This window comes from Grampus griseus (genome assembly GCF_964374135.1).
Source record: "Grampus griseus genome assembly, chromosome: 2".
Lineage (NCBI taxonomy): Eukaryota > Metazoa > Chordata > Mammalia > Artiodactyla > Delphinidae > Grampus > Grampus griseus.
Window position 1 is genome coordinate 101477473 of NC_139018.1, and position 144179 is coordinate 101621651.

General features: G+C 39.9%; 1 protein-coding gene across 2 annotated transcripts; it reads right to left on the reverse strand.

Moving 5' to 3' along the window:
* Positions 1-9000: 9000 nt before the first annotated feature.
* ALDH1A2 (aldehyde dehydrogenase 1 family member A2) lies at positions 9001-104669 on the reverse strand. Of its 2 annotated transcripts, none has more exons than XM_082648648.1 (13): positions 104462-104669; positions 68675-68779; positions 68352-68492; positions 65352-65481; positions 50418-50479; positions 48288-48416; positions 48048-48161; positions 22646-22748; positions 20806-20942; positions 18698-18862; positions 17857-18014; positions 17471-17545; positions 9001-10869 (listed from the first exon to the last, which is right to left on the reverse strand). In XM_082648648.1, exons 1-13 carry the CDS (start codon positions 104576-104578, stop codon positions 10797-10799), a joined length of 1509 nt encoding a protein of 502 aa, XP_082504774.1. In that variant the 5' UTR covers positions 104579-104669; the 3' UTR covers positions 9001-10796. The 2 variants fall into 2 exon arrangements, with proteins under 2 accessions (XP_082504774.1, XP_082504773.1); XM_082648647.1 differs by having other exon boundaries at positions 20806-20990.
* Between the last annotated feature and the right edge of the window lie 39510 nt (positions 104670-144179).

Genomic DNA, 144179 nt, shown 5'->3' on the forward strand with positions numbered 1-144179 from the left:
TTTTTCAGACATGAAATCAGTCAACTTTGGGAAAAAATTTCTGCATTTAAGTTCCTGATGTCACCAAAGACAGGGAAGGGAGGAGGGAAGAGAGGAGGGAAGGAGGCAGTGCCCCTGGTGGAGCTCTTATCTTCCCAGGGGCCTGGGGAGATGCATTTTTTTCACCTTGCCAGGCTCCCTTCTGAGGCAGCACCTGGGGGTCCCAGTCATTCATCCAGCAATTCAGAAGCCCAGCCAGGTGTCTAGCTCTGAGCGCAGGAGACAGTTCCTGGCAAGGTTCCATGCTAGCGGCAAAGTCAGTTCTCCCAGCTTCAGGAGTGGAGAGAGAATCTGGGGCTGGACACACCACAGCCCATCAGTCCCATACAGCAGTGGCCTTCAGCAAGGCAATGACAACAGCAAGCATAGGCCTTAAGACACGCCAAGCACAGATTCAAGGGCACCATACATCAGCGCTTCTGTCAGTTCCCAAACTCTCCATGAGGATGACGTTTTAATGTCTGTGAGCTTTAGTGCCCCCATCTACAGTGGGGAAGCTCTAGAGGAGACACCCCAAATACCTATAATCAAGCCAGCTGTACCACAATCACTTGGGCTACATGTTAAAAGCACTGATGACATCTTTGGAAAGACACCAAGAAACTGATATCAGGTCTACTTCTGGAAAGAGGGATGGGGGATGAGAGCAGGGCATTGGAAGGAAGCTTTCCAGTATACAAATACTTTTTTTTTTTTGTCTTTTGAGTTTTGAATGTACCGCATGTAATTATTCAAAAATAATTAAAATAACTCACATTTAAAATAAGATGAACCACAAATATAGATTTCCAGGTCCTACCTGAGTCCAGAAGAAATGGGGCAGTGTTTTTAACCAGTTCTCCAAAATGCCTCTGATGCCAGATTCAAGGACTCCTATCCTCGAGGATGACACTTCCCTCCTGACGAAGGACCCTGTTTTACAGATAAAACTGAGTTCTGAGAAGGTTAAGGATGAGGCCAAGTCACACTGTTGCTTAGAAACAGAACAGTAAGTAAAATCTAGGTGTCCAGGGCCCAGATCTTCAAACATGCTATCCCTTAACCCTCAATCCCACTAGGGCCCCCAGCATCTTCTCCTCTCAATTCTACTTCTCTACACAAGAAAGACTTTTCTTGTCTCAGATCCCTTGCCCTTCAAACCCTTCCTTCAAGCTAATCTGGTAAACTGAGTGATGATGTGTTTCGTGGGTAATAATGGGCAAATGCGCTTTATTAAAAGACACTCATGAACCCTTCTGGAAACATTTGCAATCAATGACTGCGTTTCACTTCTGTAAAGTAATATGGGGGATTCAGTATAACAATTTTTCTAAAATTCTATCCCAGGAGGCAGGGGAGAAAAAGCAACAGACTTAAGTTCCAAGACCTGGGTTGAAAGGTTTACCGTGTGGAAGTCATCTCTCTTTTTGGCTCATTTTCTACATCTGTAAAATGAGGGCAGTAGACTGAATAATTCAAAGGTCCCCTTTAATGCTTAAAATTCTATTATATAATCCCTGCCTAAATCTGTCTTTTCTGTTTAAATCTATATTTTCAACCATAGGCACTAGAAGATATAATTGTCCTTTTGGAAAAGAGTTCTCAGTAACTAAATACTTTGTAGCTCTGAGCACGAGTAGCATGGTTTTAGCCATTTCAGGATTAGGTGGGTGGCAAAGGGGACCATTCAGTGCAAATTCAGTCTTGATCACGAGAAAGAGGAATAGCTTGGGATTCGCTAAAAGAAACTGAAACCAAACAAAAGTTAAACATGGAAAATAGCCTATTAGAACAGGAGAAGACCCAGCACAGGAAGCTGCAGGACAGCATGGACACGCCTGATCTCTAGTGATTTCTGCTCCTGCTGAGGGAAGAAAGCCAGGTATACGTCTGAGAAAGAATGCTCAAGAAGAGATGCTCTATTTTTCATTCCCTTAGGTCCGCCTGTACCAGCTGGGATAAGGAGGCTTGATCTAAGGCTTCTCTCCTGCTAAAATGCAAGTGTCCTGAGAGTCAATACTCTAAGTCTTATCAGCCATATAATCACCCCAAGTGCGTATGAATTTATCAAGTCTTTTTATGAGTAGGGCTTTTAAAATTGTGGTAAAATATACATAACATAAAATGTACCATTTTAACCATTTTGAAGTGTATAGTTTAGTGGCAATAAATACATTCATAATTGTGTAATCAATACCACCATCCATCTCCAGAACTTTTTCATCCTTTCCAGCTGAAACTCTGAACCCATTAAATAATAACTCCACATTTCCTCCTCCCCCACTGCCAGCAACTGCTATTCTACTTTCCATCTCTATGGATTTGACTATTCTGGTACCTCGTATACGTGGAATCACGCAATCTTTGTCCTTTTGTGACTGGCTGATTTCACTTAGTACAATGTCTTTAAGGTTCATCCATATTGTAACATGTAAGAATGTCCTTCCTTTTTAAACGCTGAATAATATTCCATTGTATGTATGTAGCACATTTTGTTTACCCATTCAAGGACACTTGGATTGCTTCTGTCTTTACTGTAAATAACACTACTGTGAACGTGGGTATCCAAATATCTGTTTGAGTCCCTGTTACGACCAGGTTTTGGCAGAGTGGGAGAACCAACTCCCTACTTCAGGGTTTCTCATAGCCTTCCCATGGCACAGGTCCCCCACCCTCATTGCTTTAGGTCTGTTCACACCCTGGCATCTATCACAGCAGATGGAGCCCCACACACCAGTGAGCCCTCGCTAGTTGGCAGCTGTGTCCAACACCCCCCGGCTCTCCTTCCTAACCAGGAAGGGCCTAGAACAGCACAACTTGGTGGCTCTGTGGAATGTTTTCCTCACAAGCATGGACCTTCCTGCCTCTTCAGCTGAGGACACGGATTCGTGACTCAAACTCACGTATAAGAATATCTTCCGAAGTCTTAATGACCTTCAAAATAGGAAAAAATTTAATTGGAGGGTATGGGAACCTCTCTCCTAGAGTAGGACTTTAAAGGTTACCAAAACATTTCTGAACAATGTGTTGAATAGACAAGACTAAAACTGTGGTTGAGTTTCCTGAAAAGAATTCCTGACAAGCTTACTTATTACAAAGCCCTTGATGGCTCTGAGCGTTAAGTGGGAAAAAAAAAAAAAAGACAAGTGTTTCCAATATGGATGTGGCTTTGTGCATTAATTTATTTGTTATCTTTGAGAAGGAAAAGAAAAAAAAAGCCAAATCAGAATCCTGGGTCATCATGCCCCAAGCCCAGCCCTTGGGATTGAGTTTCCAGGGTGGTTTTATTTTCCCTAGGTTCTTTAAGGTTATTGATTCTTCTTGTGGGTAAGCCTTGTAACCAGTTTGTAAGAATAACAGTTTCTTGTGGGAATGAAACAGACAAACAGGCAGCAGAAGAATGTGTTCTGGGCATTTTTCAGGTTTGCTCTCCGTGGCCCTTTAGGCTTAGCTGATTTGATCTAGGTCCCTGCTTGGGACAGGGTTCCTGTTTCCAACATCTGGGCCTGAGCTCCTCTGAAAGGGCCAAGAACTTGCAGAGAGTCATACTTTGTAGCTTCAGGGAAGAGATCTTTCAGATTGTCACTCTTCCATAGGGGTTACCATCCCCTTCCTGAGAATCACTGCTGGGCTTCAATTTATATATTCAAACCAGACAAGTGATTCCCCTCCCAGGCAAAAAAGCCACCATGTTCCTTGAATTAGAGAACAATAACAACAACAATTATAATTTAATAATATTCTATTATTTTGTTACTATATATAATAAAATAATAACGTCAATACAGCTGACATTTATTCAGCACAAGGTGGTAAAACCCTCTTCTAGGTTAACACTGGCCTCTCTCAACCCTGCTACCTGTGCTTTTAAACAAACGGGAGCCATGATATCCTCTGTGTTAAGAAATCCTTAGATCTCGGTGACTCAGCAAAACTGACTGCGTACCGATGTGATTTTAAATGGTGATTATCCTTCCAGCCTCCCAGCATTCACCAAGATTCCTAGTTCCAATCCCACCATCTAACACAGGTGTCCTCCTGCCTGGCTTCTGCACAAGAACCCAAAGCCCCAATGTGCTAGACCAAGGCCAAGGGAAAGTGAGATTTACACCTTCTTTGGGACTATAGCGCTAGTGAAAACTTACATATTTATTCATTTTTAATAGTTGTTAATTTTTTTTTTTTTTTTTTTTTTTTTTTTTTGCGCTCTTACAATGGGAACTATTCAGCCCTTTACATGTAACTTTCTTTCTTTTTTTGTGGTACGCGGGCCTCTCACTGCTGCGGCCTCTCCCGTTGCGGAGCACAGGCTGCGGACGCGCAGGCTCAGCGGCCATGGTTCACGGGCCCAGCCGCTCCGCGGCATGTGGGATCTTCCCAGACCGGGGCACGAACCTGTGTCCCCTGCCTCGGCAGGCGGACTCTCAACCACTGCGCCACCAGGGAAGCCCCTACATGTACTTTCTTGTTCCACTCTTACAACAACTGTGTGAGGTAGATAATTTTATCACCCCATTTTCCATGTCAGGAAACTGAGGGTTGGGATGGCTAACTGATTTTCCAAGGGCACACAGCTGGTGAGCCGTGGAACACTTTAGGATTCTGCTCCTTTGGGCATTGGAGAAACTCTTCATGTTACTAACAGGCTTCCCTTTCCGGAATTAGTGTGTGAGATCTGAATTTAAACACTAACACGAGGGCTTCCCTGGTGGCGCAGTGGTTGAGAGTCCGCCTGCCGATGCAGGGGACACGGGTTCGTGCCCCGGTCCGTGAGGATCCCACATGCCGCGCGGAGCGGCTGGGCCCGTGAGCCATGGCCGCTGAGCCTGAGCGTCCGGAGCCTGTGCTCCGCAACGGGAGAGGCCACAACAGTGAGGGGCCCGCGTACCGCAAAAAAAAAAAATACTGAAGAGCAGGACAAAAGACAGAGGAGGGACTTGTCACCGGCAAAGCCCATTAACCATTCCCAGGAAATAAAAATAGAGTTTGGGTAATAAAATAAAGCCTAACCTTTTTTCTTTTTCTTGGTGTTTAGTCTGGTTGCTCTTGCTTAGACGGGGCCGCGTGCAGAGGCCTCTCACCCGGCCCTTCACACCAGCGCTCCTGGTGCAAAACGGCGGCGCCCAGCACCTCAGCTCAGGGGCGTGAGCTGAAGCGCGACGCGCAACACTGCAATTCAAGATGGCGGCGGCGGCGGCGGCGGTGGGGGCGGTGGGGGCGGGCTGTGCGTAGAGACGCTGCCCCAGGTGCTGAGATCTGGAGCCCTGAACTGCGCCTGCGCCTGCGCCTGCGCCCCACGCCACCCTAGAACCCCACCCCCTCCCAGCTGATAGGATCCCTGTAAAGCAGCCCCAGCCCGCCCATGGCGTGTCGGGGGAGCGCTTGGACTCTAGAGTCGGAGCCCGCACCTTTCCCTTCTCTGATCAAAGAACAGAGTTCCCTTTGCTTCTAAACCGAACTCAGTCTCATTCTGTTGGTTCAGACAACACGGGGCAAGAAGATCCTTGTTGGGGACTGACTTGGGAGGGTCGGTAACAAAACCATGTAGTAAACGAAATTAGTCAACTCGAGCCGGCTTGGCAAATAACATATATTTCGTTTCACGAGAAGGAGGACAGGGACCTGCTCTTGAGAAACAAACCAAAAAAGCAGGGCTAAAAGACCTTGAAACCATTCAGAGGCGTTCTTGCTCCAGCAGTAATGGCGCCTGGGCCATGCTGGTTTCAAGTTCCTCCTTGCTACATAAATGGCCAAAGGAAACATTATCCAAGAGTTCCACATCAAAGGCTAAATGGCAGGCTGATTTTCCCTTTAATCTGTCCAATAACCAAATGAGGATTAGACAATGTACATGTTTAGGAAGAGGACTTCATGCCTTTCCAGAGTGGACTTCCCTGCATTCTCATTCCCAGCTGGTCCCCACTGAGGAGCGGTTGTTGTGTAAAACATTCACGGTGGCACAGACAGTCGGGCCAGAGCTTGGAGGTCTTGTAATCACGCTATAGAATGTCGGAACAATGTACTGAATATACACAACCAAAACCTGGGGAACAGTTGGAGCCGCATTCACCGCCTTACTCCCAGCTGGCTTGAGGAGTTCAGATGAGGTCCACCTTTGGGAAAGGAGGCCTCCTGGAAACCACAGGAAACCCATCCTAAAGAGTCAGGTTCTACATGATGGCCTCAACACTGGATGAGAAATGATGGATTCTAATGTCCTATGGACTGAGCAGCAAAGCAACAGAGTCATTTTGTTTGCACTTTTTGTAGTTGTTTAGAGTTGAATGTGTGCAGCATGACGTCTCAGACCAACAGAAGAGATACATCATCCATGATGTTGTTTAATCCTCACACAACGTTGTGAGGTAGGCAGGGCAGGAATGATCATCTGGATCCTACAAAGGAGGAAGTGGAGGCCCATGAAAGTCAAGTGACTTACGCAAAGACACACACTTGCAAATGGCCAATAAGGGACTTCAGGTGAGGACTTCTGATCACTTCCCTGACCCTCTGATGCTTTTCACTCTGCGATGTTGCTAATCGGCTGTTTCTGTGTGCAAAGTTGTCACTCTGGATTACCAAGAGGACCTGGAAAAGGTTCTACATTATCCTTCCATAAATTGAATGTATGTGCCTGGCAAGGAGTAACAGCGAGATAGCAAAGCAAACTACCAACTCTTGGCTCTGAGTTGCCATATGAGACCATGAGCTTCACGAGGGCAGTAGCCATGCCTGGCCCGCTCTGCATCCCAGCACCTGTGTCAGCATCTGGCATAGTAAACATTTGTGGAGGTAGGGAAGGGGAGAGTACAGGAGGGAGGAAGGGAGGTTAATTTCTTAGGATCACTGGCCTGCGGTGTTGGCTCTTCTCTCACTAGATTATCAGATTCCCCTAAGACGAGTGATGATAGGACTTTGTAGAATGTGTATTTTCTGGTCTCATTTTGGCTGCATTCGTTTCTCACCGTGGTTTTGTTTTTTCCTTTACTCTTGCTTTTTAATTCATGTGATTTTGTTGTTTTCATTTTTTCTGTTATACTTTAAGCATTGTTGTTGCTGACTAAATATTTCTGGGATATTAGTCAACCAAAAAAAAAAAACCAACAACAAAAAAAACCCCTAGAAAAGTGAATAAATAGCTATATAAACACATGTAAGTAACAATGGGCATTTCTGTTCTATTTGTGCCCCTCCCCCTGCCAAGAATGCAGCCCATGTGACATTAACAAATTCTGTGGGGAGATTTTTTTTCCCAGCAGTCTTGCTATCCCTCCTCTTCATACCTTTCCAAATTCTACTCACTCTTTAACATCTACTACACGGACAGTTTCCTCCTCCCTGACCTCAGCTAGCTAAATACAGCTCTAGTTTCTTCTAACTGAATGTAGCATGTGCTACTTGTGAGCTCTGAGGAGCTCTGAGGCTGGCAGGAGCATGGGGCAGGGCAGTGCCATGGAACTCTCTGGCCGACCCCCATCTGACCAAGTTACGGCACGTGGTACCTGCTCTTGCTGGTCCATCCCCTATCACAAAAGCATGCCTTGGCCTCCCTCACCTCTGTGCCTCTGCAGGTTACTCCTTTGAGCAGGATTGCCTTCTTCTTGCTCCCTTGCCTACTGAAATTACATTCCTTCCTCAAGCCTTGTTCAAAACCCACCTCTTCCATTCACTTGTCTCTGACTGTCCTCTTTTCTTGGGTGCCTTCCTGTTTTAACGACACACTCCAGTAGAGTCCCTGTTCCTTTCTGTTCTTTACTCCCTACATTACAATATTTTTGTCTTTTATTATCTAAAATGTCATTTAAAAGAACGACACTGTCAATATGAATGCACTGAGGGTGTTTCGGAGGAAAAGGTACAATGAAGATCTCAGGGGTTAACAAAAAGACTGTAATTATGTAGGGCTGATGACAAATCACCAGTTGGTGTCTCCGTGTTGGTTTCGTTAATGACACCTCTCTTCATTAATGCCCTCTCTCTTCATTTTCCTTTATGTCAGCATCATAAATGGATGAGGTCTGAGGGACTTTATGCTCTGAAGAACTATCAAATTATGCCTTACCTTATTCCGGATTCCTGCTATCTATAACATCTACTTGGCACCTAACAAAGGACTTTTACATGATTACTCTGTGTCCATCTTGTTCTCATTTTCTCTCCGATGCCCAAAATATTGAACACGAGGTAAATTCGCAGAAAGCCTACAGCCTACGTTTCAGAGTTCACCCCATGCCCCAGGGACAGCATTCTCCGACGCCCAGTTTGTTCCTCTGAGGAACAAGATACCAGCAGTCAGAGCAAGGAATCCCAGTCCAGAGCAACATGTCTCTCCCTGGGTCTCACTTCCTTTGTGTCTAAGTCATCAGTTTTTGTTTTTGCTTCGCTTGACCAGGACTTGGGTGGGGAAGCACGGTTGGAAGGAGAGGATGTGCAGGTCTAAAGGGTGGAAACCGCTCTCCAAAAGCACAACCCTGAGAACACACAGAAAGCAAACAAGCTCTGGCTGGTCCTATAGTCACCATTTACAGCTTCCTTTCTACAGCTGCAAAAATATTACATCAGGTTGTCAGTTTTTGACTTTGTTCCACTTCGGTAAATAAAAATAAAGCTACCGATACATGCCATCAGCGAATGTGAGCTCTCATCACGTGGTCCATGTTTGTGAGAACAGGCCTGAAGACTCCTCTACATGTTAGCTTTCACAGAGGCTCCTTTGGATGAAAATTGTCATTTCATATGTTTCATACATGGTTATACTTGTTTGCCACACAGAACTGTATGTATGCCTGGATTTTAAACAGTGTCAGAAATAAGGGTCTTGTTTACCTTATGGCAAGAATACCCTCCAAATTCTGCTCAGTATCCAGAGGCAGCAACATACCTGAAAAGCCCAGCGGCTGAGAGAAGGACCTAGATGGACTCGGTGTGACACAAAGACACTGATAAACACAGCCAAATGATCCCGAGGAGTACACAATATAAATGCTTTATTGCTAGCACAGAGGTTTCTTTTTTAAGTAAATTAAACGAAATAAATCTTCATTTTCACATTCTATATTGCAGTTCAAAGGTAACTAGCTGGTTAATGGATATGTTCACTGGGACACAGGCTATAGGAGGAGAGCATGACATTCACACGAAAGAACTCAGAAATGTGGCATCTCTCAAGGCATCTGGCCACTGTCCTTTGTCAATAACAGCAAGGAGAGGTTTCTTTAAAACATCATGAATAGTCAAGGGTTATAAATAGAAAACCGGTATGGTTAGAAAGCAGAAAACCGTTAAATACAGAAGGCTATATATGTGTTGCCCATATTTCATATATTCTAGGTTATGTTTGGTACTTTTAAATAAATGATCTTCATCTAGGTTAGAGAACGAATTGGATTTGGCAGCTGGAAAGAGGGAAAAAGGAAAGGAAGCTGACACTGCCCATGTCAGAGATGGAGCCTTCAGTGGAAAGCAGAAGAGGAACGTGTGGCTGGAGGAAAGGGAGCCAGCCTGCTTCATGCTTCCCCCTTGAGAGGCCAAGAGCAAAAGTGGTGTGTGGACGAGCCACAGGCGTGACAAGTGGAGATCTGGTGCAGCGTGGCAGTCGTGGCACACCGGAACTCTACAAATGGAGAAGGAAACCTCTGAGCCTGGCCAGATTTTCCAAGGTTACTGCCAGTTGACCTAGGGCATGGGAAGCTGAAGTCACACCCACAGCACTGGGACTGGGAGGTGGCGTGCACCAGGGACAGGGACGGGGTGGGGGTGGGAGGCGGAAGAAGCTATAGATTCCAACTGCAGAGATAATTCATTTAGTATGAATTGTCAGCAGTATTGGAAATGGAATTATTTCTACAAGGCACCCAGCATTATCTTTTTCCAAATTCTCAAGCCTGCTCAGATCAGTTTTTGGTTGATTTTAAAGACAAGCTTTGGAAAAGATCAATCCATGAAAAACAACCCACCCCGACTTATTCCAGAATACTCAAGAAGGAATTAAATGCACAGATGCGCGCGCGAACGCGCACACACACACACCCCCCTCTCTCTTACCCCCTCAAACCATGCGGTGATGAGCTCCGAGGCTGTGAACTACACATGATGATCGCTGGAGCTCCATCTCCTGATCTTTCACTCCTGTTATATGTGGATGTAAGAGAGCCAGACTGGGTCAGGAATATCCCAAGTTCTTTCTCCTTAGGACATCTGCAGTGTACCAGCTCCTGGCATTTTCAGTCTGGTCTGGCTCTAACTAAAACCATTTCATGTTTTGCTTTGAAGAAATGGATGACATGAAACGGTAATTTGGCTGCAAAACCTTGGAAAATTGTTCCCGGCCCAAACATCTGCCCCAGATGAGCTCAGCTGAGATCTCCTTGGAGGAGCGGGAGGGATGCGTGAGCAGGGAGAGCCTGGAAGGGGGAAATGAAGACAATGGAAAGGCCACCTTTGCTCACAAGCAAAGTCCTTTGTGACAGAAGGCATCAAATAATACAGCTCCCTCACCCCAGAAAGAAATACTGGGTATGCCCCACAGCTACTCCTCGTGCCTTTGTCCCACGTTCCCCAATGTTTGGTACTGTTAAGGTGATCCCTCACAGGGTGCCAAGAAACCACGCCCAACTGGTTTGCTTTCTTTATGCAGCGAATGGCCTGGCCTACCTGCTGTCATTTAAATCTTAAGTAAGGACTGAGTATCAAGTTTGGGTTCCTGAGAGCTGGGCCCCACAGGGAAAGCAGAGGGGGAGAGTCGTGCAGGCTGGCCTTCACCTTCCTTCTTGGCCATCTTAAGAGTTCTTCTGGGGGATCTTTACTGTCACGGTCTTAACTTCGGAGTACTCTCGCAAACCAAATTCTCCCCTGAAAAACAGAAACGGGCTGTATCAGGTACCAGAGGCCCAGGCAGCTCAGCATGGGCTTTCCTCTTCAAAAACCCTGTTCCAACCACTGGACGCCCAGGATGTGCCTGTGCTCTAATGGCTCTCCTCGAGACCCAGTCCACTTTACCTGAAAGAAAACCACGAGGGTCCTCTCGGCTTGATGTTCTACATTCCTTCTCACTGGTCCTTCGGTTTAATAAGCGGCAACAATACCCAAAGGCCCACCACAGAAGAGTACAGATCACACGCAATGCCTTAAAGACAGAACCCTGAACAAATACCATCTGCGGCCTCCACAGAGTCAGGGGAAAGAGGAAATCAAAACCACGGACGGGAAAGGAATTGGGAAGTGTGAGTCAGCTGTCTCCCGCGACCTGCCCTCGGCCACTTCCCCTCCTGGCTCATGGCACCCTCTGGGGCCTTGATCAGGGATTTCTGTCATCAGGCAAACGAACATTTATTGCACTGTTACTATGGGGCAGCACCGTGCTGGGCCGGGTGCAGGAGAAACCAGATAATCGGCCTGGCCTCTGAGGGGCCTGTAGGTGGCCGGGCCTGAGAGGGGGGAGGGGGAGCCAGGTCACTTGCCTCAGCGGCCCTAGGAGAAACAGCCCCTCCGACCACTGCCTGAAGGGCGCTGGCACGTGGAAAAGCCTCACTGCTACGGTGCAGTGAGGTGCTCCTTTCCTTCACGTCTCTTCTCTCGTTCCTTCTTATTCCTACCTCTCTTTGTCTTTCTTTCTTTTCTCGATTTCATTGTCACATCAAGCATGTTCTCTTAATTATTTTCTGCAAAATACTTGACATTTTCTTCTTCTTTTCTTTTCAAAGTCACTCCTCTGTGAAGCTTCTCCTCAAGTTCTCAGCAGAAGGAGTGCCCCTCCTGCTCTGTGTTCAGAGCACCTTGTACCCACCTCTACCACAGCCCTGTAATACCAGGAGGGAGGGCGGGGGTACTCTGTCTCGCCCACCGATCTGCATCTTCCTGATCTTGCTTTCTGTCCTCCCCCAAACCTAGCATGCGGCCCACAGCATCAGGCTGAAAGAAAGCACTTGATAACTGTGGGAGCGAGGAAGGGGGGGCAGGCTTCTTCCTACCCCCTCTTCCCCAGTTCTACCCTGCTGACTGACCATCTCTGCCAGAAAAAAACATGAAAGAACGCTTAGAGATATATTTGAATAAGAAAGGATTAAGACAGGCCGTTTTTAAAAACAGTCTTATATAAAAGGTATAAAGTTACTGCAACTGGGCTTTACAGCGAAGGCCCGCTGTAAAGGATTCATTCTGCTTCCCTGGCCCGACACAGAGCTGCCCTTGCTGTGCCAGCAGCTCCTCTGAGCACCAGGGCACCTGAGTGGTCGCGCCCCCCTCCTCCCCCACAGCCCCCAGAACATCAGCGACTCAGGCAGCATGCTGCTCTCTCGTCTGCACTGGCCGTTCTGCTTGCAGGAATGGGAAGAATAAGCTTGAGATTGCCCCACTCAGTATGTGGCTCCCTCACCGGCTCTGTCCAGGCTGTCTCTTTATTACCAGCTCAGCTCTGGCTCTCGCTGGCCTTTCTCCTGCCCTTGGGCAGCTGTGCATGTGTCTCTTCATCACGGACATCATCTGCCTCCTGTGTGAAGTGTGGCTACTCCCTTCTTGTTCCCTCGCTTGTGCACACACGTGGGGCAGACCCTGAACCACTTTCCTCCCACTCAGATCTCTAACTAAGTTGTGAGGGATGTAAGAAAGTCTACAGAGCTAGAAACCTTGCTTTCGAGTGTGACTGCCGGATCCCAAATCTCTGGGTGCTCAAAGCAATGGAAAATTCTGGACTGGAGGTGCTCCTCTCTCGGGTCCCAGGCGGCCATCTGCTGCATGGCCGGCACACAGCCTGCTCCGAGATGTTGGAGTGGACTCACATCTGCCATGAAAGGAAAGACTGCCCATGGGCCCAGGCCTCAAGGAAAGCCAATGAGAAGTCTCAGGGCAGCGCGTGGAGCAGAACACTGAGGGTGGGGATCGGCAGACAGGAGTGCCAACTCAGCTCTGCATTAAACTGGCTGTATGACTCCAGCTGACTCTCTCCCTCCTCTTGGCACCCAGTCGTCTCTCTGACATCAGTTCCTGAACCTTATTATACACATACCACCCATGAAGCTTGCTTAAACTGTAGGTTCCCGACCATCTCCCACCAAAGATTCTGTTCCAGTAGGTCTAGGGAGGAGCCCAAGAGACCATGAGATGGGTGACTACTGGACCCACTCTTTGAGCAACACTGCTATAAGGTCTCTGAATCCAATCCCTAACATGGGGATTCTTCAGCTATTTCGCCATCTCATTCTAGGGTCTTTCTCTCAAATCTACTAAAATTTTTCTCAATCCAGTTAAATTCTGTGGCACATAGTTCCATAGTTAAGGAAGAAGTCCACTACTGCACAAAAGGCAGACGTATTGTTATTGACATGCCCCAATCTCTTTGTATAGTCACCTTTCCAGCGGGGCCATGTGTCAGGGCACAGCACATTTAGAAGCCTGTATTCCTGCTTCTTGGCCAGACTAGGTTATATTCCCAAAGATGAACCAAACTCGGCATACGTAAAGGTAAGGTAAGACGTTAGATCTGGGTGTCTCTCAGCCAGCCATTTTAGGAAGTCACTCAGACTCACGCATAAAACAAATAGGGATTTCTGCTTAGGGTGTATATTTCCCTGCCCTTTTCTTTGACTTACAGCAGCATTTCTCAGAGCAGCATCCCCAGACCACCTGCACGAGAATCATTCCAGAAGCTTGTTAAGAATCTAGGTCCTGGGCCCTAGCCCAGATCTACTAAATCAGAATCTCTGAGAGTGGATCGCCAGATAGGCAGGGTTAGAAAGCCCCTCTCCCAGCCTACAGGTGACTTTCTGTGCATACGCAATGCTGTGCACACACACACTGACTCAGAGCATCTGAACAACACTTCTCGTCTTCAAAGCGTGTGTCCTTAGTTTTTAAAATGCTGAGGTTCACAGCGTTCTTTCCATCCCCTAGGTTTGTGATACATATTTTATAGCTTGGACTCTATGACCCCTTGTCTCAGGAGAGCTTAAATGAGACGGAAAAGGATGGGAAGGCTGAAATAGATGGAATTAGCTGGACAAGCAGAACGGAGAGAAACTCAGCCCAAGTCTCTGACCCTGGGAATTAGAGGCCAGCCCATCAGATAACCTGTAGAGGGCAGCCCTCTCCACAGCTCTCTGTGGGGTAGCACTCAGGGGCTCCAACAGCCTTCCTTGGAGCTCATTTCCAGAAAATGCTACTTCCCTTCCCTGTTCCTCTTAGAGGTAGGCAAAGAGATGTCAGGGACCAAAGCTGCATGGAGCCTGCAGGCCGTGAGATAAACAATTCTGTCCAAGTGGAAGGCTAAGCAGAGTTTCCAGGACTGTATTAAATGAGAAGAAGAGTGGGGAACCAGGACAGGGCAGGTTCTTTTATCTGAAGCATTTCCTACCACTCCAGGTCATTTAAGGAAGAGAAAACATGTTTTGGGGGCAAACAGGAACAAAGACTCATATAATTTAGATAAGATGAAGTGAGTCTCATCAAAGAGCACTGCTTCCTAATTATTTTTTAACTGCACTGGGAAGACCAAATCACTACTGTGCCCATGAGACGAGTCGAGAAAGGCCACTGTTCTGTGTGGTTCTGACACAGCCAAACTGTCTCTTGGACCTTCTTTCTAGGCGAGGGCGATGTTTCTGACAGGAAGAGACTGCGCCTGAACAATGTCCCAAGCCCGAATCCTGGTAGGAGGTTTGCCTGTGATGAGAGTCCAGGGCTAGCCTGAGATGAGAAACCATCAACCAGCAATTAGTTATTTCAAGTGTATTTTATGCCCATGATGCACCCTGTTAATGATCTGTAACAGTCAATGTGAGCAGCATTCCCAGAGCCGGCGATGGCCCCAACATTTCAGAGGCTGGGAGAGCACAAACACAGGGGCAGGAAATGAAAGAAGTTGAATGCATCTTCAAAAGTGGAAGCAGAAAGTTAAGGCCATGTGCAAGTTAAGAAGAGATACTTAGAGTACATGAAGACTTTATAAAAGCTGAAGGAATACTAATAACTTAGCAAATAGGATCCAGACTGGGTATGGGTTCTGGCTATAAAGCAAGTGGGAGGTACTGAAGGCCAGAAGCAAAGGTTCAAGCAAGAGCAGTTTCTCCCTTTCTTAATACATTTATTAAGAAAAAGAAGGACTGCCTACGTAACAGTCATCTACTTGATCAATAATGATGATAGTAGCTCACATTTTCTGAAGGTTTGCCAGATATCTTGCTGGATGTTTGGCATACATGATTCTAACATTTAATCCTAACAGCAACTCTGTAGGGTAAGTACTATCTATAATTATTCCCATTTTATAGATGAGGAAACTGAGGCTCGGTGAGATTAAATAGTTTGTCCAAGGCTGCACAGGTATTAAGCAGTAGAGCCAGGGTACATATCTGTGCAGTGTGATTCTAGAAACTCTGCTCTTAGCCTCAAAGCTGTATCTACTTCATGGTTTAATGGCTCGGGACTAGAGATTACCAGCTACAGTATCTGAAGATGTAAATCCCCTGTGCTAGTCATGGGTTCACTGCACTTCCCCCCAAATACCATACTTATTTCTCCCACAATGCCTCTGCTAACTCTTCCCCCACTGCTATCCTGTTTTGCCCACCAACCATGAAAAACTATTCCTCTCTCCTCATCTACTCAAATGTTCCTCTCCTTTAAAGGCCAATTCAAATCAGTATAAGAGATCACATCTAATGGTTTCCTGGACTTCTCCAGCTCACAACGATCTCTATCACCCCTGCATTCCTCTACCACTCCACAGGCTTTTCTGGAATTCTTTTGATTCTTTCAATGTTGTATATTTCATTTATCCAACAAAATTTCAAGTAATTTAATGAGCTGCACCTTCCCCTACAGACCAAGCATCATGCTTTGCACAAAGTATGAATGTGCTCAATACTTTTTAGCAGATTGATTGCGAACTAAGCATTTGTTCAAAAAAGTATGCATTCAGTAATGCCGGAGGGAACAGGCATGGAAGATGTTTCCTCTTATGAGTCACAGGATTTAGAAAACATGGATCTAGCTCCTTTCGAAATGAGGGAAAACGAAAGTTTTTTGGGACGAGGGGAGATGTCAGCTCAGGAAGACCCTAGCTACCATTCATTCTCCGAAAGCAATTCTAAAAATCCATTCGTATGTGAAGTTGCAAATGCAATCACTCTAGTTTTCCACTGCCACAGTCCCATTTTTCAGGTCCTCAGCATCACAAGAGGGCAGCCCAGCTCTGATTCTGACCCGGAAGACTCCTTATACCTGGTTCCCATGCTTCCTTGGCCAGACATCACAGAAACTAAGCCACTAAAATTTAGGTTCAAAGCTCAGATCTGCCACTTACTGGCTGTGAGACTTGGGCAAGCTACTTAACCACTCCAACCCTTAGTTCCTCATCTGAACCATCCGTAAGATAAAGATAAATGTATCTATCCCATAGAATCACTGTGAAAAGCAAATGAGACAATGTTAGGTAAGAAGGCAGAATAAAGCCATATGCAGAGCAGGCATTTAATTAATACCTATTATTGCAAAATCCTTGTAATGGGTCATCTTCCTGTGATCTCTGCCAAAACATCCTCTATACACCAAGAATGTTGGCCATAAGAACGTTGGTATCCCCTCAGCTCCCACAGTATGCCCTTTAAAAACCCTTTGAGATTGGGTTTAAAGCAACCTCTCCACTTGTATCTTCAGCAAGTCTCCTCCATGCATCCTGTGCCCTAGGCTCTGCAGTCCCAGACTCAAAGATCCTATAGGCACTGAGCAGGTGACAGTGAGTGAATTGGGTATGTGTAAAACTAACACAGCCAATATTCAGTTCCCAGAAGCAGGCATGATGGGGAATAGGGAAAACTGCAGAGCTCACAGCTGCAGCAATTTTGCTTTGGGGAATGAAAATAAGCAAGAAATCTAGGTTTTTATGGAAAGTCTCCTCATTTTGAATGTCAGGTAAAGGTTTTTAAATGTTATAAGGAAAAAAAAAAAAACCAAAACATTTCTCTAAGCCAGATTTGTCCCTGGGTGGGCAGTTGGTGACGTCTGTTTTAAACATGCCAAACTCTGTTTTGTGTCTGGACTATTCTGTAGTTGCTATGCCTTCATGCCTTTGTTCTTGCTATTCCCTCTACCTGGAATGCCTGCTCCTAAGAAACTGAAATGTTATTTCCTCTGTAAAGTCTTCTGTGACCTCATCAGGCAAAATTGATTGATTTTTCCTCTGTACTTAACAAGATATTTGACATACTTGCATAATAGCACCTATTACATGGAATTATTGGTACATGAATTTTTCTCCATTCCCACTTAAGGTAAGGGTATTATTGTGTTTTATTCATCTTTGTAATGTGTGCTTTGCTTATACATTTATGTTTTCAACCAAGCGTTTGTTTAGTGAATGGATGAGAGTAAGAGAATTCACTGATGCTGTTGAGTGCCCCTCTATGCTGCTATTCGCAACCCTGTTTCTCTTCAGGCACCAGCAACTTTGGACACTTACATTTCTCTCCCATTTCCAGACATCTTGAATCCCCCAAAGGGACTCTGGGCATTTAAGGCATTGTAACAATTGATCCTGAAAGAAGAAAACATGGTACTGTTAGTGTGTATTCTGCTTACACAGAAACAATAGCACTGGCATGATATTTCTTTTATAAGTTCTATTTTTTAATTCCTTTTTCCCCACATGAAAGTTTTATAATTTAAGATTGACTTTGACTTCCTGATCTACCAATAGGAAGTATCCCTTCTCAGGGTGAAGTCTTCGGTCTCCCCCATCCTTCCAGAGCATATGCTTTTATTTCACGCAGGGTCTGGAGAATTACAAGCCCCCTCCCACCCTCATGGAATGTGTTATGGCCAGAACGAGACTGACTCTGGTCTTACCAAACAGTCCCAGCTTGCATTGCAGAAGACACCGTGAGGGCCTTGTTGATGTCATTAGTAAAGACAGCTGCTACAAGTCCAAAGTCTGAGTTATTGGCTCTTTCAATAACTTCATCCATAGTCTTAAACCTCAAAATTTCCTGAACGGGCCCAAAGATCTGCAATAAAATAGGTTGACCCAACATGGTTGCTTCGCCATCCTTTCACCTGTTTTCTATGTTTCAAGGCAAGTTTATTCTGCCTTCATCATTTAAATGATGTTTAAGTTTAGCAAAACATAACTGTAAAAATATCCCAAACTTTCCCAGAATAAGATTACATAAGTCTACCCTTAGAGTGTAACTCCTCCGCTCCCCCACCCTGCCTGGCAGCACTTGATTCCACAGTGTGTTCTAAAGCTGTGTTCTCCATGATCCCCCAGGCACTGCTCCAGAACTGAGAACTACCGCTCTGGAGAGGTGGCTGATCTGCAACTGGTCCTCTCCTGCAGAAGCGGGAGGATGCTTGGGTGCTTTCTATTTCCTGATTAACAGCCTAATGACCCATATTTGGGGGAACTGAACTGTTGGCAATGTATCACTGAGACCAGTGATTGGCTTTTATGATGGTTCTGTTGGCTAATAACAATTGAGATCATAAAGCACATCACCTGGCCTCCGTCTAGCTTGCTTGCCTCTTTGTCTAACTTCTTTCTTGAAACTGGGGATTTTCATAGCCATGTTTATTGCTATTGTACAATGTATATAAAATACAAAGAACTAAACCTCTAATATTGTCTACTAGAAATGCCCTGGAAACCATCCCAAGGAAGATGTGGCTGCTGTTAAAATCTATGTGATACCTCCTCCTTGGCGATCCGCATGTCGTCAGTGACGTTGGAAAACACCGTGGGCTCGATGAAAAACCCCTTTCGGCCCAGCCCTTTGCCTCCACACTCCAGCTTGGCGCCTTCGGCCACACCACTCTGGATGAGTTCCAGGATCCTGTTGTACTGTTTCTTATCAATCTACAGAAGAAAGTGCCTGATGACTCCAAGTAAAATCTTCTATGAAAATGGAAATAAGCATGTGCTCAAGAATCTCTCTCATTTGTGATTTTTGGCCAAAGCTTCATTATACCTAGTCAAATCATATGGAACTGCTGTTAATTAACCATTTTTGACCTACGAAAAAGGGTAATTTTGTATGGTTCAACCTAATACATCAAGAATTCCAGTGAATGCACTGCTCTGATGATACTGACAAGTCATAAGTACCAGTTCAAGAGTTAAGCAATATTTCTAAATGATGGAGATACTGGCTAATTGATTATTCACTGTTTACATAAGTAAAAATTAACCTTATAGACAAATGAATATCGGGGTATATTTTTATGGAACTACTGTTATACCGTCAGAGGAAAGGATTAAGTCTAAAGAGTGAGAGCTAGCATCCTAGTCCATAAAATAAGGTCATTCTCGCCCCCCGCAAGCCCCCAAGTTATAGACTTATCACTCAATTATTATGGTAAATAAAAAAGAAACCTACATTCACCTGAGTTTGAATTGCTGTTACAACTTCAATCTTCTCTCAAATGGTCCCAAAACTAAGGAGATATTGCTTCTTATCAGGAAAACCCATGCTCTAGTGATCCAGATGAGATCTGGTCTACATATTCCTTTAAAAATTCTTAGTTCAAAACCAGAGTTCTAACTGGAAATATACCTTGATGACCACGGAGAACCTGCAGAGCTCAAGAGTGCAGCCAGCAGGGACCTTTGTGGCCCTCCTCATCCACCACAGTGCATGAAGCATTCAGAGTAAGAGAGAACTATATGGCAGAAGAGAGAGCAGACAGCTCTCCATTCCCTACACAATTACAAACTGCACGTGGTCATCCCAGAGTAGGTCAGGTTGGTGGAGAGAATCCTTGGCAGCTGGTAAAAGTATAAATGGGTTTCTGGGAATGAGAGATACCTGCCCTCCTTGACTGTGGCACCTGTGGGGATGTCTTGACTCCAGCAGTTAAGGACTGGGACTGGGTTCTAGTCAAGATCCATCTTGCCATGCCTGGGTCCTTTTTTGGAGCTGAGAGACTCCAACCTACCCCCAAAGTTCAAGATATCCTTAAGGCAATCCTAATCTCTCGGTTTTTCAAGGATAAAATTTAGAAACAGAAAGAGAAGCACAAGACGTAAGCAAGCAATGCCTCACTGGCTACATTTCCAGCCATGAAGACAGATGAGGAAGAAGAGTAAGGGGTCAGCAGAAGAAGGAAGATGATGCTTTGTCGGGTTCCACCAGGGTGTCTGGTTTCTGTGTTCATAAGAGATTAAGTAAAGAAAGGGCATGTCCAGGACATGGAAGCAACCTAAGTGTCCATCGACAGATGAATGGATAAAGAAGATGTGGCACATACATGCAATGGAATATTACTCAGACATAAAAAGAAACGAAATTGAGTTATTTGTAGTGAGGTGGATGGACCTAGAGTCCATCATACAGAGTGAAGTAAGTCAGAAAGAGAAAAACAAATACCGTATGCTAACACATATGTATGGAATCTAAAGAAAGAAAACAGGTTCCGAAGAACCTAAGGGCAGGACAGGAATAAAGACACAGACGTAGAGAATGGACTTGAGGACACGGGGAGGGGGAAGGGTAAGCTGGGACGAAGTGAGAGAGTGGCATGGACATATATACACTACCAAATGTAAAATAGATAGCTAGTGGGAAGCAGCCGCATAGCACAGGGAGATCAGCTCGGTGCTTTGTGACCACCTAGAGGGGTGGGAAAGGGAAGGTGGGAGGGAGGGAGACACAAGAGGGAGGAGATATGGGGATATAAGTACATGTATAGCCGATTCACTTTGTTATACAGCAGAAACTAACACACCACTGTAAAGCAATGATACTCCAATAAAGATGTTTTAAAAAAAAAAAAGAACGGGCATGTCTGTGATTTCTCTACCTGGGGTCCCTGCTCAGTGGTGGGGTCAAAGGGGCTGCCCACTATGCGCCTCTTAGCCCGCTCCACGCTTCTTCTCACAAACTCTTCATAGATGGACTCCTCCACAAAGATGCGAGATCCTGCAGTGCAGCACTGGCCTTGGTTGAAGAACACACCCTGGTGAGCCTGCTCCACGGCATAGTCCACTACAAGAGGAAACAGCCATGCTCTCAACACTGCTTTGCCTGTGGAGGGGCCTAAGGGACCGACCCTCTTCCCTCCCCAAAGCCCCAGGTGTAATGTCATGCTCACCACAGAGCAGAACTGTGAGCAGCCCAGTGAAAAGCACTGGATTGAGAACACAACTTGGTTCTAGTTCTAACCAGACCCTGACGTTATTGGCTGTGTTAACTTGGACGTCTTCACTTCTTGGAAAACCTTTCTTCTGTAAAAAGAGGGATTAGACCACGTTATCTATAACAGGAGTCTCAAACCCCAATAACCAAAGGGGCTGTGTAGATAATAGTAAAGCAATGTGACAGAGACTCAGAAGGAAAGTACTACCTTTGGCTGTTGCTATGCATAAACATAGCCCAGGGTTGCCAGATTGCCAGTTTTAAGAAAAAACGGAAATCAATATTTTGTGTAATACTTAGAAGTAAACATAGCCATACCTTGCATTTGGCCTATAGACTGCCAATTTGCAATCCCTAATCTATAGGACCTTGCAGCTCTACTTTTAATTAGTATTTTGGCAAATTAAACTGTGACAGCAATGATCGTCTTTGAAGACGCTCAATTTCCTCTATATTTACATGGAATTGTATAGTAGCACATGGTAACTCGTCTTCATCTCATGTGAAAATGAGAGATACTAAATAATACTCAATATAGTATTAATAAATCTGGTGTCTGCTAGTTGCTAAATGACGCACTGACTGAATGAATCAATGTACTGTCAGTGGAGCGCCTACACCTTAATAGGAATTTAGGTACAGAATCCTGATCCTCTTGACAACTAGTATAAAGCTGAAGCTGAACTTGCAAATTCCAAGCTGGGGCTGAGATTCAGGCAATCTGCTTGCTGTTCTCTGATCTCTCTAGTAGTGAAATTGAGGAAGCAGTGCTGCCTGGCAGGATGTGAAGAAGAAAAAGGATGACTGAAAGAGGTTTTGTAATTTCATTCCCTGGCAAGTTTTTCCAAACATGAGGAGCACACCCGTGCAGAGTGGACTAGAGAGCATCCTGCCTGGAGACATGGGGTTTCTAGGTTATAGCTCTAGGCCTCTGTATAGTCCTACTGCCAAGGTGTAATCACCTCCAATTTAGGTCTATTCATACAGAACTGACCATAGTGTGTTGTCATCCTGACTAAAAGCCATGGGGGCAACAGAAAGGCGTGGGGATGGCTAAACAGAGAAGGGGGTGTGGGTTTGGGACAACGTTGGTAGAGCTAGTGAACTAAAAATTTTTAATGATCTACAAAGCCACCAGGCATACATGAGACGTTTCAGGTTTCTCGAATCTAGGCAGAGGTTACATTTCCAGTGTTCAGAGGCTTAGACCACTGCTCTTTCCACTATACAATACCAACCAGGCCTTCACCTCTTCTACCCTATTTTACAACAACACAGAGTCAAAATGGCTTATTATGTCTAGAAAACAAACTCTGATTGTCAACTGATAAGTGGTCTTTACCAATATTATTTTGTCCTTAAAAGGAAGGGTCTAGATTTTTCTCCTTGAATGCCACTTAGCTTCAAAGACCTTTTTCTTAGTGTCCTGTTGAAAGTGGAGATAATAAAAGTGAGCACCGCAGGCCAGTATGCCAGGGCATGTAAGAGATCTGTGGTTGACTTACAATCAGCATCTGCAAAAATAATATTGGGACTTTTCCCTCCAAGTTCCAGAGTTACTCGTTTCAAATTACTTCTTCCAGCTGCTTCTTGGATAAGCTTTCCAACCTGAAAGAAGGGAAATGGAGAAAGGTTTTGCGCACCTTGCAGTTGAGACCGTCAGTGGCCAGAGCCAGCTGTGGGCAACAGTGGGACACAGCAGTAATGGATCCTGCAGGGCAAAGCACCCACCGGATACACAGGAACGAATCTGTGGTCAACTCGCGTGGACAAGAAATAAGTCAGTTGGGATGCAGGTTAATGTCTGTTCTGAAGTGAGCTGGAAGACTGCTTTAGTATCATGATGGAAGGAGCAAGGAAAAGGGAGTTAAACCTGGAATCTTAATCACTGAAAGATTTCTCTAAAAGACAACTAGCAAGCAAAATGTAACTAGAGATTTTCCATCACTGCATTGTGGCTTTTAGCTTTGGACTCTGGCCTCCAGAAAAAAGCCAACTGGCTCCACTTGAAAGACATGATGAGCGTAAAACAAACTCTTTAAGTGCCTCCAAAAATGCCAGGTATGACTTTAATCACATGGTCCAAATATATATATTGATGTGATACCTTTGCTTCTGCCTAGGGCTATAGTAAAAGGATTCCAGAAAGCTGAGGATCTGTCTGTATTTGTGCAGTGCCTATTTATCTAGAATCCAAGCAAATAGAGGCTGAGTTTGAAGAAAGCATTTCCCATTGTGTAGACTCACAATGCTAATAAAATTGAAAGCGTCAAGATGGAAACACGGATGCAGCGCCTAGAGCCCCCTTTCAAGGAAGAACGCGCTGCCTCAGTGCCAAGGAATGCTGTCAGCTCCTTCAGAGTCACCTCAGCTGAAAAGAGCTTCCTTGCCCAAGGGGACGCCCTCCTTCAGGTGTCCCACATCCACCGCCGGATGGTGGCGGTGGTACCACCAGGCAGCTCTGAGAGACCACGTCTGCTCCACCACAGCCAGGTGCTTGGCTGAGGCCATCAGGCCTGCACTGCAGCTCAACTTCCCGTCGTGTCAACTGCCCTTTGGCTGGGACCCCTAATAAATAACCTGCATGGCAAACTCCATCTCAGAAACCCCTTCCAGGGCACCTGGCCTGTGACAGGGTGCTGCCCTATTGGAGGGCAGAGGTCACTCTACGGAAAGTGCTGGGCCACCCTATAGCTCTTATAGGCAGTTTGCCCTTGTTGAGATGAAGACTGCTACTTATGCCTGGAATCCTACTGAAAATAAAGTATTTTAAAAAGCTGGGGAAGAAAAATGCTAAATATATGCTGGACCCCTCTGGTCCCTGCCTGCGATCCTCAGGAAGGACGGGTAACTCCTCAAGCAGTGTAGCAGAGCAGTGGTTAAGAGAAAAGGCTCTGGAGCCTGGGTGTTTTTTTTTTTATTGATTATATCACTTAATGACTGTTTGACCTTGGGAAATTTTTTATCTTCTCTGAGCCTCCATCCCCTCCTCTGTAAATGGAGCTAGAAACAGTATCCACCTCAGAACTTAGGTGTCCTGAGGATGAAGTGATTTAGGGTCGACGGCCCTCAGAACCCAGACTGGCTCGCAGTAAGCGCCTGCACCAGTTAGCCGCGCGCAGGTATGAGAGGCCAGGGCCCCTTCTTCCACGCTGGGCGCAGAGAAATGGAGGTGGCTGTAGGGGGCAGAACCTTCCAAAGCAGGTCTCCTCCCAGGGCCCCTCCACTCTCTGTGCGTGTCAATTACCTCAGGAAAACCCCGAGGAAGCCCTCTGACTTGCCACCAGTCTCTAGTATTGCTCATTAGCTGGGCTAAATGCTTTACATGTTTTTATTGTTACTCTACCTCGTGCCAAAACATTTTTAGAAAATATACTCTCGTTCTGAGGAAATCTAACTTTGGTGAAAAAGTAGTGATGTCTCTGAAAGATGCAGAACACTGTTACTCATCAAAGGTTTAACAAACACCAACATCTGGCCCTAAGGATTAATGGGCAGACATCAGCCCACAGCCAGACGGCCCTTCCCCACTGGGCCGGCTTGTCTCTCTTCGACCTCAAGGTAAACCGCCTAGGAAGATGGGCTAATAAAGGCCCCGTTCTCAGGCAAACATGCTCTCCTGCAAGAGGAAAGTGTGGATACACAAAGGAAACGAGAATCTGGCCCTCCATCCTGGCAAGAGAACAGCAGTCAGGTAAGATTAGGACTGAAGCCTGAGACCCTAGCAGAGGGGAACCCACACGAGGGCAGCAGGGCAGTAACACCATGGGGCGTCCCTGAGGAGGCTGTCGCCTGCAGCTGCCTGTTCTGAGCAATTCTACTGTGCTTGTCTCTCTCTGCCCTGAGGAATCCGTATCAACTGAAGGGGACGCATTTCAAAGTCCAGGAAGATAAAGAGACAAGTGCTTTCTCAAAGAAGATAATCACTGGACATCATGAACATTATTATTAATTATATTTAAAAAACTAGCATTTATTGAGTTGGTTTATATCAGACATTTACATGTATTAATGCATTTAAGCCTCTCAAAAACCCTACGAAGTAGGTATTATCTCATTTTAAAGAATATTAAACTCAGGTTAGAAGTCAATGGATGTTACCAGGTTACCTGGCAGTTACACGCAGAGTCTGCTGGACTCTGTGCAGGTTGACTCCAGGGCCCAAGTGTGGATCACTTCCTCTCCTTCCTGTAACCTCCTCCCAGCACTCTGCCTTCCCTTCTATACTTACTGAGCACCTAATGCATGCCACATACCACCAAAACCTTATCCCTGAAACTCCAAATTAATTTAAAAGTGAGGAGGAATGTCACTTTTTATAGACACAAATAATGATTACAGTTCATCAGTTACAAAAGGTATATTCTGCCTTCAGACTGACATTTGAAAAACAAACAAAAGCAAGGAGAAATCACGGATTTTACACATAGGAAGATGCTGAATAAACGTGTGGAGTTGGTAAAGAGAGTGCCGACTCACTAGCATTACATTTCTGTTAGCTCTGCTCCCTGACATTCATCAAAGTGCTCTATGGGTTGATATTTGTTGCATTAGGAATGTTGTCCAATGATTAGTATTTTCATGGCTACAGTAACTATACAAAAATCTTGCTCAGTCTATGGTCATCAGAGAAGAATACCTAGAGAATAATTTTTCCTGCATGAATGCTTTGCCATTTTTTCCTTAGAAACCAAATTCGTGCTAAACACCGAAAGGCAAATCTCAGATGAATAATGATTTTCCTTTTCATCTTTGGAAGAAGGTCAAGTTGCAGCCCAACCTCAAGAAAGAACTGGATGTGTTATGCTACAGGAGAACCACTTCCATCTGCAGTGGCCTCAGGACAGGATACTCTGAAAAACCCCAGTTGTTCACTAATCCCCTTCATTCAACACTTATTCCTGGTTCTCCTACTATGTGCCAAGTGCAATGCTAGGCACAGTTCCTCATCCACAAGGAGCTCACAGCTAAGAGGATTCCCATGTAAACCTAACAGGTGTTCAATAAGTACAGAAAAATCTGGGCCTGATTTAATATTAGATCTGAACAGTGAAATTATGGTTGTGCAGCATTTTGTTATAACCCAGAGTCAGGCTCCTCTGGGCCTCACCCACAGAAGTGGGCTAGGTGTAAAAATCTTCATTAATTATGTGATTGGGTATCATCATCTGCCTTCCCATAATACTCTCAGTTTGCAGGTCAGACTCTCTTTGGAGAACATATTACTACTCATGAATTCTCCCTGCGCGTGGAATGAGGTTAAGTGACCCTGAAGGGAGGCACTCCTCACTGTTATTACCATGAGGGGGAAAGAGACAATAGGAAGAATAGATGCAACTCCAAAGCAGGGAATTCTTAACAGGAAAGAGTAATGTTTAAAAATAAAGAGCTCATGTGAGAGCCAACTCTTACAAAATATGATAGGTCCTGTGCAAACCAACCTAAAATATTACTTGTACAAATCCCATGCAAAGGTTTCCAAAGTTAAAATCTATGGGGTAGGAAAGTCCAGGAAAGAATGAAGTACAGACATGAAAGAAAGGCCTGGGATTAAGTGACCCATCTTAGATAGAAAAGTAGTAAGTTCCGCGGGGATATGTATGTGCTACGCCAGTCATATTTATACACGACTACAAGGTGGGAGCATGCGGTGAGATAAATGAGGCTGCCAGGATGCACAGGTCTTCTGAGTGGTTCAAGTCAACAGGGGTGGACTTCGTAACACCAAGCCCTATTCTGATAAATAGGCAACCTGTGAGATAAAACAGAGAAATACACAGTTTGAGAAATTAAATCTTGTATGTGAACACAGATTAAATAGAATAAAGCACAGAGAACAAATTTTGACCAAGTTCATCATTATCTTTTTTTTCAAATCAGAAAAGATTTCACAATATACTCTTATTATATACATCCTGTCCTATCTCTGACAACCTAGCTAATTATAATCATAACCAGGTTTATGGATGACAGTTCGGCCCACAGGAGGGAGAAGACCTAGTTACTATAGGTTCTGGCTTGGCCTCTAACTAACCTTTGATTTGGGGAAGCCACTTCACCTCCTTGGGCCTCGGTTTCTCCAACTGATGAACGAAGACACAAACCAAGCAGTTACGCTGGCCCTTAGTACCCCAGTTAGTTGGAAGAGTTAAAAAAGACTCAGGGCCCCTGCTCATTCTGAGAGTCTGTCCAGAAGAATCCAATTCTTCTGGATTCTTCTTGTCTTACTAAGCAGACCTCGCTTTTCATAGAGGCACCACAGCTGCACTGAATGGTAGATAAACCTGATCTTTTTCGGTTTCCCACAAAGAGCTCATTATGAAAGAGTAAGTGATAATGTTCCTATCATGGGGTGTCTTAACTTGGCACTCCCTGCAGAGTCTCTCAGCTGTATCTGTGTACCTCAAACAGGCAAGGGCGAGGAACCAGGGGCTCGCCCACACATAATGGAACTGGGCTAATTCTCAGCAGGAATGTTGGCACAAATCAACTCTGACTCCCATCCTCATTCTGAATAGTCTTCACGATTGATATCAGGAGTATCCCTGGAAGAGCCACAATGTACCAGAATCATGCTCACAGCAATGCAGCAGGGTAGGAAATGCAATTTGGAGCTTTGCATGGAAAATAATTAGTTATACAGGACAAAAAAGACCATGGAAGGCTTTCCGTGCCCTCTTTATTCAAGGCTGTTGCTCCCTGAATAGAGTTTCTAAAGTCTGGTAAAATTTTTCTTTTTATTCATTAGTTAATTACCCATATTTCTAGGATGGGCTTCTTCTCAGAGATATTTCTTTTTCTTGATCAGTTAAGTATACATATTGGGGTGGATTCCTTCTCAGAGATATGCCACCTTTTTTAAAAGATGGAAAACTCTCTAGTAGAGATCTCAGTAAACAGGTTGAAGATGAATGCTTTTTCCAATATATTTTCCTTTCTTAAACCCCAAACAGATTGACTCTGTGCTTCTTTCCTCCTCTCCTTTCTTGATTTTCATTGTGCTACTGGTTCTATGATAGAAATAGAAATGCCCAAAATATGTATAATTGGACATTTCTTGTCTTTCTGAAATATCCAGAAATAATAGACCAAATCAGTCTTCGCAGATCTGCACCAGAAAGTCACAGGACCAAGGCATCTAAGCAGTTCCTTTAATTTAAGGGATAATAGCAATTTCAAAACTTTGTGAAATTCAGATTGTGAAAAACAATGCAGCCTCTGACTATGCTTCCAGCCCCTCTCCTCCACCACCATCCTCACCACCACACACTCATCACTACAGCACATGAAACCACTTGACCTTCCTGGAATATGACCGTGTCTCTGTATTAGCTGTTTCCTCTGCCTGAAATGTCTTTCCTCTCCTTGCTTACTCATTTTTCAGCCCTACCTTTGCCACGTCCTCTGAGAAGCTAGCTTTCTAGATCCACCCTGGCTATAGGGTTTGGTTTTCCCACTTTTCTGATCCTACATAACTCTCATACTGCTCTTGCTTAATTAGCTGTCTTCCCTACCAGATTGACCGTCAGCAGAGGGACTCCTGTGCACGCACATGCACGCGCACACACACACACAGATTGTCAGCAACATTTGATGAGCCAATGGGCCAGAACAGGACACCTGCTCTTGAAGTCTCTGGAAATCAGAGACTATGAAGTCTTCAAGGAAACAGAGGTGAGTGATTAGAACACAGAATGCCTATGTCCAAGGCTTTTGCCTTGACACCACTGGCAGAATGATTTTGAGCTTTCCTCTTCTTACTTATCTTTGGCTGAAATGTCCACATCTTTAATGAAGGGGATGGCTTCATGGTTCTGACATGACTGCACGTTGGAGCTCCCGGAGCACTTAAAATCGTTTTCTTTGTCTGGGCTCTGCCCCCAGAGATTCCGATCATCTTCGTCTGCAGTGGAGCCCGTGGGCATGGGTAGTTTAATGTGCTGCTAGGGTTAAGAACCGTGGAATTAAAGAATCCTTAAGGGCGTTTCTCTCATACTGTCTCTAACCTTTCATCGTTGGTTCTGTTTTCCAATGGTCGAACATTATCATTTATTGAGCACCTATTTTGTGCTGCTTGTTCTCACAAACATTATTTAATCCTCATGGTGATCCTGTGAGGTAAGAATTATTACCCCATTTTAGAGTTGAAAAAAAGCATGACTCAGGTCAAGAAATGACTTGCTGACAGGCACCCACTGAGTGGCAGAGCCAGGACTGCTTCTCTTCTCCAGATGTTCTCCTGGGGTTATATACCCTCTGCTATGAGCAGAATTCTGATGGCTAAACACACCATCCACAGCTAACACATATTCCAGAGCGACTGCCCTGTACCCTTAGCCCTCCTTCTGTTACATAAGACTCTCCCTTTTAATCTCAAATAAATTTTAAAAAATCAAGATTTTGATTTTGGGGGAGGGGCTCTGCTTTGATGGGAAGAAGCCTGGAATCCTCAAGTCAAAGGTACTACATGTCCCACTAACCAGGTGGACTAAACGGATGGGCTTCTTAGGATCGGTTCATTCTCAGCCTGAGCTCTGAGGAGATAAATCTACTGCAGAATGAATCAAAGAATCTCAGCTAGCAGGCAAAGACTACAGCATACTGTTTCCTATTCTTCAGCACTCAAGGTTTTATTTAAGTATTAAACAAGAAAAGGAAGAAAGCACATAATTTAAAACCTGTACATCCAAAGGTTTTGACACAACAAACTGGTATTTTTCATTCAAATGCTGGATAGTTTACTAATGGACTCATACAACCTTAGAAAGAGGCTTATAAGTTGTTTTAAAAAAAAATAACAGAAAAACTCTAGCAGGCCACTTCTCCCCACCTACAAAGAGGGGTGAGGCTACCCAGAGGGGAGAGCTGACCTGATTCATTACTCAAGCAGCAGAGAGGGTGTCTGTATCATGTAAGATGACATTCATCTCACTTAGGAAATGAAAGGAGAACCCTGGCTGCGTAAATTAGAATCAGTGATAATACAGCTGTTAGCTACAAACATTTGTTTGGCACAGATCAATTCGGACTCTCCTGTAGTTTGCTTTGATGGTCCCTCTACTATCTTGTTGACTGATGATGAAATCATGGTTTGTTAATTTAACTGAATAAAGAAAACATCATACCAAGCAAAATGCAAACTGTTTTCCTGTACTTTATTGAGGTTGTTTATTTACTCTGTGCTTATAAGAGCCCTTTTATATTCACTTATCAAATATTTACATTCATTGCTTATGTATTTAGCTGCATAAGGAGAAATTAATCCTATCTTTGAGTAACTTTGTTTTCTTTTTAAAGGCCTTTTGCTAAAGTAAAATGGAAAGCAGCCACCTCAAATAAGCTTCTTGTTGCTGACTGTTCCAGACATTTTGTGATGTATAAACAGGTCCCCTCTACTAGGATAATCATTACTGGAGCCACATTCAAATCCATATTTAAGTGGCATGTACCCTCTGGAAGAACCTATACGGTTTCCCAAGTAACCTACAAAATTAAGAGAGGGTAGATAAATAAAGAAGTAAAGAACTACAAGCTGTAAAGGGGTTTGGTGATTACATGATCATTAGATTTGCCTGTGAAAGTTCTCCACCTGCCACCATTAATATAATTATAAGGTGGCTTTTGTAGTCTAGTCAAATACTTCTCCCTCTGGTCCTCTGTTATCTGTCAATGCTATCATCCTAGAGAAGAAACTTGGAGATACTCAAGATGCCACAGGATTTGTTTCCCTCCTAGTGAATGTAAACCCCTCTAGAGAGAGAAATATCAATAGACTCCACCAGAAAACTTTAGGTGAAACTTGCTCTATGCACACTGCTATAAGCTATCTCACTGTGTGAATGTTCCTAACAGCAAAATACTTCATGGGGCCACCTTCCGTCTTATTCTCTTTCCCCAACTCTCCCTTCTCTCTCAGCTCCCCCATTGGATATCTGCATTGTTGAAGATAACATATTTAGTTGTTAATATTCTTCCTGTGAAGATAAAGAATTTCCTGTGTTATATAAAGCAACAGTGAGATAGCACTATACCCCTATTAGAATGGCTAAAATTATAAAGACTGACCATACCAAATGCTGCTGAGGATGTGAAGGAGCTAGAAGTCTAATACATTGCTGGTAAGATGATACACCCACCTTGGAAAACAATTTAGTAGTTTCTGAACCTAATAAGATCCAGCCATTCCACTGCTAGGCATTTACCCAAGAGAAAAAAAGAATCAATCAATCTATCTAAGTATCCACCTACGTGCGCGCGCGCGCGCACACACACACACACACACACACACACACACACACACACACACACACACACACACACACACACACACACACACACACACGGACTGGAACATAAAATGTTCACAGGAGCTTTTATGTATAGTAGTTCCAAACTGGAAACAACCTAAATGTCCATCAACAGGCAGATGAACAAACTGTGATGTATCCATAAAATCGAACACTACTCAGCAATAAAGAGGAATTAATTTTTGATATATATGCAAAAATGTGCACGGATCTGAAAATAATTGTGCTGAGTAAAAACAGTCAGACAAAACAGTACATACTGTATGTTTCTATTTACATAAAATTCTAGAAAATGCAAATGACCTACAGTGGCATAAAGCAGATCAGTGCCTGGGAATGGGAATGGGGGGAGGAGCAGAGCGAAAGACGCAAGCGAGATTACAAAGGCGCAGTAGGAAACGTTTGAGGCTGATGGATGTATGTACTATGTGAACTGTGGTGATGGTTTCACAGGTGGATACATATGTCAAAACTTACCAAACTGTACACTTTATGTGAAATTTATTGTATATCAATTATACCTCAATAAAGCTGTTAATAAAGATATATTAAGCAATAAAAATGTTACTTTATTAGAGTAATTATGCCACACTTCTTTTTGTTGACCTTTGTGAATTATTGGTGGGGAAATGATATTGAATCCACATGACTATTTAAAATATGATTTAATGGTTTTAATTAAAGTTAAATGCATTAGAATAGGTTAATTAAATTTTAAAATAATTAAAGCCTGAAAGGGAAAGAGAACAAGTGAAGAGGAAAAAAAACTAAACTTAAGGGAAAGCAAAAGGTGGTGAAAACAAAGAACAGATTAGAAGCCAATAAAAGAAATTATTGGAAGTAAAAGGGTGGTAAAATTTGAGATCATCAATCTAAATAAGAATAAAGCATCATACTCATTATAGAAATTGACCAGTTCTCAGTTATCTGCACAGATAGAACAAAATCGTTCAGCTAAGATCTCATTGGGTAGACAAGGGAAGGGTGGTCATTTTTGTCAGAAGAAATGACATGTGCAAAGTCACAGAACTGTGGGGACTTCCCTGGCATTGCAGTGGTTAAGAATCCACCTGCCAATTCAGGGGACACGGGTTCAATCCCTGGTCCGGGAAGATCCCACATGCCACGGAGCAACTCAGCCCGTGAGCCACACTACTGAGCCTGTGCTCTACAGCCCTCAAGCCACAACTACTGAGCCCATGTGCTGCAACTACTGAAGCCCACGTGCCCTAGGGCCCACGTGCCCTAGGGCCCACGTGCCGCAACTACTGAGCCCACGTGCCCCAACTACTGAAGCCCATGCGTCTAGAGCCCATGCTCCGCAACGAGAGGCCACCACAATGAGAAGCCCATGCACCACAAGGAAGAGTAGCCCCACTCACCACAACCAGAGAAAGCCCATGCACAACAATGAAGACCCAATGCAGCCAAAAAAAAAAAATTAAAAATCAGTTTATTCAAGCAAGCACCCAGGCAATCTTCCAAAAAAGTGAAATAGAAAAGCAAAGCAAAACAAAAATAAACATTTATTAGAAGACAAAAATATTTGTAAAATATTTATAAAAGTCATAAAACAAAAGGAAAGTAAAATTTCTAGAGGAAAGCAGGAATTAGTTTTCAACAGACATAGCCTTTGCAAATAGATTCAACTAGAATCAATCAGATTCAACTAATGTTCACTGAATTCTTACAATGTGACAGCAATAGGACTGGAACTTTCAAATACACTATCTCCATTAATCCACAAGTAAACATGTAAGCAGTTCTTCATAACCCCTCTTAACAGATGAAGAAATGAGAGATCAGAAAGACTAAATAATATGCCAAAGAGAGCTGGGATCTGATCCAAGCTTGGTTGAACCCAGCCCCCTTCTATATTACACCACATTTTCCCAAGACTACATTGTTATACAAATCTCATTTAACAATAAATAGAAAACAGTAACAGCTACTATTTATTGACACTTTGCTAAGGGCCAGGCCCTGTGCTGAATACTTTAGATACACTAGCTTACTTCCTCCTCACACTCGATGAGTCAGGTACAGTCATCCCTTATCTACAGACGGAATCTGAGGGTGGGAAAGATTACATATTAACATGTACTGTGAACAAATGCACACTACCATGAGAGAGGTTTAAATTATGTCTAGTTTTCTCATCTAGATCTGATATTTAATCTTGATTGCTTTTAGTATGATTTGAAGACTATGCTTGGCATTTCTTACTGAAAAAATACCTTCCTCTAGTTTTTTTAGAGGTAGTGTGATGCAGCATTCTTTCAAGCTTTCATTTTAGTAGAGCCATGAGGAGTACTTTATTTTTCTTTCAGAGACTCTAAATAAAGGATTGAAAGAAATAAACTCAAGGTGAACTTCATTAAAGCTCTAAACTCCCTAATATAAAATTCTGTGAGGAGGTCTTTGTTGATTGTGAGATGAATCAGATTGACTATTAACCCTTCAGCTCAGTTATTACCTTTGCTTACCATAAACCACTGGATAGTTTTGTAGATGGAAATTAACTTGGCCTGAATGTAGGTGAGAGTAATATAATCTGAGCATTAGAAAGATGATTTACGGAAAATGGGTATACGGGAAAACCTAATATTTTTCCTAGCTTTTGCACACTTGTGTGTCCCTTAAATATAAAAATACTTCCACCAGAACACTGGAGTTATGTGTTTAGCAGTCACTGACTGAACATCTGGTGTCCAGCACTAGATCACTCTACCAAGTGTTCGGGGCACGAGGAAATCAGACACCCACTAACTCCTCAACAAGTCCCATCTGTTGTGATTTAGATTCATAGGGCTATTTTTTCCCCCATCTCTATTAGGCTTTTCACTTTAGAAGAGATTTTAAGGATATACTGAATTAGTATAAAATCCACAGCTCTGGAGTTAAAATGCCTGTTAAAAGCAGAGCTGACTAAAATGCAAAAAACAAAAACTGCATTTGCTATTGAGAGGCAACAGTGAAACCTAACATCCCATTTTACATTCCAGCAAAATATGTATCAAGCCTTTTGAAAGTGCTGGACTATCAGGCATGGGAAATGATTCTGAGAATTGAATGATACCAGTGTTTGATGATTCTTCGCCAATATCAAGCAATACATTACTCACAAGGGTCCCCACAGCTGGGGTTCCTTTCCCACAAGTCCTTTTCGTACTTTGGCTCCCATACCATACCACCATAATTTCATTTTCTCCAAAGAGAAAAGGAAGATATTTCCCACAGTTGTGAGTACTAACAACTGTGGAATTAAGATGTAGAATTATCTTTTTCTTAAATGGTGTTACCTTTGAATGAAATAGCTTTTCGTTTGAATTTAAGCATCTTGAATAAATTATATTTCTCCTTAATGCACAGATATAGATAAATTTGAAAACCATGTTGAGCAAAAGAATTTTAGTTCTAGCCTTGGTCTTAGAAGGCATCTTCAATAAGGAAGTATTAAGAGAAATGGTGCAGAATTCTTCTTCTCTTTCTCCATGCTCCCATACACATCACACTATACTAGTTACATATTCGCAGACTATCACTGGGTTAGACTGAATTGCACAATTTCTCTAAGGTCTAACATTGTAGCTGATATTTAGTAAGTGCTCAATAAATATTTGCGGAGTGGACAAGACAGCTTAGGTTTAAAACTGTAAGTTCTATGCCAGAGATCATCCACTGGAAGCCCTATAATGTATCGAATAAGATTTCAAGAGGCTAAAGATGCGATTTTAAAGTAAATTTTAGAAAAAAGGAAAAAAAGTTGAGCTAGCATAGTGTCTATGACCTTTCAGAATTACATACGTTTGACCATGCTTTGAACAGAATATGTTCCACTGATATTATCCTTCCTAAGTATCCCCTTTGATATGTCATTCCTGATTTTAATGGCTCCCTCCTTCTATGGTACCGAGTACAGCCCCTTAGCAGCATAGCACTGTCATTTGAAGTATAAGCTCTGGGTATGATTCTCAGACCCACAACTTACTAGCACGTGACTACGGGCAGGTAATTTAACCTCTCCTAGCCACACTTGCTCAACTGTGTATCTCCTAGAGCTACTGTAAAGATGTAGTGAGATGATATATGCAAAGCACTTAGCAGGTATCTGGCATACAGTAAGTGCTCAATCGATGTTGGCTATTAATATCCACAATTTTAAGCCTTATATACTTCTTTAAAAACATCCATTTTTAACAGCTTTATTGAGATATAATTCATATACCATAAAATCTACCTTTTGAACTTTAAAATTCAATTTTAGTATATTCAGACAATTGTGCAATCATCTCAATGATTACTAGTATCTAATTCCAGAACATTTCATATCTATTAGTAGTCATTCCCCATTCTCCCCTTTTTCTTGCCCCTGGAAACTACTAATCTACTTTCTGTCTATAGATCTGCCTATACTTGAGACTTCATAGAAATAGGATCGCACGACATGTGGCCTTTTGTGACTGGCTTCTTTCATTTAGCATGTTTTTAAGGTTCACCCATGTCGGCCTCTATTAGTACTTCCTTCTTTTCTGTGACTGAATAATATTCCACTGTATGGATATGGGTACACCCACATTTTGCTTATCAACTCATCATTTGATGGCTATCTTGATTGTTTCCACTTTTTGGGAATTAGGAATAATATTTCTGTATGTTTCTGTGTGGTGTTTGATTTTGTCAAATGCTTTTTTCCATGTCTATGGAGATGATGGTGTGGTTTTGTCCTTTATTCTATCCATATGGAATATTACATTGACTGATTTTTTGGATATTAAACTAACCTTCCATTCCTGGGATAAATCCCACTTGGTCATGGTATATAATCCTTTAAGTTGCTGATTTCTGTTTGCTAGTATTTTGTTGAGGATTCTTGCATCTATATTCATAAAGGATACTGGTGTAGAGTTTCCATGGGATGTCTTTGTCTGAAAGGTCTTCTACTATCTGGCCTCAATTTTTAAACTGAGAATTATTTTCAATGGCTTGATTTGCAGAATATTACTTTCTAGTTCATCTGCCTCCCAACCTTTCTCTCCAACCCCTTCCCTATCCCTATTCTACTCCACTAAGACTTTCTGTACACTCCAGCTTCTAGTTGTTGACTAATTCTACTTCTTCTCCGTTCACTCTACTTACCCATATCTTACAAAACCTGTATCAAATCCCTCTTTCTCTTGAAGCCTTGACAGATCATCCAACTCACAGAGCTCTCTCATTTTTTAGAATGCTAATGACATATTACAAACTAACATTTGCTTGTTGCTTACAACTTATAAAACTCATTGTGCATTTAATTCTCACAACCCTGAGAAATGTGTGCTTACTATTAAGCAAATTTTGTACAGAATTAAGTGGTCCATAATTATATAGCTACAAAGTAAAAAACATTAAACCCTAAGCTATTAGTGACATTTTGAAGAAAGTGTTCCACTGATATATCACCTTCTAGCTCTGAGATTAAGCTTTTATTTCTCAAATTCAGTCTTTCCTCCTTCGTGTACCTAATAAATACTTATAATTCATGCTGACTACACATCAGATGCTACGCGGGGTAGTGAGAAGAATGACTAAAGGATAGAGTCCAAAGAGAATGCAAACCACCACTACCCCAAAATCGGTATGTTTGACCAGAAACTGTAATCTTCAAAAATTAATGCTAAAAAATCACCACTAAACTGATAAGCAAATTATCTCACCCCAAAAGATTAGAAATTAGTGTTTTATAGGCAAATCTTGCATAGAAATGTTATCATTTGTATAATAAATAAAATTAAAATAATTTTTTTAAAAGATTAGAAATTAGTCATTTATGGGATTAAAATACTTTAAAAATATTCTACACTGAAGAAACCAATGACTTTTAAATCCAAACATCGTTAGGGTTGTATTCTTAAGACTTTAGTTGTATCAACAGAAGTATATAAATTTGTAACCTCATTGAGTATAATATATTCAATTTGAGACAATGATAAACTATGAGAATCGGTGACCTACCTGACACCTACCTAACCAAAGGCAATTTAGAATATCAATGGTGATTATAGGAAACTTTTGAAATCCTCAAACTTACACAGCTCTAAAATTTCCCAAACTGAATGGAGCACCTATTTCAATTGGTAATTTGATGCTTCCAAACATTAACAGAGCTTACTTTCAGGAGACCCAAAGAGCTGTGGGAAATAGAGACTCCACTCTTAAAGGGCACACACAACACATGTTCTGAGACCAAAGGCAGCAGCAGTAATTTGAAAGTAGCCTGGGTCATACCCACCTGCTGATCTTAGAGAGCCTACCAGAGAGGAAGGGGACAACTGGGGCTCACCCTGGGGACACCAACGCTGGCAACAACCATTTTGGGGAGCTCATTCTACCACGAGGGCACTGCTATTGGCAACTGCCATTTTGGAATTCACCCTCTAGCTTATTAGCACCAAGACCTGGCCCTGCCCATCAACCAGTAACCACCAGTCCTGGGACACCCCAGTCCTAGCACATAGTGGTGCAGGGACACAGTCCCACCTACTAGCAGGGCTGTTGCCATAGGACACCCTGAGCCCCAAGATGCCCTGGAACTGGCCCCAGCCACCAGAGGGCCCAGGGCCCTGCTATACCCACCAGTGGGCCAGCACTAGCCCCAGGCCCCCAGGACCTTGCAGCCAGCTGTCGGGACTGGCCCAATCCATCAGTGGGCTGGCACTAGCCCCAGGACCCAGCCTCACTCACCAGTGGGTGAGTACCAAGCTCTGGGATCCCTTGGGCCCAGCCACACCCAGCACTGGTCAAGACCCAGACCACTCACCAGCAGGCTGACACTAGCTCCGAGACTCCTGCCCCTGCAACCTGCCACCCCCTCCCCTGGGACCCAGCTCTGCCCACCAGTGGTCCAGCACTAGCCCCAGAACCTCTGAAGCTCTGCAACAAGGTGCCCTGTGACCCAGTCCTGCCCACCAATGGGCCAGCACCAGGACCACAAATCCCAGGCCCTGTGTAGCCAGTTATGCCAGGACCTCACCCTGCCCACCAGCAGCCAGCAGCCTCCACATTAGGCAGAGCCTATCAACCAATCAGGCCAGGGGCCAGCCATGCCTACAAGTAGGCTAGCAGTAGTCAGCTCTCCACAACAGAAGGGCCCACAAAACCCACACAGAGGGCCCCCTAGGGCAGGTAGCTCTGCTGAACAAAGGGGAATGTGCTGCTGGGTCCCATAGGATGTCTCCTACATAAGGCCACTTTGCCAAGATCAGGAAACATAACCAACATACCAAATACATAGAAATAGAAAATTAGGCAAAATGAGGTGACAAAGGAATATGTTCCAAATGAAAGAACAAGATAAAACACCAGAAGAACTAAGTGAACTGGAGGTAAGCAATCTACCCAATAAAGAGTTCAAGGTAATAATCATAAAGATGCTCAAAGAACTTAGAAGAAGAACAGATGAACACAATGAGAATTTTGACAAAGAGTTAGAAAATATAAAGAGGAACCAAACAGAGCTGAAGAATACAATAACTGAAATAAAAAATACACTGGAAGGCATCAACAGTAGATTGTATGATACAGAGGAACAGATCAGTGAACTAGAAGACAGAGGAGGGGATATCACCCAAGCAAAAAAAGAAAAAAGACTTTTTAAAAATAAGGACAGTTTAAGAGACCTCTGGGACAACATCAAATGTGCCGGTGGTCTCAGAAAAATAAAGAGAGAAAGGGGCAGAGAACATATTTGAAGACATAATAGCTGAAAACTCCCCTAACCTGGGAAAGGAAGCACAGAGAGTCCCATACAGGATTAATGCAAAGAGGAACATACCAAGGCACATTGTAATTAAAATGATAAAAATTGAAGATAAAGAGAGAATATTAAAAACAGCAAAGGAAAAACAACTAGTTATATACAAGGGAATTCCCGTAAGGCTATGAGCTGACTTTTCAGCACAAACTCTGCAGACCAGAAGGGAATGGCATGATATGTTTAAAATGATGAAAGGAAAAAACCAAGAATACCCAGCAAGACTATCATTCATAGTTGAAGGGGAGATCAAGAGTCTTACCGACAAGTAAAAGCTAAAAGTGTTCAGTGGCACAAAACAGGCTTTATAAGAAATGTTAAAGGGACTTCTCTAAGCAGAAAAGAAAAGTCCACAATTGGAAATATGAAAAGTATGAGAGGGAAAAACCTCATTGGAAAAGACAAATATACGATAAAGAGAGCAGATCAACCACTTATAAAGCTAGTAGGAAAATTAAAAGACAAAAGTAGTAAAATCATCTATATCTACAATAAGTAGTTAAGGGATACACAAAACAAAACTTATCAACCTGGTTTCTCTGATTCATCTCTGCTAGTTCATATGCTTGCTGGTGACGGCTAGGCCCAGCATTGGAATGAAAGCTGCTAATTGGGAAAATCCTGAAAGGTCTCTAGAGTTAAAGCTAGAGACCAGCCCGCTAAATTATGTGATCAGGCTCAGGCAACTGGTAGACAACTTCATCAAGCAATTCCTAGGACTTTCCAAAGCCTGTTGACTGGGACAAAATTCAAGCTTGCACGCAAATCTGATGAATCTGTTCATGACTATTACAATTAACTCCAGATTGTTAAGGAAAATTCTGGTCTTCCTTCAAATGTTGATCCCACCTGGGGAGCCTCTAATTTTATGTTTATCAATAGGCTGAACCGGGACCTTTCCCTTCTGGTAAAAAGGACCAGGATGGAATGGGAAACTATGTCCACTTCAGATTTAGGTAATCTGGTAAACCAGCTCTCTCGCACTCCAGAGCAGTCACCTAAAAGGAAGACCAACAAAATTCTTAATCTTCAACTCCAGCAAATGAAGGTCCCTAAATGAAACCAAAACGCTCCTAAGTTTCTGCTACCTTTGCAAAACAGCCGGGACACTGGAAAAGAGATTGTTATAAATTCGAGCACTTCCGGCACCTTGAGGCCTCTAACCAGTTTTTCCATTGCTCTCCCAGTCCTCAAGGAAGTGGCTCTGAGGAACTACAGGGGATCTTCCCAATCCTCCCTCTTAACCATCTTAGGGAAATGTTTCTCCAGATTGGGGCTGAATCTCCTCCAGTCCTAACTGACACCAAAGCCAACACACCCGGTGCTCAACTCTGCTACTATAAAGCAGCCCCTGCCTTGGAGTACTGAACAGTTCGAATATCAGGGATCTCTACTGAACCACAAGAGGTTCCTGTCTTTGAACCTATACCCTTTTCTTTAGACCCTTTGAGAAATACATACTCTTTTCTCCTTAGTTCCTCACCCCTATCCATTTTTAGCTAAGACTTCTTAGGGAAGTATCATGCCAGAATTTCTTTCTCCCAAAACAGGAGAAAAATTCATTACTGCCACTGCCCGTTTGGTGAAAGCCACCAAGAAAACTATTATGGGATCCCCTTTAACCATTTTTGTACCTCATGCAGTAAAAGCTCACCTGAATTCTCATCATATTCAACAATTCTCAGTCAGCTGCCTCACCTCCTCTGAAGTCTTTTTGTTAACTGCTCCTCACATCACTCTTTTACAGAGTGACGGTAACCCTGCTACTCTTCTCCCCTCTGTCACTGATGAAGTCCCTCATGACTGCTTAACGCTGATAGATCACCTCGCGACTCCTTGAGATGATCTGCAGGGAAATGCTTTGGGTAACACTGATTTCTCATGGTTCACTGATGGTTTCTATTTAAAAAGTGACAATGACAAATATTGTGCTGGACATGCTATTACAACTCCTTTTAATGTTGTTGAAGCAGCATCTTTACTTATGGCTACTTTGGCGTAACAGGCTGAATTATGTGCTCTTACACAGGCTTGTACTTCAGCCAAGGACAAAAGTGCCACTGATAGTAGATGTGCTTTCAGAGTAGCTCATACTTTTGGAATGTTGTGGAAGCAGTATGGCTTCCTTACTTGTAGTGGAAATAAAATTTAAAATGGCCCTTATATTCAGGAATTGCTAGATGCAATACTTTCATCTGCTGCTTTAGCTATTATTAAGATTCTAAAGTTGACTTTCTGGAAGCTAAAAGAAATCACCTTGTTGACATTTCCACAAGGAATGCTGTCCTTAAAGGAACCAACAACAGTCAAACCTCTGGCATGGTCCAAAGAGATATTTCCCCAAATTATAACTTAGAAAAACTGGTTAGAGAAGCTGAACACAATTGGCCTCAGAGAAGGAAAAACAAGACTGGAAGTTCAACAATTCTTGGTTTGACAAAAAGAGAAAGCTCTGGTTTGGACCAAATAACAACTCAGTCCTAGCAGTGATTCTAGAATTCCCAATCCTAACCACTGTACATACATTAAACCATTGGTCTACTGACATAATGATAGCATTCATGAATCAATATTGGTGAAGAAACATTAAGAAGGCTGCAAGAAGTTCCTACCTCACTTATCCCACGCGTCTGAAATATAACCCAGAGAAGCCTGTTTGCACTGCTCCCGGACATTTCAAACTGCCTAATAACCATTTGAGGTCTGGAAAAAGCATTTCATACAACTTCCTCTGTCTCATGAATATAAATATGTTTTAGTCCTGGTCTGTCTGTTTTCACACTGGGCTGAAGGCATCTCTTGCAGACAGGCTACTGCCTCTTCTGTGGCTGAAGTCCCTTTGAAAAAGATTATCCTTACCTGGGTAACTCCTCTTGAACTTCATAGTGATCAAGGAACTCATCTTACTAGTCAGTACTTTGACAACTGTGCACTGTTTGGCCAGTTTTACAACGCTTTCACCATGTGTACCACTGTTAACCCTCTAGTTTAGTCAAATGCACTAATGATATTATTAAGACTCAAACGGCAAATTTGTAGAGTCCCTAAAAACACCTTGGCCAAAAGCATTGCCATAGGTCCTTCTAAATCTTAGATCCATCCCTTTTGGAACTCATAAACTCTCATACTTTGAAACAGTCATAGAATACCCAATGAACTTGGCTCCTGCCCCTTTTGACTCACTGATAAGAGAGATACTGCAATATTGCAAAGGCCTAATTGCTTCTATTAAAAATAACCATGTTTTGTTAGAGCAATCTTTTTTACAGTGTGCTCTTGGGAGACAAAGACGTTCAGCATCACACCTTACACCCTGGAGATTTTATCTAATTGGAAAAGACCTCCAGAAAGACTTTCTCCAACCTTGCTGGAAAGATCCCCTATCTGGTACTGCTAACCAACCCCTGTGCCACTGAACTCCAGGGAATAGACTTTTGGATTCACGTGATACACTAAAAGAAAGCACCAAACCCTGACTGGACCTGCATATCATCTGGGGTCCTGAAAGTAAAAATTTTCTAGAATTGAAGCAGACAACACCTGATGAGATAGCTTTCTCAAGATAATCTGGACCAGTCCTGTTGGAAGCTTGCCTGCCAGACCTTTAATGATGACATAACACTTCAGAAGATCTCCTATGTCTACGATCTTGATAACACATGGATTTTACACAAAAAGTGCCTGAGAGTTCTCCCTCCTATCCCTCCTTGTTACTAGAATGCGACCTCAATAGGTTTTCAATCTGTGTACTTTCCCTCTGACATGGGAAACTACACCCAAGGTCCTTCCGTGCATTGAGAGACAAAAAGCTGCTGAAACCAGAAAACTGGACTCTTGATCAGCAATGCTTTCAGAGAAAGCTCTTGATCAAAAGGGGGAAGTGTAAAAATTAAGAAACAGAAACCTCAATTAAGATAGAGTTGGGAGACCAGAAAGGGGAGCTCTAACACCTATGACAAGAGTAGAGCCTAACAGGAGAAAGAAAGACTTCCTCTTCTTGCCTGGCAAGAGCTCATCCAATTAGAGGAGACTGTCACAACCTCAGCCAATGAAAAGCCACTATACTTCAAACTGTCAATTTCTCCAATGGACTCTGTTTACTATAGCCCTCGAATTTCCCTTTCCCTTCTTTAAGAGTCCTCTCCTTGCTGTGGAAGGACTTGCATGTGGTTTGCCATGGTTGCAGACCCCAAACTGCAATTCTTTGCTGATTCTGAATAAACCCATTTTGGCTGTAGGAATAACTGGCAGTCTATTTGTCAAAAACTGTCACTGGACTTGCCCTCTCATGGTAAACTAGAAAGGTACAAGGAATTGCTTTCTTTAAATGAGATATCAGGCAGTATGGGACTGTGATTCTAGAGATAAAAGAAACAAACAAGGGAAGACCTTTCTGCCAAAAGACTTTCTAGATTGCAGCATGGGATGGGGAGACCAAAGTAGAACACGGTGGTCTCACTGAATTGATGAAATAGATCAGAGTTTAGAGAGAATAAGGTGGTTAAAATGTGAGGGGCTTAGTACCAGAGGGAGACAATGCAGTCAAGAAACCTTATGGGGGTCCCACCAAGTCTTTGGCTGAAGGCTAAACTGGGTATACATATGGTGAAACTCCACAAGACTGGATAAAGAACAAAGACCAGGTAATTTGTATGCTGAATAATCCCCAGAGCTCATACAGAGTTGGGGACATTTGAGTTCTGACTAGCCAGAGTGGAAAGACCTAGCTGAACACTGAGAACATTCAGCAGAAACTCCAGAAGGATCCCAACTTAGTAATCTTAATAAAGTTTAGTACCTTAGTAAAAGATAAGCTAGTACTTAACAAAGCTTAAAATTAAGTGTCAAAAGGGTCAAGCTGTACTGCAAGCGACTTAACCACTTTACAGAAGAAAGTCCAGCACTCTCTAAAGAAAGAAAACAAAATCCACATGTTCAATAAGGTAATGGTCACAATGTTCAGCATTCTTTCAAAAATTAACAGACATGAAAAAAGCATATATATTTGAAAAATAACTGCCAAAGTTTTCCAAATTTGATGAAAATATAAACTCATAGATCCAAGAATTTCCAATGAACCTCAAATGGGAAGAAAAACAAAGAAAACTACACAGAAGCACATCATAATCAAATTGTTGAAAATCAGTAAAAAGAAAACATTTTTAAAGCCCCCAGAGAAAAAAAGTTATATACAGTAAAACAAAGATAAGAATGACTGCTAACTTCTTATCAGAAACAGAGCAAGTCATAAAAAAACAGAATGACATCTTTCAAGTGTTGAAAGTAAAATAAAATAAAATAAAAACTGTTGAATCAGAATTTTATATTCAGGAAAAAGTCATAAAAAATGAAAACAAAATAAAGACATTTTCAGACAAACAGAAGCTGAGAGAATTTTTCACTAACGGACCGGCACTATAAGAAATGCTAAAGAAAGATCTTTATATAGAAGGAAAATGATATCAGAAAGAAACATGGACCAAACCCCCCCCCCAAAAAAAAGAAGAGGGTCAGAAAAGGCAAGTATGTGAGTAAATGTAAAATAATTTTGTTTTCTCATTTAAAAATTTTTTTGAAAAGATAGTTGACTTTTTAAAACAAAAAGTGTAGCAATGTACTATGGGCTATATAACATACATCAGTAGTGAATTATAGAACAACAGTAGCATGAAGGATGGAATGAGAAATATAAGAATTCTGTTGTACTGTTATTACATTATATATGAAGTAACATAATACTTTTAAATAATAGACTGTGATTAAGATGCATGTTGTAATTACTAAAGCAAGCACTTTAAAAAGAGGCTTAGCTGGGGCACCCCTGGTGGCGCAGTGGTTGGGAATCCGTCTGCCAATGCAGGGGACAGGTTCGAGCCCTGGTCCGGGGAGATTCCACATGCCGCAAAGCAACTAAGCCTGTGAGCCACAACTACTGAGCCTGCACTCTAGAGCCCACAAGCCACAACTACTGAGCCCGCATGCCACAACTACTGAGGCCCACACACCTAGAGCCCGTGCTCCACAACAAGAGAAGCTACTGCAATGAGAAGCCTGCGCACTGCAGCAAAGAGTGGCACCCACTCACCGCAACTAGAGAAAAGCCTGCACACAGCAACAAAGACACAACACAGCCAAAAATAAAACTAAATAAAATAAATAAATTTATATAAAAAAGAGGCTTAGCTAATAATCCAAAATAAAAGATAAAATGGAGTACTAAATTCATCCAAAATAAGGCAGAAAAAGAGGAGAAAAAGAACAAAAAGCAAATGGGACAAGTAGAAAATAAAATCAAAATGGGAGATTCAAACCCAATCATATCAAAAATTCGTTAAATACTGAACAACAACCCCCTCACCAAAAAAAAAAATCAGGCACAGGAGAGTACATATTGTATCAGTCCATTTATGTGAACTAATAGAATAAGAAAAATTAATAAAAAGGGTCAGTGGTTGCCTGGGGCCAAAGGTATGACAAAGCTTTTTAGGGTATGGAAATATTCTATATCTTAATTTGAGTGATGGTTACATGACTGTGTACATTTGGTACTTAAATGGGTGCATTTTACTGTGTGTAAATTATACTTCAATAAAGTCTTTTTAAAAGTTTAAAAAACTTTTTAAATGGCAAAACAGAGATTTAAACCCAGGCAACTTGGCAACAAGCACTTATGTTCTTATTGATTCACTATGTCACTTCTTGTCTGGCCTGAAAGATTAAGTCATCATTTCAATATAACTTTCCAATACATGGTACTGTGACTTAAAAAAAAAAGTGCTCAGTTTTTAAACTGAAATATCCTTGGAACAAAAAGTTAAATCCCCAGAAATTAATTTATCAAGAAAAGCCTAACACATAAATGATGATATCAGTGATGAACATTATAGGACAAATAAATGAAGAGATTTATATTATGTTCCTAGATGAGAAGTCAATCTTCTAGAGAGAGCACTTATCCCTCAATTTAATATAGACAGGTAATATGACACCAATCAAAATTCCAATGAGAGTTTTGTAGAGGAAGGTAAGATACTTGGAAAACTAATTTGATATTTTATCTGAAAGAATGGGAAAGAATAGCCAAAAGGTTCTGAAAAATAAAGAGGGCATCTTGCCTACCATATTACAACACATCTTTTAAAACCTAATAATGAAAGCAACCTGGTACTAGTGAAAATACTGAGGACTGATGTTACAGAGATGGCAACATAGGTTGTTCCAGACTTTGCTTCCCTTCACGAGAAGCATAACTAACAACTATTAAAAAAAACAAGACATCACTGAGAGAATCCTAGAACACAAGGTTAAGCCTGAAGCACTCCCCTGCACCATAGAGACCCAGACAGACTCCATTAGGAGGGTTATGAAAAGCGGCCTACACTGTGACCGCATTGCCCCTCCCCCAGGCCATTGCAGCACCATGTGAAGAGATCTCTCTTGACCCTCTGGTTCCTCCAGTGGGAAAAGAGAAGCCAGAATTGTGAGTTAATTTGTGGGAGCCACTACTCTGATCTCGTACCACAGGGATCGCAGGGGACTCTGCGGACCTCAAGCGCTGGGAACGTGACTGTGACAGTGAAGCGGGTAGGGGCTTGCAGCACACAAATCTTGGCAGGCTGAATTCCTACCTGCGGTGACCAGGCAGTAATCCCAACCAGTGGCTTTGCTAATCTGCAGAACCAAACTGGGGGCACACTCTGATCAGGGAACACAGAGGGTGGCAGATCTGCCTGATTCAGCTACTCAAATAAGGACTTTTGTTAGCCCTAGAGCCCAGTTTGCCCTGCCCAGACAAGGAGCTGAATCACGGCACCACCCACTGTAGAGTGTCTTCCAGCCCCATGTGACCAGAAGGGCTGATAACTCGTGAAAGCTGTGTGGCTCGGTAGTGCTTGAGCCAAGAGGCAGGCAAGCAGAGCTGACTGCCCCCAGAGCAAAGCCAGCACAGGACATGAAGTGCTGGCCTGTAGCCTTGTTCAGCTTATACATTACCTATGGCTACTTCGTGCTCCAGGGGCAGAGTTAAATAGTTGCAGCAGAGACCATATTGCCGGCAAAGTCTACAATATTTGCCATCTGGCCTTTTACAGAAAAAGTTTGCTGACCTCTACTCTATATCACCCCTTATGGCTCATGGCCATAGTAAGCTGCAAACTGCATCTACAGGATTTGGTGATATAATAAGACCAGAGATTAATTTAGATCTCCAGTTCTTTATATTTTTTTTAAAGATTTTTTTGATGTGGACCATTTTTAAAGTCTTTATTGAATTTGTTACAATTCTGCTTCTATTTTATGTCCGCGAGGCATGTGGGATCTCAGCTCCCCAACCAGGGATCAAACCCGCACCCCCCTGCATTGGAAGGTGAAGTCTTAACCACTGGACCGCCAGGGAAGTCCTTAGATCTCCAGTTCTTATCTTATGATCTTGATTTAAGAAAGTGTTCAGAATCCCAGATTCTGGGACACTTTTGTTGGACAGTTTGTTAGTTTGTTTTTGCCTCTGATATGTGTTCCTTTTATTTCAAAATATAATAGGGTTTTGTTTGTTTTTCTGGGACTGGTCTCAGTCCCACACATGGCATACCAAAAAACCTCAGAGATCTGTGGCATCAAATAGTCAACGTACACCTTTACTTTGACATTCATCAGTCTTCTAGCTATGATACCAACACTGCTCCTTGAGACCTTGGGCATTCACTGCTCTTTAGGTGTTCAGCCTATGGGTGATATTTTCAACTTTCTCTTAAACCCTCTACTCATTTGCAGAACTGTTCTTCAAGCTATGGTTTCTCAGGCACCTACCTCAGTAGACCCTGTGAACGCAATCTTGTCTATGCCAACGTGAGAAGCTATTGCTGCCCCGGCCGTTGGCCCGTATCCTGGCAAAATATTGATGACTCCCGGTGGAAAGCCAGCCTAACAAAACAGAATTGGAGGAAACGTGGCTTGTGAAAGCTGATGAAGCACGTTAAATCGGATATGCTCCAGTAGGCCCCAACTGTAAGGAGAGTGGGAGCCGCTCCCGAAGTCAGTTTCTCTTACCTCCTTGATGAGGGCTCCCATGTAGAGCGCGCTGAGTGGTGTTTGTTCTGCTGGTTTAATAACTACTGTATTGCCACAGCACAGAGCTGGAGCAATTTTCCAGGCAAACATCAGCAGGGGGAAGTTCCACTGAAAGGCAAAAACTCCAGGTTGATAGATGCACAATATTCCTCCAGTACTTTGTTTTCAAGCTGTGACTTCTCAGATGTCTCAGACTAGTCCTCAACATAAATCTTGTCCCACCAGAGTATAGATGTTTGGATTTTTTAATTACTTCATTAAGAACAGAATAGGATTAACCGTGAAAATCTCTCCTGTTCTCTCTGGTCAGCAAATTACTATTTCCAGCTACCCACAAAAAGAAATCTCATGGTAAAAAGGGAGTCTTTGTTTTTTCTCTGTTTTGTTTTGGTTTTTCATTCGTGTTACTTTATATGTTTTTAAAATTAGCCTTTGGTTCCAGTGAGTTCTTGTGTATGAAAACTTTTTCTTGCATTTGTGATTTTTTACACCAGGATTTCAGGCTGGTATGAAAGCTCTTCAGTGAGGAAGAACTAGAAGTCAGTGTATATTTCCAGGCAGCACCTTTTTCTTTACCTACATGTATTGTCACAAAACAAATGATTACAAAAAATAAAGTGCATCTACTGATGAGTATGCAAAAGTTTTAGTTTGTCTCTTTGACACTGCAAAAAAAAGCTAATGGAGACTAAAAAATATATTGTGAGTATCTGAGTCTGCAGCCTAAAATGGTTTAAACTGATTTTAAAAGGATATTAAGCTTGTATTGTTATAAGTGCAGGCAAGAGCCTCAGTACTATCAGGTGTCGTTGATAATTTCATTAAGAAAGAAAACAAAAATCCTGGTCCCCTGGCTTCAGCCCCTGACCACAATGTGTTTCTGCCTGAAGCATCTCAGCTGCCATCCCTGAAAGATTCTCACTGGCCCTGGCAAGCTTGCAAAAATATACAAGTGTCTTGCCTTCACCAAACACCCAATTTCTTTTCCCCTTAGTTGTTTATAAACTTGGGAGTACACAGTGATGTTTTAATTCCATCTACAGTATATAAATCTTGGAGTGCAGTAATTGAGCCGAGCTGGCTGACAAGCGGCTCTTGTCCTGTCAGTGAAAGCTGCAGCTCCAAGAGTCTGGGGAAGGGCAGGAAAAGCAGGTTTGAGTTCCTGCAATTAAGGTGACAGACCTCAACCCTGCTCTGAGCTGAGTAGGATTTCCCTGGGTGGTTTAGGAGCAGAAGAAGTTAAACCAAATCTCTCATCTTCCCTTTTCATTCTCTAATAAATCTCACAGTAACCTAGAGCTTATGGACCACTAAAATAATATATTAATACTCCTCAAAAATCTGTGGTTTCCAAAGCCAAAGATTATCTTGAATTGTTCTCCTATATTTTGAGAAGAGAAAACTTCTTGTCTATACTGTAAGAATTTAAATTGAGCCTTCCCTGAAACCCTTGCCAGAACGATTAGCTAGAATCTTCTGTTGGCAGATTCGATGATGTTTTGTATAGTGCCAAGGCTGTGTATGAGACAGAGAGAAAAAAAAATGTTTAATGTTCCAATCCAAGCACTAAGCACTACATATATTTCCCTGTACAAGATACACAACAGCCCGGCATGGTTTCAATTATGACTGTGACGTTAATTGTACTGCTGTGTCTTCTGTAGAGTCTTCTATCTAGATTCTTATGAAAAGAAACAGTGGGAAAGAATGGGATTAAAAGATCATATAAAACAATATGCCTGGAAAAATGGTGAGTCACAGTTCTAAAAAATAAACAAGCAAATATAACAAAGTATTAATTTTCCATAAGCAGAATGGACATCCATAACCAAGGGCAGGTTATTAATACACTAGACTTTGCTTTGCTTATTTTAATCATGAGAATTCCATGACTTGAGAACTCAACTCCTGGTAACAAAGCTGAAACCCTATTAACCTGTTCAAATAAGCATTTGCAGGGAGGCTGTTAAAGATATGTCAACAACATGAACTCAGTTTTTTTTTCCCCCAGTAATGGAAAACACACATTGCTGAGGTCCATGTTTTATGTATCTTTAAAAGAACTGGTTCAAATGAAAATAAATATGAAGCGTGAGGAGATACACTCACTGGGATGATCTGTCCACACACTCCAACAGGTTCGTGTCTTGTAAAGGTAAAATAGTCTCCATCTGAAAGAAATGAGCACCGTCACTACCACAGAGTTCAGACTAGAAGAAAAACTGCAGAGGGAGAACTTGGGTGGCAGCAAAAAAGCAGAAATAAAGTTGAGAAAACTTTTTTTTCCATGGTTCCTACTCAACTGTGTATGAAAGCTGGTAGAAGAGCTGTCACTTGGCAAAGGGTTTCTCCAGATATGGTCCCCAGACACCCAAACAGAGTACTGGTAAGAGGCCCTCAAAATAAAAGACAAGTTTATGACACTAGATGCAGTCCTGGGGGTGAAGGGTGGGGCAGGGACGGGGGCAGGCGGGCCAGGGAACTGGAAAATATTAAATATTATATTAAATATTAAAATGAAATTTATATCTAGAACAGTTGAGTTAAAAACTGAGGTACCTCAAAATTTTAAATAGTTTTCTGAAAGTACTAAAAAAAAGAAACTAAGTAAAATGCTATTGGATAAATTTAAAATGCTAGGTAACTGGAAAAGGTGAGGTGTAAAAGTAGGATCTATTTCATAACTCAATCCTGGTGTCCAAATGCACTTCCAGGCACTGGGGGAACCCAGGCACGTCTAGGTCTATTTCAAGAAGGCAAAAGTTCACTTCAAAGAAGATTACATCAGTAACCCAAAGCCTTCCCCCTCAAACCAGCCATGGAAATGAGGACAATTTAATAACCTTGTTTTCCCTATAGGAGCAATGGGAAATTGGAATAAATACCCAGGAAATCCAAACCAAATTCTTCTTTAGGAAAATACCATTATGTTTATCTGAATTATTTTAAGTGGCTAATTGAGCCACTTAAACAAGCCAAAGAATGGCTTGTTTTTCTTAGCGTAAAGCTTTTCATTTCTGATATTGGGTCTTTGTTTTTCCCTCAGTTGCCAACCCTTTTGGCTGCTTCACTGATACTTGTTTTCTCTCTCAAAAGCCATTCACTAGGGAAAGTGAAGACCCTCAGTTAATACTCAGGAAGAGCATTACTATTAGGGATGGGAATGAAAGTGGGGACAGGAGATGCTAATTCTTCCTAGAATTAACAGCTATCTGTTGCTGGTACATCTTTTCAAAGAACTTTTTCTTCCCACATACATTAGCATCCTTTTATCCCCTCTCTTTTTTAAAAAAAAAATACAAATGGGGTCATATTATTCACAGTCTTCTATACTTTGGTTTTTCCCACTTTTTTCATATAAATCTAACACATTTTTTAAGCTGCTGAATGTTATTCCACTGGCTCAATAAATAATGGTACCACTGTAAACTGTCCTGAAGGACGACAGAGGTTGCTTTCAGTTCAAGCTATTATAAATAATGCTGTAACACTATCATTTTATATCTCTCCGTGCATCTGTGAAATTTCATGGTCAGAGTGTACATGCATTTCACATTTTGATCAATATTGCCAAATCACTCCAGAAAAATTACACAATTCATAATTCCAAAACAACATGTTTTTTTCCCTACCCTTTAACACTGGGGTTTTTCAAACATTTTAATTTTGGTCAACCTGATAGGTAAGAAAATGACAACCTATTTTGATGATATATGGATTGAATATTTTTTCATGTTTAATGGTCATTTAAAATTTTTTCTTCAGGTTTTTATCCTTTCTCATTTTTCTACTAGGTTATTCTTTTTTAATCATTTACAGAACTCTGTGTATATTAAGAAAATTAGGCCTTTGTCATGTGTATATGCGAAGTCTTACCCTAGTCTGCTACTTGTCTCCTAATTTTGTTTCATGTATATTACTTTAAATGGAAGAACTTAGGAAGTAGGTAAGCTCAGCAACTGTAGGAAGAAAATTATTTTAGAATGTATCTCCACTACAACAAAAAAAATAGCCAAAATGTGGAAACTGTCCACAGGATGACAATAAGAAGTCTGAGTAATATTTTAAAAATCAAGTTTAACTATCTCAGCTTTGTATGCAGACAATTCAAGAACTTTCATAGATATCTTTGTTTACAATAGTGCAAGTTACCACCCTTCTTCAATTTATAAATCTCTGAAAAAGTTTTTTCCTATTAATACGTTTTAATGTTTCACATTTTTTCCCCAGAAGATATAAATGCAATATTAGGCTCCTCTTCCTGGGAAGGTTTTTCACGGGGAGCAAAAACACTGATCAACAGGCTAGAGAGTTTCATTTGCAAGGAAATCCTTCTCAAGTAAACTCCGTAATCTGGCTAAGGTGATGGATTCGGGTATTAATCAAAGACCATAGAAAGAGAGTGTAATGTCAAGATGGAGTACAAATGACCTGAGAAAAAAAATGGGAATATGAACTGAAGAACCACACAGGTGTTTATTTTAGCAGCACTAGAATGGTTCAAAGAGAATTCACAGGGCACTTGCACAAGCACAGCATGAAGCGTTTCCCCCCTCTACATTCTAAATGCTGAAGAATTTAGTTGTATTACTTTTATAATTTTGAAAGTTACTGAAGGAATGAAAGAGAAGAAAAAATATAGGAAAATCTTAAAAAGCTGACCTCATAAGGAATTGAACTCGACTCCATAATTGATCCCAAGAGAAACTTGAGTTATGGGGAATGAAAACTTTCTTGGATAAACTGTTCACAGATTTGACAATGGCTGGCACAGTGAAAGAAATCGAAGAATCTTCCATCTAAGTTCCTCTAAGCAGTAGATAAATAAAGGGTATTTTGGTGCTTGAGCTCTTCCCAAAACACCGCTGAGTGAAAGAGATAAAGAAAGGGTCCCAGACCTTGTACTCAGTCCGTATTCTCATCTGGTTAGTGGAAGAGGATTCTGAACACCCCTAGTCTGAACAGGGTGCCCTGAACACACGAGAACTATACCTCCTACATGCACCCTTGGCCAGGACTGGAGGCACCTCAGAGGTCCCACACAGCTACTATGACCCTGCTCTGGATCTCACCAAGCTTCTAGGCTAAGGTTACCCAAAGGCCAATCACTCAAGAGCCACCTTCTTAATTTTTGCCATGTTCAAGTATCACTTACCCTATTACTTATAATTTCTTAAATTAACTCGTCTTTTAAAAGCTATTTGTCAGCTATTTGTTAGCCTCACCTTAGGGAAAATCTATGAAATAACAGATTTCATGAGCTAGCAATACTTTCTTCTAATATTCTTCAAACCTAATGATTAAAATAAAACATGCTTACTGCATTACTGTAAAGAATCATCTTTAATTTTTATTTTTTATTGAAGTATAGTTGATTTATGTTTCAGGTATACAGCAAAGTGATTCAGTTATAAATATATATATATTCTTTTTGAGATTCTTTCCCATTATAGGTTATTACAAGATATTGAATATAGTTCCCTGTGCTATACAGTAGATCCTTGTTGTTTGTCTATTTTATATATAGTAATCTGTATCTGTTAATCCCAAATTCCAAATTTATCCCTCCCCCACCTTTCCCCTTTGGTATGTTTTCTATGTCTGTGAGTCTATTTCTGTTTTGTAAATAAGTTCATTTGTATCATTTTTTTAAGATTCTACATATAAGTGATATCATATGATATTTGCCTTTCTCTGTCTGATTTACTTCACTTAGTATGATAATCTCTAGGCCCATCCACATTGGTGCAAATGGCATTCTTTCTTTCTTTATATGGCTGAGTAATATTCCATTGTGTATATACACACACACATGTGTGTATATGTGTGTGTGTGTGTATATATATATATATATATATCACATCTTCTTTATCCATTCATCTGTCGATGGACATTCAGATTGCTTCCATATCTTGGGTATTGTGGATAGGGCTGCTATGAACACTGGGTGCATGATTCTTTCTGAGTTAGAGTTTCCTCTGGACCTATGCCCAGCAGTAAGATTGCTGGATCATATGATAGCTCTATTTTTAGTTTTCTGAGGAACCTCCATACTGTTCTCCATAGTGGCTGCACCAATTTACATTGCCACCAACAGTGCAGGAGGATTCCCTTTTCTCCACACCCTCTCCGGCATTTATTGTTTGTAGACTTTTTGATGATGGCCATTCTGACCGGGGTGAGGTGATACCTCATTGTGGTTCCGATTTGCATTTCTATAGAATCATCTTGCAGGCTACTGGTGCCACATGTTATGCCATATTGTGCTTCTCAAATTTAAATGTGTACACAAAGCACCTAGAGTTCTTGTTAAAATGCAGATTATGAATCTGTAAATCTAGGGTGGGACCTAAGAGTTGGCATTTCTATAAGCTCCCAGATTATGCCAATGCTTCTGATCCACAGACCACGCTCCAAGTAGTGAGGTTCAGAGGAACCAAGCAGGTAAAGGGTAGTCCATGTGTATTGTGATGACCTACAGCTGCTGACTTCATTTCTATTTACTTTTTGCCTCTCTGGTAACTAATTTGCCCGAAAGGAGTTTGAAGTGTAGGAGAATCTAAACAACGTTTTTAACACTTTTAAAATAGGAAGATAAGAACAAAAACATATATACTTCTACAGAACCTTACAAAATATTTTTACATTCTTGCCTCATTTCATGGTCAAAACAACACTATGGAAAATTAGGGCAAGTACTATTATTAGAAATTTACAATTAGAGAAAATATGGTACAGAGAGGTTAAGTCTAAAGTGATATCACTGGTTAAGTTGTGGCTCCTGCACTTGAATCTGCATCATCAGACTTCAAATTCACTTCCCTTAGAAACATATTAAAGGCTCTTTTGTGAAAAAGGTATTGGATTTAGGTGGCTATCACAAACCATAGAATCAGAGTGTAACGTCAAGGAGTGCAAATGGGGGGAAAAAGACAACCCTTTTACGAAGGGTGAAGATGATTCTTTGAGGATGTGGTGTGTGCACAGAGAACTCACATAGACTCTTGTATCTAAAGTTATAAAGGGAACGCTACAGAGCAACAGCCCTCTCCTCAGGTGGGGGAGCCGAAGGCTGAGCACCTCTCTGCATCTGGGGTGAGTCGACTCCAAGAGGATGTGGAGTGTTACTTCTCCCTCTCTTCTACACCTAAGATGATGTATAATGAGTACTGCTCTCTGCCTAGAAGAAAAATTGCAGCCCATTTTTTCCCATCTTTTACATTAATAACGCTCTCTAAATATGGCAAGATGATTAAAAAGATTGTTCCCTTCATTTCTCTACCTTTGTGCTATAAATCAGCCTGACACAGAAAAAAATCTCCATCCAAACTCTGATACTCCATTTGAGGTTATGATGATCTTAGGTCTTCTTACGAAATATGAGGCATTACACAGAGAGTTCAGACTCAGCAAGAAAGGACTGCATGTGATGAAAATACTAAATAAATGTTCTGAATATCACATTCTGAGACAACAAGTTAGCATATATAACTATGGTAGAGAAAACGAAAGAAGTGATGACACACCAAAACAGAGATACTAATTCACGTTTAGAACGTTTTATCTCTCAGCCTCTTTTCCATTTCACTCAAGTAAAATATACTGTTCTTAAAAGGAGTTTATTTTAAGACACACCCAGAGACAACTTCTCTTATGTGTTTTCATACCTGAATGTTATACCCTTTATGAAGAATATAAAAATCTTACAATTAAAAACTCTATTTTACCATGAATTTGGTTGAACTATGGATCAAATTTTACTGAGTATGTATAGATTGAGCCATTTCTAGAATTAAACTAAGAAGAGTCTTTGTCTCTAGAGATGAGTAATAGAAAAACCTCTTCCACATTTGTGAATGTCGAGGCACGATTCTATGTTCTTTGATGGGGGCTCATTAAATTACACAAGCAATATAGCAATTACTTAGTTATTTAGAACAATTTAAATATTTGGATTATTCCTTCAGGGTAAACATGACTTCTTAAAGCAGATTTTACAGTTGTTTGAAAAAAAAATTTGACAGAATTATTATTCTCCTAAGAATATCTGGCATTGACATAATCTACCTATAAACTAGACAGAGTATGATAAGGTAATACCTATGGTCAATGAAATCAGAAGAATCTGAAATGTGCCAGAAATTGAGAAGAAATTTATCAAATATGGACCCCAAGAAATGGCTCCCAGGAATGCATGGGTTCTTCAATATACGCAAATCAATCAATGTGATACACCATATTAACAAATTGAAGGATACCATATGATCATCTCAATAGATGCAGAAAAAGCTTTCAACAAAACTCAACACCCATTTATGATAAAAGCCCTCCAGAAAGTAGGCATAGAGGGAACTTAACTCAACATAGTAATGGCCATATATGACAAACCCACAGCTAGCATCAGTCGCAGTGGTGAAACACTGAAACCATTTCCACTAAGATCAGGAACAAGACAAGGTTGCCCACTCTCACCACTCTTATTCAACACAGTTTTGCAAGTTTTACCCACAGCAATCAGAGAAGAAAAGGAAATAAAAGGATTCCAAATTGGAAAAGAAGAAGTAAAGCTGTCACTGATTGCAGATGACATGATACTATACATAGAGAATCCTAAAGATGCTACCGGAAAACTACTAGAGCTAATCAAAGAATTGGGTAAAGTAGCAGGATACAAAATTAATGCACAGAAATCTCTTGCATTCCTATACACAATGTTACTGTGCATTCCAGCTAGGCCAAGGAAAGGGGGTGGTTGTAATGGGGAAAAAAATTAAAGACAGGGACTTTTTTTTTTTTTCTATTTTACCAAGTTTTCCCTTTTTGGAGCTATTTACTTAGTCCTCTTCCCATTTTACTTCCTCATATCATTTACTCAGCAATGCAGAAGTATTTTCATAGAACTGATGAAATTTTGCCAAAGTTCTCATCAAAGTTTAGGGTTCACTTACTCTGAATTGCTATTTGATTTCTGATGCAAGCTCTCAGGACTTTGTTTGGGCCATCTAAATGTGAAATCTTTCATTTTTTAAATGAATGGCTCCAAGATAAAGGTAAACATTAACTATTAAATGCTACCAAATAGTTCTTCCATTAAGGATAATGTATTATGATCTATATAGTAAAACTCTGGCCAGCTAAAGTGAACACACTTAGGGCCATTTGTGGGCCTAATGATGGAAAATCTGAAAGAGAAATTAAGGAAACACTCCTATTTACCATTGCAACAAAAAGAATAAAATACCTAGGAATAAACCTACCTAAGGAGACAAAAGACCTGTATGCAGAAAACTATAAGACACTGATGAAGGAAATTAAAAGATGATACAAACAGATGGAGAGATATACCATGTTCTTGAATTGGAAGAATCAACATTGTGAAAATGACTATACTACCCAAAGCAATCTACAGATTCAATGCAATCCCTGTCAAACTACCAATGGCATTTTTCACAGAACTAGAACTAAAAATTTCACAATTTGTATGGAAACACAGAAGACCCCAAATAGCCAAAGCAATCTTGAGAAAGAAAAACGGAGTTGGAGGAATCAGGCTCCCAGACTTCAGACTATACTACAAATCTACAGTAATCAAGAGAGTATGGTACTGGCACAAAAAAAGAAATCTAGATCAATCGAACAGGATAGAAAGTGCAGAGATAAATCCACGCACTTATAGTCACCTTATCTTTGATTAAGGAGGCAATAATATACAATGGAGAAAAGACAGCCTTTTCAATAACTGGTGCTGGGAAAACTGGACAGCTACATGTAAAAGAATGAAGTTAGAACACTTCCTAACACCATACACAAAAATACACTCAAAATGGATTAAAGATCTAAATGTAAGGCCAGACACTATAAAACTCTTAGAGGAAAACATAGGCAGAACACTCTATGACATAAATCAGCAAGATCCTTTTTGACCCACCTCCTAGAGAAATGGAAATTAAAACAAAAATAAACAATGGGACCTAATGAAACTTCAAAGCTTTTGCACAGGAAAGGAAACCATAATCAAGACGAAAAGACAGGCCTCAGAATGGCAGAAAATATTTGCAAACGAAGCAACTGACAAAGGATTAATCTCCAAAATATACAACTGGCTCATGCTGCTCAGTATCAAAAAAACAAACAACCCAATCCAAAAATGGGCGAAAGACCTAAATAGACATTTCTCCAAAGAAGATATACAGATTGCCAACAAACACATGAAAGGATGCTCAACATCACTAATCATTAGAGAAACGCAAATCAAAACTACAATGAGGTATCACTTCACGCCGGTCAGAATGGCCATCATCAAAAAGTCTACACAAAACAAACAAACAAAAAACCCCCCAAAAAAACCCATAAAAAACCAATAGGGGCTTCCCTGATGGCGCGGTGGTTGAGAGTCCGCCTGCAGATGCAGGGGACACGGGTTCGTGCCCCGGTCCGGGAGGATCCCACATGCTGTGGAGCGGCTGGGCCTGTGAGCCATGGCCGCTGAGCCTGCGTGTCCGGAGCCTGTGCTCCACAACAGGAGAGGCCACAACAGTGAGAGGCCCACATACTGCAAAAAACAAACAAACAAAAAAAGTCTACAAACAATAAATGCTGGAGAAGGTGTGGAGAAAAGGGAACACTCTTGCACTGTTGGTGGGAATGTAAATTGATACAGTCACTATGGAGAACAGTATGGAGGTTCCTTAAAAAAACTAAAAATAGAACTACCATATGACCCAGCCATCCCACTACTGGGCATATACCCTGAGAAAATCATAATTCAAAAAGAGTCATATACCACAATGTTCATTGCAGCTCTATTTACAATAGCCAGGACATGGAAGCAACCTAAGTGTCCATCGACAGATGAATGGATAAAGAAGATGTGGCACATATATACAATGGAATATTACTCAGCTATAAAAAGAAACGAAACTGAGTTATTTGTAGTGAGGTGGATGGATAGAGTCTGTCATACAGAGTCAAGTAACCGTATGCTAACACATATATATGGAATCTAAAAAAAAAAAAATGGTTCTGAAGAACCTGGGGGCAGGACAGGAATAAAGACGCAGATGTAGAGAATGGACTTGAGGACACAGGGAGGGGGAAAAGTAAGCTGGGACGAAGTGAGGGTGTGGCATGGACATATATACACTACCAAATGTGAAATAGATAGCTAGTGGGAAGCACCCGCATGGCACAGGGAGATCAGCCTGGTGCTGTGTGTCCACCTAGAGGGGTGGGATAGGGAGGGTAGGAGGGAGACGCAAGAGGGAGGGGACATGGGGATATATGTATATGTACAGCTGATTCACTTTGTTATACAGCAGAAAGTAACACATTATTGTAAAGCAATTATACTCCAATAAAGATGTTAAAAAAAAAAAACAAAGAAATGGCTCCTAACTACAATATGAAGAATATTTCAAGAATTGCTACAAATCTTATGTATCGGGTAACACTAAAAATGAGTTTACTTAACAGCATCAAAATCTGTTACAGAATTCAATGAACGGATGGCCATCTTCTAATCTCTAATTTGTATACAGAATTACCTTTCAAGGAGCTAGCAACCCTTTTGGTGACCCCAGTATTAAACAATTAGACCAACTACATTGAACTAGTTCATTTTGTCCTCTAGCAGATTCCTATGTATTCTGAGACTGAACAGACCTCACTGAACATTTTACAGCTATAAGGATAAACTCTATAAATGCTTATACAGACACGGGAGACGACATTAGCATACAGTGGTGCTAACACTATTTCTCCCAAGAGGCTGCTGGTAGCATCTCAGAAGTTAAACTACATGCTCCTGAGTCAATTATGAAGATATCTTAGCTCTACTACTACTCCATTACATCATCTTGGAAAGTTACTTTACTTCTCCGGACCTCAGTTTCTCTGTCTGAAAAATGAGGAGACTGGCCTTAGTGATCCCTGAGTTCTTCTTCAGCCTTAACCTCTCAAAGAGGTTACATGTGAAGCAGACTTTGCGATCTCCTGTCACCACCAATTCAGGTAACTACCTACCCTGGGTTCTTAGGTGGGCACAGCAAATAGGTCCTCATTCTCATTCTGAGTGAACAGTAAGATCTCACCATATGGGTTATCTGCTGACAACGCTAAATTAGATCGAGCTGTTAAAGGCAAAACCTTAGGATATGAGTCAATTTCCGCACATTTTTAGCCTATTTAGTTCAACAGGTGAAACTGAAAGGAGGTGAAGTAGATAAATAATTACAGATGGCCTGAGTAGCTTTTTAAACTTTTCTATACGCTAATGTATCATAAGGTCATTTTTATGTCAGAATTCAGCTTAAAGCTGGATCACATTTTCTCTGCTTACGTATCACAAAATAAATAAAATCAATACTGTTAAAGAGAAAAATCTAAGTAATGTAAATCAATTATCCTCTATTTTTCCTTCAGTGAACTAAAAACAATCTTTGTTCCTTCCCCCATCACAAGGAGTTTGTGGCCATGAGAGGTTAAAAATAATCAAAATGGGGATAAAACTACTTTCCCTGGAGGGCTTCTATGAGATTAGAGATATTGTAATGGGCACAAAGAAGGTGTACAATAGATCATAATAGTAATTATTTATCATCATAATTAGCAGATATTATTACAGAAGGGTCAAAGCACAGGATTTATGGTCAGAAAGAATGGCTCCATCGAGTACCATGGCAGGAAATAATAGACAATGTTGTAAAGGGAAGAACGTCAAGACCCTTGTGAATCCAACTAATACTGCATGATTCTGTGATAACATCCAACTGTGGGCCTTGAGGGGGATGTGACAGAAAGGGATGGGAGGATCTTTCAATTCAGAGGGAGAAGCAGCTGTCCAGTGGATGGCTCAAAAGTGGTCAGGCCATAACCCTTTTCTCCTCCTCCCAAATATTCTAGAGGGAGGCTACCCTTCAGGGGGAGGGGAAAAAGTACATACTTGCTCTCTCCAATTGATTATCCATTATGTAATCAAAATCTCTTTCTAAAACATAATTCTGATCAATGCATTCATTTACTTAAAATAATTCAGTGACTCACCATTACTGTGGCATAAAACTTGCAGCACGGTTTCCCCAGGCCCAGAGCCCCTCTGTCTTGTAAATCTGGCTATACTTTCAGATCCACTAGCACACTGTACTCTCCTCTCTCCATACGTCGCACAGGTTATTATCACTGCTGGTGATGGCCCTATCTCCATCTTCACTTACCTGCCCTTGTACAGGCATCACCTTGTACATCCCACTTCCTTCTCCAGGGAGCCTTAATCCTGGGTGAGATGCCTTTTCTATGGAGTACCATTGTACTTAGTACTTCCATATGTGAATAAGCCACTCTGTATTGCATTTGGCTGTCTACCTGTTTGTTTTCTTTACTATACTATGGACATCTTACTTGTCCACCTTTGCAACTCCAGTGCTTAACACAGGTGCTCAAAAAAAAAAAAACTCTGCTGAATGAATGAATGTATGAAGGAATGAGGGGATGCCTGAGAGACCGAGGTTGAAGCCTGGTAGAGCAGGTGAAGGAAGAGCTCTTCCCATTACAAGGCAGAACGCCCAGGCTTCCTAAATGGGAAGGGGTCCAAGAGACAATAGCATAATTCTTCCCACTCTTTCTGGTTCTTATCCTTTAGTGTCAGGGATACTAAGCTGGATGAACTATGGAGTACGATTCAATGTAACAAAGCAGCCTTATATTAAAAAAAAACCTTTCAGGTTTATTTTTATGGGTGACCAGGTAGAACTGTGCTTTCCGTCCTTGTATTTCTCCTAGGAGCAATGGTTCAGTATTTACTAACCCAGTGTCCACACCAACTTCATAGAACATAACTACCATGAATAATGAGAATCAACTGGATGTTAATCTAAAAATCGGAAGAGGGTGACTGGCCTCTTCCTTTTCCCGCCCTGCTGTACAGGTCTCCACAAGAGGGTCTACAATGGCTTAGGCAGAAAGAGACTTGGGTTTAAATCTCAGGCCTGCCACTTACTCACATGTGACCTTGTTCAAGACACTAAACCCTCGCCGTCTCATTTTCTCACCTGCAAAATGGGTACAATACCTTTTAAAATCTGACCCGTTTCACAGGATCATACACAGAATCACATAGATTCTGTATGTGAAGGAAACTTTTACATGCTCAAGTGCTTTGCAAACATAAAGTACATTATCCCTTTATGTTATAATTTCAAACAAAATTAGGGTGCTTCACAGGGAAATGTATGTAACACAATAAAGACCTCATGGTTAAAGGCTAACGGCTTTCCTATATTCCAGATTTCATTGAAAAAAGCCAAGAACACAGAGACAAAAATCAAGCTGATGTTAAATTATAAAGTTACAAATGACAAATAAAGCACAAATGGATTGACTGAACAAATTTGAGAGTAAATAAGTAAATAATAATGATGCTCCCTTTCCCTGATCCTCACTATCACCCCTCTGGCTTAGCCAGCTAGATTCCCTAAGCACTGAACTAGCCAAAGGGGTTGTGAGATGAATTCTCAGGAGCCTACAGCATGTCCAAATGTATCTAAAACTGCAACAGAAGGGAAAGCGGCCAAGTTCACGTTTGCTGTCATCCTTCCTTTCAACTGCTTGAGACACCACAGCAAAAAGGTCTTACATCCCAGACCCTCAGCTTTCTAGGAGCTCTGCTTAATGACCTGAATCCCTGGAGAGTCCCTCATCCTGGTATCCCTCTAAACGCACTTTAGGAAAAACTGGGGAAACAAAAATTACTTGCCATTTAAGGGAATTCCTCACTTTTTTTCCTTCACAGGCTGGACACCAGTTTATGAGTAAAGGTGGGAGAGACTACTGTGAAAGACTTTTCTAAGCCCTGTATTTCTAACTCAGAATCCCCAAAGAGCATCAGATGAAAACAGTGAGACTTATAGACCAACCACCTCTGCCAGATAAAGTTACAGTGAAGTATCAAACATTATCAGGAACTCTAATAAATCTTTATCTAATCAATCAAGGTCTTCTCTCCTAAGGAGGCAAAAGAAAACCAAGATACCGTTAGGTGAAATACCAGGTCAAATGTGTACAGCCTTCTGTTTCACCTTATTTCTGAGATATCTCTAAATCATTTGAAAAGATGTTTAAATACCTGAAACATATTTGTTGTCTTAGTGAAATGGCAGGTGGGGTGGGGTGCAAAACAACCAGGGCCTTTGATCCTGATAATTTCCTTTCTGCACTGAAACAGAAGAGGTCAACCTGAAAAGGCTGGCGCATGTCCTGCTCTTGACAACGGTTTTCGTTCCCAGGCCCTCCCACAGGTATGCTTATGCCAGGCAATGACTCTGCCTCACTTAGGCCATTCCTCATTCCTACAAATGAGGCCAGAGAACAGTGGTCTGCAATATCCCAGAGGCAGGAGTGAAGTAAGATTCTGACGTTCCTTAAGAACAGTCTTCTCCATCCTTCTGAGCCTGCTGAACGTGGGAAAGTTCTGGACGGCAGGGAAGAGTCCCTATAGCCAGAAACACGTTTTCTAAAGACTAACATTCCACGTGTCACCATCATTCACGGAGGTAATTTTAAAATAGTCCTTTGAAGCCTCATCTCTGTCCCTTCTCCCGTCTCACTGTGACTACTTCTCTTCTTGCTAAATGAGGCATCGCAATGGCCACATGGTTGGTGCTGGTCTCTGTATTGTCTCCTCACTACGCAAGGCAGAGAACCCGGCAGCATAGGCATCACCAGGCAGCTTGTTAGGAATACAGAATCTCAGGCCCTGTCCTAGACCTGCACTTGAAGAAGATTCCAGGTGACACATATGCACATTCAAGTTTGAGAAGCACTGCTCTAAGTCAGCTGCAGTATCAGCCAATCATCCCCTTGTCTGGTAAACCAATCCTCCTGAGCCTAGGAAGGCCCGAACTGGGCACTCCAGAGCCCCCAGCATCACTTTCCACTCTTCCTAGTGTGTACATGGAAAGCAGGCTGTTTTCCAGAGAACACGGGTAGAGTACCTGGCACGTGACTCAGCAGCATCCAGAAGCCACTCAAAGACATGTATTTTCTTTCTTTATATGTATTCACCACTGCCAATATCATCCTATCTCTTCCAGTTGGTCCCTTTCCTGTCGTGATATCTCTTCTACCCAGTATCTAAAATGGATCTTCTAGTGAAGTGATTCACCAGGCTCTAACGTCAAAGTTTCAGCTCTACAATTTATTTGCTGGGTGAATCAGGAAAACTCACCTTTCTAGGCCTCAGTTTTCTCCTCTGTCAATGAAGATGTTAATAATAACAGTGCCTTCCCCTTGGGGCTGCTGTGAAAGCATTTCATTTGACCTTAGCTACAGCTCGTATTCATGCTCAGACCGAGACCTTTCCCCCAACGTAGTTTGGATACTTTCCCTCTCCTTTAAAGGGCTACAGCACTGACGGGCCAAGCCACACGACTTAGCACCTAACTGTAACTCTCCTGTAGAGATCTTTGTTTTGTGTTACTGGTTTTGTCTCCAAACCTGGATCTTAAAACAAAGTGTCAGGATGGTGGTTGTTTTTACAGACTGTGAAAGTAACTTATAGGAAATACAGAAAATATAGAAAAATATGAATAATAAATAATCCATAATCTCATCACTAAGAAAAAACAACTGTTAACATTTTAGAGGATTTCCTTCCAAACAAGATCTTAGTTTCAGGAGAGCAAGGGCCAAGTCTTAATCTTCTCAGAATCCTCTCTGGCTTCCCCACACCTAGCGCCTCTCCACACTCCCAGCACCTAACCTACCACAGTGCTAAGCACTTTGCAGCTGAAAAACACAGGCCTGTTCCTTAGCTGAGAGACGTACTGATGTGGCTTGCCCCCACACCTGTGTGTGGACTGTCTGCATACTGAAATAAGGACACTGTCAGAATTAGTGACATAATCTGTTTAGTTCTTTGTTCGGTTCAAGCTGCTGTAAAAGTGTGCTCAGATCTGTACTCCATGTGACTGCTGTTTGTGTTTGGCGGTGAAAGTGTGTTTCTGGTGAAGCCTCATGTTTCCCTTTTCAACATACTCAGATTACACATACCTACAGGAATGGTCATCCCGTGAATTTTATCAGCCCAGCCTGCGTAATACCGAAGGGTTTTGATGACTCCTTGCAAATCGACGTAAAAAGCTTGCATGAACGGTTTGCCACCATTTAGGGATTCCATGGTCTGTAGGAAAAGAAATGGAGAGAACTTTCCAATGATACACTAAGTAACTTCTACAGCAGAAGAAAACAGGAATAGAGAGAATACAAATGAATCTGAACAATGATGCATACCTGGTCAACTCTGATTTCCCAAATGAAAAGATTTTTAGGACCATCTGTTTAGTTTAGTTTCCAGTAAAAACCACAATGAACTTATATGTGTGTGTTCTTGTGCCTGTGTGTTTCCAGTAACCACTATCCCAATATATAAACACAACTGGTGATAAAGAAGTGTTCTGCTTGTCAAACCAGCTTCTGTTGTATTAATGATCAGAGCTGCGTGGGGATTTTTCGGAGTCTACACCAGTATTCTGAATCCAAAATGAGGGGCAGGGACATGGGCTTTTATGCAGTTGATGAGACTATAAAACGTTCTCCACACTGCCAAGACCCCTGCTGAGAAATGGAACAGCCACGGTGTACAGCGAGTTTATTTATTACCACCAAGTAAACAAGATCTCCTCTAGGGAAGCTCATACTATAACAACTTGAGGGCTGTTTTTTCATAAATATTTATGTTAATAACCATTATCTATTAAGAGAGAAGTATCTGGTCCATTTAATAAAAATAGAGTTAGAGTTATTAAGCAGTTTTAGATGATAAATGTTATTATTTTAATGACACATTCCTAAATAGGGTAAATCTGTAACATAAAGAATTACAAATGAACACAATGAAATGAGAAGAGTATTTCGACCTGAGAAATAGTAAAGGTGTTACATATTTAACAAATAAAATAAAAAAAACATGTTTGTAATCTCATGTCCTTCTCTTCAAGGACATTTTACAACACATACTGGTACGAAAATTATTTGAGTGCTGACAAAACTAAAATTGAAATATTTTCCATTCAATGACATGAAAATATTATCTACAGTGCAATTTTTCCACTTACCATGTGTATAAGATGGAACTCATTTTAAAATATCATGTGACCTATTCAGTGTATATTGGCTCACCTTTATTAAAGGAAATCAAGTTATTTCCCAGTTCTTGTTAGAATATTTATACGTCTGTGAGATGAGCATTACATTCTCCACACAGCAGGCAGAGAGCCAAGGTCCTGACAGCATAGACTGAAGTAGAGTCAATAACCAGAACTGGGCCACCTAAATGGTCCATCCCTATGAGTTGTTGACACCAGCTAAACTTACCTGAGAGTTGCCAGCCCTAAGTTTATTTTCAATTGTGTTTACCTGGGTGCAGTATTAACTTCAGTATTCTGGTCAGGAGCTCCCCCAATATTCGAGAGGCTACCTCTTAACAAAAGTCACTCCCCTCATGGCTTGGGAGTGTTTAAAAGTAGAAATCACATTTAAGTGTGATGGGAAAAAGGACTTGACCACAGTGAGACATATGTCAGAAACAGGATGGCATATGAATTTTATGACATGAAAATATAACAGCAGAAATTAACTATATCATCATCTAGTAAGTACTGCTAATCTAATGTTATAAATATTGTATGGATTTAACTCAATTAAACAGATACTTACAGACCACCAATGTGCCCCCATTCACCGTTTATGTGTCACAAACTATGCTAGGATTACAAAAAATGGAGTAAAATATAATTTTCACTCTCAAAGAAATCATAATCCAGCAAAGAGGCAGCATATAGACCAGCATTCCCCCAAGGTACTCCAAAGAATTCTGTTTTGTACGATATTGACAGGTTAGCCAGAAAAATAGTGTTGAGGCTCCGACAGGTTTGAGAAACACTGAGTAGGGCTTGTCAGAATCTTTAATATGCTAAGTGTCTTATGAATTTCCATGGAACACCTTTTCCCAATATATATAAACACCTCATTGGAAACAGTATTCCTTGAAGTACCAAACTAGAAAGTATTTTTATAGATAAATAAATGTTATATATAGCAAGAGTTCTAAACCATCTCCATAAAGGATTCATTTTTGTTTCCACACTATGAACAGACGCATGAAAGGGATGGTAGGAGGGAGAGCCATGGTAGAAACGACACTGAGGAAGAGTACTAATGCTTCCCTCTCCCAAAGCGAACCCAATAGTGATCTGATTTCCCAAGCAGAGGGTAGAATATAGTATTCATGGCTTTAATGCCCTGACTCAACGAGGATGCCCTAAATATTAAATGATCAACTATGGGTCATGCAGGTGGAGATCCCTGAAAGACAGGTATACTGCACAGGCATTCCTAAATGGTTCCAATTTCCAAAAAAGTTGGTATTCTCTAAGAAACTGACTTTTATTTTTAAAATAGCAACAACAATAACAACAATAAACCACTAGGAGAGGGGACATTCCTTATGTGAGAAAATGATTGTTTTAGTGAAAGAAAGTTGCTGTCTCCTTCTGTCTCTCCTATTAGTTCTAAAAGAACAAAGGGAGCAGAAGGATATGAGAGGTCCATATCATGCTCTCTGCTTCTGAAGGATTCTCTTTAGCCAAGAGGGGCTAACTCTGGAGAGGTAAAACTCTTTTGACTGTCAACAGTAATTTGGTATTGGTTTCCTGCAAGGAGCATGGTGACTCTCCTGTTGCTTGGCTGTTTTTGTTCTTTTTGTTGAGGGTGGGAGGAAGGGGGACGAGGAAAGCAGGAAGGTCCTTACCAGTCATGGGAAGCTATGGTTTTGTTCTTCAAAATTCAATAAGAAGAGACACTCAGCTGGTCCTCCACTTCCCCATCTGATCCCAAAAGCCAAACCTCTCCCATTTTTCATGTGTATTACGTACTCCTTAGCTTGTTCCCCAGGTCTGCTTCACATCATACTTTCAGAAAGACTGAGGAATCTAACTTTCAATGGAATGGTAAATTTGGGGTAAAGACGTGATGCTTTCTTAGGTCACTTACTGCAAGGACTGCCCTGTCTCGTTCCACCAAGTCTGCAAGCTTATCCAACAGACGTCCTCTTTCTGAAGCATCCATCCTTCTCCACACTGAGCCAAGAGAGAAAGCCAGGCGGGCTGCCTGCACTGCTTTGTCTATATCTGCCTGTTAGAGAGGAAGAGGCACAAGTGAAGAGAGGGATCGCTACAAATAAAGGAAGAACCATCTGCTTTCATAAAAAAGGTGATGAATGAATGTCAGTGGTGATGTCTGGAGAGCATAAGTTTATTGCTTTGTTGTCTGAAGGTAGTTATTTCATACGAAATTTTTTTCTAAGACAAACATACCTTGTCTGCTTCTTGAACTTCACACACCTGTTCTCCTGTGGCTGGATTATAGACAGGGAACACTCTCCCACTCTCCGAGTTCTGCCACTCGTTGTTAATAAAAATCTAAGGGAGTAGACAACAGAATGGGATCCATGAGACAGGTGACAGGAAGTCAGTCAATGGTGCTGTATTATATGGAAGTACCATAGTAGTAATACTGGCTCTGTGTGCTTGCTGCTATATAATTAAAGCATAGAATTTGAAGTGTTACAAGAAACCCTAGACCATTATGCAGTCCAGCCTCACCCCCAATTCAGAAATTTCCTTTGTGATATTTTTAACTCAACATCAGCCAAAGATTAAATATAATTCTTACCTTTAGTGAACCTGTCAACTACTCAGAGAGTCAAACAAGGAAGGAAGGATAGACCGTCTCACATACCTACAAACCACACACTGAGATTGAGAAAGTATTTATTATAATCCAAGCTCTGGCCAATATCCCAAAAGGGTAGATTGTGGATCAAACTGACAGTCATCTGGCCTTAGCTACTAGTTTCTCTGTCAGAGAAATAAGTGACTTCACAGGGAAATCTGAAGGGTGCTGGAATAAGCATTTGCCTAATTTATAGTCAGATCCTGAACTGAGCAATGACTCTGACCAAACCAACTGGTGAGTTAAACAACTTACATGTGTAAATCCAAGTTAGATTTCTTTCCTTTTGCTGGGTAGGCTATGTGGCTCAGCAAAGGGAAAAGGCCTATAACTTTCAAATGGGTCTCTCTAGGATTTCTTAAGAGCCTTGGTTTCTTTATATAGAAAATAAAGATTATATTAAAATGGCAGAGAAATGGTTTAAGAAATTATTCAAGTCAATTTCTCAGAAGATTTGTAAGATATGCATTAACAAAGGAGGGAAAATATAGGCAAAAACATTTAAAAAATTTTGTTGATATTAAGAGAGAAATCCAAACTAATATTTTTGGACTATGAAAGCCCAAAGAATACACAAAGATATTTTACCCTATAAAATTTATGGGGCTTCCCTGGTGGCGCAGTGGTTGAGAGTCCGCCTGCCAATGCAGGGGACACGGGTTCGTGCCCCGGTCCGGGAAGATCCCACATGCTGCGGAGCGGCTGGGCCCGGGAGCCATGGCCGCTGAGCCTGAGCGTCCGGAGCCTGTGCTCCGCAACAGGAGAAGCCACAACAGTGAGAGGCCCGCGTACCGCAAAAATAATAATAATAATAAAATAAAAAAATAAAAAAATTATGGCACAACAGTGAAAATTTCTGAACCTATGAACCATTCAGTAGTCAGTCAGTTTAGAACAAACACAATGATAAACTGATTTGCTACTCCCTGGCATTTTAATAATCACAGACGAGGCTGAGTGTAGATCTACAATTTTAAAAATTAAGTTCTAGATTATGCCAAAGCTTTGCTTATTCCTTGATTTGATAAAACAATGAGTCTGTGTTGAAGGAGTCTTCTTTTCCTGAAGGCTTTTTAAGATAAAGGCGGGGCGGGGGGGGAAGACCTTAAACCTGTAAAAGCACTTAATACAAATGTATTGAGCACAAACACAGTGACCTTGTAATTGAGTAACGATTTTTTAAAGTTTTTACTATGAATGTCTAAACATGCTTAACATACTGTATTCATTTGTATAATGTATTCAATAAATGCATAGATATTTCTAGACACAGGAGAGGCAAAGATGATTAAGAGTTCCAGCCTTCCAGGGTCAACAGTCTCTAGTAGTTCATTAAATACTCACAACAACCCTAATGGCAGGATTTTATTATCTCAACTGAAGATGAAAAAATTGAGAGGTTAAAAGTCCTAAGAAGCAGGTTCTCATCGTGGCTCTGATTCAAAGTCTGCTGCTCTTTCCACTACACCGTGGTTTCCAGGACTGCTCAGCCCAAAGAAACACAACTAGTTATGTCCAAGCCTAAATTAGATCTATAGTTCTTGGACTCCTGATCTAGTTCTCTTTTCACTCCATTTAACAAATTTCCTATCATTTCACAGCTCATCAAATCTGCACACTCCTTTGAAATACAATATGATCTCAAAGGTAGCAAAAGAAAAAAATTAAGAGGTTAGTTTCATTAAAGATTCACTTCTAGAGATTATCAGGTTTAAAGGAGAATGGGTCTTGCCAATATTCCTTATTCCTTTTATTCACTATTTGACTGAAACTTCTTAACCCTTGGAACATCATCAGATCCAATTATAGTTTTAAGCTTCTTTGTTGAACAGTTCTAAATGTATGTAAGGATTGATATTTCATGACTTTTATTGTTTCTTAGAGGTCTTCCAAAGATCAAAGAGAAAAATTACTTATTTTTTAATAGAATAAAATTCATTCTCTTACTGTTATCATTTAAGTACACTGATCATTTTATCAATCTAAAATACCTTATGGGATCTTAGTGAGCTTTTCCTGTGTCTTGAAACATATTGCTAATTTCATCATTCTCGGAATTATTTCATCACTCATCAATTATTTCCAAGTATGCTTAAAAAAACCCTAAAATAATAAGGAAACAAAAACATTATGGAACTGTCTAGAAATGAATAAATAAACACATCCCCACTATTTCATCATCCTTTGGTTTTATTATTGTACTATCCAAAATAATGCATTATGTCTCAAAAGGGTATAAATAAAGAAGTGTGGAGACACCATCTTTGTCATATTCTTTTTACCTTTCACTGAACACAGTTAAGAATTCAGAATTTTTCATTTCTGTCCATAATGAGAAAGAGAAGAAAACTAATAGAAAAAGACATTTCATAACCGTTAGATGAGTCAGAAGCTGAAGGCAAAGAGACAGAAACACTAGAGACTGCTGATGAGGGTGAAATTGACTGTATAAGCAAAATCTTGGACTATGAGTCTTTAGGATAAATAAATGCATTTTCTCCAAATTAATAATCAGAGAGCAAACAAGATACTTATCAACACAAAAAGGAAATATGACAGTCTAATCCAACTAGTCATTAATAGGAAGGACTTAATAATTTAAAACCATCCTGTTTTGATAAGAGAACATGTAAGAATTCTTTTATCTTTCATGATATTTGTGGGTAAAAATTTACTTGATGTGATTCAAAAATGGACAAATGCTGAAGGTAGGTGTATACACCAAGGTGACTGGAGTACAGATATTATGTAGAAATAAAACAGTTCATTGGATTGATCAATCTAATTTACATTTATAAAACTAAAAATGAAAATGCTTTTGTAATTATGGAGCAAAAATGGCCATGCTCCCTTTACAAAATTATGAGCCTTCAAACTTTTCAACAGTATTACATTATGATAATGCAAATGCAAGAAGAACCAGAAGTAACAGTAAGATATAACCTATAAGAGATGTGTTTAAAATCTGCAATCAGTATTTATGGCATAAATATTTCCAGTTTCAAACATGATGGCTGATGAGTAGTTAGTTGTATTCAAAGGCCATTGCTCACTTCATGTACATATACCTCCAATACCGGGAAAATATGGAAGAAAAATTGGTTTTGTTATGTTTAAATTCTTGTTCTGTTGTTTTCACTGTCTCTTTACTTTCACTTTTCTAAATTTTTCATAAAATAACTTAATTTTAAAACTTTATAGCCTCCATTGGACCCAGATGGTAAATGTGATGACTATTTTTCCTGGTATGCCAAACGTTAAAATATTTGATAGTTTTACTATACTATTATTTCTTATAGACCTAGCCTTATGACACTTAAAAAACAAAGGAAAGCAAATTCCTCCAAAATAGTTGAAGGTTTTCATCTTCTCTGAGCAATTTCAAAAGTTTTGAATGCTGTCTAAAGTGTTCTTCTCTGACCAGGGCTCCTTAAAAAACAATATATCTCAAGGCTCTAGAGGGAAAGGACAAGATGATCCTGGAATACTTTGGTGCCAGAAATCAAGTACATGCTCAGAAACTGATGGGGACATATCAAAAGGACACAGGAGCCAACATGAAGGGGCTCCCAATGGCCAATACTGGGACAATTTAAGCAACAAAACAAATAGTGATAGTAATGGATTATTACCCAAAGAATAAAAAAGGCATCCAAGAGTCCAAAATGATATAAATTTTTTATGAATAAATAAATGGGGGATAAGGAAAAGCTGTTCTTAACAGTAGAATTCAAACTAATAGCTGACAAAGAATGATGGAATTAGATTACCACCAATGTGTCAAACCCCACAATTGTAATTGCTTCAGGCAAATATCATCAATGGATGGTAAAATTAGTGGGTAAAAGTATAATGAAAAACTGGATGTTTTTGTAGTCTCGAAGTATCTCCCCTCAAGATGCTTACTAATGACAAAGTAGAAAATAGTAACTTACCATTGGAGAAACTTGGCAGGCAGCACCTTAATCAAGTGATCAAAGCTAACATCACCATTAATGGGAGAAATTGATCTTTCTTAACATTTCATCTGCTTGTCCTACTGATAATTAGAAAGCTGTGTTGAAATCTCCCACTTTGGTGGTAGATTTGTCAATAGATCCCTTAGCTCTATCATTTTTATACTTATAAATTTTAGGTTATTTTATTAGTGAATTTAAATGGAACTATTAAGATTCTCTGATAAAACAAAACCATTTATCAATATGAAGTGACCCTCTTTATTACTAATGAAGCTTTGTGTCTTAAAGACTATTTTGTTTAATATTAGTAAAGCCACGTAAGCTTTTCTTTAGTATTTTCCTGATAGATCTTTTCCCATCATATTACTCTCTCTCAATTACATCTTTATTATTTTCATGTGTCCCTTTAAATGATGTATGGCTATGTTTTATTTTATTCAATATGAAAATCTCTGTCTTTTAACTGGCAAGTTTAATACATTTGTATTTATTGTGATCATATTTTGTGTTAAAGAATGTACCGTGTGATATTTGGACTTAATGCTTTTTATTTGTCTTGCTTTACTTTACTTCCTGTCTTCTCCCATCTTGCCTCTTTTTTCAACTTGATTAATGTTTGTTGTTTGTTTTATAATTTCCCTCTTTTATTGGTTTGGAAATTGTACATGATCTTTCATGTACATGAACACGTACATCTTTCAAGAACATGAACATCTTTCATGTTCTTTCACTGATTATCCATGATATTTTATCATGCATATCTAAGAAAATTAAGTATAAAGTTAATATATATCTTAACATTCCTCCCAAACAATTACAAGGGCCTTAGAACACAACATCTAATCACCCTTCTCCAGGGGCATGTTATAAAATTATTATTTTATACAGAGAAGGATTTCTTATATTTAATAAGATTTAAAAATTTTTACCCTCATGATTTCTTAGAATATCATTTAGTAAATATTTGTTGGGGGTAAAGACTCAATTCTGAACATATATTTATTGCACCCTCATACTCAAAAGATACTCCCAGAAGGTTACTCAATTCTAGGAAGACAATCATTTTCTCACAATACTTATTATTGTGATATAATAAGTATTATTATAATAAGTATATTATTCCAATATTTTCTATCTTGCAATGGTGTTTACAAGAAATCTCTGCTGTAAGTCTCTGGTTATCATTTCTTTGCTGATGATTTGCCTCTTCTGTCTGGTTGCTTTTCAGATCTTGTCTTTGTCTCTGTGTTTTAAGATTCATCACAATATGTCTATGTATCAATTTCTTTTTTATTTTGATAGTTAAGCATTGTGCTTGCAGCATCTCTGAGTTTTTGTCTCTTATAATTTCTGGATATTCTTAATCACTATCATCATTTCCTTGAATATCACTCTTTCTATTCTCTGCTCTGGAACTCCAACCTTTTTAGTCCATCCTCAGTGTCTTTAACCATTCATATTTTCCATCTCTTTTTAAAAATATTTTCTGTAAACATAGCTTTGTTGTGTTTGTAAATGTGTGAAAATATACTCTTCTAAACAATTCAAACTATAAAGGAAAGCAAAGAGAAGGTAAAAAATCACCTCAAATTTCATCATCCAGAAATAACTAAAGTTCACATATTCATGACCATCCTTCTAGACATGTCTTTAGGCAGATATACACACACACACAATTTTACGAAACAAGATCAATTGTACATGAGTTTTAGAATTTGCTTTTTTAAAAGTTAACAATACGCTATAGACGTTTTTAATGGTTTCTTTGGACTCCAATGCGTATTTCTGTGTGTATGTATATAGGTGCGTGTGTGCACGCATGCATGTGTGTGCATGGGTGTAGCTTAATGTATTCAATCAGCCCTCTACTGAAAGACATTTAAGTTGTTTCTGTTCTCCTTTTTCCTCTGTGCGGCAGTTGAATAATTTATTCAGATCTATCATTCAGCTCTCTTTACTAGGGTCTAATCTGCTAATTTCAATGTTTATATTTTTATTTCTAAAAGTTCTGCTTTGTTCTTTTACAAATCTGCGTGGTCTTTTTGTTTTTGTATTAAAACTTAATACTTTAATTTTTAAAACAGTTTTAGGTTTACAGAAAACTGAGCAGACAGTACAGAGAGGTTCCATATACCTGCTATTCCCCTCCTCAGTTTCTTCTGTTTTTAATATCTTGCTTTAGTGTTGTACATTTGTTACAACTGATGGACCAGTATTGATAAAGTCCATAGATTATATCAGGCTTCACTCTTTGTGTTATACAGTTCTATGGGTTTTTAAAAATGCATAATGTCATGTATCCACCATCACTTAGCACAGAATAGTTTCTTCACTGCCCTAAATATCCTGTGCTCCACCAATTTATCCCTCCCTGTTCCCCCTAAACTCCTGACAAACACTGATCTTTTTACTGTCTCCTTCATTTTGCCTTTTCCAGAACATCATATAGCTAGAATCATATAGGAGGTAGCCTTTTCAGACTGGTTTTTTTCACTTAGTAATTTGCATTAAGGATGCAATGCATAAAAAATATTGCATCCTTCATGTTTTTTCATGGCTTACTAGCTCATTATTTCTTAATGCTGAATAATATTCCATTTATGGATGTGCCACAGTCTGTTTATCCATTCACTTTTTAAAGGACATCTTGGTTGCTTCCAGTTTGGAGGAATTAAGAATAAATTTGCTATTAACAGCCATATGCAGGTTTTTGTGTGAACATAAATTATCAACCCATTTGGGTAAATGCCTAGGAGAGTGCTGGATCACATAGCAAGACTATTCTTAGCTTTGTTAGAAAGTGCCAAACTGTCTTCCAAAGTGACTGTACCATTTTGCATTCCTACCAGCAATGAATGAGAGCTCTTGTTGCTTCACATCCTTGTCAGCATTTGGTGTTGTCAGGTTTGTTTTGCTTTGTTTGGATCTTAGTCATTTTAATAGATGTTCAATGGCACCTCATTTTAGTTTGAAATTCCCCAATGACATATGGTGTTAAGAATTTTTTCATATGCTTATTTGCTGTCTGTGTATATTCCTGGGTGAGGAATCTTAGATCTTTTGCCCATTATTTAATTGAGTTGTTTTCTTAGTGCTGAATTTTAGAGTTCTTCATATAATTCGGACACAAGTCCTTCATCTAACATGTGATTTGCAAATATTTTCTGTCAGCTTGTGGCTTGTCTTTTCTCTTTTGCAGTGCATTTTGCAGATCAGTTTTTCATTTTAAGGAAGTCCAACATATCATTTTTTCCTTCCATGGATCATGCTTTTAGTGTTGTATCTAAAAACTCATTGCCAAACCCAAGGTCATCTATATTTTCTCCTACACTATCTTCTAAGATTTTTATAGTTTTGCATTTTACATTAGGTCTATGATCCATTTTGAGCTAATTTTTGTGAAAGGTGCAAGGTCAGTGTCTTGATTCATTTTTGCATGTGGATGTCTAGTTCTAGCACCATGTCAAAAAGACTATCCTTTCTCAATTACTGCCTTTACTCCTTTGTTAAAGATCATTGACTATATTTGTGTGGATTTACTTCTGGGCTCTCTATTCTATTCCATTGACCTATTTGTCTGTTCTTTTACCAATAGTACATTGTCTTGATTACTGTAGCTTCACAGTGAGTCTTGAAGTTGGGTACTGTCGATTCTACAACTTTTTTCTTCTGCTTCAATATTATTGGCTCTTCTGCCTTTCCATATAAACCTTAGAATCTGTTTATTGATATCTACAAAATAACTTATCAGGATTGTGATTGGGATTGCATTTAATCTACAGATCAAGTTGGAAAGAACTGACATCTTGACAATACTGAGTTGTGCTATCCATGGGATATCTCCCCATTTATCTAGATTTCCTTTAATTAATTCCATCAGAGTTCTACATTTTTCCTCATAAAGATCTTGTACATATTTTGTTAGGTTTGTACCTAAGTATTTCTCATTTTTGTGGCAATACAAATGGCACTGTTTTTCTTATTTCAAATTCCAAGTATTCATTGTTGGTGTATAGGAAAGCAAATGACTTTTGTATATTAACTTTGTGTCATGCAACCTTGTTATAATCACTTATTAATTCCAGAGGCTATTTTTGTTTTTCTGGGGTTTTTTTTTTTTTTGGTCAATTCTAGGGATTTTCTACATAGAAACCATGTCATAAGCAAAGACAGTTTTATTTCTTCCTTCCCAATCTGTATACCTTTTATTTCTTTTTCTTATCTTAACTGTATTAGCTAGGACTTCCGGTACGATGTTGAATAGGAACTCAACATTGAAGAGAGAATATTTTGCCTTGTTCCCAGTCATAGAGGGAAAGCATCTAGTTCCTCACCATTAAGTATGATATTAGCTATAGGTTTCATATAGATGTTCTTCATCAAGTTAAGGAGTTCCCTTCTATTCCTGGTTTACTGAGAGGTTTTAACATGAATGGTTGTTGGATTTTGTCAAATGCTATTTTTGTATGTATAGATATTACCACATGATTTTTCTTCATTCACCTGTTGATGTGACAGATTACAGTAATTGATTTTTGACTACTGAACCAGTCTTGTACACATGGAATGAATTCCAGTTGGCTGTGGTATATAATACTTTTTAAACATTGTTAGATTTTATTTTTGAGGATTTTGTATTTATGTTAACGAGAGACATCAGTTTGTTGTTTTCCTTTCCTGTAATGTCTTTCTGGTTTTAGTATTAGAGTAATGCCGGCCTTATAAAATGAATTAGGAAGTGTTTCTTCTGCTTCTATTTTCTGGAAGAGATTATAGGGATTGGTATGCTTGGTAGAAGTCACCACTGAAACCATGTGGACTGATGGATGTTTAATGGGGGATGATTCAATTTCTTAAACAGGTATAGGTCTATCCAGGCTTAGCCAGCATGAGTCTCCATCCTCAGCTCTCACCATCAACTATTCCTTCCTTTTGTGTGTCTTAGGTCAATCTCAGGAGAACGGCAGTTGATTGGGTTCCAGTACATCTTTTCAAGCCAGTCTTCAGATGTAAATTAAATGACTGCCCTTGGGTCCAAACACCTGGAACCAGGAAGCAGAAAGTCATGCAGTACGGTTTGAGGCCATTTAAACTCTAAGTCCTGGGTCAGGATAACTTACAATCAAAAGAACCATGGAGGGGCAGGCAAGAAGTGATGACTATTTCAGGACTGGGTGCCAATTTGGTAGATGTTGGGATTTTAAATATATATTGGTAATGTCTTTGGTTTTGGTGTCAGGGTAATGCTGGTCTCAAAGAATAAGCTGGGAAGTATTCTCTCCTCTTTAATTTTCTGGAAGAGTTTATGTAGTAGTGGCATTATTTTTTCCTTAAACATTTGGTAGAATTCACCAGCAAAGGCATCTGGGCCTGGAGTTTTCTTTGTGAGAAAGTTTTTTAGCAACAAACTCTATTTCTTTAATAAATACGGAGCTATTCAAATTATCTATTTCTTCTTGTGTGAGTTTTAGTAGAATGTCTTTTAAAAAATTTGTCCATTAGTTATCAAATTTGTGAGCACGGAGTTGCTCATAATATTCCTCTGTTATCCTTTTAACGTCCATGATGACTTCTCTCTCATTTCTGATATTAGTAATTTGTGTCTTCTCTCTTTTTCTCTTTATTAGCCAGGCTAGATGTTTATCAATTTTATTGATCTTTTCAAAGAACCAGCCTATGGTTTCATTTATTTTCTCTATTGTTTTCCTGTTTTCAATTTCACTGATTCCTGGTATAATTTATTATTATTTTTCTTCTGCTTGACTTAGGTTTATATTGCTCTTCTTTTTCTCGTTTGTTAAGGTAGAAGCTTAGAATATTTATTTTCTAATATATGTACTCAGTGCTATAACTTCCCCTCTAAATACTTCTGTCATTGCATCTCACCAATTTTGATAAGTTGTATTTTCATTTATTTCAAAATATTTTTAATTTATCTTGAGACTTATTCCTTGATCCATGTGTTATTTAGAAATGTGTTGTTTAATCTCCAAATATTTTGGGATTTTTCCAGGTTATCCTTCTGTTATTAATTTATGGCTTAATTTCACTGTAATCTGAGAGTATATTTTTTATATGATTTCTATGCTTTCAATTTTGCCAAAGTGTGCTTTATGGCCCAGAATGTGATCTAACTTGGTTGAATGCTTCATGTGAACTTGAGAAAAATGTGTATTCTGCTGTTGCTGGATGGAGGTTTAGTTTACTATTCCTAGAACTTGTATTGGCATTTTGCTTCTAGAGAAAACTCAGCCTTTGCATTTTCCTTCAGCCCCTTGATTTGTTTTCAGATCACTGTTCTTTTAAGTAAGCAATACATTAAAAATAATATATGCAAGGATAGCTGCTCCCACTATTTCTATTTAATATTGTAATAATATTTGATGTTATGAGGCCAAAAGATTGAAAATAAAATAAGTTTTTATTTTCAGATGACATGATTGTGTAGAAATTCCTAAGAAATCTACCAAAAAAGTACTAGAAGTATAATTTAGCAAAGTCCCAGGATACAAGATCAGTATACTATCAACAAATCATTGGAAACTGAAATTCAAGTACATGTATTTAATCACACACGTTAATTCATACAAGAGCTAGTTGCATTGAGATTGAAGGATCCTTTAGAGTATGATAGTTTAATGCCCAAGGTGGAAATCCTGGGCAGCAACTATTAATCTTTTAAATGATGTAAATTAAAAAATAATAATCTAAAGAAGAGTCTAAAAAAGAGTTAATGGCTCTAAGTTGCAATGCAACCACTTCATAAAATTGAGGGAGCTGCTAAACCCTATCAATCCTCCTCTGTGAAGCAGGTTTGATAGAACAAAAACAGCCTGAGTTCAAATTAAGTGGGAAAGGAATAGCTAAGCAGAAATTTGATTTCACAGAAAACAACTGCAAAATGTTCATTAAAGGCCTATTCTAAACAGGGAGCTGTTTATAGGTACCACTGAAAATCTACAGAAGATGTGTACTCTGCTGTCCTTGAGCTTATAATCATGCTTCAAAGACAAGATTACTTTCAGGAAAGTTAAATAATGTTAAGACACTCTATGATTTAGTGCCAAGATGAATGGTAGAGATAAGCACTGCAGGAGTTTGCTTCAGAGAAGGGAGATATTGGTGTGGGCTGACATGTTAGAAGAACACTTCAGGGAAACAAGAAATAATGAGGGAGTATGACCTGGGGTAGGGAACGGATAAGGTAGAAGAAAGAAACTCTATCCCTAATAAAATTATTCAGCTGGCCTCATCAGTCCCTCCTCCTTGACTTCAGCTCCTCTCAAAGATTATCTGATACCCGGGTTGAAGATGTGTGACAGAGAAGGAAGAAATACAAGTGTAGCTTCTCTCCTTCCCACCTAAAGTCCCCGGACGCTACAAGTAGCTCCAGTGGCTGAGGACCCCAGCACGCTCAGTACTGGCCTCTACCACAGCACTGTCTTCAGAGTGAGCAGGGTACCTTCAGGCAAGGAGGGCCAAAAAAGCCATGAAAACTCACAGTCAGAGTAAATAGGTCAGAAAAACATAAACCTAGTCAAACAGAGTCATATAAAGAAGGAAGACACGAGAAAAGAGAGAAGAATTTTTAAAATATAAACTAATCACATTTAATAGCAGCAATTAAAGGCGTGAAAAATACTGTAGAGGAGACGAGGAGACTTTTAAAAGATAAAGAAATGAATATTGAAAAATAGTGTTAGAAAACATATTTATTTTTAAAAATACAGTTCTGTTTGAATAGAAGAGACTAAGAAAAATAAGCCTTATTGATTTCATACTGAGAAACAATGAACTGAGAAGGGAACCAAGGATGAAAGGAGGTGGGGATGGAGGAAAAGGAAGAGGGTACGACAGGGAAAATAGACAGAGGTAGAGCTCACCTGTCATGAAAGTTCAGGTATTCAATATTTTGAACTATTCAGTGCTGAATGACTAGCTTTCTTTTCTTTTTGCACCATGAAAATACTGTTAGAAAAAGCATTTAAGGCAAGATCAGCTAGAAAACATGCATAGTCTGTGTCATAAGATCAATTTCATAGCCATATACTTGCATCATCAGAATCCTACTATTTGCAGACATATACTGTGCTCGTGGTTCTGGTCAATTTCTGCATTTCGCTAGTATCCCACGCAATGGAAAAGGAATTATACTGTAGGGGAAGTGTGGTATTCCTTGGGTAGCATAATCCAGATATTAGTAAGTAGGCGTACTTGGGCCAAAAGGTTCTCAGAAGCCACGCAAAGAAACGCAGAAATAAAGACAAGGAGTCCCTGGCGATCAGTAGGGACTTTTTTGTTTTAAAAAGTCGATTCTAAACACAGCTGAACTCATGAGGACATGTCTCTTAAAATATGGGTTTCCATGGTCTCTTCCTATTGAACACCCTCCCTTCCCTTCTTCCCTTCTTTTCTTATCTCCTTCAACAATGTTTATTGAGTGCCTACTCCCTTCTAGGCACTGTGCTCACTAACACCTCCTTAGATTTCTATACTTTCTTTCTTTTCCAGGCTGAGCAAATTATGTCTTTCAGGCTAAATATATCTGTCTGTCTCCAGTATATGATCTCAAGAGTACGAGAGGGCTAAAGGGGTTCCTGTGCCAGTCATCCCAAAAGACAAAGGCCAATGCTTCCATGTACAGCACCAAAACACACCCAAATAATTTGTTTAGGAGAAAATAAATGACTCACATTACTGATTTGCTTGTAGAAAACAGACCTGGCTAAAATAAACTCAATTGTGTATAGCCAGGGTACCTACCTACTCTACTGTCCCATGATTCCCGTATCTGGGAATGCTTTTCACATCTGTTCTAGGAAAAATAGTAAGGCAACAGTCAACTGGTCTGAGCAGCCTTATCAGAGCCACAGTGGATTACAGCATTTGTTACTCTGTTACATGTTGAAGCAACACGGCGTTAAAGCCAAGTACACACCAATGTCAGTTGTGACATATTCTCAAATTGGAAGAAACTTTGCTTGCCATCAGTGATATGGCAGAAGGCAACGGGAATTGCTACTGGTAATGGTTAATGTTCATTTCTTCCTGTTCCACTTTCTATAAACAAGGTAATGCCTATACAAGCTCATTACTGTAAACTGAGCACATTTAAATTGGCAGTAAAACCAGAGTATTTACTCTAGTGCACATATAAAGTGCCTCATCCAATGTTTTGGAAATGTTTCAAGTTTTGAAACCAAGCAGCTGGCAGCTTTACAAGCCAAACCTTACACTTAAATCACTCACTCTGGAAAGTTTTTTGGTGTCCCGTGTCAGGTAGTACCATTCAGCAGACATTCATTCCCCACCCCTTGGATTCTTTTGCAATAAATTTGCATTCATGGGGCTCTTACAACTGTTCCAGCACCACAGACTCCAATGGCTGTTGATTAAATGTATATATCCTGTGCGTTTAATCTGACTTTCATTATGGTCACTTCATAAAAATGCCACAGACTGGACAAGCGATGACACATAGCAAGAACCTGGAATCCCTGCAAAGCCTCAGAGTAGGTTTTTTTCTCCTCCTTTATTAATAGTGACCATTTTGTGGCCTAGCTCTAAATCAGCAAAAGTATTTGACAGCAAATGTTCCTATCTATGGATTATATATAACCCGTCCTAAACACTAGATGAAAAAGGGATAACCCCAGGAAAGGAAGGGCTGGCTTCCATGTAAATCATGTTACAAATTGGACAACACCCAGAGAGTTCATTGTTCAGCCTCAATTGTGAAGGCCATTCCCATTTACTATTCCCCTAGAATCGATGTTAATTAAGGCAGACTGAGACCATAAATCAGCCTGGGAGTTTACAATGTAATACAGCATTAAACATATATATTTAAATTAAAAGTAACTGATTAACCACAGAGTTTTTCCAGAATTGGCCGAGGCCATTTCCTTATATGAAGACATGTCACCTTTCACTTTTATGAAAAGGGGAAATGAAGGAAATATTATCTTCTAAAAAGGTGAATTAAGGCTAGTAAATGACTCATGACACTAGTTACTGGGAGGAAGGGAGGAGCTGAAAAGAGAGGGAAAAGAAGAAAAAGGACAGTCCTGTGTGAAAGGGAGTGTCTTTGTCCTGTCTCCCGTAAAGCTATTAATTTTTCTGTTATTCACAATCACTATATGGTAGGCACTATGCAAGGCACTAGGGATACAGAAATAAATAGGGTCAGCCCCTGCCCTTGAACTAAGTGTTCAGCACTGTAGTGGGGAAAGACCAACATAGGAACAGCTCCAATGGTATGATGGGGTAACAACATTCAGAAGTATTACTGAATACCTACTATGAATATGCTTTAAGGATAACAGATTTTAAATTCTAATTTTATCAAACACTAGACAAGTAATTTGTGTGCCTCGGAGAAATCCAACCAAAGAACCACACCTGCCTGATAGAAGCCAAGAGAATATCCTTCTGAGGAGAGGACTTGGGGTTCATCAAAGAAAGCACCAGATCTCTGAACCCACAGATGAAAAAACAGAATTGTTTGATAAGTAAGTCCTTCTCCAAGAGCTGTGCTAACAGAGCACACCTACACAGGCCCAACTATACCATGAAGACCAAATTCGTTTTAACCCCAAGTATATGGATAATACACATTCAAAAAATAATTCTGATTATTAACATTATTAGGTACCCACCATTTACTGAGCATTTTCACTATTTCACTTAATCTATATAACAAATCTGTGATGTAGGTATTTTCCTTCCAGATGAGTAAACTAAGATTTATGTTACAAGTCCAAATTTACACTGCAAATAACTTACAGAGCAAAAGTTTGAGCCTAGGTTTCCCAAAGTTAAGTATAGAGCTTTTCCATTCCTCTTAACATTACTGGTTTCCCCCCCTCTTCTCTGCTGAACTATAACAGTAAGTTAAAGATCTGTGTTCAGTTAGGCCAAAGGCAGTAGAAAGAACATAATTAGGAAATTTACTGTAAAGTCAGAATTGAAAACCAAATGGATCAAGAGAATAATGATGAAAGTTAACATGTGAGTGCTTACTATGTTCCAGGCACTGTTCCAGACACTTTACATGTATTAACTCGTTTAATCCTCAAAATTACCACATGAGGTAGGCACTGTCATCATTTCCACGTCATAGGCGAGGAAGTGGAAGCTCAGCTATGTAAAGGAACTGGAGCATGGCAGTGGTCCTTCTTTGACCACTACCAATGATGTAGTTTGGCCATTTTACAGTTCATTATTTAGGCTGATTATGCCTGGGGGTTTATTTATAAGAGGATACCACTTTAACAGTTCTATTTTCTTCCACGGCGAAAGGAGGAGGAGGAGGTGAAGTGCTTGTGTTCCGGTCTTGGTTTCACACTAAATGTTCGGCAAGTCTCCCACCGTCCCTCTTTCATCTATAACAATACCAGACTTGGCAACTGAAGACAGGCTCATCGATGGCACCTGTGATACAAATCTTCCTTCCAGTCCCTTGACAGACATTGATAATTGATCATGACACTTTCCAGTTAAACTCTTGAATACTTCTCAACATGGCACGTTAGAAAGCTACTACCAATTGAATGGAAGATGGCATCTCTAAGGACTTCCTAGTTCTAATACTCTGCCTGTCTGAGGTACTGGGTATAGAACACATGTGACCACCAGCGGGCGCTCAATAAGAGAGTTTATCAGAGGTTCTGTGACACTGTAGATTTGTTTTGTTCCTTTTCTAAGTGCAGGTTGATGTTTCATAACTACTTGAATCATATATCTCCATGCCCATAGCCTACTCCATCCTCCAGGTTCAAAAGTTACTGCCTCCTTTTCCAATTATGTCTTATACTTGAACATGCAACTAATGTGCTAGAAATATACCATTTGAAAAAAGTGAAATTTAGGTGGAAAAAAGTCCTAGAACAAACATGTTTAAACTTATGCAAAGTGATCACCAAGAACAACTGGAAACAGCTCACCTCCCCCCAAACTGGTTTTAGTTTCTTATTCTGAAACTATGCAGGATGCCAAGCTCATACTTTAACAGCTAAGCCTTATTAAAGTACTATTTTTAAATGCACTAATGAATGAATAACTTTTTTCTTGGTCTAAATATAGTAAAGGCTGCTTTAATCAAGAAGAGCTAGATTCAAAGAGCTGGAAAGGGCTTTAGATACAATCTATGCAGAAGTAAAGTGTTATATAAATAAACTTGTCAAAAGAAGTCCAATGACTTGCCCATGGTCATACAGCCCATTAGTGGCTGAATAGGGACTGGAACACAATATCCTGATTCCCATCCCAGGGCTTTTTCTAAATTTAAATTTTGTTGATGTTTCTTTAGAAAGAAGATTTGATGGTCGACCAGGAAATATGAGCACCTCTTTCACAATGTCTCTTTAAAATTATTCAGCACAAGGAATTCTGTTTGAGTCCTTTTTTCCTTCAGCACAATCAAGATGGGTGACAGCAAAATACTTTTTCATTTTCTTTCTAGAAGGCAAAATGTGTTATGGAGACAGTAGTGATTTACATTCCTAGTGGATTCCACTCAGAGGTGAGGTCCTGGGACATTTTCTGCATTCTCCTCACATGCAGAAGCAAGAACTTCTGCCAGAGGACAGCAGCCACAATATTGTGATCCTCAGAGAGAAAATTATTTTCCTAGGCTTATTAAAGAAAAGTTTTGTGCTCTTACAACCACAGGGCTATATTTGAGGGTCCAGGAAGGGGACTTCAAAACCAATCCCTATCCTAACGACCTTCCATAGAAGGGTTGGTTTTGGATGCGCAGAAGAAAAAGGGAATGGCCAACCTTGCCTGATTTAGGAGCTGGTTACAAATTCACTGCATCAAAGTGCTTCCTTTTTCATATGTTCCTTTCTCTGAAGAATCTAGTTACCAAAACAGGCATCAAATGCCAGTCTTTATGAAACGATCACAGCTACCTGGCCCTCAGTTACCTCACCCAGCTAAGGGAATTAAAATTAAAATTCATAATGGCAGTTAATTAGGGACATGCCACACAGGCATTTGGAAAAAATCTGTAAGTACAATTTCCTTCTGTAATTACTTCATAGCATCCTAGAATTCTGAGAACCTGGTCAGGAAATGTCATCTATTTCCCCATCTCACAAATTTTATTCCCTTCCTGGTGGAATGCTTTTAAGAACTCTAACAAGGACAATACTCCACATGCCTTCTGCCAAACAGAAGTGTCCCTTCCCGAACCTGAAAGGAACAGACATCTCATAGCAGCCAAGAGAGGTGGCCTGAAGTATGAATGAAATATATGGTTGTGTCCCTGGCTTTAAACAGTAAAGATGATAAAGGCAGGCTTTTTGAAAGCCAATTCAAGATGACTAGGTTGGTTTATACAATTTTTTTCAAAACATACCACCAGGATAACAAAGTAACATGCAAGTCTGTTCTCCCCAAGACAACTAGAGAGACTGAAGTTGCTTAATTATTCAACAGTCATGGTAAGATGTCATGAGGGTCATGTCTATGTATGTAAAACGAAGTAGGAAATTCATTGAGCACTGAGGTGATTAATCTTGCATGTACTTCTTTATCTTCCTTATAGAACAAACTAGAATGGAAGTACTAGAGTTGAATCTCCATTTAAAATCAGTCTTCCTTTTACCACTTGTGTAAATCCTGAGCCATCTAAAATAGACTTTGAAACTCTTTGAGCTTTGTTTCCTTTTCTATAAAAGCAGAAATAAGGCCTGTTCCTTGCGGGGCTATTGTACAATTAGGTGAGATAAAATGTGAATGTGCGTAAGGCTTAGTTGGCTAAAACGGAAGTTTCTGCCTTTTCTAAGTTCCTTGAAGAAAGGTCTCCCGGCATCATTTGGATTCCCCCCACATTCTAACACAGCACTTAACATGCAGAGAGTTTTCAAAAGATTTAATAAATCATGTTACTGGGGAAAGAAGCGAAGGTGGGATAAGGAATTCAGACTGGCTGTCAACAGGAATTTGATTCTTCTAAAAATTGCTTTAATTTGTTTTATAAATCTCAGCAGTTACTTGGATAAAGATTCAAAACAGTGAAGCTTAGCCATGCAAGCCAAGCCACATCACTTGGCCACTTCTGCAGCAGGAGAACAGTCAAGGACAAATCAGGCTCACCACACTTCCAGCCCACAGCAAAGTGGCTGTGACAATACAGAGAGGCTGCCATGAATTTTCTAATTGGAGAATCTAAACCCCTGAGGAGTTCTCAAAGCAGCAGGCATTAATAGGAGTTAGGTGTAAATAACTTCCTATCCTCAATGAATCTTTGACATAAAGCTGCCATGTTTTATTTCAGTAATAAAATGTTTTGTTTTTTTAATAGTAAATGCTTCAAATGATTTGTATTAAATCCTGCAGTAGATTATGCCTTGGAGAGTTGAATTTTACTTGGCTTGCCGCTAAACTGCTTTTGGTTCATCAAAGGAGAGTACCAGACAGCAAATCAATAACCAGACTGATCTATTTATAGGAAAAAGTTCAATTACTTTTAATTAAGAAAGGAAAGAAGTAGTTTGAGGACTTGTCATACGTTAGTTATATCCTTTTACATGACTGTTCCATCGTTTCTGCTGATGTACTTTAAAGAGATTTACAGACAACAAAGTACAAACAGCACTATCATCTACCTATATAAAATTAAATTTCTACTGTTATAAAAAATTATATTGATGATCACCTCAGTATGCTACCTTGTAAAGCTGGTAGCCTTTAAATATTATAATCAAAGGCAATAAAGGTATTTTTAACTTTAATGAACAAAAATCCCCACCTTATTTTACTTCTAATTAAGAGACCACCTATATAAAATAAAACAAAGAAGCAAATGTCCAGATCACTTATGGGGTGAGAGGAGAAGCTTCCTATTGAAATATCTAAGGTAGTGAGAGCAACAGTGGTTCTGTTGCCTTCCATTCTTCGCTTTGCTTCACGCCAAAACATCTGGCTAAAAAGTGAAAAAACACCCAAATGGCATTGTATAGGAAAACACCTAGATGATTGATTGCATTTTTCGCTTTAAAGTCAATGTTTTGATATTATCGAGACGTGGCCTTTGTTCAATAGGTGTAATTGTTTCCTGGCAAAAAGCATGGTTTTACAAAGCCTGCTTTGACAAGGACTAGTTTATCAATCTTAATTTTAATCAATTAACAGTTTTAAATAATAGACTCAATATTGTATGCCTTGAATCCCACTCATCCTGAGTCTTAGGCTGAAAGGCAGGAGAAAGGAAAAGCCTTCAACAGAAAAGACTGCAAACTAGACTTTGAAAGTATGTAAAATAGCACAAAGTCAAAGAAATGAGAAACTAGAGGCAACATTTTAAAATAGCTTTAAAATATTAATCTAAATTGATTGTGCCAGAGTATTTTACAATAAATGCTGTATGCCCAACAAATTACACTAACATGCCATGATTACACAAATTGTGTTAACGCTGTAAACAGAAATAAGTTAGGATATTAGCAGTTAGGTAGCCAAGATCCACCCAGCTTCTCACATATCCATCTAACCTCAAGGTCTGTTTCTGAAAGTGAAAGGACACTGATGAGAGTACAGAGACAAAAGATCATTAGTCACGTCCCCCAGAGGACAGTTCAGTTTGGACAGACTTCAGGGGACGAGGCTCCATCCAAATGAACTAGGAGGCGAAGTATGGGGGGTAGGGGGCTGCCTTCTTTCCCAGAATGAGGCAGCTAGGATTACTGAGATTAAAGGGCTCTGGGGGTAATTCCAAGAACCTGTGACACAGATTAGAGCAGACCTAGTGATTCAGGATCCCAAGGGTTACGGCAGGTATCTCTACCACAGACCTAAACTGTGTGACTTTCCCAGCCTCAGTCATATCACCAGGTTTGACTAGCACCTATGTTGAATATCATGGAGGTCTTTTTGGTCTTCTTAGGTGTCCTAAGATCAAATTCTGAGTCCCCATTGCTCTCAAACTATTTCTTTACGGATCAGATTTCTACATGTATAAAGATTACTAAATGGTGTGACTTAGGTGTGTCATTTAATCTTTCTGTGGCTCAATTTTCTCAACTCTAAAATAAGAAAATCACCTCATCCAGTGGTTGTAAGGATTAAAGTATTGGATTACTGAAAAGTCTGGTATAGTGTGCACTCAAACTCTTAATTGATTCTGATTCTGAATGTAAACCATCAATTCAAGGCAATTTATTAGTGCTCTTAAAAAGCTAGACACTCCTTGTTCTGTGTTTATTTGTTCCATTTATTCTTCTCTCTATTGCCAGTAAGACCCCTTTGCCAAACCACGAGAGACACACAGGGCAAAAGGATGGGAGAAGAAGGTAAAGATGGTGAAGGTCATCCCACACTCTGACTAAGTCTCTCAGAATTTCTGATTGTGACCCTTGCCTGATTCGGCCATGAAGACAGACTAATGCGGGTCGGTTCAAACACACTACTGTAGCCTGGCCCTGAGAGGGTCTGAGCAGTGGTGTGGGAAATACGCTTGGAGAAGAAGGAACTTCAGGAAGGACTTTAAGGCCCTCCTGTCAGTCTTGAGAAAGCAGAATGTGACTTGATTTCTTTTTGACTTCTGCTTGGAAACAAATGTTCCTTTGCCTATCTTTCCCAGGTTTAATTAGTCTTCTTGCTCAGAATTCAGCCTGTTCATTTGCAAATGGAAGACATCAGAAAGGCTAGTGAGTGTGGGTGTGGGCGTTGGTGGTGGGGAGGAGACTGAAGTGTTTATTTTCAAAGCCACAGGGGTCCCCATTTGAAAAAGCACCCAGCTTATCTCAATGTTTTTGTTTGTATGATTTTGAATTAAAAGGTTGGGGCAATTCATTTAGGAGATTAAGCTGTCTTACAATGGGCCTAGTTGCCCTATTTATTTACTAGTACTGATAGGGTTAAAAAAAAAATCTTTCTACAACATGCCTTTTCATTATTCAAGTGCAATAATTTTAAAGGATTCCTTTGGTCTTTGATTTTATTGCCAATTAATTTTCCATTAAAATGATGTTTATTCGCTGGTCACAGATAAAAATCACAAACCATGTGTGTAACAGTTTAGGGTTGCCAGTTTTAGCAAGTAAGAATACAGGATGCCAGTTAAATATGAATTTCAGAAAAACAGCTAATTAAATTTCAGAATAAGTATGTCCTAAATCACTGGCAAATCATGGGGCATACTTATATTTAAAAAGTATTCATTATTCACCTAAAATTCAAGTTTAACCAGGCACCCTATGTTTTACCTGGCAACCCAACAGGTTTTTGTGGATATTGTACACACTCCAAGGATGCCAAGGATGAAAACTGGGAGAAAGTCCATTTTATTACTATATTTAAACTTGCTTCCTGCAGATTTGAAGTACTTCATCAGTCAGAATAATAATTCCCAGTTAATAAACACATATACTGACACCTCAGGAAATCAAGTGAATTTTGACTACTGGATGAGACCCAGTTCTAACTACCGAAGCCCATTCCATTTATAGTAATTTTTTTCATTAAGAAAAAGTAAAACACAAAAGGGACAACTGATATCTTCAGTTGAATTAGAAGTTAATGTCATGAACTACTACATTTAAAGGCCAATATCATCTTTCATTGATGTTACAAAGCAAATATCCTGTGCAAAGAGGGGCTGAAACACCCCAGTGCATATCCTAAGGTTGAAGAGGCCTTTGAACCAATAAATGAGTGATTTCTCCACAGGAGACTAAACATTTCCTTGTGACAGTAAACAAACAACAAGCTGAATTTTATGTTGCACAACTATTTTCATGTATCTGTTGATGTAAATAGTTAAAAGAACAGGGGGATTATTGAATTTTTTCTATCAATTAAAATTAAAATTTTTGTCCTTGACTTAAATGTTAGCAAATACTTTCAAACATAATTATACCTATTTTGTACTTAAATAATTAAATCCTTCCTCTTTGCTCTTGGCCATTACAAATATACAGAAAGGTCTACGTGATACCTTCCTTACCCCAGGAATTGGATTGTAATATTCGTAGTCATTCATTCCTAAAGCCCTGAGTTAATAAAATGTGATGAACTAATGAGCCTAATTAAGCATAGCGTATAGAGTCAATTTCATTACCTTAAAGTCACATCTAATATTTAGGAAGAAAGTGTTTTTTTGTAGACCTCAAATCACCTTAATTTTTCTTTTCCTTTCTTTCTTTCTTTCTTCTTTTTCTTTTGTTTTTTAATAGTTACCTTCCCAGAAAAGGGAAAAAAAGGAGACATCAAATGAAAAGCTCAAATTAACCTTCAAATATTTGGTTAAGAAATCCTTTTTTGCTATTTACATAAACCATAAGAAAATATCTTGCTAGGACGTGATTTTGAAGTAAACCTCATGTTGGGGGTAAGGCTTGCTAAGAAATGCCACTGAAAGCTGCCACTTGACCCGGAATTCCTCTACAAGAAAAACTAGCCATAACTACATGTGAGACTTATAAGAGAAACTGCCGGAATGTCAACTTCATTTGCAGCAGCCCCATATGGCCTGATCACTCTCCTTGGCATGATAAATCACTGGCAGAATCCTTACCTTCCTACGTTTGATCTCTGCTCAGCAAGATGTGGTTTTGATGTGAAGAACTCCAGATCTCTTGGGTCAGAGACAAATAGCAGTGGCACTGACCTGCAAAGTGCTAAGTCTCTATTAGACTCAAGTGAAAAGCCGTAGCTTCTGACAAGTTCCCTCTCCACAGAGTTTACCCGACCCACCGTGGTTTTCATGAGCTTAGGTTGACAAAGAAGCTGCCAAAATGGTTTGGAGGAAAAGTGCCAACAAACCTTTTCTTTCTACCACTATCACCAAGTATTAAAATCAATGTTCCCTAAGACTTAAAGGAGGAATTCTCTTGGGAGTCACTGCTCTAATTTCTAGTACTCTAAGTGTTCAGCGAACACAAAAACTTTTATTTCCAGTGGGTCTTTATGACACTGCTAATCACTCATTTACATAAGGAGAATCATTAACAGAGATTTCTGTGGACTACTTTTTGGTAATTATAAGGACATCCTTGGGAAAATATTTTTAAAAAACACTGTTCTGAGTGAAAATTTTGGGTCCCAGAAAGACTGTAACTGATATACAAACAAGTTTGGTATTGTCCTTCTGATCTCATGATCCCAGGTCGGGACCCAGGAAATTAAAGAGTTCTGCCGAGTCAGGGTGGGATAAAGAAATCTTACAACTCTTCTAATCCAGTCATTTTTATAAGTACTAGGTGGGTTAGTAAATAAGCAACTCGCTCTGTCCTATCACTTTATAAGTAATAAAAGTGACGTCTAAGGAATTTAAGTAAGTTACCCAATATCACAAAGCATTTTCACATTCTGAGAGCCTAGCGTACGAGGAAGTACTAAATAAGCAATCGAGTAATTTGTTCATTCACTAATTCAGTGACTATTTATCGTGTGCCTACATGTACAAGGAACTGGTAAATGAGCATACATCCCTGGCAGAGCTGGGACCAGAACACAGGTCTTCTAATGCACAGGCTACTGCCTTGCTCACTACTCTACAATGTACCCTGAGGGCTTCTATTTCAAAGGAAGGGGTAAGTGGGAGTGGAGGAAGGGAGTTCTCCTTGAGAGAGACAGAGAATATGCATGCGCTTTCTTTAAAGAGAGAAAGCTATTTATTTCAAAACACTTTACCCTGGAATTCACTTTCTAGTCCCAGCATTCTGTCTATTAGTAACTCTGCAAATGGATCAGACAATATTATTTTCTAGTATTCATCCATTTACTCATTTATCCAAACACAAAAATGTGCGGACCACACTTTGTGCCAAAGGTGCGATGATACCAGCTTTCATGAAAATTTGAATCCAGGAAGATAAGTAGCCCAGGCATTAAGCAATAATTGAATCCCTTGATGTGACATTATCAAAACACACAAGTTATTTAGCAGTAATAATAAAGACCTTAGATAAACCTAAAAAAACATATTTGAAAGATTTCTCACAAGACAGTTGGTTTGTTCAGAAGTCATTTGTGACTATAAAAATAACAGCAGAATCACTCCAAAAACTGTAAGACAAAAAATAATGTGAAATTTTAATTGGCTGTAATGATAAGGAGTTCTGAGAAAGCAAAAAGTGTGCTATCATGTTAACAGCTGCATTATTTCAATAGCCGTCCCACTACACCCTCACAATTAAAGACACTCATAAATAAGCCCTTCATTAGCTCTCTATAGAACTAAGTCACTGACTTTGCCAGTGTTCATAAAAGCAGAATGTTTGGTTTCTGTTTCAGCTAAATGTAGTTTACGTACTCATATTTATACATACGTGACTATACTTAATGTTGAGCAATCATCTCTCTCCTTAATTTGGATCATCAGGAGTTCCAAAAATCACTCTGAAAAAAACTTCTTTTCTTTCTTTCTTCTCTTTTTCTCTGTTGGAATTCCTGGTAATGATACCAGAATGTGGGCAAACCTCATTAGTCTCCCTGCTGTTTACAAGACAGGATTTATGCTCAATGTGCTGAACACAATGACACACATCACTAAATGGCTACAACTACCACCCAGGCTTTAATCTGAGAAATTTTTCACTCGGTACAAATACCTATCAGCATGGAGAAACATGGAAGAGCAATTACAGCCAACACATGTAGTCTTTTAAGAGTACCCAATAAATACCCATTTGTGAAGGTTAATTTAATGCAACCTAGGCTGTTATCTGGAATAGTATATGTCACCAATTCAATCCATTAAGTAATTACTAAATTCTCAAGAGGGCTCACAGAAGTCAAATGTGGTTATTCCAGGTTCATTGCTTCTGGTCTCCCTAGGGACCATTCGGGCCAACAGCTGGAAGAGCTGACTACAAAGGTTCCCAGGCACAGCTAAGCACTTTATGAAAACAGGTAAATGAGTCTAACCAAGGAATGAGGGTCATCAAGGGCCTGTCTGAGAGAAATACTTAGGGAAGGGGAAGAGAAGCACAAGTGCGTAAAAATTTTAAAGGAGATGGGAAAGGTGAGAAGAAGGGATGTTTGACTGGGAAGTAGAGGAGGAAGAGCAATGTGTTCTCTCTAAAAGTGAAGACAGAAATCTGGAGATTATAAAATCTGGCTTAAAGGCAATAACCTGACAGTAGTTTCTTTAGACAGGATTTTTGAGCCATTTACAATGAAACATTAATTGTGCATCCCAATCACCACCACGCTCTGTCACTTTAACTCTGTTAAAGTTTGGTTATTGCCTGAACTCCTGCGGACCACTGTTTCTCTATTCTGCATCCCCGCTGAGGTTACATGTAATAGATGGATCTAACAGTAGTTAAGCCTTAGTGAGAAACGGTTGCTCATAAAGGCAGGATAGAACATATCCACCCAACTCTTTCTGGCAAGTGCCTCTCCCACACAATTTATAGTCAAATAACACAAAATGATGGCCTATGGGGAGAGAGGAAGATTTGAAAGACTATGAAATATATTCGCTTTCAACAGTCTCATTAATCCTCACTCCCAAGTGAATCTGAATAACCATACCAAAGAAAAGCACTTTTTGACTGAAAAAACAAACAAGCAGGTGTTATTAAGGGCCATGTGTGACTACCCAACCAGTGAGAATCCAAAAATACAGTTCTTTCCCATAGCCTAAAGAATCACACCTACCCAGGTGATTCATACCTAAAGTGTTGATTATATCAACTTTTTTTTTTTGTTTGAACACACACTCTCATCTTTATGTCAGGCTGAAATTGTTGCTAATGATAGCTACAATATCAACTGGACTTAAGGTTGGGATTTGTAGTCAGAGAACTGGGTTTGGGATTATCCTGCAAAACATTTAGCAGAGCTTTAGGCTAATAATCCAAAATGTTTTGTCTTTGTTGTGGTTTTTGTGCTTGTTCTTATTGTTATGAGGAGAGAAGGAAAAGGATTATTTGAGTCTTGGAATTGTCACCTATAGCTACTGATCCTGGAAAAATTAATTAACTTTAATATGCTTGATTGTATCACTTATAAAATGGGGATATTAATATAATATTCACATAATAGGAATGCCACAATTATTAAAAGCAATCATATGTGAAAAGTACTTTGGAAACCATAGCATTAATAATGAAAGGATAATATATTAATTAATAAAGTATTAATAAAAAGATAATTCACTGCTATTAGTAGCTATTAATGATAAAATATAACAAGTATTCATTCAACAAATATGCCCTAAGCATTTACACTGTAAGACACTGAACTAGATGCTTCCAAAATACTAACATGAATGAAAGTTTATAATCTAGTACAGTTTAGGAGTAGAAGATTACGCAGAAAAATATAATACAAGGCAAAAATTGCACATTTTAGTAGTAGTGCAAACAAGTAACAAGGGCTTTCAGAGAATATGTTCATCTGTTAGGTATTACATAAGTAACATCCACAGAAGGGCTAGATTCAGTTTTAAGGTTGGAGAATTTCATTCTTCGGTAGGTTCTTTAGAATTAAGAGGCACACATGCACATATCAAATAACTTACGAAATCCAAATACGAAGGTGAATGTATAACATCAGCTTTGAGTTTAAAACACAATAAGTTCAAATATTAACAAAAAACAAAGTAATGCTATTTTCAAGCCTGGTGCTAAGGAATAATTTAAATTCTCTAAACTAACAGGATGAAGTATAGTACTGAATTAGTTAGCCAAGATATAAATGGTACCATTTATATTAAAAGGTTTAGCATGCGAGACAATAACATATATCATTGCTAACACATATATATGGAATCTAAGGAAAAAAAAAAAAGGTCATGAAGAACCTAGGGGTAAGATGGGAATAAAGACACAGACCTACTAGAGCATGGACTTGAGGATATGGGGAGGGGGAAGGGTAAGCTGTGACAAAGCAGGAGAGTGGCATGGACATATATACACTACCAAATGTAAGGTAGATAGCTAGTGGGAAGCAGCCGCATAGCACAGGGAGATCAGCTTGGTGCTTTGTGACCACCTAGAGGGGTGGGATAGGGAAGGTGGGAGAGAGGGAGACGCAAGAGGGAAGAGATATGGGAACATATGTATAACTGATTCACTTTGTTATAAAGCAGAAACTAACACACTATTGTAAAGCAATTATACTCCAATAAAGATGTTAAAAAAGAAACACATAGAAACTCGAAAAAAAACAAAAACAAAAAACTGAGTAATATAGCATATTTAGTATTGTTTTAAAAGAGTGTTTTATTTCTGGAATAATAATATTGATAGTTGCACTAGTAGTAATAATAATAACTTATTGAGGCATTACCGTCTGGTACTTTTCTAAGTGCTTTCCATGTATTAAATCATTTAATCTTCACAATACCTTCCTTATCTCACAGATAGTAAAAGTGAGGCACACTTTTGCTCGCCCACGGTTACACAGTTAGGCAAGTGACAGAGTCAATGTTGAAGTCCAGGCTGCCTGGCTGCTGGACTCATTATTTTGCCAGGAAATATGTGATTATTAAGTACAAATTGTTTAAATGGTTATTTTATTTATTAATGGGATCCAGCAGAATAACCTCCGTGGACAATATAAGAAAGCATGAATTAATTCAATAAATATTTACTAAGTAAAAATAAATAAATAACATATATCATTTATGAATGCATATACATGTATGAATACGTACACCAATGGGAAAGATAAATGCCAAATACCTCTGAGAAAGGAAGGAGAAGAGAGAGGGGAACTGGAGAAGTTCATAGGGGAAGTGACAGTGTATTTCTTTAAAAAGATTAGAAGCAAATAGGGCAAACAGTTAAGAACAAACAAATCTGGGTATATGTATGCATGCTTGTTATATTGTCTATACTCTGCTGTATGATTGAAATATTTGATTTCGTCTCAAGTATGTCTAACAATACAATGTGCTGTTGCTGTACTGAGGCTGAAACATCTCTTTACCTTCTGAATCATCATGGTGCTTTAAGTGCATTCATGTCAAGAATTTAGCATCTTCTATCATGCACCATAGTTATCTGTGTGTATGTTCTCATCCCACACCCAAATAGGAATCCTCTCCAGCCTCTTCAGGACAGGGTACACATCTATGTATCTTTTTGTGCCAGACAGTGATTAACAATGCTTTGTACACAAGAGGTTCTAATAAACATCAGATGAAGAAACAAGCAAATAAATTCAGGGGAGCAAAAGGGTAGCTCTGACTGAAGTTAAAGATAAAAATAACCCTGAGATAATACAATTAGATAACCTTCCCTGTGAAAATCAAGTTATATTGGTATGCTGGTTATCAGACTCTAAAATATAGATAAGGCAGAATTCACCGGTTTCATGTTCAACCAATCAGTCTCATACTATTTCCTAATTTCCTCCCAAAAAGGATTCAGTGAGAGAGTCCAATTTTCACACCTGGGGAAATAAGACTTTAAGTTATCCTCTGCAGATCTGTAGAGACATTTCATCATTTTGTCTTCCCAGGGAAGGTCTTCTTATTTCCCCTCTTCCTTCACCCTACACCCTCCATCATTACACACACCTCAATCCATATATTTGGTGTGTGTCAATGGTGGGGGTTGGAGGAGGAGGGAAATAGGTGATTTCTGCCTGTTAGTGGGTTTACTAAATTCACACTACTTTGGTAGATCCACTTACCTGGAGGTAGGCTCCATTCTTACTGAGGGAAGAACCATACATCTTATACCATTTTCTGACTCAGCTTAATCTCTTAGAAATCCCTAGAAATGACCCAGGGCAAAATATCCTAAGAGTCATTGGACTTGAAATCTGAAGACAGGCTAGACAAATTAAAATTATGTATAAGAAAATATATAAAAATATAATCTTTAATTATTTTGAATTTCCCCCCGATAATCAATATTGGAAAGTGTTTTGGTACCCATGATATCCTAAATTCTGTCTAAATAAGGTGTTTCCAGTTTCAACTGGACAATAGGTTTTATCTTTCCAGAGATCTAGGGATAAAGAAACTGCTACTTTGGTTCTCCAAAGGTCAGATTGTGGTAAGGAAAGGAAATAGAGCAGGTATCTACTTCTGGAGGTAACAGAGCTGAACTGCAGTAAAAGGAAAGATTCCTTCTATAATAAAAATTAGAATGTTCACTCACAGACATTCTAATTTTTAACCACATTCTACAAAAGTCAATAAATCCCCATGTTTAGCCCCAGGGAAGTTTTGTTGAGAGCCCCGAAAAAGTCTAGATGGTGAAAGCACTCAATTATTATTCCAACTGGAATTTTCAAAGGCTGGAAGTGTTTTCAAATCATGTGACAAAACAGAGACTTACTGTAAATAAACTCATTAAGATTTTGAAGGGAAACAACTTACACATAACTCCATCATCTTACAAGCAGACAGACTAGCAATAGAGAAATGCCAGAGATAAGAAATTCCCAATTTGGGTTATCTCATATATCTGAAAGGTAAAATGGAATAAAGCTCAAAGACATGTCTGAAAAGGCAATTAAAAATTAACCAAGGTGACACTATGGCAATCATTTCTCTGCAATGGTTTGGTGTTTGAGGGGAAAGGACTGGCTTTGAAATTACCTGTCACAGCAAACAAAGAAATTAAAGAAACGCTAGGAGAACTTTCAAAATAGTCACTACGTGCGTGCTTTTACTTTTTGGAGGGTGAAGTGCCCCCAGATTGGGCACTGAAAGACTCTTCAATTTTCAATTTCATAAACTAAGATACCTTCCTATTTCCAAAAGGTATCTTCTGAAAATGTCCTCTTGTGCTGCCATACTTCCCAGATTTTTGCACCAATGACTTGGCAAGATCTTTCTTCAAACTACTTAAAATACCAGAAATGACTCTTTGCCATCTGACATTTAGGCCCAGCCAATTGGGTATACTGAGGCAAATGGATGCACAATTTTGGCACAAGTGTCAGACATCTAATTTGATTATTAAAATACTGGCTGGGAAATTGTTTTAGTAACTTTTTAGTAAAGAGAAGTCCTTGGTAGAGAAACCTCCAAGGGATCCCATTTGATGAAAATCCAGTGTAAACATATAAGGATTCCACAGCTACCCAGAATATTAAACTCTTATACTTAATTAAAATGGTAAACAATGGCCTGTTTCAGAAAACTTTATGGGTCATACATTTCTGATCTTTCTTAAAATGGGCATCCATTAATTTGAAACAAAAGATGTATTCATCACTTCCTAAAAATGAAATGGATCTAGCCCTTAGCTGATTATCATTATATGCCACTTACTTTCACACACCTGCTCGCCTAGTCCTGACAATAACCATCATGTAAGGTAGGTACTACTATTACCTTTAATTTTGACAGATGTAGAAACTGATACTCAGTGAAGAAACTCCCTGAGAAGAGACACTGTCCATACCTTACTTACTATTGCATCTCCAGAATCTGGCACCATACCTGGCATTGTGTGGTGAATAAATGTTACCTGCACACACAGCTAATAAGTACAAATCTGACCAAGATTTGAACAAAGGCCTATTTTTATTCAGAGCCTTTCTTTTTTCTAAGTAAGTCAAGGGCTTATAAACTTTTTCTGAAATGTGGGTCATACAGTCCTGTTGTAACTACCTGACTCTGCCACTGTAGTAACAGCTACAGACAATATGTAAGTGAATTGGTGTGGCTGTGTTACAATAAAGCTTTATTTACAAAATCAAAGAGACAGTCTGTAGTTTGCTGACCCCTACAAGCTGTCACTAAGATAACTAAAAAGATAAAAATAGACATTAGTATTTGTATTTTATTATCCAACTGAGAAAGACTGGAGACAGAACTATGTTGATATTTGAGATGTTTTTGTTTTGGTCATGGTTTGATCATCAAGCTAATCATCGTCTAATGCAACTGAGAACTTGTGCATGCCTGGCTTCTCTTAAGCCAGGCTGCAAGGAAATCAGACCTCACAGAACACGCACCTCAGAGAATCTTCTACCCTTACATAGAGAAACTATAATTCCTCATTTTATAGAAATAAAGGACAAAAGCACCTCAGCAAATGATGATTCCATATGATTCCTGCCTGTATAGTAGAAGGCATCAGGCAGGACCCCCGAAAAGTTATCTAATTCAAATCCTACAATGAAGTTGTTTAGCTTTCCTGGGTTAAATGGAGATGATACAAACATCAAAAAGCTGTCCAATTACGAAAAAGTATAGTTTTGAAAACCTGAGGTCCCCATTAAACGTGAAATTTGATTAACAACTAATGATCAAGCAGACAATCTTGATTAGAGCTTTGGAAGTAACCAAACCTGTACCATCTTTTAAGAAATAATCCCTGGTATAGGCAAGAATCTTGCCTCAGATCTATAAACCCCCCCCCACTAACTCATAGAAATAGCAAATATAGTAATTTAAAGCCAGGGAATCAGAAGTCACAAAACGTAGCTCCTTCTTAAAAGAAGTAGACCAGTTCATATTCTCTCCATGTTTGCAACAGAAACAATATACAAAAATAAAGATTTAAAACTCTTTCTCTCTCAAAAAAAAGTATGTGACTGTTAGGAAAAGCAAAGTGTATGGTGAGGAAAGCTCTTATCAATTTTTTATAAGTCAAGGCCAAGGTCTTCCTTATCAATTATTCTTACTTCTTCCTACTCTGTCTCCTTCAAAAGGTTTTGCAAGGATCAAATAAGATACATATGAAAGTGCTAGGTAAGCCATTAGGTCCCATACACAATGTAAGTGGCATTATAAGTATTATCATTATTGTTATTATTACATTGATCAACTGAATTACTGCCATACTGGTAACCAAATTTTGGCATTCCATCTTTCTAAAAAGACCTTAAGCGCCTAGGAGGCCCATGCTTCCTAAGCCCAACCAGCTTAACGAAAAGCGCTGTTGTTAGGAAGATGCCACTTAAAAATCCTTCGAACTGAACTGAAATTGATCCCAGAAAACAGTAGGTGTTCAATAAAAGGTTGTTAAATGAATAAATAAAAGAATAAATAGTAGTTACCCAATGCACATTAGCTCTAATTTTCAGTTAATTGCCTTTTATTTTTTTCTCTTCTAGTTTAGTGGGTCAGCTCTCCATAACCCCCTTCTTCCCTATGTCTTAGCTCCTCACAGTATCAAATGCTAGAGGAAAACAAAACCCTTTATGTTAGTGTTAGTTATGGGCATAAACTAACAGAGAGATCAACAGAGTGATCAACAGAGAGACAGCACAATGCATGTGTGTATAGTGGGTGGGGGGAGGAGGGACTAGTAGAGTCAGAAAAGATGATAGAGACAATAGAGAAGGTAGGGGTGGGATAAAGTCGGTAGTTTTCAAAGATCTTCTGGGAATCTGGAAGAGATCTCCCCTGTAGTTAGGGGCAGTCAGCAAAGAGCAAGCCTTGATTTTATAATATGTGTACTCCTATAATATATTCAGATATACAAAAATTTAAAAACCAGACTGATAAAATAGGAACAACTCAGAAAATCTTTAATTCATAAAAGCACAGCTAAAAACAATAACACTCCTATGCTAGCTGTTAAGCAGTCTCCTTAGGATACAAGGAGGAGAGTGCACATTCTCCCGGCCCCAAAGTGGTCCCCTCGCTACTTGATGTTGGTGGAGTTATCAGTCTTTCTTGACTAAGGCAGTCTGCAGTTTTTTGTTTTGTTTTGTTTAAACATATTACTTAAAAAAAGAATCACTTTTAAAACTTGGGGTCTAGCTTGCTGTATTAGGAAAATAAAAATAGATATATTCCAAAAAATGATACTGCTATTGATGATCAGTTCTAAATGGGTGTTGGAACTTCAGAGAGGAAGGCTTATTTGAAAAACTAAATGTAATTGCCCGAGAGTCAATACAAAACCACGAGTTCAGCCCTTTCAGCGTTCTTTGGGATTGAACTTTAATTTTGGAGCATTTCCATGGACGGACAATAGCAGTAACTTTTATTTCTTATGATCTCCCCTATTCCCCTTTTATAAAAAATGTAAAATACTTTTAGAAGAAGAAAGAAAATGGTGAAAAAATACAGAAAAATACAACATCACAAGTGCAAAGTTTTCTGAATGCATGCTACTTGAAATACTCAAAGTATCACCACTTACATAAAAGTAGTGACTTTATACTGGTCCTCAAGTCATATTTTAAAGTCCTGTCATTATATATCCTTCACTAAAGAGTTTTTATTTAACAAGACAAAAATTATTAAGGATCCATCTATATTTGTCTTGTAACATTTTCTGACACAAATACTGTATTTCTTTCCTACATGTTATTCAACAATCATGCTAGCATAATAATGTTTTAGCTATTACCCTTTTTAAAATTCCTAATGAATGTGGTATCACTGCTCTAAAGGACTGTGCACTGTACCTTCTTCACTCTTCTGCTTAAACTCACTAATATAATTTCATGATCATAAGTGAATTTTTTAACTCTCCATTAATCTTACTTTCCTTTTAAGTAAAAAAAAATCATTACCCATTACCCTCAGCTACCAAAAAAGCAGCTTCTGCTCTTCATGTTAAAGATGCTGCTTGCCCATGCCGCTTGTCTCAGAAAATTCAGAAGTCTCACTAAAGAGCTGAGGAGGAAAGCTGCTGGGAATGTTCGCAGATACCTGATTTTACAAGGTTTTGTGAAAAGAGCTTGCCTTTAGATTAGTAATACTCAGTGTTTATGAGGGTTGTTTGCCAAGCCTAAAATAAGGTGCCTCCTCCCCACAAATTAAAGAATCAAGTTACAATCCATTATTTCATTTTTGATTGTTTTTCTTTGTAATAAGTGGGAAAGTGGATACTGGATAAAAGTCTCCCCTGAGCTAAAAGACTCCACATTAAAGGCTTCAATTAGCTATAAATCAGTTGTCTTTCCTACTGGGGGAGAACAAGAGAAAAAAAGAGAGCGAGGGTTGTCAGAGTAAAAGAGAACTGGAAGAGTTTCAAAATTAAATTCCTAGATACCTAAAACTCCTTTCAGGGGCTGTGAGGAAAATCCAATCCAAAGTAAGACTAAAATCAAACCCTCCCAAATCTGAAGTCCTCTCTCCAGCATAGCTCTTGCCTCCTAAGACCTTTAAAGAGAGCCTGAAGAGGTTAGGGACTCTCATAAAACAAAACTCTTTTGCTGCATGCTTTCCCTGCTTGTTCCTAAACCCGGAGAATTGCCACACATTGGCACCATTGTTATGCAAACAATGCCTAAATGGTTGTAACCATTAACGACCTCTCCTCAAAATGGCTTTCAAGAATTTGTCACACCATCTAAAAAGCTAACAGGTACATTAAATCCATCTAAGTTGGCATTCAAAACACAAGTCACCCTGATTTTTATCCTAAAACTTAGCAGGTAAAATTTCAATATTCTGATGGATTTTTTATAAATTTCACTTTCAACCCTTAAGCCAAAACCAAACTATTTACTTCTGGACAAAATTTAGTTTATCTCGTAATAAGCATGATGGAAAACAACTTTAACCGTGTGTGTGCAGTATGTGTTTAAGTTGATTGGGCGATGTCTGTAGTAGAAATCAACTAAAAGGAATAGAAAATCAAACAGGACAACTGTAAAAGGAACTCCAAGAAACATTATTTTAAATCGCATCTGTTTCTCTCTCTCTCCCACCCCAATGCCATAACATAACCGCACCCCCCCACCATGTGTGTAATCAATGCATTTTTTTCCATGTCGAATTTGTGGGAAGTAAATTCTATTTACATTAAGGTAGCGAACTCATTTCCTTTTTATGTTGTGGTGCAACAAAAAATTCCTGCTTGGTCAACCCGAGATGTCAGAGTTCATTATAAAAATTTTTTTTTTTTCAGTTCAAAAGCGAACCCGTTAATTTGCACGAATTTAAAGACTTCTCAAGTTTTCCAGGAAAACTGTCACTGCCTACAGAATTCGAATGAAATGCTGACATCGGATCTACTGTACTCAGCAGCCAGGTTTCCATGAAATCTGCAAAGGCGGCCAGAGTGCTGCGTGCCGGACGATCCTACGCGAAAGCCACTCGCGGCGCACCGTGCGGACTGCCGAGGACCCGAGCGCGGCCAGCAGCCCTGCGGGCCCCTGAAGGTGGACGGCCAAGAAGAGACGGCCAGGCTGCGTAGCCGACCTGGCAGGGAACCCTTCTTACCCCTTTGAGGAGTGGAAGCGGTGCCGACGCCTTCCCCGCAGCAGTCGGGACGCTGAGAATCCGACCAGAAGGCAGCGGCAAATGCGTTTTGGGAAGGAGCCGTTGACGGCGACCCTCAGCGCCGCGCGGCAGGCTGGGGCGAGTCCCCGACGCGTCCCAATATCCCAGCAGGACTTCAGAAACCCCAACGCCGAGGATGGGGTGTTGTCCCTCTGCTGCGCGGGGACGACACACTGGCCCGGGAAACCCGGGCCCCAGACCCCGTCACGCCACCCTCTCCCCCTAACAGACCATGGAGAGGAAGGAAGGTTCTAGAAAGTCTCCGTGGACGGCAGGCCCTCTCGGCGCCTTACCTTGGTGTACTTGATCTCGAGGTTGGGCGTGGGCGACGGCAGGAGGTGCAGGGACGCCATGAGGGCGGCGGGGTCGGCCTTCACCTCGCCGGGCATCTCGATCTTACTGGAAGTCATGAAGGCGGGCCGAGGTCTCGCTCGCCCGCGGCGTGGTTTGTGCGGGATGTGCGCTCGGTCCGCGAGCCAGGGGCGCGCTCGCCTGTATATAGGCAGGTGTCAAGCTGGGGCTCTTCTTATTGGACGTGAGGGCCGAGGCGCGGGGGGCTGGTCCATCCTACCTAGGACGCCCCGGCTCAGCTCCGATTTACATAAAGCCCGCCGCCGGAGCAGCGCGGCTCGGACGCTTGGGGCCCACGGTCAAGTGCGCCTGCCGTAGCCCTGTCCCCCCTGGCCGCAGGGACCGGCCCACGCCCACGCGGCCGCCGCAGTCCTCGACGGCTGGAGCGCAAACCTGCGCCGCGGCCGCGCGGGTCTCAGCTGGGTGGACTGGCCTCGCTCCGGCCGGGGCAGTGTCAGCGGAAAGCACACCTTGGTGGATATGGGGCGCGGGTCCCGGAAGCAGAGCGGGGGCTGGCGGGGGACCCGAGCGGCCCGGTGCGGACGCGGCCCCGAGAGCGGGTCGCGGTGTCGGCGGGAGAAGCCTGGGGCGCTGAGGGGGCCCGGCAGAGGATGGGGCGAGCGACGCTGCAGCGGACGCGGAGATCCCCTACCGCCCGGCGCCCGCGGAAGCCCGTCTCCCCTTCTCTCCCGGGGACCCGCGGGACACCCTCCGCTCTCCTTCCCCGGGCATGTGCGCCCGGCCCTCCGCAGCGACCCCAGTCCCCGCGCACACGCACTTCCCGAAACGCGGGCTGAAGCGCGCAGTGGCCACAGGGTAGGGTACGAGTAGTGATGGGCGCGAGTCTCTCGCCCCACACTCAAAATGAGTATCCCCGCGAGCCTGTCGACGCCGCGCGGCCCTCGCCAGGACTCTCCCGCCCAGCTGCTGCCCTCTGCTGGCCGGGACCACCCCGGGCGGTTTGGGCTGCGCTGGGAGGATGGAGCCTTGGCCCTGGTACGCTCTGGGGAATTGCAAGTTGCACTGACCCCTCTGGTCTTTCTCGCATCCCTCTTTCCAGCCCGTACTCTCCTCGCCCCCAAACACATAAGGATACACCAGTTTTGCTTTTCTGTTGTTCTTCACGCTAACAGCTATCATCCCGCCAGACACTGGGCTTCTCACTTAATTGCCCCTTTGGAGTTGAGCTCCCATACCTATACCCCCCCTAATTTAAGCGTTTCTGTAGCTCTAACAGGTCTTCTAGTCTGTGGGACGCTAGAGGTCAGTATGTAGGTCTACGTCAAGAACAGACACCCCATGTCAGAATGGGCTTTGGGCTCCATGCGCTAAATCTGGGGTCCAGATAAAAAGACCTTCATAGGTCGCTTCCCTTCCTAACTCTCAATGTAAGCCTGGCGGAGGCCTACTGATTCTTTGGATGTTAAGTGTCAGCCAGAAAAGATCCTGCCTTAGATACTTTCAGTAACTAAAACTGCCCTATGCTCATTGCTTGGATACTAAACAACAATAGAAATAGACCTCAATACTTCATTTTAGTATTAAGTCTAAAGAAATAACTTCCAGCCTCTCAGAACCCAGAGTTATCTACACAAGGTTACCAGAGTGAACTGGGTTTTTGTTTTGTTTTGGTTTGGTTTTTCTTGAGAAACTAGGAACCTTAGTTTAGGCAGTTACAAGATTTCAATTCACAGGGGATCTCTATGGCCAAAAATTATGCCTTAATATGTTCATGAAATAGATGAAAACCTTACAGGGTTAGAGATACAACTGAGAGATAAAAAGTAAGGTTAGGTGAGGAGAGGGAGAAGTCTATAGCAAGGGAAATCAGTGATGCTTGTGGAACAATTCTACAAACATGCTTGCACCTTCCAATGCAAGGCAAGGTGCTAGAGACTTGTTTACAAACAAGATGGACAGCCCTGGACGTTAGTGAGCTTAAGCCCTTCCCCATGGAGAGGGAGATCACTGACTATGAGAGGCTGTGGGGAAAAGTTACAAAAGAGCATCAACAACATGATCTGGGTGCCCCATCAAGGAAGAGGCCAGCTCTCTGGGGACGCTGATCTTTGAGCTAGGCCTTAAAAGGTCAGGCTTCAACAAGGGAGAGAAGGACAGTATAGGAAGAAGAGTCCACAAAAGCAAAGGTGCAGAGATGTGAGAATGCTTTTTACAGGACATCAGTGGTGCTGGGGGAGCAGCAGATGAGGCTGGCAAGGCAGATGACTCAAGGTTGTAAGGGCCTTTATTCTTGAGGCACTGAGAAGGACAAGTCATCAAAAGATTCTGAGGAAGAGAAAAGGAAAACCTGTATAAATTAAACTGATAAATGAATATTGTCAAGAAAGACTATCACAGGGACTTCCCTGGTGGCGCAGTGGTTAAGAATCCGCCTGCCAATGCAGGGGACATGAGTTCGAGCCCTGGTATGGGAAGATCCCACATGGCACAGAGCAACTAAGCTTGTGTAGCACAACTACTGAGCCTGTGTGCCACAACTACTGAAGCCCGCGCGCCTAGAGCCCTTGCTCCACAGCAAGAGAAGCCACCGCAATGAGAAGGCCACGCACTGCAGCAAAGAGTAACCCCCATTCACCACAACTAGAGAAAGCCTGTGCACAGCAACGAAGACCCAACGCAGTCATAAATAAATAAATTTATAGAATAAAGTTTAAAAAAACTAAAAAAAAAAAAAAAAGAAAGACTATCACAAACCAGAAACCATTGATTTATATTCTCCACAAAGTATATGACAGGGTGTGTTCACCCTTGACCTAACTCTGGTGTGCTAACTCCAGTTCCATCACCATGGCTGGAAGGAATAGGATGATAGAATTATTAGCGTTTTTTACACAGTGAGGAAGAATAATAAGAGATTCCCTTCTTGTTCAGGCAAGAAAGTGAGGATCTTTTGGCTTCTTCTCCTAAACATATCCAAAACATTTCTTCTCCTAAACATTTCCATTTCTGCTGACTACTTCAACCATAAATGAATGTAACTTTCCTAAGCTCTCTGATTGAGGGACATTTTCTCTTCCTGATCTTAAGTTTTGTTTCACTTTTCCTCATCTTTTACTATAAGCTTTTCTGTTCATAGATTTCTAAGATTTTTTTTCTTTGCATGATCATTCTCTTTTCCCCCTATCTTCAGCTCATGATTGTGGCCATTTTTTGGTCCAAACTCTAATTCAAGATGCAGGACAAGATTTAGCAGAAAAGAATAGTGAATTATAACTACTTCAGTCTTCTTGGTTTCTATTAGTAGAATTTATTCTGCTGTTACTTTCAAAGCTGCCTTAAAATCTCTTCTCACATTCTTCTTTCCTTTTCTCTCTCTTTTATCATCTTGTTTTGTTGTCCTCTCATTTCCTCCATAGATTTCAACAATGGTTGAAGTAGCAGTCTTTATCTTCAGGTTTCTAACATTTTGAATTTCAGTCTTTTCCGTGATTTGGCTAAGAAACGTATTTTTTGCCCACCCTTATAATGTTTCCTTCTCCCACCCTCCCCCACTTGTAATTATCTATTTTTTAGGATACATTTGTTTAAAACCCCCTGCACAAGGGAACATAAGCTACAGCATGCTCTATTTATTTCCTTGTGGAAACATTTTATTAGGCCTGGTGGAGCCAATATCTTGGGGTTGTAGGGAGAAAAATAAATTCTTGCTTCATATTTCCTCACCTAAATAGTAGAATTGCAAAGCTGTAATTTTCAGGCATCAGCTTTATGTGATGAAGCTTGACTTTAGGTATGAAACCACAGCAATTTAGGCTTCTCTTCAGATTACAGTTAAAGGGGAAAAGTATTTGTTAAACTGAGGAACATGTTTTAGAAGTCAATGAGGGAAACTAAGTAGAGCACAACGAAGGAACACTTTTGGTTTTGACAATAACTGAATGTCCAGCTTGAACTTCAATCTTTCGTGTTTAGGGGCTATTTCAGCCTCAGGTGGCCCTGCTTAATTGCCATCCTGTTCCCATCACTAACCATGATGACAGCCTACCTTTTCTAACAGATACACTTGCATTTTAATTTATCTGCAAAAATAAATCACACATTATAGCATTGCCTTCTTCTGAGTTAATTGAACCAGTTCCTTAAATGTCTCTAAGTCTAATGATTTGAAAGAGGCATGGTGTTTGACATATTTTAAAAATTAGGGCCCTTGGGTTGTATGCAGAATGATCTCAGTGCTTATTTCAGATGTAAGTGTTTCCTAACGATCTCATTCATCTCAAATGGGATACGCCTGGCTACTTTATTTGAAATGTTTCCTGAAAACTCTAACAGGAAAGCTTAATGTAAGGTATATTTATAGAGAAATGGTATTTAATATATTAACAAAAGCTTATAAGAGCTTTACATATTTTTATCCAGAAATGCTTAACGAAGTATTTTCGACCCATTATGAAAACTTCTATAAAATAAATTCACTTATATTTTTAATTTAATGTGAATGTTAACTTTTTATTGGGATCTAAATGCTCACTTAATTATTCTTTTCCTTCCAATATCTAGAAGAAAAGAGGCTGAGATTGTGGCATTTATTAACCATAAAAATTCTCTACATATTAAGTACCCATGCCCAATGTGGCCTCTGGTCACTATATTCTATGAAAAAGAGTATTTATGGTTGCAGGGAGTAGATTCCTAATTGGTCATGACTCCAAAAATCATGTTTTGTTACAAAACACAATTCTTTCCTTTTAAAATATATCCTCCATCTTTTCAGAGCCTCAGGAGACTATTTTAAAAGTGGAAACTAGATTCCTCTTTGTTGTAAAGCCCAGTTCCACCTCATATATGTTTTAGAGGCTTAATTTTGGGTGCAGAGATGAGCTCAGTACATTATCAATAATCACGCTTAACAGGCGTAGGGAGAAATTAAAATCCCAGCTCTGCAGCCTTTTCTTATGAGCCTGAGGAAAAAGGCATTAGCTCCCTCTGCAGTTGATGGTATGTATGTGCAAGTGAATATTGTCATTTAAAAAGCAACAGCTTGGATTCAATGTACATGTCTAATACTGATAAATCTTTATTAGATGTTACAGTTTTAGTCTGAATTACTTTAGAGGAAAAAAACCCCTCAAGATCCAGACAAATTTTACACTGCAGTTAGTTTAGGAGAGGGACTTTCATTAAAAGACTTTGTGATTTTTAAGAAAAGATAGGGTTCATTAGCCAAATTTACCATAGAAGGTGCAGTATTTAGAACCCTACAGTCCCGTTCACATTATAGTTAAGAGAAGGTAATATCACAGAGCAAGTCACATGGGTGTGTCTCAGATTGGAAACAACTATTTTTATCATCATGAGTGAGGAAGAGTTACTAATAGGCAAGCCCCAGAATTTATTTTTTTCCTCACCCAGATAAGTGGTTGGCATGTAACTAAGTTTGCTCTTCTGTTTTTCTTTTGTGTTCCTTAGTTTGCATTTTTCTTTTTACTTTAAAAATTCTTCAAGTCTACACATAACTAATTCTTAACCATTACTACTACTCACTTTAAGACTCTCCCGTTCTAAAATATAAACTTCTTGCCCAACTCTTTCTGCCCTTACACAGTCATTTACACAGAGGGTCTTTGGGCATAAGTAATCTTCATATGACCTTTGGTGATATTTGGGGCAGGGATCCATGTTCAGGTTCATTAGAAAACGAGCCTAAATGAACAGTCATTGTTCTCCTTTACTTGCTGGAATGAGCCATTGAAAAGATAATGAGGAACACTTTAGATGTCTTGACAATAGAGGGGGAATGCCAGCATCTTTCTTCTCAACCCCACAGTTCAATCTGTGAAAGGCACAGGGCAAGAATGGGAGGCATTCAGAGCTAGGATATAGACATCCAATTTGGACATGGAGCCCCAGACTACAAAGGAAGGGTCTCTTGCTTCAGATATACATACTCCCCCTTTCAGAGCATCTGTGACTCCTTGACTACATTGCTAAACCAGGACTTTTTTTCTCCCCCTATCAATCAAATAGCTTCAATTGAACAAATATTCATTGATGATACATTATGAGCCAAGCACTGACATAGAGTCTGTGAAGAACAACAACGAAGTGTGTGGAATGACAGTAACTGCATATGTGAAATAATTCAAGGGCCATATGAGACAGGAAAGAAGTGAGAATATGCAGTGCAGAATGAGAATGAAAGAAAGTGATATCAGAAAGGAGACAACCTATTACAAATAATTTTGTTGGGGCTTTCCATAGGCCTAATACTCTTCCAGGTGCTATGAGGGACATAAGACACAAGTGATAAAGGTAACATTTTCCAAAACATGGCCCAACAAAGAACTCCTTTGACATTTTTTAGTGTGAAGATAACTAATGTTATCCAGTAAGTAACTACTTGTAGAACTGGAACTCCCAAAAGCAAATACCTGGATTGCCTCCCACTTCCCAAATCCTAGTTATATGTTCTCAAGTAAGAGACTGGCACAGGCCTAGCCAGAAGAGAAAACACACTAGGGACTAAGGGCAGTTTATTTTTTTCCCCACTTAAGAACAAAAGAGAGCATTAAGTTTGACACTACTAATGCTTACATACCTGCCATCGACCTGCCACTTTACTCCTGCTATTACATTCATGGAACAGTCCAATGGTTTTCAGCCCAGTTTCCAATTATAATAATTTAGGGAGCTTTTAAAAATACGAATGCCCGGTCCAATCTCCAGAGATTTCAATTAGTCTGAGGTGGGGCCCAAGGCATTGATATCTTTAACAAAGCTTTCTGGTGTCTATAAGACACAGCCCAGCTAGAGAACCACTGGTTAACCCACAGAATGTTAACTCTGTGGGGTTACTTGAGTCCACTCTGCAGCCCCTGGATTGGAAAAGTGGACTCCATGCTTCTCACTTTGTAGTGCTCTTTGATTTGCTATTTTTAATTTACTATTTGAAAAACACATCAAGCCTCAAATGGATTGACCTTTCTGCTAATGTAATTCACCTAAATTAACAGAGGCAATTAACTAATTTATATTGGAACTGTGCACTTTCCAGTTCACATTTATCAACCCTTAAATGCTTGATCTGGTGTTGCAGTTTAAATTTTTTATTACTACCCTTTAAATCTGAAGAAATGTCTTACATCTAATTAGCCAAACTTACATATTCAATTAATAGATTCATTACAGGCTAATGAATATGGAGGCAGCACCAGGGTAACATCTGCTTGCCAGTTGAAAAGATGCAAACTTTTCTACTACGAAAAAAGAAAAGTGTCTGTTATATAACTAAAACAGCTTGAGCTTTCAGTTTTAACATTTCTGCCTACTATAATGCTCTTAAGGAGTTTTATGGGCCTGCTAACCTACCAAAAGCAATATGCTGTCCAGAGATAGCTGCCTTTCCAGAGAAATATGGAAATCAGAATTGCAAAAGAAATACATATCCAAATATACGTTTCAATATGAAAATTACATGTCTAGATTGTAATCTCAAATTATTGTTTTTCTAACCTGTGTTTTTCATTAAAAATGCCTAAGATAATGAACTCAATGAGAAAATTAATATTGCAAATTAAACAAAACCTTTAATTTACTATAATATACTTTAGGATCATCCCAAACTCATGTGATTTTATATATTTAAAGATATGGCCAGACATTATTTTGGGAACTAGATGTTCCAATAGTCAGTTATATTTGTTGTTGTAATTGTTGCTTTTGATATGGACCTTTTTTTTTGTCTTTATTGAATTTGTTATGATATTGCTTCTTTTTTTTTTTTTTTTTTTATGTTTTGGTTTTTTGGCTGCAAGGCATGTGGGATCTTAGCTCCCTGACCAGGGATTGAACTCACATCCCCCGCATTGGAAGGCGAAGTCTTAACCACTGGACCGCCAGGGAAGTCCCTGTCAGTTATATTTGGATTCTAGATAATTCAGAAATCTAAAATGAATTTCCACAATATTTCCAGTTATTAAAATTCGGTTTTTACTTCTCTGGCTATGCAGGAATAGGTATTTTTAGTAATTTAAAAAAACCCCGTGAGTTTCAGGAAAGGTGGGTGAGAGCTAGAATTCACTTGAATTAGAGGTGGCAAGAATGTGAGGAAAATAATCAGAAATCACTTGTCAAAGCAAGAATTAAACAAGTGACTTTGGACCTATGTCTGCAGGTAAGAGTATTTCAAGACATGTGTGTGCTACTCTACTGGAGCCTTAAAAGTCTTTTTTTTTTTCTTCCATTTTACTCCTTATATTCAAGCTGACACTTGGACTATTAAAAGACCATATTTCTTACTTTCAATTATACAAATGCAAAGTCCCGATATCCCTGTTAGAGTATCAAGTGCACACTAATCAAATATTCTAAAAATGAGCCACTGCAATATTCGCATGTCTAATATTGATGGCCTTTTATGTACCTAGCACTGGCAAGACTCCCTGGGAGTATGAAAAAGAAAACTATCAGGTCACACCTCAAGAAATTCACAACTTGATCCTTGTAAGGAAAATCTTCAAAACTGACAACAAATGTACTTAGGTCCACAAGATTTAATGTGTTGCAAGGGCAGTTAACACTTTTCAGTATCTGAAAAACAGTGCCAATGTGAGTAACTCTTCCCTACACTATTCTCAGTGATGTAAGGAGCACAAAAAAAGACAGAAGGGGGAAAAAGTTCACCTCATGTGCTCAGCGGGACTGAGAGGAGACCATATAAGCAATATCTGAGTAAGAGGAATGTCTTCCCTGGTACTCATGCTGTAGAGGGGCCACAGTTACAAATACACAAAAAACAAATTCAGTAAAGAATACACGAGCAGCTCTGTCATTCAGGATCTGACTCTCAGTGTTCATAAACCTAAATACCCACAATCACAACTAACACCATTCAGGTCCCGAGGAAATGCTCTTCCTCATCTCTTACAAAAGACAGCATTCGCGTGCTGGAAGATTAGTGTGTTAAGTGGCTGTCATCATTAGAGTGCAGGCAGATTTGATCAGTGCAACACAGAGATGAGAGGAAAGACAGATGAATTCACTTACCAGATCCTTTCTCTCAGAGAGCATGAACGCAGTAGATTCTTTGAAAGTGAAAGTATTGTTTCCCAAGAGTGCCAAGTGTCCGTTTTCTTGCTTCTCTTTGTGTTCCAATTGTTGGTTTTTAAGGTTGTCACAAATGAACATGGTAGGTATTCTTAACAGTTCTATGAACTGAGGAATATTTTGCAACGTTAAATAATTTATAATACTCTAAAATTTGTATAATATGTAGGTCTAGACATAACATGCATTAAGTATGATAGTGCTGCTTTAACTTGGCAACTAGACGGACATTATACTCTAGAATTTCTAATAGTTTTATTTCTATAAAAATATTTTATGAGATATAATTATATATTTTAAAACAATAATTTTACTCTTTGATACTCATTAATTTTAATTTCTATTTTGCCTTTTAATTTTAATTAAAAATTTTAAATATTTTAGAAAAAATAACTTTTTTGAAAATATAAGAAATACTTTAATGTTTCTATTTTCACTTAATTAACATTTTTGATGAAATATATTCAAATGTGTAGACTTCAAATTCTTTTTTAAAAGAAACTTTTAAATTATTTCTGTCAACATCACCAAATTACGTGAAAATCTTGGTTATAACAATATAGTGATTTTGATGAAATAAAGGCAAAAGGTGCATTTTTGTGGAATAAATATATAATTATGAGTCATGTATGTCTTTATTGTATTACTTACCCAAACACTGCTGGCACATCAACAGAACACTAAGACATACCCAATAATAATGAAATTCAGCAGTCTTGATATTTTGCTGACTTTCAGTCAAATAAAAAGTGTAACTTTACATATTTAAACAATTTTGCCATCATGAAGGTCTATTGGTTAAAGCAGAAGAGAACCTTATATTTAAGGATTTATAAGTCTAGTTAAAAATTGTAAAATATTTAAATGTACAGTGGTTGGGTCTTCATTTCTCTTCTTTATATGGACCCCACAAATGTTAGGGGTGGGTCCAGATACAGGGAGCTGCCTTTCTCTATGGGCTTATGAGATCACTGTTTCTTTCTGTTCTGATTCTATGGGACTTTGCAGAGACAGTTGGTTGGTTTGCACTGCTCTCTTATTGTTCATTGTGCTATGATAATCCTCCTGCATATTTTTAAAGTTTTCTCTGAAAAAGGCATGTAAATTATTTCCAGAAACACTGTTTTAATTTGAACTCAATACATTAATTGGCTGTTCATTGTAAAGTGGTTTTCATGTACTGTTAACAGGTTGAGTCGAGGTTGTTAGAGTTTTCTCTATACTGTAATAATTTTCTGTTTGGTTACCTTATTTCAATATGGAAAAGGCACTGGATCCGGATTCAGGAAACCCAAATTCTAGTCCTGATTATTCCCTTACTCACTGTGTTGAGCCACTGAAATGTCCCCTACTTCCTCCAATAGAAAATGTCCATGCTAATGTGACTGTATCCTCATGAAAAGTGCCAAACTTCGAATTAGGAGATCTGCATTGTTATTTTTTTAACTACAAAAGGAAAACAATTCCAATTTTTAATCTATGTTACAAAGCTATTCTCACAACTGTGGAATAAAGAACTAGGGCACGGTTGAGCTAAACAAGTTGTGGTTTCAGTAAAATGTGGTCATTACATCTTCATAATCCAACAAAAATAAGCATAGAACTCCTAGGAACTGAGGACTATAAAAGTACATAAACCAGTGTCTCACAACAAGGAGCTCTGTGTTCAGGCCAGCAGGGAGCATAGTTGAGGCATTATGCGCTAACAGGTGTACAGAGCTATAGAGATCAGAAGAGAGAGTGGTTATGTCTCCATGGGAATCAGAAGGATGGCATTTGAGCTGTACCTAGACTAGCATGGTGGCAGGAAGAATGAAGTAAATCGTGGAAAAGAAAAGGCTAACGTGCCTGTAAAGCAAGGCTTAGGACATAGCCTAGATGATAAGCTAAGAAATTGATTTAGTAGAATGGGGAGCTAGAATAAACCAGCTTTCTATCTCGCCTTTTTACTGTGGGATATTATACGGGTTAGGTGGTAGCAAGCCCTAGAGAAACGTGATATGCAAGTTATTGCTATTCAACATTGTAAATAGCCAGGAAAAAGCAGAGAAAGGTCCAAAAGGTCTATGCATGAATCAAAGGATTCCCAGGAATGGGAGAAATTCCTAGGGCCATTGCAGGAGGAAACAAGATGATGAAAAAGAAAGAGTGGTGAGATGCCTGAAGGTGCTACTAAAAAAGAGGTAAGCTCTCACTCTCACTCCACTGGCTACAATACCTTACAAGGCACAGACTGGTCTCTGTGTTAATCCTTTCTTCACCAAGTTCTATATCTTCTATCTCACTGTTCTGCCCCTTCTTTCCACCTCTAGTGCTGCTGCTTTGGTCCCAGTCCTCCCCATCTCTTGAATAGCATATGTAGCTGTGCATGATAACAAAGAATTTCAGTTAAAATTAAGTGATACCAGATGAGTTCCTGTGGTATAAGGGAAGCAGGATTGCTCCAAGCCACTAATTGGAAAAGAGGATTTCTGGACTATTGTAATGCTTTTGTCCTTACTGCTTCTCCTTTTGTAACACCCTTTACATTACATAGAGTGGCCTTTCCACATCTTAAGTCTGATCATGGTACTCTTCTCATAGTGACTTCCCGATGCCTACAGGATGAAGCCCAAACTCCTTGATCAGAGCTGTGACTTTGGAGGGTTAATCGTATAACCATGTGTTACAGAAGAGATAATTTAGATGAAGACCATTTATTGAAGCCCAACAAGGGAATTGGCGGTCATCTAGTCTAGGCTTTTCTAAACTCTTCTCATCAGTTGTAAATATAAGAGATTCCTAGTTTCCTCCCAGGCTTGCTGGATTGTCTCCCAAGGAAGGGTCCAGAGTCTGTGTGATTAAAAACTTGGGCTTCCCCAGAGCATTATCGTGTTCAGGTGGTTTGGGGGCCTGATGAAGAAACTTAAGTCCAAAGAGACACATTGGTTGCAGAAGCCCAGAAAATGAGGGCCAGGACCAGAATGGAGGGACCAGAAAGGAAGGTAGCTGTGAATGGGACTGCAGACCTCATCGCAATCTCATGCTAGAGCCAGATATTAAGGGCCACCTGGGGGCTCCTGGGGGTAAGTGATCATGCAGGGAGGGCCTCCCCCCCACCCTCATCAGCCCTGTGGGCACAACAGCAGGGCTGGAGGGGGCAGTGGAAGGGCGAGAGAGGGTGAAAAGTCCTGGGCTATGTTCCTGCTGAGGAACCAGGCAGAACATGGAGTACTTTTGCCCCAGGCTTCTAGTCCTCCAGAAACAGCTGAAGAAGAGCAAGATTTGCTTGACGGCAAAATTGTGAGTGAAGCAGAATTTGCTGTGGTGTTCACGGCCTTTCTTTTTTGCTTTCTTGCCCTCCTTGTTGGTGTCCTCACTCCTTCATCCTGCCAGTGTGTTCTTGTTCTAAACTCTTTCTTCCCTAGATGCATAGAAATGGCTTTGTTGTCTTCATTCACACTTTGACTGAGACAGTGTTTTGCCTCGAACAGCATTCTCTACTTTCTACTCAGCTTTCTCTCTCCCCCTCCTCTCTCCCCCTCCTCTCTCTCTCTCTCTCTCTCTCTCTCTCTCGTTCATAAATGTAAAGCTTAAAAAAGTAAACTATTTCATCACTAGGCAACTTTTAACAACTTTGTGACTTTTTCTCTTATAAGCCCCTAATTCTTTCTCTTCCCCCAAACACTCCTTTGGGGTTTCCCAAATCTGTGTCTTCCCAATTGGAATTCTTAAGATCCCATGAATAAACTCTTTTGTTATTGAAAAAAAAAAAGTAAACTATTTCAGGCAATAGTAGAAATGGAAAAAAATATTTGCAATAGAAGTTCAAGGGAGCCACCTTGCCCTTGAAATGGCAATTTTCTAAAGTTTGCCTTAAAGTTTTGTTCTGCCATTCAAGTCACATTTAATGAGCGAGGACCTTGTGTTAAGCACCGCGTTAAATATCTGGCATTCAGGAGAGAACAAGGGAAATGTGAAAAAAAAAAAGAACAACAAAAGGAAAAGAACAAGTCTTGGTCCTTTTCTTTGAGTTGCTCATAGTCTGTTGAGGATAAAAATTCAACCAGATAATACTGTAAGACAGAGAGGTACATACCATATATAGAAGCCTAGGGAAGAGAATAGTTAACCTTCTTTGGGTGGAACAAGAAGGCTTTACAGGGATACAGCTTGAACTTGGACTTGAATCATGAGAAGGTTTTCACTAGGGAGTTAACAGGGAGAAGGAAGGACATTCCAAGCATAAGGAGTATCATATACAAGGGTTCAGAGGCATGGAAAAGTTTGTCATCGTCAAAGAAAAAAACTAAACAAAATAGATCAGTATGGAAAGTGTAGGGTGAGTGGCAAGGAGTAGAGGGAAATGAGGCTGGAAAGGTAAGCTGGAGACGAAGGGTCAGGTTAAGCCATATGGCAGATTGTATTTTTCAAAGGTGACCTCACAATTATATATCCCATTCCACAGGATCTTGCTTTCCTCCATCTGGAAGCAGGGTCTCTGTTCCCTCTCTGTGAACCTGGGCTGCCTCTATAACCTCTTGACCAATAGGACATGGCAGGAGTGATGCTGCATGACTCCCAAGGCTGGGTCATAAAAGACAATATGGCTTCTGTCCAGTGTGCTTCTTCTTCTTCTTCCTCCTCCTCCCCTTCTCCTCCTGCCTCTCTCTCTCTCTCTCTGGACCCTTGTCTTTAGAAGTCAGCATGTTGTGAGGAAGGCCAGGTCAAAAGGAGAGGCCTGGTGTAGATGTTCTGGCTCCTGGCCCCAGCATCAGCCATCAGACGTGGGATGAACAGGACTTCAGATGATTTTAGCCAGTGAGTCTCTTTGCAGGGCCCTGGATACTGCAGAACAGACCACTCTTGCTATATTCTGCCTGAATTTATACCCACAGTAACCATGAGAGACAATTAGTGATTATTGTTGTTTTAAGCCACTAGGTTTGGGAGTAATTTTTTATGCAGCAGTAGATAACGGATACAGTCATGCCAAGGAATTGCATTCTATCTTAAAAACACGAGGGAATAAGAAAACCATAATTCAAAAAGAGTCATGTACCAAAATGTTCATTGCAGCTCTATTTACAATAGCCAGGACATGGAAGCAACCTAAGTGTCCATCAACGGATGGATGAAGAGGATGTGGCACATATATGCAATGGAATGTTGCTCAGCCATGGAAAGAGGCAACGTTGAGTTGTTTGTGGTGAGGTGGATGGACCTAGAGTCTGTCGTGCAGAGTGAGGTGGGTCAGAGAGGGAAAGACAGGTACCGTATGCTGGCACGTGTGTGTGGAATCTAAAAAGGGATGGTCGTGAAGAGCCTAGGGGCAGGATGGGAGTGGGGACGCAGACCTATTAGGGAATGGACTTGGGGATGCGGGGAGGGGGAGGGGTGGGCTGGGATGGAGTGGGGGAGTGGCATGGACGTGTGCACACTACCAAACGTGGGGTGGATAGCTGGTGGGAGGCAGCCGCGTGGCGCGGGGAGATTGGCTCGGTGTTTTGTGACCCCCTGTGGGGGTGGGATGGTGGGGAGACGCAGGAGGAGATGTGGGGATGTGTGTATATGTATAGCTGATTCACTTTGTTGTGGAGCGGGGGCCAACATGCCATTGTGGGGCAGTTATACTCCAGTGAAGATGTTTAAAAAAACAAAACAAAACACCACCAGGGAACCAGTGAAGGTATGTCATCAGGGAAGTGGCAAAAGAATTTCGAATTAGAAAGATAGCCCTGGTGTCAATATGGAAATAGGACGGTGGGGGAAGGGTGGCTTAGAGGCTGGGAAAACAAGGCTATGCCAGTTGTCCAGGCCAGTGGGAACCATAGGGCAGGAGAGTATCTGTGATTTCTTAGGAAAACTCTGAGTTTGGTTTATGAACTCTTTTACTTTTACGTACCCAAAAGGTGAGAGCCAGTAAGAACAGCAAAATTCTTGAGCTGATTCTTTCCCACCCTCCCTTACCACAACCGTTTCCTCTGCTCCCTTATCTCCATCCAGGCCCTGGACTTTTAGAGTCAGTTTTCATGGTGCCCTCATCCTTCCCTATTGATGTCCACTGGCTAACAGTACACTCCTAGCTGGAGTCTTCTCCTTGCCTTCTCTCCAAGTATGAAGGTCCTGGTGCCAGTCTCATAACCTAGAGTTTCTTTTGCCTCTAGCTCATCAGTATTTAGGGTCTTACAGGGGGTGTGGGAGGAGATGTTTGAGGAAAAGATGATCTCAACCGTTGGGGAGGTAGATCCTGGCCTTTTTAACATAGGTAAGTGAAATAATCATGAGATTTATATGACTTATACTATTTCATACTATTTTGCCACCAAAGATGATTGTAAATACTGAAGGAGTAACAACATGTTTATTAATACAGATGGTTTGATTGTATAGTGTTAAATGCATAATATCATTCACCACTTAGAGCAAGACTCCCTGTTATCCACTGTCTAGCATATATAGTAGAATGTAAAAGTCTAAGAGATATTTAGGAAAGCAATGTAAGCTAAAAATAAAGTGAATTAAAATTCTTCCTTCACTTCATCTCTGCTTCATTCTTCCTACTAAATATTAGGCTCACCTCTAGATCTATCTAGGAGGAGTTGGCAATGATATCTTACACGTACTGTCATGGATTTTTATTCACCTTGGTAAGATTTTTGACTCAGCTTTTTCAGAATTACTTTATTGAGCAATTTGTTTCTATCAGGATCTTTTATATTCATTGTCTTACTCAATCCTCACATAAATCCACAAAGTAGTATTTTACCTCTATTTTAGTTAGGAAAACTTTTCTGATTTGACATGCTGAAGGTTAAATAGCTCACAGTGATAAAGTGGGACCTTGAAGCTAGGTATTCTGATACTCAAATTCAGAATTCTTTTCACTGTGGGCCAGAAAGTATGGAGGACTCAGGCCGTATCTTTACAACAGCAGTAACTGAAGGCAAACTGCATTTGTTGGTTATAGTCATATAACTTTTTTTTATCCACACAGTGACAAACTGACAGATGATACTCACAAGGGTGGGTGGATGCTCCAATCTTAACTGCTAAGCCTTTTCATGTGTAGAAGTTTTCACTAGCCTTGTATGAACATCTTCCCTAGCATCTCCATCATTCTCTATCACATTGTCAGAATCTGGCAGGCAGTCATGGTGCTTAAAAATCTCAGATTCTGGAGCAAGCTATTTGGATTCAGATCCTAAATCGGCCTCTTGTGAGTTCTGTGATCCTGATCAATTATTCTTCCTCCCTGGGCCTTAGTTCCTTCACCTTTGAAATACAGATAATAACAGTGTCTATCTTGTGAGTTCGTTGTTAGGATTAAATGAGTTAATATAGACAAAGTACTTAAAACATTACCTGAAACATGCTAAATGCTATGTAAGCATTAGCCATTATTTTTATCACTATCGTTATTATTATTACCACAATTCCAGGAACCTAAAGGCAATCGATAAATAATTATGAAATCAGTATGGCAGTTTAACAATACACATTTGTGTGTATATGTATGTGGGGATGTGTGTATAGCTGCTTTTTTTCCCTAATTTTCCAACCAAGATTTAAGGGTTCCCATTGTCTGTTACTTGAAAAATCCCTTTCTCTCTTTGATCATAATGATAACTTATCAAAATAAGTGCTGTCTTGTATTAGTTTGCTACAGCTGCCATAGCAAAATATCACAGACTGAGGAGCTTACACACAGAAATTTACTTTTCTCACACTTTTGGATGCTAGAAGTTCAAGATCAAGGTGTCAGTTTTAACTTAATAACCTCATTTAAAGGCCTTATCTCCAAATATTGGCTACATTCTGAGGGAGGTGGGTTAGGTTTAAAACTTTAATATGTGGGGGACACAATTCAGCCCTTAATGTGATTATTTAGATTATATTTACATGTCTACTGCGTAGGAGCTGTGGTCCCCTCACTAGAGTTATGTAAATCCCAACAATTTCCAAGGATATTGTCCCAGGTAGTAGGAGACATATATAGACATGTGGTTTAAATATGGTAGCTTATAAAATCCTCTTGGGCTTTCAGTTGGATTGCCGAGTTCTAAACGAAAATACATGAGACGAAACCCACCTCTGAGGGCCCCATGTGCAACCAGTCATCAACCTGCCAGGGGCTGCTGTGCATATTTGCAACACAGAACCCTGTGGGACCCAGAAAGTGGATCTGCTGAAAAATGCTAATGTTGATCAGAACATTTTCTGTGGGTTAACTTCAAAAGTTTTTGATAAACTTGAAAATAAAGTTAAAACTTAAAAATAGCTATACTTGGCCTTTTCCAGGAAGTCAATAGAGGACCTGAACAGAAAGAAAAGGGAGGAGATTGGCCAGCAGGATGGCAGAGTAGAAGGATGTGAACTCACTCCTTCCTTCTTACAAAAACACTAAAATCATAACTAATTGCTGAACAACCATCGACCAAAAAAAAATGCTGGAAGCTCCCAAAAAGATACCCTACACCCAAAGACAAAGAAGAAGCCACAACAAGATGGTAGGAGGGGCACAACTGTGATAAAATCAAATCCCATACACACCAGGTGGGCAACCCACAAAATGGAAAATATTTATACCACATTAGTTTTCCCACAGTAGTGAAAGTCCTGAGGCCCACATCAGGCTTCCCAGCCTTGGGGTCTGGCAACAGGAGGAGGAACCCCCAGGGAATATGGCTGTAAAGGCCAGTGGAGTTTGATCACAGGAATTCCACAGGACTAGGGGAAACAGAAACTCCACCTTGGAGGGCGCACACAAGGTCCCATTCACACTAGGACCTAGGGAAGAAAGCAATGACCTCATAAGAGACTGGGCCAGATCTACCTGTTAGTACTGGAGGGTCTCCTGTGTAGGTGGGGCATGGCTGTGGCTCACTGCAGGGACAAAGACACTGGCAGCAGCAGTTCTGGTGAATACTCAGTAGTGTGAGCTCTCCCAGAGGTTGCCATTCCCTGCCCCCCCCCCCACCAAGACCTAATCCCACCCAACAGCCTGTAGGCTTCAGTGCTCGGACGCCTCAAGCCAAACAAACAATAGGGCAAGAACACAGCTCCACCCATCAGCAGACAGGCTACTTAAAGTCTTCCTGAGCATGGCCCTGCCCACCAGAGGGACAAGACCCACTCCACCCACCACTGGGCAGGAACTCTCCCACCAGGAAGCCTGCACAAGCCTCTGAGACAGACTCATCCACCAGAGAGCAGAAGCTAGAAGAACTACAATCCTGCAGCCTGCAGAACAGAAACCACAATCATAGAAATTTAGACAAAATGAGATGGCAGACGAATATGTCCCAGATGAAGGAACAAGATAAAATCCCAGAAGAACAATTAAGTGAAGTGGAGATAGGCAATCTACCAGAAAAAGAATTCATAGTAATGACAGTGAAGATGATCTAAGATCTCGGAAAAAGAATGGAGACACAGATCAAGAAGATGCAAGAAATGTTTAACAAAGACCTGGAAGAACTAAAGAACAAACAAACAGAGATGAACAATAAAACAACTGAAATGAAAAAATACACTAGAAGGAATCAATAGAAGAGTAACTGAGGCAGAAGAATGGATAAGTGAGCTGGAAGACAAAATGGTGGAAATCACTGCCATGGAACAGAATAAAGAAAAAAGAACAAATAGAAATGAAGACAGTCTAAGAGACCTCTACGACAACATTAAATGCACCAACATTCACATTATAGGGGTCCCAGAAGAAGAAGAGAGAGAAAAGACCTGAGAAAATATTTGAAGAGATTTTGGCTGAAAACTTCCCTAACATGGGAAAGGAAAGAGTCACCCTAGTCCAGGAAGCACAGAGAGTTCCAGATATAATAAAGTCAAGGAGGAAAATGCCAAGACATATAGTAATCAAACTGACAAAAATTAAAGACAAAGAAAAAATATTAAAAGCAACAAGGAAAAAGCAAAAAATAATATACAAGGGAATTCTCATAAGGTTATCAGCTGATTTCTCAGAAGAAACTCTATAGGCCAGAAGGTAGTGGCATGATATATTTAAAGTGATGAAAGGGAAGAACCTACAGTGAAGAATACTCTACCCAGCAAGGCTCTCATTCAGATTCAACAGCAAAATCAAAAGCTTTACAGACAAAAATAAGCTAAGGAAATTTAGCACCACCAGACCAGCTTTGCACCAAATGCTAAAGGAACTTCTCTAAGCAGAAAAGAAAAGGCCACTACTAGAAACAAGGAAATTATGAACGGAAAAGCTCACAGGTAAAGGCAAACATAAAGTAAAGGTAGAAAATCATCTGCACACAAATATGATATCAAAATGAGCAACTGTGAGAAGAGGTGAGCACAAATGGAGGATACTGTAAATGCATTTGAAATTAAGACACCAGCAACTTAAAACAATCTTGTGTATATATAGACTGCTACATCAAAACCTCATGGTAACTGCAAACCTAAAATCTACAGTAAATACACACACACACACACAAAGAAAAAGGAATCCAAACACAACACTAAAGTTAGTCATCAAATCACAAGAGAAGAGAACAAAAGAGGAAGGGAAGAAAAAAGACCTACAAAAACAAATCCAAAACAATTAAAGTGGCAATAGGAACATACATATTGATAATTACCTTAAATGTAAATGGATTAAATGCTCCAGCCAAAAGACATAGATTGGGTGAATGGATACAAAAGCAAGACCCATATGTATGCTGTCTACAAGAGACCCACTTCAGATCTAGGGACACATACAGACTGAAAATGAGGGGATGGAAAAAGGTACTCCATGCAAATGGAAATCAAAAGAAAGCTGGAGTAGCAATACTTATATCAAATAAAATAGAATTTGAAATAAAAACTGTTACAAGAGACAAAGAAGGACACTACATAATGATCAAGGAAACAAGATATAATAACTAAATTTATACACACCCAAACTAGGAGCACCTCAATATATAAGGCAAATACTAACAGTCATAAAAGGAGAAATAGACAGTAACACAATAATATTGGGGTCTTTTACACCCCACTTTCATCAATGGAAAGATCATCCAGACGGAAGATCAATAAGGAAACACAGGCTTTAAATGACAGATTAGACCAGATAGACTTAATTGATATTTATAGAGCATTCCATCCAAAAGCAGCAGAATATAAATTCTTCTCAAGTGCACAAGGAACATTCTCCAGGATTGATCACAAGCTGGGCCACAAAGCTAGCCTCAGTAAATTTTTAAAAACTGAAATCACATCAAGCATCTTTTCTGACCACAATGCTATGAGATTAGAAATCAACTACAAGAAAAAAACTGTAAAAACTGCAAACACATGGAGGATAAACAATATGATACTAAGCAACCAATGGATCACTGAAGAAATCAAAGAGGAAATCAAAAAATACGTAGGGACAAATGAAAATGAAAGCACAACAATCCAAAACCTATGGGATGCAGCAAAAGCAGTTCTAAGAGGGACATTTATAGTGATACAAGTTTACCTCAGGAAACAAGGAAAATCTCAAACAACCTAACCTTATACCTAAAGCAACTACAGAAAGAAGAACAAACAAAGCCCAAAGTTAGTAGAAGGAAAGAACATAAAGATCAGAGCAGAAATAAGTGAAATAGAAAACAAAGAAAACAGTAGAAAAGATCAATGAAACTGAAAGCTGGTTCTTTGAAAGGATAAACAAAATTGATAAACCTTTAGCCAGAACTCATCAAGAAAAAAAGGGCGAGTTTTCCACTAGGAAGCCCCCACACTTGCAGGGATGGGGGTAGATTTGGAGCCTCAGAGGAGAGCGCAGCAACAGGTGTGCGTACAGCAAAGCAGAGAGTCCCGCACAGAGGGTCGGTACTGACTGGCACTTCCCAGCCTGAGATACTTGTCTGCTCGCCCGTCGGGGCAGGTGGGGGTTGGGTGCTGAGGCTTGGGCTTTGGAGGTCAGACCCCAGGGAGAGGACTGGGTTTGGCTGCTTGAAGACAGCCTGAGGGGGCTAGTGTGTCACAGCTGAGGGAGTCCAGGAAGAAGCCTGGGCTCACCAGAGAGACAAGGGACCATTGTTGGGGGGTGCACAAGAAGAGGGGCGGGCCCACTATAAGAGCTTCTTTCTCCGTGTGTTCACAGGCAACTAGGCACTGCTTACATGAGATGCAGAGGCGGGCGCAGACCACTACCACTGCTGCCACTACCACCAAGGGTCCTGTGAACAAGTGCAGGTAACTGCCCACACATTCCTGGGAGTCTGCGCAGCCCGCCACTGCCGAGGGTCCCGCGATCTGGGCCCAACTACCCCGGGAGATTCCATGGCGCACCTCAGGCTGTTGCAACTTCCTGCTGAGCTCTGCCACCTCAGGCACTCCCTGCACATCACATTTGTGGCTGCCACATCCATCCTTCTCCCCAGCCTGAGAGAGCAAGTGAGCCCTAATCAGTCACTGCTTTTGCCCCCTCTCTCCTGGGTGGGGAACAGATGCCTGAGGGTGGCCCACATGCAGAGGTGGGGTCAAAACCAAAGCTGAGCCCCAGGGGCACTGTGACAAAAGAAGAGGAACGGAAATCTCTCTGTGCAGCTGCAGGAGCAGAGGATTAACTCCTGGCAGTTGGCTTGGTAAACCCTGCATCTGTGGAGTATCTGAATAGTCAATGAGTGTTCCCACAATTGAGGCTAGTCTAGCCTTAACAACTGTAGACATTGGGGGAAAGTACATGAGGGAACTTGGGCCAGGTCAGAGTCTGAGCTGGCCCCACAGTGCCAACATCAAGTCCAGAGACCTACCTAGAGGTATTGGAGGACTTCCTGGGGAGGCGGGGATTGGCTGTGGCTCACTGTGGGGGCAAGGACACTGACACCTGAGGCCCCAGGAAAATATTATTATTACTATAATTTTTTTGTTTCATTTTGTTCCATTGTTGTTCTTTTTAAATTAGTCTTTTGTTATTTTTATTTGTTTTTTATGCTTTTATTTTTAATATATTTTTAATTTTATTCTTTTTCTATTTTTACTTTACTGTTTTGTGTTTTTTCCTTATTTTTGTTTTTTCTTTTGTTTTGCTTTGTTTCTATCGCTTTTTAAACTAAATTTTCTATTTTTACATTATTTTTTTGCTGTTTCATGCTTTTTTCTTCTTTCTTTTGTTTTTATCTTTTTTGTATCACTTTTGTGTGTTTTATGCTTTCTTTGCCTTTTTTTGTAGTTTGCTTTCTGCTTTTGATTTGTTTTTTTGTTTTTGTTAGTTTAGTTTTTATTGTTTGTTCTGTTTTTGGATTCATTTATTTGTTTGGTTGCTCTGTTCTCTTTTGTTTTCTCTCTTTGTGTGTGTGTGTGTGTTTCTTTGTGGGTTTTTCTCTGTTTGATTTTGCTGTTACCATTTGTCTTGGGAGTTTTGTTTGTCTGTTTTCCTTTTTTAAAAAAATTCCATGCCATGCAGCTTGCGGGCTCTTGGTTCTCTAACCAGGGATCAGGCCTGAGCCTCTGAGGTGGGAGAGCAAATTCCAGGATGTTGGACCAGCAGAGAACTCCTGGCCCCACGGAATATTAATCAGCAAGAGCTCTCCCAGAGGTATCCGTCTCAGCACAAAGACCCAGTTCCACCTAATAGCCAGCAAGCTCCACTGCTGGACACCTCATGCGAAACAACTAGCAAGAGTAACCCAGCCCCACCCATTAGCAGACAAGCTGCCTAAAGTCATACTAAGCTCACAGACATCCCAAAACACACCAACTGATGTGGGCCTGCCCATCAGAAGAACAAGATCCAGCTCTATCCACCAGAATGCAGGCACTAGTCCCCCCATCAGGAAGGTTACACAGCCATTGGACCAACCTGACCCATTGGGGGCAGACACCAGAAGCAAGAGGAACTATGACATGGCAGCCTGCAGAAAGGAGACCCCAAATACAGTAAGTTAAACAAAATGAGAAGACAGAGAACTATGTTACAGATGAAGGAGCAAGGTAAAAACCCACAAGACCAAATAAATGAAGAGGAAATAGGCAATCTACCTGAAAAAGAATTCAGAGTAATAATAATAAAGATGATCCAAAATATTGGAAATAGAATGGAGACTATACAAGAAACATTTAACAAGGACCTAGAAGAACTAAAGAACAAACAAACAATGATGCACAACACAATAACTGAAATTAAAAATATACTAGAAGAAATCAATAGCAGAATAACTGAGGCAGAAGAACGGATAATTGAGCTGGAAGACAGAACAGTGGAAATAACTGCCATGGAGCAGAATAAAGAAAAAAGAATGAAAAGAATTGAGCACAGTTTCAGAGACCTCTGGGACAACATCAAATGCACCAACATTCGAATTATAGGGGTCTCAGAAGAAGAGAAAGGCAAAGAGTCTGAGAAAATATTTGAAGAGATTATAGTCAAAAACTTCCCTAAAATGGAAAAGGAAATAGTCAATCAAGTCCAGGAAGCACAGAGACTCCCATACCGGAAAAACCCAAGTAGAAACACACAGAGACACAAATTAATCACACTAACTAAAATTAAATACAAAGAAAAATATTAAAAGCAGCAAGAGAAAGAAAAGCAACAAATAACATACAAGGGAATCTCCATAAGGTTATCACTTGATTTTTCAACAGAAATTCTGCATGCCAGAAGGGAGTGGCAGGATACATTTAAAATGATGGAAGGGAAAAACCTACAACCAAGATTATTCTACCTAGCAAGGATCTCGTTCAGATTCGATAGCAAAATCAAAAGCTTTACAGACAAGCAAATGCTAACAGAATTCAGCACCCCCAAACCAGCTTTATGACAAATGCTAAAGGAACTTCTCTAGGCAGGAAACACAAGAGAAGGAAAAGACCTACAATAACAAACCCAAAACAATTAAGGAAATGGTAATATGGATTAAATGCTCCAAACAAAAGATACAAGCTGGCAGAATGGATACAAAAACAAAACCTGTATATATGCTGTCTACAAGAGACCCACTTCAGACCTAGGGAAACATACAGACTGAAAGTGAGGGGATGGAAAAAGACATTCCATGAAAATGGAAATCAAAAGAAAGCTGGAGTAGCAATACTCATATCAGATAAAATAGACTTTAAAATAAAGACTGTCACAAGAGACAAGGAAGGACACTACATAATGATCAAAGGATCAATCCAGGAAGAAGATATAACAATTGTAAATATTCATGAACCCAGCACAGGAGTACCTCAATACATAAAGCAAATGCTAACAGCTATAAAGGAGGAAATCGACAGTAACACTATAATAGTGGGGGACTTTAACACTCCACTTAAACCAATGGACAGATCTTCCAGACAGAAAATTAATAAGGAAACACAAGCCTTAAATGACACATTAGACCAGATAGACTTAATTGGTATTTATAGGACATTCCACCCTAAAGCAGCAGAATACACTTGCTTCTCAAGTGCATACGGAACATTCTCCAGGATAGATCACATCTTGGGTCACAAATCAAGCCTCAATAAATTCAAGAAAATTGAAATCATATCAAGCAACTCTTCTGACACTATGAGATTAGGAATCAATTACAGCAAAAAAAAAAAAACAAACATAAAAAACACAAACACACGGAGGCTAAACAATATGCTACTAAGTAGCCCAGAGAAATCAAAGAGGAAATAAAAACAAATAAATAGAAACAGGGCTTCCCTGGTGGCGCAGTGGTTGAGAGTCCGCCTGCCAATGCAGGGGATGCGGGTTTGTGCCCCAGTCCGGGAGGATCCCACATGCCGCGGAGCAGCTGGGCCTGTGAGCCGTGGCCACTGGGCCTGTGTGTACGGAGCCTGTGCTCTGCAGCGGGAGAGGTCACAGCAGTGAGAGGCCCACGTACTGCAAAAAAACCCCAAACAAACCAAAAACAAAAAACCCATAGAAATAAATGACAATGAAAACAGGACGATCCAAAATCTATGGGATGCAGCAAAAGCAGCTCTAAAAGGGAAGTTTATAGCAATACAAACCTACCTCAAGAACAATCCCCAATAAACAATCTAACCTTACACCTAAAGGAGCTAGAGAAAGAAGAAGAACAACAACAACAAAAAAAAAAAACCTAAAGTTAACAGAAGGAAAGAAATCATAAAGATCAGGACAGAAGTCAATGAAATAGAAACAAAGAAAACAATAGCAAAGATCAATAAAACTAAAAGCTGGTTCTTCGAGAAGATAAACAAAATTGATAAACCTTTAGCCTGACTCATCAAGAAAAAGAGGGAGAGGGCTCAAATCAATAAAATTACAAATGATAAAGGAGAAGTTACAATGGACACTACAGAAATACAAGAGATCATAAGAGACTACTACAAGCAGCTATATGCCAATAAAATAGACAACGTGGAAGAAATGGACAAATTCTTGGAAAGGTACAACTTTCCAAGACTGATCCAGGAAGTATTAGACAATATAAACAGATCAATCACAAGTAATAAAGTTGAAACTGTAATTAAAAATCTTCCAACAAACAAAAGTGCAAGATCAGAAGGTGTCAGAGGTGAATTCTATCAAACATTTAGAGAAGAGTTAACACCTATCCTTCTGAAACTATTCTAAAAGTGCACAGGAAGGCACACTCTCAAACACATTCTATGAGGCCACCATCACCCTGATACCAAAACCAGACAAGGATACCACACACAAAAAGAATTACAGACCAATATAGTGATATGAACTATAGATGCAAAAATCCTCAACAACACACTAGCAAACTGAATCCAACAACACATTAAAAAGATCATACACCACGATCAAGTGGGATTTATCCTGGGAATGCAAGGATTCTTCAATATACGCAAATCAATCAATGTGATACACCATATTAACAAGCTGAAGAATATAAACTAAATGATCATCTCAATAGATGCAGAACACACTTTTGACAAAATTCAACATCCATTTATGATAAAAATTATCATAAGTGGGCACAGAGTGAACCTACCTCAAAATAATAAAGGCCATATATGACAGACCTAGAGCAGACATCATTCTCAATGGTGAAAAACTGAAAGTATTTCCTCTAAGATCAGGAACAAGACAAGGATGTCCATTCTCGCCACTATTATTCAACATAGTTTTGGAAGTCCTAGCTACAGCAGTCAGAAAAGAAAAAGAACTAAAAGGAATACAAATTGGAAAAGAAGAAGTAAAACTGTCACAGTTTGCAGATGACATGACACTCTACATAGAGAATCCTAAAGATGCTACCAGAAAACTACTAGAGCTAATCAATGAATCTGGTAAATTTGCAGGATACAAAATTAATGCACCAAAATCTCTTGCATTCCTATACATTAATAACGAAAGATCAGAAAGAGAAATTAAGGAAACAATCCCATTCACCATTGCAACAAAAAGAATAAAATACCTCGGAATAAACCTATCTAAGGAGTTAAAAGACCTGTACTCAGAAAAGTACAAGACACTGATGAAAGAAATCAAAGATGCCACAAACAGATGGAGAGACATACCATGTTCTTGGATTGGAAGAATCAATACTATGAAAATGACTACACTGCCCAAAGCAATCTACAGATTCAATACAATCCCTATCAAATTACCATTGACATTTTTCACAGAACTAGAGCAAAAAATCTTAAAATTTGTATGGAAACACAAAAGACCCCAAATAGTCAAAGCAATCTTGAGAAAGAAAAATGGAGCTGGATGAATCAGGCTCCCTGACTTCAGACTATACTACAAAGCTACCGTAATCAAGACAATATGGTACTGGCACAAAAACAGAAATAGAGATCAATGTTAAAGGATAGAAAGTCCAGAGATAAACCCATGTACCTATGGTCACCTAATCTATGACAAAGGAGACAAAAATATACAATGGAGAAAAGACAGTCTCTTCAATAAATGGTGCTGGGAAAACTAGACAGCTACATGTAAAAGAATGAAATTAGAACACTCCCTAACACCATGCACAAAAATAAACTCAAAATGGATTAAAGACCTGAATGTAAGGCCAGACACTATAAAACTCTTAGAGGAAAACGTAGGCAGAACACTTTTTGACATAAATTGCAGCAAGATCTTTTGTGACCCACCTCCTAGCCCAATGGAAATAAAAACAAAAATAAACAAATGAGATCTAATTAAACTCAAAAGCTTTTGCACAGCAAAGGAAACAATAACGAAAACAAAAAGACAACCCACAGAATGGGAGAAAATATTTTCAAATGATACAATCGACAACGGATTAGTCTCCAAAATTTACAAAGAGCTCATGTGGCTCAGTATCAAAAAATAAACAATGCAATAAAAAAAAATGGGCAGAAGACCTAAATAGGCATTTCTCCAAAGAAGACATAACGGATGGCCAAGACGCACATGAAAAGCTGCTCAACATCACTAATTATTAGAGAAATGCAAATCAAAACTACAATGAAGTATCACCTAACACCAGTCAGAATGGCCATCATCAAAAAATCTACAAATAATAAATGCTGGAGAGAGTGTGGAGAAAAGGGAACCCTTTTGCACTGTTGGTGGGAATGTAAATTGATACAGCCACTATGGAAAACAGTAAGGACGTTCCTTAAAAAACTGAAAATAGAACTACCATATGACCCAAAAATCCCACTACTGGGCATATACCCAGAGAAAATCATAATTCAAAAAAAACACAGGCACCCTAATGTTCATAGCTTCACTATTTACAATAGCCAGGACATGGAAGCAACCTAAATGTCTGTCAGCAGAGGAATGGATAAAGAAGATGTGCTACATATATACACTAGAATATTACTCAGCCATAAAAGGGAATGAAATTGGGTCATTTGTAGAGACATGGACGGACCTAGAGAGTGTCATACGGAGTGAAAGAAGTCAGAAAGAGAAAAGGAAATATCTTACGATAATGCATATATGTGGAAACTAGAAAAATGGTATAGATGATCTTATTTGCAAAGCAGAAATAAACACAGATGTAGAGAACAAATGTATGGATACCAAGGGGAAAGGGGTGGGGTGGGAGGAATTGGGAGATGGGGATTGACACATATACATTATTGATACTACGTATAAAATACGCAACTGATGGGAACATACTGTATAGCACAGGGAACTCTACCCAATGCACTGTGGTAACCTAAATGGGAGGGAAGTCCAAAAGGGAGGGGATATCTGTATGTGTATGGCTGATTCACTTTGTTGTGCAGTGGAGACTAACACAACATTGTAAAGCAACCATACTCCAATAAAAGTTAATTAAAAGAAAAAAAAGAAAAACAAAAACCGAATGAACTTTTTGGCCAACCCAATGTATATATCATGTTGAATTACAAAAGTCCGAGGTTCAGAACATTTTTTTCCTAGAATTTCTTTTTTTTGCACAAATCCCAAAATATGGTCAATTTCCACAACATGGTTTCCAGGCCCAAATCTGATTTTTTTTTTTTTTTTTTTTTTTTTTTTGGTAGGAAGCAGCAAATGAAGGAAAAATAGGAAATGGCAACACAGATGGTCCAGTCAGGTAGCCATTTCTCCTTCTCAGCCACACCTGGTGATTCACTTCTCCTTCTCCTAAGGACCAGGGCAGTATTGAGTGGATGTCTGTACCTTTCCTTTCCCCTGATCACCCTTCCTCTTCACCCCCACTCCTCAGGCTTTTGTTTAAACCTCCTCCTCCAACAAATCTGTAGTGACTGTGACTTGTCAGTGTTATATTCTCCCACAATCTTAATTACAAACGTGGGAAGATGTTTTTCCCTTTTTGTTTAAAAGAATTTTGGCATCACTGAGCAGGCAAACTATATATTTGAGATAGAAAGACTTTTAGATACCCCTGAAATCCTATAATAAGGACCTGCCTACTCACAAGATGGGCTTTTCAGTCACCATCAGAAAGGAGAGGTCAGACATAGGAGAAAACATTATCTATGAAAGCCAAGCATAAGTAAATGAGTCTGTGAAAAGTGCTTGAGCTTTGGTGAGACAATTTATCTGAATTTCTAAAAAGACTAGAATCCCCATTATTACGGTAGCATAAGGTGGGGGAAATGTTCCATTACAGTGAAAAATATGCTCTAAAATACTGAGAAAAAAAATTCTGTCTTAAGCAGAACTGAACTGGTGATTAAGCATGATGCTTAAAAAAATTATCCAAAATTATCTTTTTAAAAATAAGAAGGAAATTTTTTCATAAGAAAAATGTGCTCCTATTACACAAAGTGTTTTTAATTTTTTTAAAAGCAAAATCTTTTCATATGCCTGATGATTTTATTTTGATTGCTTTCTATCTACTTATTTTTAAAGATGCCTATATTGGTCCAAACAATTAAGATGAGATATGTTGGGCAGAGATTGGTATAGGATCTCCAAGCAAATGTTCAAGGCCCAGATAAAGGAAGAATAAAGAATTTTAAATGTTCATAGTTTCTATTTATTACTCTAAATATACAGCAGCCTGGGGAAGAGAGGAAGAGACCCGGTGCCTGATGCACTGCAGAAGAAAGCTTTGCTAGGGCAACCAGGAGTTAACCAGGCCAGGGCCTCTGTTTGGAGGGTAAGTTAAGAAAAAGTGCTGACACCTACCCCTCCCAATGTTTCCTTGTAGCAGGAGGTAGACTATCTTATGTTTCTCAAGCTGATCCCTAATATACCCTCACCTACAGCTCTTGCTGCTGAATAAGTATTTTATGGATTTCCATCAAAGTGCCCTTTTTAGTCTAGTAATTTATCCTTCTGAGAAACTTAGAAGTTCACTGCACCTTTAAGATTGAGTGGAATTTCCACAAAAACAGGCATGAAGCAATGAGAAACAATGAAAAGTGAGTACCCACAATAATTTTCATTTCTTCTCTTCCTGTTAACTCCTCAAATTTACTTACAAACATCATTCATTCATTCATTCACTCATTCGTTTATTCATTCAACATTTATAGGCCTAAGAGCCTGGCTTTATGCTGGGCAAAAGTAATATGAAGATAAGAAAAATGAACTCCTGGTAACATGCTGATTGGATCATCAATGGGATATAAACGTTAAAAAATAAATCTGATTCAGCACTAGAAACTTGTGAAGGGTGATGTTCAGATATTAGTTACTGTAGAAGAATTTCTCCTGATCATAGTTTATATAGTACTGGATTAAAGCAGGGGCCCAACTCTGACTTTCCTCGTGTAAAACAGCCGTGAACTCTCTGGTCATTCAAAGGTTTGACAGTCTAAAATTGGTCAAAAGAGTTGTAATCGCTTGGTGGGGACAGTTCTACTCTAGCTCAGAGAAGCGGAGTCCCCATGAAATGTCTACATTGACAGCAGTGGCAGCAGCAAGGAGACAGGTCTTTTATATTCAGTATAAAGCAGAAGCTACTAAAATTAGGTTCTTGATTAGTAGTTGAACAATTTTTTGTGTGTTGCTAATTAAATGCTTTCTATTTGCTTCTTCTAATTAGAAAACTGGTTTCATTTGCTTTTTACTTATTAGTGGTCCACAGTTAATAAATCAGTAGATTCCATTTTAAAAAAATCTCAATGGGATATGTATATACAATGGCATATTACTCGGCCATCAAAAAGAATGAAATAATGCCATTTGCAGCAACATGGATGGACCTAGATATTATAAGTAAGTCAGAAAGAGAAAGACAAATACCATATGATATCACTTATATGTGGAATCTAAAATATGATACAAATCAACATATCTACAGAACAAAAACAGACTCACAGATACAGAGAACAGACTTGTTCTTGCCAAAGGGGGAGGGGGGCAGGGGAGGGAAGGATTGGGAGTTTGGGATTAGCAGAAGAAAACTAGTATATATAGGATGGATAAACAACAAGGTCCTACTGTATAGCACAGGAGACTATATTCAATATCCTATGACAAACCATAATGGAAAAAGAATATATATATATGTATAACTGAGTCACTTTGCTGTATAGAAGAAATTAACACAACATTGTAAATCAACAATACTTCAATAAAATGTTTAAAAATTTAAATTTAAAAATTAAAAAAACTTTGAAAAACTCCTAAAGCAATCAGAAGTCTTATCTAGGTGCTGGGCAAAATGGATCAAAGCCTAAGTAAATCATGCTAATATTTACTATCCAAGTAGCATTACAAAATACAAGGTTCAAAATTAAACAGAGGGGCAAAAGGACAATTTATGCATTTACCTGTCCAGTTGAATATTTTTTCCACAGAGAAACAGCTAGTGGAACCAAAAGTAGTATCTTGTTGCTATTAAAGTCACCCTGTCTAATACAAAACTTACTTCAAAACTTTGTATCTGTGAACCTGGGTAAAGAATAAAATTATTAGATATTTTTTAAAGTGAAAAGTTTAGCCCTGGTCTAATTTGACATACTTAACAGCAATTACATGTGAGCCCAGTTAATAAGAATGGATTATTTAATGAAAACAGTAAACAGTTAAAGCTTACCATGTGCCAGGCATTATGCTAAGCACTTTACTTAATCATCACAACATCCCTCTGAGGTAGATACCATAATTACCTCCATTTTACAGACAAAGAAACTGAGGCATAGCAAGTATAAATTATTTGCCCGAAGTCATGCAATTGCTAAGTGGTGAAGATGGGATTTGAACTCACAAGATCAATCTCTAGAATCTGATCTCTTAACCATTTCACTTTGATAGTTAGGAAGAATACCTTATTTCAGAAACAACTACCACTATCACAGCATCTCAGCATAGCAAGGTAAGTTTGGGGATCTGGTGGCCCTGAATTCAAGCCAATTACCAGCAGTGTGTCTTTGGGCAAGTTACATACTCTCTAAGCCTTGGCTCTTATGAAGATTCAGTGACAACATATGTAAGGCAGTTAGCACTTGGTAAGTAATCAAGAGATGTCTGCTATTAGAAGCATTAGCTATTAGCGTGACAACTGGAAGGGCCTCAAGTTTATTGTTTAAGCAGTTCATTTCACAAATCTGCGAACCAAAGCTCAAAGAAATGAAAGCTATTCTTAGGGCCTCATAGCTTGTTAGACTTCTCATCTCTTCATTCATGCAGGCATTCTTACACTTACTCATTGAAATGAACACGTTAAACATTTATTTTTTAACAATTTACAAAAACCCACACAGATACAGAACACAAAACCACACAAAGTGCAGAACACTTCTTAAACCATTACCCAGATCAAGATAGAGAACCTTTGTAGCTACCCTAGAAGCCCCTCCAGGTGCCCATCCTGATGACAACCTGTCCCTCTCTGTGTCTTGACTTTTACAAGTAATCTCTTCCTTGTGTTTGCTTTTGATTTTGTGACTTGAGTGTGTGTTCCTAGATAGTACCATGTAATCTTGCTCATTTTTAAAATTTGATATGTACTTTAGGTCTCTTTTAATCTACAAATTCTCCCTTAATGCCTTTCTTTTCCTTATAATTTATCTTTTAAAGAACCTGGGTCATTCAACCTGCAGTTTCGCAAAATCTGGGTATTGCTAACCTCATCCTCACAGTGCAGTTCAGTTTGTTTCTGTCCTCTGTGTTTTCTGCCAATTGCTGGATCCAGAAACTGGACCAGATCCAAGTTGAATCTCTTTGGCAAAGTTACATGTGACATTGTGTTCTTTCATTAAGAGGCACATAATGTCTAGTTTTTACTCTTTCTTTTTTTTTTCATGTTAGCAGCCATTGTTCCTCTATGCCTAGATCCATTAATTCACTGGGGGTTGCAGAGTGGTGATAGTCTAATTCTATCACTTTATTTTCATGTATTAACTGGATTAAACTTATAGGGAGACACTCACCTCATATATTATCTACCCTGTGGTGTAGTTCATATTGGTGAGAAGGATAAATTCTTGAATTTTTTTTCTTTTATTTAACCAGGTTTAAAGATAATGAACAAATTCGGAAGATGGTAAATTAGTTTTTTTAAAGTTGTTTTGCATTCATGGATTTAAACATATTTGATAGAGTTCAATCCATTACAATTCTTATCTTCGCTGAGGCTCAACTTTTCCAATCTTTGCTGATGGGAACCTTTTCAAGTTTACGCCTAAGTCCTTCTGATAAATTCTAGAACTCTTTGATAGCATCCTTGCTATCTGGTCTGTCAAGATGTTCTATGCTTCTCTGGTACAGTTCCTGTTCCAGATCTGGAATCAGCCACTTCTCCAAGAAGTGGTCATTATTTCTAGGCCTTTTCAGTGAGTAGAGAGTATACATATATATACACATGCACATACACACATTCATACTGGTGTTTCCAATTCAGATTCAAGACTACAGAATTTTTACTTAACCCCTTTCTATTTAATCTGTATCCCCTTTCTTTCACACTGAGAATTTTGGTTTTCAAGGACACAGGCGATGATAGAATTAAAGTTACAATATCCTATAACCACTCATTTACTTTATCCTGATTTACAACTCTATAGTCTGATACTACCACTACTAATTATGATTACTGAAAATAGTTACCAAAGGAATGGTGGGCATATGCTATCACCATTCTTTCCCCATGTTTATGGTTATATATATATATATGTCGTACACTGAAATATATATCTGTTATATACCATCATCTCTTCCTCTTAATCTTAGTTCTATAAGAACTATATATTTAATGCTTACCACCAGTCCTTATGCTGATGTCTCCATAATTACTCTGGTTGTCTGAAGTTTGTTCTTGAGTACCTTCCTTAAGAAGGGCTCATGGGAACAATATTTCCTGAGTTCTTGCATATTATCATGTGTTCTTTATATTTTAAGGTGAGTTTTAATAAGGATATAAAATCCTTGGTTCATATTTGTTTTCCTTCAGTATCTTAAATGTTACTCCATTTCTTCCTGGCATTAAGCATCATTGTTGCAAAAGTCTGTGATAATTGCATTTTATTTCCCTTATAAGTAACATGCAATTTTTTAATTGAAGGATAGCTGATCTACAATATTATATAAGTTACAGGTATACAATATAGTGATTCACAATTTTAAAGGTTATATGCCATTTATAGTTATTATAAAATATTGGCTATATTCCCTCTGTTGTACAATATACCCTTGTAGCTTATTTTACACATAATAGTTTGTACCTTTTAATCCACTACGCCTGTATTGCCCCTTCCCCTTTCCCTCTCTCCACTGGAATAACATACAATTTTTTTTTTACATCTTTATTGGAGTATAACTGCTTTACAATGGTGTGTTAGTTTCTGCTTTATAACAAAGTGAATCAGTTATACATATACATATGTTCCCATATCTCTTCCCTCTTGCGTCTCCCTCCCTCCCACCCTCCCTATCCCATCCCTCTAGGTGGTCACAAAGCACCGAGCGTTGAACATTTTGGTACATGACTCTTTTTGAATTATGGTTTTCTCAGGGTATATGCCCAGTAGTGGGATTGCTGGGTCATATGGTAGTTCTATTTGTAGTTTTTTAAGGAACCTCCATACTGTTCTCCATAGTGGCTGTACCAATTCACATTCCCACCAGCAGTGCAAGAGGGTTCCCTTTTCTCCACACCCTCTCCAGCATTTATTGTTTCTAGATTTTTTGATGATGGCCATTCTGACTGGTGAGAGATGATATCTCATTGTAGTTTTGACTTGCATTTCTCTAATGATTAATGATGTTGACCATTCTTCCATGTGTTTGTTGGCAATCTGTATATCTTCTTTGGAGAAATGTGTATTTAGGTCTTCTGCCCATTTTTGGACTGGGTTGTTTGTTTTTTTGTTATTGAGCTGCATGAGCTGCTGGTAAATTTTGGAGATTAATCCTTTGTCAGTTGTTTCATTTGCAAATATTTTCTCCCATTCTGAGGGTTGTCTTTTGGTCTTGTTTATGGTTTCCTTTGCTGTGCAAAAGCTTTGAAGTTTCATTAGGTCCCATTTGTTTATTTTTGTTTTTACTTCCATTTCTCTAGGAGGTGGGTCAAAAAGGACCTTGCGGGGCTTCCCTGGTGGTGCAGTGGTTAAGAATCCGCCTGCCAATGCAGGGGACACAGGTTCGAGCCCTGACCGGGAAGATCCCACATGCCACGGAGCAACTAAGTCCGTGAGCCACAACTACTGAGCCTGTGTGCCACAACTACTGAAGCCCTTGTGCCTAGATCCCGTTCTCCACAACAAGGGAAGCCACCACATTGAGAAGCCCGCACACCGCAACTAAGAGTAGCCCGCCCTCTCTGCAACTAGAGAAAGCCCACGCGCAGCAACGAAGACCCAACACAGCCAAAAACAAATAAATAAAATAAATTTATTTTAAAAAAAAAGGATATTGCTGTGATTTAAGTCATAGAGTGTTCTGCCTATATTTTCCTCTAAGAGTTTGATAGTGTCTGGCTTTACATTTAGGTCTTTAATCCATTTTGAGCTTATTTTTGTGTATGGTGTTAGGGAGTGTTCTAATCTCATACTTTTACATGTACTTGCCCAGTTTTCCCAGCACCACTTACTGAATAGGCTGTCCATTCTCCACTGTACATTCCTGTCTCCTTTTTGAAAGATAAGGTGACCATATGTGCATGGGTTTATCTCTGGACTTCCTATCCTGTTCCATTGATCTATATTTCTGTTTTTGTGCCAGTACCATACTGTCTTGATTACTGTAGCTTTGTAGTATAGTCTGAAGTCAGGGAGCCTGATTCCTCCAGTTCCATTTTTCATTCTCAAGATTGCTTTGGCTATTCAGGGTCTTTTGAGTTTCCATACAAATTGTGAAATTTTTAGTTCTAGTTCTGTGAAAAATGTCAGTGGTAGTTTGATAGGGATTGCATTGAATCTGTAGATTGCTTTGGGTAGTAGAGTCATTTTCACAATGTTGATTCTTCCAATCCAAGAACATGGTATATCTCTCCATCTATTTGTATCATCTTTAATTTCTTTCAACAGTGTCTAATAATTTTCTGCATACAGGTCTTTTGTCTCTTTAGGTAGGTTTATTCCTAGATATTTTATTCTTTTTGTTGCAATGGTAAATGGGAGTGTTTTCTTGATTTCACTTTCAGATTTTTCACCATTAGTGTACAGGAATGCCAGAGATTTCTGTGCATTAATTTTGTATCCTGCTACTTTACGGAATTCATTGATTAGCTCTAGTAGTTTTCTGGTAGCATCTTTAGGATTCTCTATGTATAGTATCATGTCATCCGCAAACAGTGACAGCTTTACTTCTTCTTTTCTGATTTGGATTCCTTGTATTTCTTTTTCTTCTTTGATTGCTGTGGCTAAAACTTCCAGATGTATGCTGAATAACAGTGGTGAGAGTGAGCAACCTTATCTTGTTCCTGATCTTAGCGGAAATGCTTTCAGTTTTTCACCATTGAGGACGATGTTGGCTGTGGGTTTGTCTTATATGGCCTTTATTATGTGGAGGAAAGTTCCCTCTATTGCTACTTTCTGGAGGGTTTTTATCATAAATAGGTGTTGAATTTTGTCAAAAGCTTTCTCTGCATCTATTGAGATGACCATATGTTTTTTCTCCTTCAATTTGTTAATATGGTGTATCACAATGATTGATTTGCATATATTGAAGAATCCTTGCAATCCTGGAATAAACCCCACTTGATCATGGTGTATGATCCTTTTAATGTGCTGTTGGATTCTCTTTGCTAGTATTTTGTTGAGGATGTTTGCATCTATGTTCATTAGTGATATCGGCCTGTAGTTTTCTTTCTTTGTGACATCCTTGTCTGGTTTTGGTATCAGGGTGATGGTGGCCTCCTAGAATGAGTTTGGGAGTGTTCCCCCCTCTGCTATATTTTGGAAGGGTTTGAGAAGGATAGGTGTTAGCTCGTCTCTAAATGTTTGAAAGAATTCGCCTGTGAAGCCATCTGGTCCTGGGCTTTTGTTTGTTGGAAGATTTTTAATCACAGTTTCAATTTCAGTGCTTGTGACTGGTCTGTTCATATTTTCTATTTCTTCCTGATTCAGTCTTGGAAGGTTGTGCATTTCTAAGAATTTGTCCATTTCTTCCAGGTTGTCCATGTTATTGGCATAGAGTTGCTTGTAGTAATCTCTCATGATCTTTTGTATTTCTGCAGTGTCATTTGTTACTTCTCCTTTTTCATTTCTAATTCTATTGATTTGAGTCTTCTCCCTTTTTTTCTTGATGAGTGTGGCTAACAGCTTATAAATTTTGTTTATCTTCTCAGAGAACCAGCTTTTAGTTTTATTGATCTTTGCTATCGTTTCCTTCATTTCTTTTTCATTTGTTTCTGATCCAATCTTTATGATTTCTTTCCTTCTGCTAACTTTGGGGGTTTTTTTGTTCTTCTTTCTCTAATTGCTTTAGGTGCAAGGTTAGATTGTTTATTCGAGATGTTTCCTGTTTCTTAAGGTAGGATTGTATTGCAATAAACTTCACTCTTAGAACTGCTTTTGCTGCATCCCATAGGTTTTGGGTCGTCGTGTCTCCATTGTCATTTGTTTCCAGATATTTTTTGATTTCCTCTTTGATTTCTTCAGTGATCACTTCATTATTAAGTAGTGTATTGTTTAGCCTCCATGTGTTTGTATTTTTTACAGATCTTTTCCTGTAAGTGAAAAGGAAAGGCACCGATTGGAAAGGCACAGGCACCGATCCTCTGTGCAGGAATCTCTCCGCTTTGCCCTCCGCACCCCTGTTGGCGTGTTCTCCTACGGCTCCAAAGCTTCCCCCCTCCGCCACCCACAGTCTCCGCCCGCAAAGGAGCTTCCTAGCGTGTGGAAACGTTTCCTCCTTCACAGCTCCCTCCCACTGGTGCAGGTCCCATCCCTATTCTTTTGTCTCTGCTTTTTCTTTTGCCCTACCCAGGTACGTGGGGGGTTTCTTGCCTTTTGGGATGTCTGAGGTCTTCTGCCAGCATTCAGTATGTGTTCTATAGGAGTTGTTCCACATGTAGATGTATTTCTGATGTATCTGTGGGGAGGGAGGTGATCTCCACGTCTTACTCTTCTGCCATCTTTCCCCTCTCCTAACATACAATTTTTAAAAACTTTTTTTGGGAAACAGTATTAGACTTGCAGAAAAGTTACAAGAGTAGTACAGAGAGTTCCCGTATACACTTCACTCACCTTTCTCTGATGCTAACATCTTACAAACCATAGTATTACTATAGAAACTAGGAAATTGACACTAGTGCAATATTATTAACCAGTAATACAGACCTCATTCAAATTCTGCTAGCTTCCTCTCTAATGCCTTTTTCTGGTCCAAGATCCAGTTCATGACCCCACATTGCATTTAGTTGTCTTCTCTCCTTTGTCTCCTCTTTCACTCTTTCACATTTTTCATGACCTTGACACTTTTGAAGAGATAGGTATTTTGTATTTTCCCTCAATTTGGGTTAGCCTGATGTTCTTTCAGCTTAAACTAAGGTTATGCATTTTTGGTAAGAATATCAGAGAAGTGATGTTGTGTCCTTCTTAGTGCATCGTATCAGGGAATATGTGCTGTTGTTATGTCTTATTACTGGTTATGTTAACTTTGATCACTTGATTCAAAGTAGATTTCTCCACTGCAGAGCTACTGTCTTCTCCTTTGTAATAAACAGGCATCTCTTTTTCTTATAGTAATTTTGTGTAAAATTTGACCTTGATAGTTTTCTGTTACTAATTCTCATATGAGAAAGCAGTTTTCCAATTTTGTTTTCCTGAATTTTTAGAAGGAAGCTTGATTCAGATGTTCAAGTAGCTCTTCAAACTCCACAGAGCTCCCTCTTCTGTTGTTTTCAGTTGGTGTTAAAAGATAAGGAGATTTGCTTTCTGAAATACTGACTCAGTTCCCCTCCCCCATTTTTAGCTGTACCTTCTCTTCCCTTCATCTCCATTTTGATTTCACTCCTGGGAGTCTGACCTTGAACAGAAACGGAGCTCTGGTGGGTCGGTTTGGAGAGTTTATGAGGGGCTACACTCCTCTAGTCCCTTTGGGCTGGACCACTCCCCCCTTGCACTCACTTGCTATTAGAGACAGCCAGAGCTCTCCTAGTGTTAGCAGCTGTTTTCACATTGCCCACCCCTCCCCCTGCCCCATGCTTTCCAGTGATTGAATACTTATTGGCTGTTTCAGGGTTTTCCTGTTCTCAGATCTGTTAGACATCTTCTTGCTTCTTTCTGCTACTCCCTTTGCAGAAGCCTAAAAAACTCAGGTTTTACAGCTGTCAGTGGTTTGTTCTCAGCTGTTTGTATTTTGGAAGTCATGGTGGGACTGTGTCACTTACTTCTGTCATAACCGTTGATCATGGATTTTTGGTTTTGCTATCTAGTCACTCTGTTTTTATAGGGTGAATTGGGGAGATAAAAACTATGCTGCCAGAGCTACTTTAAATGTGCTAGATTTTGTGCCAGGGTCCCAAGAGAGGGGTGGGACTCGAGAGGAGTAAGTTGCAGCTTCTACAATCAAAGAGCTCACAGTTCAAAGAAGTAGACAAAGGAGCCAACACAACCAGTATGTGTGGTGCTGATGGCTCTGTGCACACGTATCATGTGTGCAAGAAGAATCACCTAGCTTTGTGGAGTAGTGGGAAGTAGATCAAGGACAATCTTCGGAAGAGGTAACATTAGAACTGAGCTTGGAAGGACAAATGGAAGTTAACTAGGATGATGGAGTCAGAGAAGCTGTTCTACATCAAGGAAATTATACATGCAAAGGTGTGGAAGCTGGAGATGATATAGTATAGTTGGGTATCACATGTTAAATTACAG

Coding starts and splice junctions, on each gene's coding strand:
- ALDH1A2 (XM_082648647.1), bottom strand. CDS start 104,578: ATGACTTCCAGTAAGATCGAGATGCCCGGCGAGGTGAAGGCCGACCCC. Junction 68,780..104,461: donor TCGAGATCAAGTACACCAAG/GTAAGGCGCCGA, acceptor CTACTCCCTTAG/ATTTTTATTAACAACGAGTG. Junction 22,749..48,047: donor CGTTCACAGGGTCTACTGAG/GTAGGTGCCTGA, acceptor CCCTTCTTTCAG/GTTGGAAAGCTTATCCAAGA.